This window comes from Hippocampus zosterae, chromosome 17 (genome assembly GCF_025434085.1).
Source record: "Hippocampus zosterae strain Florida chromosome 17, ASM2543408v3, whole genome shotgun sequence".
NCBI lineage: Eukaryota > Metazoa > Chordata > Actinopteri > Syngnathiformes > Syngnathidae > Hippocampus > Hippocampus zosterae.
In genome coordinates this window covers 599,890-732,718 of record NC_067467.1, presented here as the reverse complement: position 1 = coordinate 732,718, position 132,829 = coordinate 599,890, and the positions used below count along the sequence as shown (strand labels likewise).

Below are 132,829 nucleotides of genomic sequence, written 5' to 3'. Positions count from 1 at the left end.
GGGACCAAAGAGGAAAGACTCAAGGTCAGCGTGTGATTTTTTTTCAAATGCAATCAAGAAAGCGGCCTTTCGGGTTGCGGGAAGTGCTTGTGGTCGCTGCCATGCCTCAGAAGCCATTTGGAAGAAAAGACATCAGCGTGGGGAAAAAAAAAATGGCTCCACTCGGCACCAGTCAAGCGCGCTACCGTTGTAGCATTCGGACAGCACGCCGGCGCCACAAGTGTGAGGTCCAAATTTGCCGCTCCGAGTCACCGAGTGTCATTTCTGAGAAATGCTGTGACCCCCCCCCCCCCCCCCCCCCCCCGGCGTTATTTCAGATGACGTGCCGAGAACTTGCCGCTTGCTTCTTCGCGTGAAATTGGTTTACGGCAGAAAATGACGCTTCCAGGAGGCATAACCTTTTCTCGGGCGAAAAGTCCGAAGGCGGAGAGCGTGCCGTGCATTCGACTCGAGCGGGAACGTGCGGGTCGTGAACAAGGAACGACCAAGGAAATCCCTCCTCCAGCCAACACCGCCGCGTGCCGAGTCGGTAGAAATGCTTCATTATTATTTTTTTTTCTTGCTCGCTTGGCTCGGCGACGGCGAATCGCAAAGCCGCCGCCCACTTTGTCACTCGCACTCCACCCCGATGTCCAAGGTGCGAGGCGCGCGCGGCTACAACTTCGCAATCAATTTTATCCATCCATCCATCCATTTTCTGAACCGCTTAATCCTCACTAGGGTCGCGGTGGGGGGGGGGCTGGAGCCTATCCCAGCCGTCTTCGGGCAGTAGGCGGGGGACACCCTGGATCAGTTGCCAGGGACACCTAGGGACAATTTAGAGCGTCCAATCAGCCTACCATGCATGTTTTTGGAATGTGGGAGGAAACCCGAGCACCCGGAGAAAACCCACGCAGGCCCGGGGAGAACATGCAAACTCCACACAGGGAGGCCGGAGCTGGAATCGAACCCGGTACCTCTGCACTGTGAAGCCCACGTGCTAACCACTGGACTACCGGCCCGCAATCAATTTTAGAAAATGCTATTTTGATATTCCGGGTCTCAAAACCCCCGAAAAAAAGCGATTATTTCAATCACAATCTCCTTGGACCCGCTTCTGACCTTTAATGGAGATCTCTTTCCCTTGGAAGTTATTGAGGTAGCGCAGCAGCACCTCCTTCCAGTAACTGCGATAGCTGATGAGGCCCAGGTCGGATAGCGGTCGCTCCGGCGAGCCCACTTTCTCTTCCACCTTTGACAACAAGTAACCTTGAAAGGACAAAGGGAGGAAGAGGGTTTAACGTGCTGCCATGGGAGTGTCGTCGTCACGCACAAACAAAGCTTACTGAAGTCGATGAGCATCTTGCCGTAGCCTTGCCTCATGTACTGTGGCATGGTGAGGATACAGGACACATTGTAATTTAGGAAAGAGTTTTTTTCCTACACAAACACAGACAGACACTTCAATATGGCAACAATACGCAAGAGCATGAGAAATGCGCCGGATTTGGAAAAAAAAAAAAGCCATTCGCGTCTATTGTCAGTGGTACGGTAACGCCGGCTCCGCCCACTTTTGTGGCCGTGGACTCCTCTTGCCTGGGCTTACCGTAGTTCCGGTGTCAAATTTACACAAAGGAGTAAACGACGGGTGACTATAGCGAAGTCCCGGAGCAAAGAAAAGCCAAATGGTCGAAAAGGGAAAAAAAAGGGGCGTGACCTTGGAGAAATAGCCAACCAGATGGCAGCCTGTGTTGTCCAGCTCCGTCATCACGTAGAAGAGGAACGGCTCCACGTCGTAGTACAAAGTCTTGTGGTCCAGAAAGAGTTTGGCCAGCAGGCACAGGTTCTGACAGAAAATCTGCCGGAAAAAAAATTCTGCCCTTATCAAAGATTCCGACTCATTTTTATCATCATTTTTTTGTGTAAGATAAGATAAGATATCCTTTATTCGTCCATAACCATAACGTTTAAAAATTCTTGTTTACGATAGCTGTGTTTTATATTCCAGGCTTATTCAATGACCTTAATAGTCGTTTGTATGTACAAAGTAGTCCCAAAAATAAGAGTAGTGTTCCAGATTTCTTTCCCTGTACGTGTTTTGAGGGGCTGCCGTCGGGCTTCCCTTACCTTGTTCTTCTTGCCATCAACCTCAAAAACTGAAATGTTGCCTTTTCGGTAGATTTCATCCCCCGGAGGATGCTTCCAAACACATTTGGCCTGATGTGAAAAGCAGAGAGACAATCACGGTTCTAGTCTGTCTTCTTTCACCCTTTATAACACATTTATAACCAGATATGTGCGGCTTCTAGGCCAGGGGTGTCCAAACTGTGGTTGGAGGGCTGCAAAGGGCCACTCCTTCAACTTTTTGGAGACACGCTGAAGTCAAGTCAAGAAAGCGAGGAAATTATTTTTGCGGCTAAAATGGAATGATCTTTATTGACGACAGTGCAGTACGACCGGTTGAAGATGCCCCCCCCCCCCCCCCCCCCCCGCTGAGGATCAGCGGATTAGAAAATGGATGCATGGGTGGATGGTTTCTTTGTATCTTTGAATAGAGAGAAAGTTCTATTGCAGTACACCCTCCCGTGCTTTTTAGTATTTTTATTTTGGGGGCGGGGGGGGGGGTGGATGGGTGTATGGAGATAAAAGGAGTCGTTACCATGTGCCTGCGCAAGATGGTCTGGCTCTTCATATACTTGAGGCAGAATTCGCACATGTAGAGCCTCCCGAGGCGAGCGTATTCCTCCGGGTAGGGCGAGTGGTACCACGTGTCCAATTCGTAGCGTCCGAACACAATGATTTTAATCATGTTGCTCCCCTCCGACACCTGGCCGGCCAGACGAAGCTTCTCCTGTAATGACCGGCGTGAGAGGATGATGAGGATGAAGATGGGTGGTGAAAGGAAAATGACAAGAGGAGAGAACGGGGGGGGGGGGGGGGGGGCGGGGGGATAGGTTGCCGTGACAGAAGAGGAAGAAGAAAAGGGGAGAACGCAAAAAGAACTCTCTGTTAGGCAGCGGAGATGAGCGCCCGGCGACACAATGAAGAAGGATGCAGATGAGTACGGCTTCCGAATGGAGGCTTGAAAACGGCGTCCGCCGGAATTGTGTCATGTCGCGAGGAAAGCCGAAAGAATTTGCTAGGAATGCCGTCGCCGTGAAAATCCAAACGCAAGTGTTGCACATTTTATGTGCTCGATTCCATTACGCAACGCGAATGAACCGCTAATTAAGGCTATTACTGTGATGACACGACGCTAGAAGGTGTCCACGGAGGCCCCCCCGATCGACACGGTCATATTTAATGTCCGTTTGCCTTTGGAAATCGGGAGCCATTTAAGGGGTCAAAACAACACGGTGTGACTTCTGAATGCTTCTCAGCGGAATAAGACGGAAGGAGAAAACGACAAGATGCAGAAAAACCAAAACCTCCCGAGGCCGCGTAGAAGAACAAAGTGAGAAGAAGAGGAGGGGAGTCCAAAAGAAAACAAAACAGCCACACACACACACAAAGAGAGGAGGGTGATGATGAGTTCTCTCTCTTACAAGGTCCTCCGAGGCACGTGCCTGCGCTTTCCTGAACAGGTCCAGGTCATAGTCGCTGGTGATGTTCTCCAGCAGGGGCTCCCGACTCATCCCGTGGCTCTGATGGTGATCCTGAGCAGTTGAGGCGAGCCGTTAGGATGCTCCCGACCGAACATCGCGCGCCGGTTTCACATTTCTCATCCACAAACCGTGCACTTGTCCTTCTCGTCCTTATTGAGCCCGGCGTTCCTCTTCTTCCTCAGATCCGTCACCTTCTCCTTGTAGCGCAGCTGACGTTCTGTTGGGGTCTGACACATCACCCACGGTTAGGAGCAGGTCTTGACATGTCTTGGATGCTCAGATCCAAGACCCAAACCGTATTTTTTTTTTAGGCTGATACCGATGCGTTTTTTTGGGGGGGGGGGCAGAAAAAAAATGATTATCGTGTAATTGGTTGCTGAGTTAAAAAAAAAATACAGTATGCATGAGAGAGTTGCAGGCGGCCCGGTAGTCCAGTGGTTAGCACGTCGGCTTCACAGTGCAGAGGTACCGGGTTCGATTCCAGCTCCGGCCTCCCTGTGTGGAGTTTGCATGTTGCCTGCGTGGGTTTTCTCCGGGTGCTCCGGTTTCCTCCCACATTCCAAAAACATGCGTGGCAGGCTGATTGAACACTCCAAATTGTCCCTAGTTGTGAGTGTGAGCGTGAATGGTTGTTCGTCTCTGTGTGCCCTGTGATTGGCTGGCAACCGATTCAGGGTGTCCCCCGCCTATTGCCCGAAGACGGCTGGGATAGGCTCCAGCACCCCCCGCGACCCTAGTGAGGATCAAGCGGTTCGGAAAATGGATGGATGGATGAGAGAGTTGCTATAGCAAGACCATCTCAGATCAGATTCAGACATAGAACGAAGCAGAGAGGAGTTATGCAGCAGTATTATGGAGCAACTGGAGACGCTTCATGGAGGTTACTCCTAAGTAAAGTGCAAAGACGGCAATCCAGCCGGGACGTGACGAAGGTGGGGGTCGTTTATGAGAAGACAACATGAAGGATAAGCCGACATGTTTTTTTTTTTCATTTATTGCACAGAAAGAAAATGTTTACCGCTGTTGATTAGCATAAGTAATCCAATGAGAGTTGACCGCTGAAGGCACCCAAGAGAAACAAAACAATCCTGACGTTCATTCTTCCTTACCGCTGCTCTCAGCGGACAAAGATTCGCTTGTTGTCTCGAACGACGCCGCAAAAACAAAAAAGTCTACCTTCCTAATTATCTGACGAGGCGACGAGCGCAGTTCATTAGTTTATCACCGCTAGGTGCAATGTCCCCGACAGAACAATAAATGGCGTCTGCTCTTGCCTCAGGAAGGGAAAAACGTTCCACTGGTGGAGTGTGGATGATTATTTAATGCTTGCTCATATCGCATCTCATTTGAGCATCCAAAAAAAAAAAAAGGATGTGACCGAAGAATTAGAAGATGACTTTTCAGCCGGCCCCCGTACCTGATTTCTCGCAGAATGTCTATTCTCATCCTGTCGGTGAGACAGCGTCCTTTCGTCGGCTTGTTTCTCGCGAGTTGACACCTTGCCCTGACAAAACATCAACACGGTGCTTTCTCCCCTTATATTTACTTTTTCATATTGCCAGTTGTCAGAAAAATTTCACCGAATTGCCTTTGCGCCGGTGGAGCTTCACTCGCGGCGATAAGACAGTCGCGTGTGTGCAAATACCTTGCATTCATCAGATGACAGGTTGTGATATAGAGGACACCCCGATATGGAGAAATGTCTTTCGTGTCTCCCCGTCAGGTGACCTAGACCAGGTTAGAGAAGCTGCTCTAAAGCCCCTGGTCGCCGCGGACGTGATCACGTTCAAATCATCAATGCGTTACCCAGTGAGTTGCATCCAGGCGTGGGACACTTCATGTTGAAGTTGTAGCTCTCGTGGAAGCGCCGCCGTTTGGGCCGGTGAGAGAGGTCGTGAGCGGCGGCCTCTTTGAGCGACAGCTCCTTGGCCAATCTCTCATCCTCCTCTTGAGAAACGACCACGTCCTCGCCGCCAGAGACCGGGTCATTATTCCCGGGGCTGGGCGTCTCGACGTCCGACTCCGAAGACGGGGCGTTGCCGCTGGGCGTGCGGGGAGGGGTCTCGTCGCGGTCCGCTGCCTGCTTCGCGCCTGCCGAGGCAAATCTAAATGGTTACTGCGGGTCGCCGGGGAGAGGAACCTCGCCCTGCCTTGAATTGCCAAAATCGGTCAATAATTGACGGCCACCGAAAAGGGTTCAGAATTGTCTCATCAAAGCACTCGTTTTGTCTAAATGGAACGACTCAGTTCACCTCAACACAGCTCATGTTTTTTCATTCATTCATTCATTCATTCATTCATTCATTCATCTTCCGAGCCGCTTGATCCTCACTAGGGTCGCGGGGGGTGCTGGAGTCTATCCCAGCTGTCTTCGGGGCAGTAGGCGGGGGACACCCTGAATCGGTTGCCAGCCAATCGTAGGGCACACAGAAACGAACAACCACTCGCACTCACACTCACACCTAGGGACAATTTAGAGCGTCCAATCAGCCTGCCATGCATGTTTTTGGAATGTGGGAGGAGACCGGAGCACCCGGAGAAAAGCCACGCAGGCCCGGGGAGAACATGCAAACTCCACACAGGGAGGCCGGAGCTGGAATCGAACCCGGTACCTCTGCACTGTGAAGCCCACGTGCTAACCACTGGACTACCGGGCCGCCCTGTTCTTTTTTTTAACGATGGGAAATGAGGAATCTGGAGCACCCGGAGAAAAGCCACGCAGGCCCGGGGAGAACATGCAAACTCCACACAGGGAGGCCGGAGCTAGAATCGAACCCGGTACCTCTGCACTGTGAAGCCCACGTGCTAACCACTGGACTACCGGGCCTCATGTTTTTTCCTCAACCTAAATTGTCATTAAAGAAAAAAAAAATCTTTGCATAGATCTTGAAGAGAAGACTGCGATTGGCGGCTGGATTATAATGACGACACCGCGTCCAGTGCGGGAGAGGCGACACGGTAAGCTAAAGTTAGCCTCCCATGTTCTTACAATGGCACACAACTTCAATAAGGCTTTTCCAGGTCTCATTATTTTGTTCTTTCTCTTAATTCCAAGGTCGAGAAGCCCCCGGTCAACAAAGCTAATAATTCACAGGCACCCCGCATAAGGATGCACTTCACACCGCTGAGACCAAGCAGAGGAATCCTACAGTCAAGACTGATGTGAGTGCGCGTATGCTGCCAGAGCTCTGAGACCTTGGCCGGCAAATGAAAGAACACACTGTGGTCCTTGTTCTCGCCGACCTCTCCAAGTCACATTGGATTCACGCATTAAAAAAGTTTTTTTTAGGGGCACTAGAAACCTCCGGTGCTAAAAGATACGGGATAGCAAACTCATTTTACTGAGAAGAAGACAGGGGTGACGCTTTGCATTGCTATCCCTAAAAAGTTGTATATACACATCCAATGGCGCGGTTATATCTTTTATTTTATATTTAATACATTGGAGGCGATTAATGGTGTCGAATCAGACTTGTCTCAAAATCAACACCGTTATTCTATACTCGGTTATTTCCTTTCCAGTGAACAATGAGGAGAAGAACTGCAACTGGCCTGCCAATAGCGATCATCATGCATGTAATCGCATTGAAATGCATGTGGGGATTGGCGAGATTTTTTTTTAAACCCCAAATTTCTTTTAAAAAAAAAAACATTACATTTCCCATGAACGCCCCAACCCCCAAAAAAGTAAAAAATAAAATTTTAATTAAATCCTTTGAATGCGCAACTCGGCACAAAATGTGACCTATTCACTTGATCTACTGCTGCAATTTATGACAGTTGTGAGGTATTGTTCTTAATCATAAGTACCATTTTCTACTGTGCAATTTAAAACGTTGCCCAGGCCGTAAAACACCTATGTCTCAAAATATTTCTACAGTGACAGTTTTGCATGACTACAACAAATGGATTTCAAATTAATTTAAAAAAAATGTATGACTGTGCAGATTTCACAAAAATACGCCATTTCCTCTGGAAGAAGCACAGCAACATGTAGAATGTCAAATTCCGGCGAGCGAAAAGAATTTTGGCTACATTTTTAGTTGAGTCATTCATCACAGGACAAAACAGAAGGAAGGACACAATATGCACTATGACATATTCATCTTTTTTTTTTTTTCTATGTCAGGAACATGCTGTGATCACAGACTGAACTCACAGCATGCTACAATTACCGCATGATACTCGTTCTCGCCATTCAGCCGTGGCTCCTCATTTTCAACTTCTATTACCGGCAGGCCTTCGTCTTTCCTTTAGCATGACGCTCCTTTCTCTTTTTCAAACGGTTTTTGTTGGAAAAATAACGACTCCTTACTATTCCTCATCCCCTTTTCCCTCTCGGTCGATTCGACCATCGTGTTGCCATTAACGCTGTTAACTTTACGAGCGTTTGCCGTGCGTCTCCGACAAGTGGATTATTTCAAAAGCGTCCTGTGAGTGTGTGAGAAATGAACGGCGGACGGTTTTATGTTGACCCTCACCATGATGAACCTCGCTATCCGAGCCGGATAACCTGCCCTGCCGCAGTGGGTATTTTTTTGCCGTGGCGTTTGTCGCCCCCTGTTGGCTGCGCGTGCTCCTGCGTCTGGAGGAACACGCGGAGGCTGCCGTCTCCACTGGCGCAGGAGAGCCGCTTCGTGCGGCGCCCGAGTTTTCTAGAAGAGGGATGAGAACAAAGGTTCATGTAAATCGTCATCACGTTTTAAATACATCAAACCGTCTTTTCAAATATGATCATGATCAGGAAATTATACAATACTACAAAGAAAGTACGATCGCAATAATCGCATATCCCTCCAGTTTATTTATGTAGCTTTGACTTTTGTATGACTGTTCGGACATAACTTGGAAGTTATCCATATTTCATTTCGCCATGACGAAGCAAACACAATATATTATGAATCTACCACTTCCGGAAATGAATTTGAGAAGTAGTGGTTGTTTGGTAGGCGTGGCTTGTGTACAGTACTTTTTATTTATTTATCTTAGCTGTGACGCAAACTTAATTTGTACATCAGCAAGGTCTATCACTAACCGACCCACTAACGCTATGCTAATGTCATAATTACAGTAAATACAGCATTGGTATGAAAACCTTCTAGGCCCTAAATTTAAAAGATCAACTTTATTGTCCAATCTATATTCAACTTCAAATTATTAAAATGCATCGACATTTTATTTGCAATTGAAAGACCTAAATCTTATGACTAGTAAAAAAAAAACTTGCAAACATATTGCACCTCTTGTGCTTCGGCTGAGACGGAGGGACGTGCGAGTCGGGCGCGCGCTGTTACGTCGTTGCGCGCTCCCGACTGCTTCGGTGGGCTCGAGGTCGGCGGAGAAATCCGAATCCTCTGTCCCGTCCGAGCTGCTGCCTGTGGTCCTCTGCGCGAAAAAACACAACTGTAATGAGTGTCCTGGCTGAAAGTGAAAAAGAAGTCCTTCACGACAGACTTCGGCGTGGTTTTTTTAAAAAAATGATACTTCTTATAGATATATCTTTACCATCGGATAATCCAACAAAGATCCCATCCTCGGGGAGGAGCATCATATCCTCCACATCTCCACGCGATAAAGTTGTCAATAAATAATCACATTTACCTAATCACCAAAGACGGATAATGAACAGCTCAAATCAGATGATAGGAGCGATCTTAATAACATGTGCCATTTTTTTTTCAAACAAGCATCATTTATCGAAAATGCAAGCTGCCGAAACTGACAATTCTGGACGACGCACAAGCTGCGGCTTGGGGTAGCGGGACAGATGTGTTGAGATCACGTTCCCTAGATTCCAATTCGCTCTAAAAAAAAAAATAAGCGAAATGTGAATTTTTACGATGCATAATAACGATGTTACATGCGGTACAATAATGCCATTATATTAGTCCATTCCACCATTGGTAACTTCAACTATACGTAGAAGTAAATGAATACCTCTTCGACAGTGTCAATCCAAACTGAGCATTATTACACAATATTACCTCGTATACAACAAGGGTATATAACAGAAGCTCGGTTACGGCTCTTGTTAGATTAAGTGGTAGTACCTAATATTGTAACCGGCTATGTTGTTGAGATTGTTATTGATTCAAAGAATGATTAAAAAAGATTACTAAACAATCATATGTTCTTTGACTAATTACCCAGGAAACGTCACTCAACACGAAAGCGCTTCTGACGCACACTTTTTTGACACTTCATAACAAGGAAGCCCGGCCTTCATTTGCATATGACCAATGAGAAGAGAGAATAGGCGGTGCTCTGTAAAGCCGAACCAATGAGCACAAGGCGATTCGGGATTCTGACCAATCACTGCGTTGTTTTGGTACGGAAGGGTCGCACCATCCTCAACAGAAAAAAAACAGCCTGTTCCTTCCGACCAAACGCGAAGTTGTCGTATGAGCGGCAGCAGAGGTCAGCATCAACGCACTCGCGTAAATAACAGATCGAAAGGCGAACGGCCTTTTTTTGCGAGAAACACAGCAACAAATGTAACCAACCAGGAAATGAATATTTGCTAAGGCGATGAGCACATTAGAGCAGCTCCTATGAATTAACCAATAACCAGATATCAAAAGTGTACTCAAAGCACATTAACAGCTACTAAATGTGCGTTGTTTCATTTCGCCGATCACTGCACACATCTTCAGTTTCCATCCTAAATGGGATAACGTAATCGATGACGTTATGGGAGCCAGCTTGCAGTCTGTTCTAAAGGCTTTGCAGCAAAGAATAGCCATGCCTTACCTTTCTCCGGGGCATTTTCACAGAATGGCACGTCGTTTTTTTATTAATCAGTGCACCGATAGCATTTTATGTCAAATCCCATCAATATTGGAAAGCAACCAACACCCTCGTTTGCAGTACGAGCCAAGTCAGCTGAAAACCGCGTATCATTCACTATTTCTGCTTTTCCTCTCAAGGCGCACGCGCGGTACGTTGACAAAATCTTTCCGTCTGGAAACCATAATAGGGGCTTTTAATCGTCCATTGGGTCTGTAAAATCATACGCGTTCGTTTAATAATAATCAAACCGCTGTTGTACAGCTAAGTACAATAATACACGAGTTTTTAAATATTTTTGAGGAACTGAAAGCAAACGACAGACCAATTATTCCTTAAATTAAGGAATGTATACAGCAAATATACTGTACAAAAATGGTGGTCGAAGCCGGAAGTAATCGGGAGCGACTCCTCTCGCATCAAGTTGTAAGTCGGCCGTTTTGCAAAGTCGTACTTTGGCTATGACGATTGGCCTCCTTTCGAGCCCTACTTGAGGCAGAGTTGGTGCTTTCAAGCAAAGGTTTGGCTCTTTAAAGCCACCCAGAAGCGATTTAACGGGCATTGTGGATATTTTCTACACCATTAAGCAGCGACTATTATGGCCGGCACCACCACAAAGACAGTGCACGACATTTTTCAGAGTATGGAGTACGGACCTGCCGCAACCTCCAGCACCGCCACTGCACGGGTAAAATGGTTATTATCAGTGAAAAGAAACCTAAAGCGAGAGTTTGGCATTTCGCCGCTGGTCTTAAATTCAAGCCATAGATGCATGTGTCATGTGTCTTCTATTAACTTTGACTGTTTTGCAAGCCACTGGTAGACTCTTGGACTCACAAGGCAACCACGTGACTGGCTGGAACTGTGCAAATAACCTTGTAATGAACTGTCACGGGATGCTGACTTTATCGAACTACACTGAAACGTCAACGTAAATACTAAAATCGTTTTGTACTTTGTCCTGAATCTGCATTTCCTGTCTTCCTCCACTAGATACAACAGGCTGGGGTGTTCATTTGAGGGCGGATTAGAGAAGAGTGGAAGGGATGTTCTTTGAGATTCATTTATTCAACACTCTGAAATCAATTGCGCATTTGAAAAGTGGATGGTGGACCACAAATGCCCCCCGGGGCCCCAGTTTGGACACCCTTTGCACCTTCTCGTCAAAACATTGACATGCAAAGATTTCGAGGGGGCGCAAAGTATTTTTTTGTGAGGGAAATCAAAGTTGGTTTTCGGGCTCCCAAATAACTTACCCAACTCAATTTTCATATCCACTCACTGTGCGGTTTACATCTGCTTCCGCCCGCAGGCATGGCTAGAGAGTCATTCCTGCTCTTTGGGTCTGTTTATTGCCGGCAAATTTGTTCGTCCGCTCGACAGGCAGACTCGCTCCATGGTGGACTCAAAAGGTGAGTTCCGGTTTGGAGCCTACAACCGCACACAGTTCACGGTTCTCTTGTGTTAGGTGCTGTCGTGTGCAGCACGGTGTGTGCCTTGCAGGCCGATATTTCGCAATGCGCATCATCTGCTGTCGAGGGCTTTGAGGCTTGGAGTGGCTTGTCCTGCTACCAGAGGTCCAAGGTGTTGCTCAGGTACTCCGAAATACACCGAGGACCCTAAACAGGGTGAAGGAACGGTCTTTCAATGCATCATCGGGTGCGCGTCACCTGTCCTCAGGTTGGCGAGCGCTCTGGGCCAGCACGGCCAGAGTGTGGCCGAGCTGTGTGACCTGTGCGGAGCCTCCTGCTCCTCCTCCAGCCTTGTCCGGTTGTTGCAGTACTACAGCGGATCGGCTCAGCTCAGGGACGCTCTTGTCGCCGACTGGACGCCGCTGGGTACGTGAGCCGGCGCTTTCCGTCGAGGCGTGTCGCAGTCCGGAGAGGTTTCTTGGCTGTCTGACTGTTCCACATCGAAGCAGGGGTCCTGTTTTTAAAGAATATTCATCCTATGCGTGTTTTGGGAATGCGGGAGGAAACATTGTATTTTGAATACATCTGAGGCGGCGGCCATTTTGCCACTTGCTGTCGACTGAAAATGACATCACAGCGCCTCTGGGCTCAGTTCGCTAAGGTCACGTGACCAATCCCCGAAAACAGGTGAGCTGTGATTGGTCGCGATCTAACCTCTGAGGCAACTGCTTAAATTAATATTGCACAAGCGCAACATGAACTGGAATGCCATGTTCAGACTAGCGCAGGGGTGTCCAAAGTTTTTGCCAAGGGGGCCAGATTTTATGTGATAAAATGTCGGGTGGCCGACCTTGGCTGACATTCTTTACATTGAACAACAATATTGTTCAACACATTTTAGTAAGCCAGTCTGTTTCACATTTCCATTTTTATTTGAATTTCAACAATCTTCAGAATTTCTTTTGGTTCATTTGAAACAGGAGTTTGAAATATGACATATCAGTCAATCTAAACACGGAGTGATGTCTTGTTAACTCGTGAGTGATGCCCTCTAGTGTCTAAATGCTATTACTCATTTAGTGAATGCTATTACTCATTTAGCCACTAGAGGGAAGCAGTACTCTATGAAACATCACTCACCAGTCGACGAGACCTCAGTCAATGCAACACGTGTTCCATTGCGCCCAACCTGCGGGCCAGACGGCACTGATTTTATGACGGGGGGCCGAGGGCCGGACTTTGGACATGCCTGGACTAGCGAAACATATCATAAAGGAAAATGTTTATTTCCCCTATCATAGGAGACCGTTATCCCGTTTTTAAAACACTAATTTTTGATTTTCTTCCTGTTTCACAGGTGTGGTTTTAGTCACCGTCTCTGACGACTGCACTTTCCACTCCCTGATGCTCAAAGTCTTACCAGCACTGGCCATGGGTAAAAAAAAAACCCACAAAAACGCACTCCACTTACTCCACAAACCCAAGTTTTGTTTCATATTTGATCAATTCCAATATGTTGTTGAGTTACTCGTATAAATCCGCGTCCTCCCTTAGGCAACTCTGTCACGGTGGTCCCCGGCCAAAGCACCGCCCCTCCGGCACTTTTATTGGCTCAGCTTTTTACGGCCGCCGGCTTGCCTGCTGGAGCCCTCAACGTCTTAACTGGCGGCGACGTGTCGCTGGCCGCCGATGTGGCCCGGAATTCCAGCATCGCCTCCGTCACCTACAGCGGCAACAAGCAGGTGCGCGTATAAGCATTGTGGAATCATCAATGAACCATGTGATTTGTTGTTGTTGTTGTTTTTTTTTAGGATGCTGTCAAGCTGTGTAAAGCTACAGCAGGGATGGGACTTCCTGTCTGTGTATCCCCGAACATTGGCGCTACGTGTCCCATCATCATCTTTGAGTCTGCTGACATCAACAGCGCAGTAGATGACGTCTTAGAGACGGCCTTCAAGAAGGAGAAAGAAGTGAGCCGAGTGGCCGTTTGTCACTTTAGGATGCTTTTTAAATTTTTTTTTATTTTTTTGGTGGTGCTAACAGTCTTGTTCCTTCGTTATTTGCAGGCGCACTGGGTGTTGTGCGTGCAGGAGAGCATACTGGACAGCGTGATGGCCTATCTAAGGTTGCGCATGGCAGCCTTGAAATGCGTGTCGCTTCCAGGAGATGGCGTCAGAGTGCTCGTGGAGACTGCGGTGCAGGACGCTCAAAACAAGGGGGCCACGGTTGGTCCATAACGCATTTGCTCCGCCCCCTTTCGCACATCAGATGTCCCCGTCTGAGGCCGGCGGCGTTTCAAGTGCCATCGGTATACCGTACGGCTGGTTGAATGAAGGTGTCATGTTTTGCTTTTTTTCGCCCCCTCAGTTGGTGCAGTCCTGCGCCGTCCCCTCGAGTACACAATATCCTCCGACGGTGCTGTGTGGAGCCGCCCCCTCCTCGCCGTGTGTGGTCACGCCCTCTCCCGGGCCGCTGCTTCCTCTCGTGACCTTCCGAAGTCACGCAGAGGCAGTGACTCTGGGTAATAAAAATGCTTCTCAACCACGCGTGAAGATGAGAGCCGCCCTCACGCTCTGTGTGTTCTCCGCAGGGAATCACAGTCCACATGGCCAAGTGGCTTGTATCTGGACCGAAGACCTCACTCTGGCTCTGGAGACATCGAAGAGGCACGCGCATTCACACGGCGACGCTTTTTCTCTTTCTTTCGCTTTTTGCCGCCACCAAGGATGGCGTTCTCTTTGCATGGATTTGACCTTTTGCACGTCGACCTCACAGTGCAGAGGTACCGGGTTCGATTCCAGCTCCGGCCTCCCCTGTGTAGCGTCGACGTGGGTTTTCTCGGAAAATGGAGGGATGGATTTTACATCTCATTAAAGCCGCTGTATAATGTTTCTGTCTTTTTTTTTCTCTCTGGCTGTCTTCAGTCTGTCTGTGGGCTCAGTGTGGGTGAATTCGCACCCTCTGTCTGATCCGTGTCTGCCCGTTTCTGGTCACAAAGACAGCGGCACGTGCACCGATGGAGGGCAGGAGGTGCGTTTCAGTAGTTTGTGACACTTGTTGTCGTTGGATTTCTTTCATAAAGATGTTGTCAATCAGACTCCTCCACAAAGTCAACATTTTACCCAAACAAAAGCGGGTGCACGTAGATTGGCGAAACGATCGTCGTCGTCGTTTTTTTCAGGGTCTGTATCAGTTTCTGCGGCCATCCTCGTCCTCGGTTCTCCCTCGTGCTTCCCCTGTCGCCCTGGACTACGCCAAATTTGGAACTGACGCGCCCCCGGTTATCATTCCGGATGAGACTGCCGGGTGTGTGTTTTTTTTCCCCCTCTCTTTTAATTGTTGGCTTAAATGTACATGAGCCATTTACTTGATTCTCTCTCTCGCTCCTCATCAGTACCCTGAAGTCCTACGCGCACTTGGTGGCTGGCAAGGCGTGTAAATTGGAGTCTGGCGCCAGTGTCGTGGTGCGTCCTCAAGGCGGCGGCGATGCGTTGGGCTACTGTCCCGATGGAGGCCAGAAAGATGTCCGCAATGCTGTGGAGGCCGCTGTCAAAGTTCAGCCAGGGTGAGATACCAGCAGAGACTCAAACAAACAAAAGCCGATGATGCCTGTTGGCGGGTATTTCAAGGCCGTAGAATGTTGACGTTTTGGGTGAATATCAACAGAATTTATTTAAGTTCAGTTGATTTTTTTTTTCCTAACCGCTTGATCCTCACTAGGGGGGTGCTGGAGCCTATCCCAGCTGTCTTCGGGCAGTAGGCGGGGGACACCCTGAATCGGTTGCCAGCCAATCGCAGGGCACACAGAAACGAACAACCATTTGCACTCACACTCACACCTAGGGACAATTCAGAGTGTTCAATCAGCCTGCCACGCATGTTTTTGGAACGTGGGAGGAAACCGGAACACCCGGAGAAAACCCACGCAAGCCCGGGGAGAACATGCAAACTCCCATTCGCACTCACACTCATACCTCGGGACAATTTAGAGCGTCCAATCAGCCTGCCACGCATGTTTTTGGAATGTGGGAGGAAACCGGAACACCCGGAGAAAACCCACGCATGCCCGGGGAGAACATGCAAACTCCCATTCGCACTCACACTCATACCTCGGGACAATTTAGAGCGTCCAATCAGCCTGCCACGCATGTTTTTGGAATGTGGGAGGAAACCGGAGCACCCGGAGAAAACCCACGCAGGCCCGGGGAGAACATGCAAACTCCACACAGGGAGGCTGGAGCTGGAATCGAACCCGGTACCTCTGCACTGTGAAGCCCACGTGCTAACCACTGGACTACCGGGCCGCCCAAATGTATATGTGTATTTAAAGTCCTATTGAGAGCTTTCTCTGAAATATTCAAAGTTCAGTAGAGTTGTCTTGTGAAAAAGTTTTCTTTCCTTCTCCCTTTCAAGCCAAAGCCGAGATGAATGAGCCAGTTCTCGATTCGGAAAAAGGTGAACGGGTGAACGTGACCAATTTGTGCTGCCAAATTTGATCTTCTGCTCTCAAAGAGCAAACCTGCACGGGGTGAAGCTAATTGTCGGCATATTGTGTAACCTTTTTTAGCTTTGTTGCTATATTGTGTAACTTTTCTGGCTGTTTGGGTTTATTGCCGGTTAATGTCTAACTTGAGATGATGACTCCGAGGAACTAACTCAAAACAACCGCATTGATAGCTTCTGAGCACCTGAATCTGCTGCCTGACGATAAAAATCACAAACGCGCTGTAGAATAGCCTCTCATCCTGCCCCATTTGCTATCGATACACCGCTTTTGTTGTCGAGCACGCCGTGGTTGTGATCTTCCCGGAGGTTCTATTTCCCCATTGTGACTTTTCTCCTCCAGGTGGATGAAAAAGAGTCCGCCCGCCCGCGCCCAGCACATTCTATCTCTGGCCAAGGGCCTTGAAGGCAAAAGGCAGGAGCTAGCAGCCTCAATCTGTGCCCAAACTGGCCTCCCCATGGAAGAGGCCCTCATGGAGGTGGAGCTCAGTATCGCCCGGCTCGGTGATTGGGCCGCCTACTGTGGCAAAGTTCACGGCGGAACTCTGGTACACAAATTCATCCTTTTTTGCAATTTTAGAAACATGCTGATTTCAATCTTTGCCGTCGTTCAGCCTGTGCCGCAGGCCGGCACCGGTCTCTCCATCCCCGAGGCGATGGGAGTGGTGGGCGCGGTGCTTCCCGACGAGCATCTCCTTCTGTCCACCGTAACGCTTCTCGGAGCAGCCCTCGCCTCTGGCAATGCCATCGTCATGGTACCCAGTCCCGAGTATCCGCTGCCGGCATTGGCGATCATTCAGGTAAGCGAGACAAACCGAAATGAACAATACGACACTATAATTGCTTTTCTCGCCTAACGTTTTTCCCTCAGGTGCTCCTGTCTTCAGATCTGCCAGCGGGCTTGGTGAACATCATTACGGGAAGGAGAGACCCGTTGACAAAGGCCTTGGCCAATCACAGTGTCATCAAGGCCATCTGGTACTGGGGCACCAGCGAGGTGAGCATTACTCGGACACATCCGAGGGCCTGAAAAACACCAACGGCCTCTCCACGTTGCGTGCAGCAACGAACCATCGTCCGTAATGCGCAAGGTAGACGGCTGACGCGCGCCATCGTGTTCTCTTGCCGCAGGGCTGCCAGTACCTCCAGCACACCTGCACCAGTCCGCTAAAAACTTTGCGCCTGTTCTGCCAGACGGACAAGGACGGGAAGCATGGCGGCCGAGATTGGACACGCCCCTCCGTTCTGGAGGAGTTTTGGAGAAATGCCGTCCAGTGGAAGAGTGTATGGATCCCTACGGCATAAAAAAAAAAGAGTTAAGATGATGGAAGATGAGCAAATGACGCTTAGGCGGTCAGGTTGTACTGTACAAGCCAGGTTCAAAATGAAATAAACATTTGAGAGTGAACGAACTACTACATCGTACATCGTATGAGCATTTGGAATCACTGCTCTCTGACTTGCAATGAATGTAAAGTGCAGTGGCCATCAAGTTTCTGTACAGCTTGTGCAATCCTTGTTTTTTTTTTTTTTTTTACTTTTTAACCAGCCTCATGACTGTTGAGGTCATTTCCACCATTTGCGACACGTGGTGCTCATGAGACCCCTCCCGCTCCATGCCAAAGAGGAAGGACCGACTTCTGTTTCAGAATGCCGAGTCATGACAATGACTCAGCAAATTCATGGGTTGAAGACTTGAGACAAGACTTTTCAGAAATGAGTCACCGCTGTTGAACTCTCACGCACGCGCGCACACAGAGGGGGTGGTGGGTACTAGCTTGCTGAGTAACTGTGACTCAGCAATTCTAAGGGTCTGAGTATTCTTGTTCTTTTAGTTATGGTTGATCAAATGAGCAATTGTGAGACGCAGAGTCTTTGGAATGTGCAAGGTCACATTTTCATACTTTCATGATAGCCAACAATGATTCGTGATCAACACAGATCTGGTCAAAATGATTTTCGATAGGAGTGATGCAATTGCAGTGTGACTTGTGGACTGGTGAAAGGGCAGTTGTAGGCCTAGCAAGCCATCAACTATGAAGAAGTTTCTAGAAGCTTCCACAAAAGACATGTCGAAACATTATAAAGCAGATAATTTAACAAGGCACCCAGTGAGTGGTTACATTTCTGGAAATTCGGAACTGCTTCAAACAAAGACTTGATGTTACGAAAACTAAAATATGACTTCTACTCCAATTTAGCTCCAAAGTTATTGTATTAAACCATATAGAACAGTACACCCAACAGATATCATCATCATGAACAGTTTCAAATCCAAGAAATTTATTCATTTATGCTAATAGCATGTTATTGTTAACACCAAGGGCATTTCGGCGATTCAACAAAATAAATAAAATTTAGGAATAAAAAACATCAAAATATACATTTCGGTAACGGGTCTTGGGCTGCGTTTTTTACCCACCAGTCATAGTTGAAATATACAATTTACAGAAATAATATTAAGTTCTGGGTGCACGGAATTTTTGTTTCATTAAAAAAAAAACGGATACGCCTTTAATTTTTTTTTGTTCGCTGGGAAATTGTCACGTGCTCCCGAGAGCTGCTATTGGCGGATGTGAGCTGCAGACGTCATCAAGGAGTATAAATAGGAGGCCTTTCGCCTATTGTCTCACTGCTGAAGAGTCGTCTGGAAGTTCTTGCTTCAACAGTGATTGAACGGAACTTCTTTCGTCCCTTTTTTTGCCTTGGCACCAACTCGCTTTCACTTCGACAACAGAATACCTCCACGCATAGCTCTATTTTTTGTACTTTCTTTTGGTTTTTGTAAGAAAAGACAAAACACGCCAGCTAAGATGGAGTCTCAAGTGCGTCAGAACTACCACCGCGAATGCGAGGCCGCCATTAACCGAATGGTCAACATGGAGCTTTTCGCTTCCTACACCTACACTTCAATGGTAAGTGTGTACGAAACATGGCTTAGAATACCATTTTCGCCATGGTTAGCATTAAAAATAGTACGGAAGTGAATTACGTGCCCCCCGCCCTCCCTCGCTTTTCACCCCGACCAGTTTGACAAACAAATGCTCCTTTGAGTGTCCAAAGAGTACATTTCCGGTCTGCTGTTCGTAGCTACCCAAAAGTGCCGTGTCGCCTCCCCAAAAAACAAGTTGCGCATTTATTCTAAGTCATTGGTTTCCGTGTGCCAGTAAGTATTTGTACTCACTAGCGGGGGGGTCTCCCGACCTGAACGGTCATTAACATTTCTTCGCGTTCGTCGAACACCGACATTTTACTATCGCGGTAAAATTGCAGTTGATATCTTTGCGCTACTTCGTTACAATAGAGTCCATAGTTTCGAAGTTTTCAGTTTTTTTTTAATCAACAGTTGTGGGAAAACGGTACAAGTAAAATAGGCTTCCTACTCGTGCGACCCAGTTCTTCCACTATTGAAAATCGTACTTCCGGTACTTGACGAATGGACTTGCGCGCTTTCTCCTTGGGTACTATTGGGCTGTTTTGAACCACTACTCGTGTAGCGTGACAAAGGCTGATTTTGTTTTAAATCTCCAGGCCTTTTACTTCTCCCGAGATGACATTGCCCTCCCAGGCTTTGCCCATTTCTTCAAGGAGAACAGTGAAGAGGAGAGGGAGCACGCTGACAAGTTGCTGGACTTCCAGAACAAAAGAGGTGGCCGCATCTTCCTCCAGGATGTCAAGGTCTGTGCGCTCACGCCAAGCGTTCAAATCACGATTTGATTTTTTCAAGAATTCACATTTTTGCTTTTCTTCAGAAACCAGAGCGTGATGAGTGGGGGAGTGGACTTGAGGCGATGCAGTCTGCCCTACAGCTGGAGAAAAATGTTAATCAGGCTCTCCTGGACCTGCACAAATTGGCATCTGAACATGTGGATCCCCATGTACGTTTTTCCTGGAACTTGGTGTGTACTCGTTTGCTGTGCTACCATTTTTCAAGACATTTCCCATTTTCTTGTATCCACAGCTGTGCGACTTCTTGGAAAGCCACTACCTGAACGAGCAGGTGGAGGCCATCAAGAAGTTGGGAGACTACATCAGCAATTTGAGCCGCATGGATGCCCAAAACAACAAGATGGCCGAGTACCTGTTTGACAAGCACACTCTGGGGGGCAAGAGCTAAAGTTTTCAAAGTGTGCCGTCAAAATGGGCCTCAACGTTCGCATTCTCTAAGCAATCGGTTTAATTTTGGTTAACATATAGCACGTGTTGTGGGATAATGGTGACGCTGTTGCAAAGAAATGCTGTATTCTGAATAAACAGATTTGAGCTGGAATATGGTGTCTTGTGTATTGTTAGATTTTAAGTGCCTGCCAATCATTGGCTTTCGCAACCACATCGCATATGGTTGAAAACTACCAGAGTGCATGAAAATGTGATGGTGGAAATGAGTAACAAGTTTTGAGAGGTTCCTAAATTAAAGTGGGAGTGAGTCGTTATTTAATTTTTTTTGCCTCCCTCAAAATATCCTCAAAATGAGGGTAGTTCAAGCGTGTTTTTTTTTCTCCCTCTCTCCCTCCCCTATGGTTTCTATCTGACCTTTGGGTTGAGTGAACGCTGGCGCGTATTGGCTACCGCTGCTCAACCTGTATTTTGTTTTATTGTAAAGTGTCCTTGGGTGTCTTGAAAGGCGCTTACAAATGTATTATTAATCTAAAACACCACAGGCATCTAGTTATTGGGCCTTTGGACTTTCCTCAAACGGGTGTCAAACTCCGGATCTGGGGGGTCTCCTTCCTGCATGTTTTCAATCTGTTGCAACACACCTGAAGTCATCTCTCCAGAAGCCAAATGTCGAGCCGTTCCATTAGAATCGGGTGTGTGGCAACAGGGAGAGAAGGAAAACCTGCAGGACGGCGGCCCCCCAGGACCAGAGTTTGCCACCCTTTTGCCTCACAAGGTAGGCAATGTGCTGCAATTGGCCCACTAAACAGGTTTGGGGACCAAAAATGCTCTCGCCACAAAGGGGCGCCATTTCACACCTTTGTCGTCACTTTTTCACATCAACGCATCGTGGGCGACATTTGCCGTATTCTTTGTCGGTGGCCTGAGGCCAGGGTTCGCGTATAAGAGAAAAACTCAACCAGGAAGATGCATTTCCCATATGGTTGCGTGGTATTTGAGCAGTGGCGCACAGTCATGGACATCTTCTGGTTTGAACAGAATCATTAGTGAGCTAAACGTTTGCCACCTAAATTCGATTTGTTTCTTCACGGAAGTCTATTTTCATTTTGGAGCGTAACAAAGACTTGATGTTACGAAAACTAAAATATGACTTCTACTCCAATTTAGCGCCAAAGTTATTGTATTAAACCATACAGAACAGTACACCCAACAGATCATGAACAGTTTCAAATCCAAGAAATGTATTCATTTATGCTAATAGCATGTTATTGTTAACACCAAGGGCATTTCGGCGATTCAACAAAATAAATGTAATTTAGGAATAAAAAACATCAAAATATACATTTCGCTAACGGATCTTGGGATGCATTTTTTACCCACCAGTCATAGTGGAAATATACAATTTACATAAATATTAAGTGGACTTCTGGCCTTTCCATAATCTAGGACCTAGGTTCTAGGTGCACGGAATTTTTGTTTCATTAAAAAAAAACGGATACGCCTTTAATTTTTTTTTTGCACTGGGAAATTGTCACGTGCTCCCGAGAGCTGCTATTGGCGGATGTGAGCTGCAGACGTCACCAAGGAGTATAAATAGGAGGCGTTTCAGCTATTGTCTCACAGCTGAAGAGTCGTCTGGGAGTTCTTGCTTCAACAGTGATTGAACGGAACTTCTTTCGTCCCTTTTTTTGCCTTGGTACCAACTCGCTTTCACTTCGACAACAGAATACCTCCACGCATAGCTCTATTTTTGTAAGAAAAGACAAACACGCCAGCTAAGATGGAGTCTCAAGTGCGCCAGAACTACCACCGCGAATGCGAGGCCGCCATTAACCGAATGGTCAACATGGAGCTTTTCGCTTCCTACACCTACACTTCAATGGTAAGTGTGTACGAAACATGGCTTGGAAGACCATTTTCGCCATGGTTAGCATTAAAAATAGTACGATAGTGAATTACGTGCCCCCCGCCCTACCTCGCTTTTCACCCCGACCAGTTTGACAAACAAATGCTCCTTTGAGTGTCCCAAGAGTACATTTCCGGTCTGCTGTTTCGTAGCTACCCAAGAGTGCCGTCAAACACCGACATTTTACGATCGCGGTAAAATTGCAGTTGATATTTTTGCGGTACTTCATTAACGATTGAGTCCATAGTTGCGAAGTTCAAGTTTTTTTTTAAATCAGCATTTGTAGGAAAACGGTACAAGTAAAATGGGCTTCCTACTTGTGCGACCCAGTCCTTCCAATATTGAGGAAAATCGTACTTCTGGTAATTAACGAATGGCGCTTTCTACTTGGGTACTATTGGGCTGTTTTGAACCACTACTCGTGTAGCGTGACAAAGGCTGATTTTGTTTTAAATCTCCAGGCCTTTTACTTCTCCCGAGATGACATTGCCCTCCCAGGCTTTGCCCATTTCTTCAAGGAGAACAGTGAAGAGGAGAGGGAGCACGCTGACAAGTTGCTGGACTTCCAGAACAAAAGAGGTGGACGCATCTTCCTCCAGGATGTCAAGGTCTGTGCGCTCATGCCAAGCTTTCAAATCAGTTTGATTTTTCAAGAATTCACATTTTTGCTTTTCTTCAGAAACCAGAGCGTGATGAGTGGGGGAGTGGACTTGAGGCCATGCAGTCTGCCCTACAGCTGGAGAAAAATGTTAATCAGGCTCTCCTGGACCTGCACAAATTGGCCTCTGAACATGTGGATCCCCATGTACGTTTTTCCTGGAACTTGGTGTGCACTCGTTTGCCGTGCTACTATTTTTTAAGACATTTTCTTGTATCCACAGCTGTGCGACTTCTTGGAAAGCCACTACCTGAACGAGCAGGTGGAGGCCATCAAGAAGCTGGGAGACTACATCAGCAATTTGAGCCGCATGGATGCCCAAAACAACAAGTTGGCCGAGTACCTGTTTGACAAGCACACTCTGGGGGGCAAGAGCTAAAGTTTTGAAAGTGTGCCGTCAAAATGGGCCTCAACGTTCGCATTCTCCAAGTTTAATTTTGGTTAACGTATAGCACGTGTTGTGGGGTTTGCGTGGGATAATGGTGACGCTGTTGCAAAGAAATGTTGTATTCTGAATAAACAGATTTGAGCTGGAATATGGCGTCTTGTGCATTGTTGGATTTTAAGTAAAGTGCCTGCCAATCATTGGCTTTCGCAACCACATCGCATATGGTTGAAAACTACCAGAGTGCATGAAAATGTGATGGTGGAAATGAGTTTAACAAATATTGACTGTTTTGAGAAATTCCTAAATTAAGAGTGGGAGGTTAATCTAAAACGCCACAGGCATCTAATTATTGGGCCTTCGGACTTTCTCGCTCTCGCCACAGAGTGGCGCCATTTCGCACCTTTGTGGTCACTTTTGCATATCACCGCATCGTGGGCGACATTTGCCTTTTCTGTCGGTGGTTTGAACAGGATCATTAGTGAGCTAACCATTTACCACCTAAACTCGATTTAACCCATAAAATTTGATTTGTTTTTGTCCGACAGGTGCGTCCACCCAATTTGCACAGGCCCTTCCAAATGAGTGCTGGCCTCTGATTTCAAGTTGCCAATGGCGAAAGAGCCAGTCAAAAGGTTGGAACTTCCTTGATTTCATTTTTTTTTTTTTTTTGCTCCGGCATCCGACGTGAAATTAGAGCCTTAAGACCAAACGTGTTGTGCAGTGCGGGCCCGTAAGTGGTTGGCAGTGAGGGATAATGATGAGATTAAAATAAAAGGACGGGGGGAGAGGGGTGAGAGAGAGTTGCGGGCGAGCACTTCTCTTGAGCAAACACTGTTGGATCGGAGCGCCATCATCGTACAAGCAAAGGAGCCGAGGACTGAGACAAAGATTAGGTGAGTCATATTTATATTTGTAGTTATTTGGTGAACTTGACATGACGTTGTCGATACCAATAAACAGCAAATTGCCATTCAAACGCACACCCAAAAAAATCCTTCACATGAAGAAAAGTAAATTGGTGATTGCTACCAGAAAATGCATATGATATTTGTTCCGGTTATTGAGTCCCAATGGAGGGAAATGATTTCAGAACCCACGGCCAGCGGGATTTACTGTCCAGGTGACGCTCTTCGAGCCTGACCTCTGTGACCTTGCCAGTCACAAATACACCCGCTTATTACCTTTGAGCGCGCCATCAATAAATACAATTGAACATTTTTCAGAAGGATTCATGGAACAAAGTGAGCGGGGAAAAGTCCAAATATGGGGAGAGGAGGAGACTGCGAGAGAAAACAAACAAAAAATGGTATTTAATTTGTTTCAGGCCGGGGGATTTTGGGATTACCGAAGCTACTTAATCTCGCTACACTGTGACTCATTATTGAGAGTGACGTTGAATGGCGTGAGGGCTCAACTCGCAGCTTGAAATTCACACCGACTATTTTAGAATGGAATACATTCCCACCTTGTAACACACAGGTGTCAAAGTCGAGGCCCGGGGGCCAGATCTGGCCCGCCACACCAGTTTATATGGCCCGCGAAAGCAAATTCAGCATGTCAAGTTCCATGGTGCTTGCTAAAGTCTCAACCCAAATTTCAAATTGTCATCTGTAATCCGCAATAACGGTCTTTATTATTTACGTCTGCTTGTAGAAATAGTTATTGATCAATTTGTCGTGCGCCGTGTATGTAATATGTGGAAGGGATGAAACGTTTATATTGATTTGGTTCTCCCACAGGACCTCTGCCAGTGTTTTTGTGACTTTTCCCGCCTCCCGTTTTTGTGTCCACTCTCATCCGTGTCAATCGTGTTTCCGTAGAGCCATGTCGCGGTTGCTCGGCGTCGCGGGGGCTCGGTCGCGCAGGGCAGCGGAGGAAGAAAGCAGGGAGCCGCCCCCGCCCCCGCCCCCGCCCCCCTCTCACCATTCCAATCATCAGTTTGCAAGCATGAAGAACAAGTTCTTCAACGAGCTCACGCACTTGCCGAGTAAGCCAACGCACAAACGGACGGCGGCGGCGGCGCCCCCCCAAATGCCTCCACAAGTATTCGAAACGGCTGCCGTATCATCGCCCGGCCATCTTGCATCATCTCACTTTCCATTTGTTGTCTTTTTTTGTCATCTGACCACTATGCTCTCCTCTAGATCATAAACTCAACAGTAAGTACTTTGTTTTTGGGGCTGTTTTTGGTGTGAGCATTAGCATTTTAACGTGACGATATGCTGCTAAAAACAAAACAAAACAAAAAAAAACAGTAGATTTTGCATGACCGTGACCGAAAGAACGAGATCCCGAATACAAGCGGCCGAAATGAGTTTTCTCCGCAGGGTGTCCGTCCGGGCTCTCCCTTAGAGATAAGGTGAGAAGCTCGGTCATCCGGGAGGGGCTCCGAGTCGAGCCGCTTCTCCTCCACATCGAGAGGAGCCAGATGAGGTGGCTTGGGCATCTGATTCGGATGCCTCCTGAGCGCCTCCCTGGTGAGGTGTTCCGGGCATGTCCCACCGGGAGGAGACCCCGAGGAAGACCCAGGACACGCTGGAGAGACTATGTCACCCAGCTGGCCTGGGAACGCCTCGGGATCCCCCGGGGAGAGCTGGACGAAGTAGCTAGGGAGAGGGAAGTCTGGGCTTTGAAGTTGCATTTGTTTCCCACACAAATGCAAATTCATTTTTTCGGTGTCTCATATTCTTAAAAAAAAAAAATTCGTGGTCGCATTTCCATTTGACAACTAAAACAGCGCTTCAGGCATTTTTGTTTTTTCCCACTGACCCCTCCCTCCTTCCTTTTTTTTTTTTTCCAAGTGCCCATGTGGGCAGTGGGGGCCATTGTGGTGGTCGTCCTGACGCTCGTCGCCTGTATGGGATTCTGCATCTACAAGAAATGCTTCAACAAGGCCAAGAAGCCCAAGAAGGTCAGAGAAAGGAAGGCCGGGCGAGGACGCAAGAAGAAGGAAACGGAAGGGGAGGAGGGAGACGAAAAGAAGGTGGGGGGAAAAAGTCGCTCCTTCATTCAAAATGAACGTCAAATACAAGCGACTTGCCTCCCTGTGGTTCTTCTAGGAAGGCGAGGATGGCAAAGAGGAGGAGGAGAAAGAAAACTTTGGCAAACTCGAGTACACTTTGGATTATAACTTCACCGATAACCAGGTGCACTTACCCCCCCCCCCCCCCCCCCCCCCCCCGAGATCTTGCCATCACACTCGGACACGCATCCCAGCCGTAACCTTTTTTTTTTTTCCTTCCCAGCTGATAGTAGGCATCCTGCAGGCTCAGGACCTGGCAGCCATGGACATGGGCGGGACTTCGGACCCCTACGTTAAAGTCTACATGCTGCCGGACAAGAAGAAAAAATTTGAGACCAAAGTCCAGCGCAAGAACCTCTGTCCTGTTTTCAATGAGACTTTCATCTTCAAGGTGCGCCGTTGGCGCTGCGTTCATGTTGTCGAGGTTCCTTTTTTCTGAAAGTCTCTCTTCTTGCCCCCGCCTGTCCAGATACCCTACACAGAGTTGGGCGGTCAGACGCTGGTGCTCCAGGTGTTCGATTTTGACCGCTTTGGCAAACACGACGTCATCGGCGAGATCAAGATTCCCATGAACACCGTGGACCTGGGCCAGCCCATCCACGAATGGAGGGATCTGATTGGAGGAGAGAAAGAGGAGGTGACTTTGGACATTTGGACAGAAATTCTGACCACCTAAAACTGGTGAACGAAAGTAACCAAAAAGGCAGGAAAATTAAAGTCATTTTACCCCCCCCCCCAAAAAAAAATTAGCTCTTTTGTAAACCTGCTCCAAGGTTTGTATACACTGACCATCCAAAGTATGCAAATCATACCCGCAATAAATCAGTGTCTACTTCACGCAGGCGACCAATCATTATTTTTAAAGGGCGGAAACAACCCCCCGCCCAAAGATAAATGTCGTTGAAATGAATGACGGCTTTTTTTGTTGTCGTTCCAAATCAAGCAAGAGAAGCTTGGCGACATCTGCATTTCCCTCCGCTACGTCCCGACTGCAGGCAAGCTAACCGTCAACATCATGGAAGCCAAGAACCTGAAAAAGATGGACGTTGGAGGACTGTCTGGTGAGCGCACCCCCACCTAACCCTAACCTCCTAATCCTGACCCCCCCCCAACCCCAACCCCCAAACCTTGACCTTTAAGTCTCGAACCACTAAACCTAACCCCAACCATCTAACCCTAAACCGAACCCCTCACCCTTAACCTCTAACCTCTAACCCTTAACCTCTGACCCCAAAACCCAAAGCTCCCTTTTCTACGTCACAAAAAAACACAACATCGCTAAAAATGGCACGGTGGACGATTAGTTAGCACGTCGGCTTCCCAGCTTCCTGCGTGGAGTTCGCATTTTCTCCCCCGTGCCTGCGTGGGTTTTCTCCGGGTATTCCGGTTTGCTCCCACATGGACAGGTCTAATGGAACACTCGAAATTGTTCCTGAAGTGCGACTGGTTGTTTGTCCACAGATCCGTTTGTGAAAGTGGTTCTTCAGCACAATGGCAAGCGTCTGAAGAAGAAAAAGACATCGGTGAAACAAAACACCCTGAATCCATACTTCAATGAGAGCTTCAGCTTTGAGATCCCCTTCTCCCAGATCCAGGTGGGTCAGCCAACCCACCAACCATATTATCTGCCAGGTTGACAACTGTGTCAGCGACCAAAACGTTTTCTTTTCTGCCTTCAACCCCCCCCCCCCCCCCCACAGAAAGTGCAGGTGATCATCACGGTGTACGACTACGACAAACTGGGAAGCAACGACCCCATCGGCAAGTGCTGGATCGGCTACGGCGCTTCTGGCGTGGGGCTGCGCCACTGGTCCGACATGTTGGCCAATCCCCGTCGTCCGGTGGCTCAGTGGCACGTCTTGCAGCCCGAGGAGGAGGTCGACGCCGCTCTCAAGGCTCCCATCCGCTAAACAAAAACTGCACACGGACACTCGAGGGCGCTATTTTCGTGTGATTGTGTATGTACGTGTCATGTGGTATGCAAATAAAGGGAATATTTCAGACAATTTGGTGACAGATGGTTCTGCGGAATTAGTCGCGAGCGGTTTGCTGCGGGGAGGGTTGAAAGACGGGATTAGCAGAGGGCACTCTTTAGTCCTTGTCTCACGCGGTCAGCCAAACATGTGAGGTGGGAATTAAACGGGGGTGGCACAGGATGATTAGGGAGGCTACTGACAAGGCCGTTTAAAAGCAACTGATAGGCTTGAGTGTGTGACGATATGTTGAGAAATATACTGTACAATGTTGAGGGGTCGACTTTTAACTTATTTTAATAAGCCGTTTTAAGATGAAAAAAAAAACGACCATGAATAGTAAGGCGTTTTTAATGGAAAAAAAACGACCATGTATAGTAAGGCGTTTTTTTGACGAACAAAAGCGAACATGTATAGTAAGCCGTTTTTTGACGAAAAAAACCGACCATGTATAGTAAGGCGTTTTGAACCGAAAAAAGCGACCATGTATAGTAAGGCGTTTTTTGACGAAAAAACGACCATGTATAGTAAGACGTTTTTAGATGAAAAAAACGACCATGTATAGTAAGCCGTTTTTGGACGAAAAAAAATGACCATGTATGGTAAGGAGTTTTTAGACGAAAAAAAACGACCATGTAGAGTAAGGCGTTTTTAGCCAAAAATACGCCTTACTATAGTAAGGCGTTTTTGGACGAAAAAAACGACCATGATTAGTAAGGCATGTTTGTTTTTTTCGCCTAAAAACGCCTTACTATATTGATTAGTAAGGCATGTTCGTTTTTTCGTCTAAAAACGCCTTACTATACATGGTCGTTTTTTTCGGCGAAAAACGCCTTACAAACATGGCTGGTTTTTTTCAGCTCAAAACGTCTTACTATACATGGTCGTTTTTTTCGTATAAAAATGCCTTACTATACATGGTCGTTTTTTTTCGGCTAAAAACGCCTTACTATACATGGTCGTTTTTTTCCCGCTATAAACGCCTTACTATACATGGTCGTTTTTTTCGGCTAAAAAGGCCTTCCTATACATGGTCGGTTTTTTCGTCTCAAAATGCCTTACTATACATGGTCGGTTTTTTCGTCAAAAAAAAAGCCTTACCATACATGGTCATTTTTTTCGGCTCAAAACGCCTTACTATACATGGTCGTTCTTTTGGGTGAAAAACGCCTTACCATACATGGTCATTTTTTTCGGCCAAAAACACCTTACTATACATGGTCGTTTTTTTCGTCCAAAAACGCCTTACTATACATGGTCGTTTTTTGGGGCTAAAAAGGCCTTACTATACATGGACGTTTTTTTCGTCCAAAAACGCCTTACTATACATGGTCGTTTTTTTCGGCTAAAAAGGCCTTCCTATACATGGTCGGTTTTTTCGTCTCAAAACGCCTTACTATACATGGTCGGTTTTTTCGTCAAAAAAAAAGCCTTACCATACATGGTCATTTTTTTCGGCTCAAAACGCCTTACTATACATGGTCGTTCTTTTGGGTGAAAAACGCCTTACCATACATGGTCATTTTTTTCGGCCAAAAACGCCTTACTATACATGGTCGTTTTTTCGTCCAAAAACGCCTTACTATACATGGTCGTTTTTTGGGGCTAAAAAGGCCTTACTATACATGGACGTTTTTTTCGTCCAAAAACGCCTTACTATACATGGTCGTTTTTTTCGGCTAAAAAGGCCTTCCTATACATGGTCGGTTTTTTCGTCTCAAAACGCCTTACTATACATGGTCGGTTTTTTCGTCAAAAAAAAAAGCCTTACCATACATGGTCATTTTTTTCGGCTCAAAACGCCTTACTATACATGGTCGTTCTTTTGGGTGAAAAACGCCTTACCATACATGGTCATTTTTTTCGGCCAAAAACGCCTTACTATACATGGTCGTTTTTTTCGTCCAAAAACGCCTTACTATACATGGTCGTTTTTTGGGGCTAAAAAGGCCTTACTATACATGGACGTTTTTTTCGTCCAAAAACGCCTTACTATACATGGTTGTTTTTTTCGGCTAAAAAGGCCTTCCTATACATGGTCGGTTTTTTCGTCTCAAAACGCCTTACTATACATGGTCGGTTTTTTCGTCAAAAAAAAAGCCTTACCATACATGGTCATTTTTTTCGGCTCAAAACGCCTTACTATACATGGTCGTTTTTTGGGGCTAAAAAGGCCTTACTATACATGGACGTTTTTTTCGTTCAAAAACGCCTTACTATACATGGTCGTTTTTTTCTGCAAAAACGCCTTACTATACATGGTCGTTTTTTTTCCGTCTAAAAACGCCTTACTATACATGGTCGTTTTTTTCGGGTCAAAAACGCCTTACTAATCATGGTCGTTTTTTTCATCTAAAAACGCCTTAGTATACATGGTCGTTTTTTTCGGCTCAAAACGCCTTACTATACATGGTCGTTTTTTTCATTAGAAAAACGCCTTACTATAAATGGTAGCACTCTGCGCCAAGCCGGGCATACTCATTACCGAATCATGTAAAGTGCTTTTGCTGTTAATTCCTGCTATTTTGATTGACTTCACAACAAAACCCCCTTTGCCGAGGAAATAAATACAAAGACGCCACCTCACAGAGAGCATGTTTTATTACAATAACCTTATGAAAAAAAATCCCCCCCCGCCCCCCAAAAACAATCTGTCTCACGCACAGAGAAGCCACAGCGCTAGTACAGATTGAAGATTCCTGCTCTTGCACTTCTTACCACGATGGGGAAAACTTTGGTTCGGATCGACGGTTCTTTACTCCTACTTCCAGCGGCCACCCACCTTCCCTTTGCCGTGCCCCTTTTTGCTGCAACACACACACAGGAAAGTTTGGGGAAAAATGTGTCAAAACAAACTCCATTGTGTCAAAACAAAGTCAGTGAGCACTCACAATTTCTGAGCGTGTTGGATTCTGTTGAGCAGCACGATAATCTGCACAATCCGGAGCAAATAAAAACAAGGTCAGAATCAGAACTCCTGCAAAGCCATAACATTCTCATACAGAAAGGAAAGAAAACAGGGTTTGATTCCAGCTCCGGAGCTTTGCATGTTCTCCTCGCACCTCTGTGGCTTTTCTTCGGGTACGCCAGTTTCGACAACATCCGCTCACCTCGTATTTCTGGTGCTTTATATGCTCCATGTAGTCGAATTTTTCAGACTCCAGCTGGTAGATCCAGTTCCACAACTCCTGGGCTCGTTGTCTTTTTGGGAACACGGAGAGGAAAACGCGGGTGAGGTTTCAGAGGGAACGTTTTGCGCCACGATAGCTCGCTTGTCTGTTGCGATCGACGAGTGACGGCCGAATGAATGAGAAAGAAAAGTCACCTGAGGGAGTCCTCTCTCATGCTGTCGATGGCGAGCGGCTGACGGCGGTCGGCCAGGGTCTTCTTCTTGACCTCTCGGCCGGTCATACGCTTGCCCTTCCTCAAGTCGGTCTGGGACGGACACAGCACACACAAAAAGCTCAGTCGGCCCGTGTCCCGTCTTCTTATGTCCTTCCCGACGGTGGCGCTATCGAGACCTTGGCCAGGAAGCCTCCAAAGTTGGCCCCCATGCCGGAGAGCACTTTCTTCTTCTTGGCTTCATCGTCGGCCTTTTTCTTGGCTTCCTCCTCCTCTTTGCGCTGACGCTCCTCCTAGTGGATAAAGAGCGACATTGCCGTGAAGGAAACTCAACAAACAAAACTTTTTTTTTTTTCATGATAAGAGTTGTTTTTGTGCATCTCGTTAACGGTCCGTTATTGCAGTCTGGGATCAGACCACACGATGGCGCCTTTTTTTTTATTTGTTGTGTGTGCTTTACCGCGATCTTGTTCTGTCTGTCCTTCTCCCTCTCTGCTCGGACTCTTTGGATTTCTGCACGCTCTGACCGACGACGTTCCTGATGGGTGTGGGGGGGTGCGGGGGGGGGGGGGGGGGGGAAACAATCCGGTTAAATGTTATCGTCCGTCCCCTTCAAATACAGTAAAAAAGTATTGTACGTAAATGGATCATAATGAAGGAATGCGGTTTTAGCGTTGGGGGCAGGTTTTCATTGTTGCCGTTGACTTACAATTCGGTCCTTGAGCCCAATCAGCTCCTCCTCGTCCTTCTTCCTTTGTTCAAAGTGGACATCGATCAGCGTGTGCAGCTCCAGCATGTCTTTTTCCATTCGCTTCCTGTGGATGTCCTGGCGAAGCAAAAAAAAAGGCTTTGGAGTGACGTCAAATTCAAACTGACACCCATTTTGCACTCGATTCGGACTTTTCGATAATGAGGACAACGCGGGTACCAAAAAGAAAAGTTTCATCAAGCTGTCTCACATCAAAGTCAACTCGATCTCCTTCGGGAATCTTTGGCGGGGCGATTTGAGGCACCAGTGGTCTAAAGGAAAGAAGAAAACACCAAAGAGAGGTCAAGGGGAGCGTCCGAAAATATATCACCGTGCGGAATTGAAGCCGAACGCGGTCATCGGAATTCAGGCATCCTTGAATCAATCTCAATTTGATATGTTCAAAAGCGGCAACTTTTGCCAGTTTCCTGCCGTTTCTTTTGGACTTTTTTTTTATTTCTCAACATTAGACCAGAAGCACTCGTTCCAACCACCTTTTGGATTTAGAGAAATGTTTTTTTAAAACCCCCGCAGTGAAGAAAATGACACCGAGAGGCCTTGGACTTCTCTTTCAACACAGAAAAAATTGTCCTGGATTCACTCAAGATCAAAAGCCTTCTGATTCGTTTCTCCCCCCCCCCACCTCGACTTACAAAATGTTCATCCTCTCAGACGATTTATCAGCATGAAAAAAAAAACATGGATTTCACCGGGTTGCGTGTGTCTTGGGCTTGATATTTTGATATCGGTATTTGATATTTTTGATATTTTGATATCGGTATTTGATATATTTGATATTTTGATATCGGTATTTGATATATTTGATATATTTTGATACCCTTTTATCGGCTTGATATAAATATATGATATAAATATCAAGCCGATAAAAGGGCTTGATATTTTTCTGCGGCTCTCATGTGTCAAAGAAAGATCCAAAAGCAGACCTACTTTGGTTTGGGACGTTCCTCCTCTGTTGAAAAGAGAGAGTGAAAAGAAAAATGCGGTGAGCAAGAATAGTCGAGAGAGTACCGACATTGGGACGTTTTTTTTTTACCTGTTTCATCCTCATAGACGTGTTGCTCCTCTTCCTCTTCCTCATGCTGCTGCTCATATTCTTCCTCGTCCTCCTCTTCCACCTCTGGCGGGGAAAGACGCAGATTGATGCTTTTGATCAACTCTTAGGAACAGATCCTGCGCCGTCCTTACCTTCCTCTGCCTGGTCCCTGGACAAAAGAGCAAAGAGAGAGAAAATAAATCAGATGCAATCGTCACTGCTGTTGCTTGAGACCGACCGAGCGAAGGGCTACTCACTCGTACTCCTCCTCGATGTCAGACATGGCTGCAAGAAACACAAGATGGTGAATGAAGCAAGGAGGCGCACGCGTCCCGGGAGAGACGATGTCACGCTCCCTTCGCAAAACGTCTTCGGAGACCATGAGAACCCCCTCGCAAGTAGCGATCGGTCCAGTTGCTAAGCGATCTCTACATTTTGTTTGTAAGTCGGGTCACCAAAAGTCGGGTCAAGGCCGCCAAAATGGAACAAAACCGAATTCCATTTGCGCTTTGTGTGTCACGTGAGATCTTTTGTGGCTATTTTTAGAACGCGAGATTCTTGGTGGGCGGAGCCTCCCTTTTGGTCTCCTGGATGGAAATGCTTATAAATACACAGCCAGATAATACACGCGCCAACATGCTTCTGGCTCTAAATTGTACCCCCCCGAGCTGCCGTGGCAGTGACATAAAACAATGGCGAGACGCAGAGGGGGGGGGGGGGGGGTGCGCTGACACCTTCCTGGCAAAGGATGCTGGAGGACTGATGGGAGGAACAACAGGTGGGAATGTGACAAAGCTTCAACAAAGAGAGGTCCGGTTACGCTTCCCTTCTTTACGACTCGAAATGCCGGCCTCGTTGCGACATGAAAGAAAGCCGCTTCTGAATCGGGGGGGTGGGGGCAGGGGGTCCAAACTGTGTCCCAGAGACCATTTGCATTTTTCATCCCCCCCCCCAAAAAAAGACAACTGAAAATGACATCTGACACAGGCTGGAAGGTGAAGATGAGCAGAGTGAGAGAAGCCCGGGGGGGTCAGGGGGGGGGTCCAAACTGCATCCCAGAGACCATTTGCATTTTTCATCTCCCCCCCCAAAAAAAGACAACTGAAAATGACATCTGACACAGGCTGGAAGGTGAAGATGAGCAGAGTGAGAGGAGCCCGGGGGGTGGGGGGGGGGTGTCCAAACTGCGTCCCGGAGACCATTTGCATTTTTCATCTCCCCCCCCCCAAAAAAAGACAACTGAAAATGACATCTGACACAGGCTGGAAGGTGAAGATGAGCAGAGTGAGAGGAGCCCGGGGGGGGGGGGTCCAAACTGCGTCCCAGAGACCATTTGCATTTTTCATCTCCCCCCCCCCCAAAAGAGACAACTGAAAATGACATCTGACAACATGGCCTGGAAGGTGAAGATGAGCAGAGTGAGAGGAACCCCCGGGGGGGCGGGTGCTCCTTCTTTCAACCCAACAGTCTCCAAACTCGGCTACAAAACTGGACAGCGATTTGAAATTGTTCCTTTCATCTCATTGGAGCATCCTGGCTTCACTGGCTCCCTCGACATTTCTTTTTAAGATCCTCCGATTTTATTTTGAAATCTTGAAATGGGCTCGCCCCACCTTAGCTTGATGGCAAACCTGAACCGGAGAAACCTCGGGCACCTCTCACACTTTCCCACTTCCACATCTGAGCTCACGACATCGGACGCAGATCCGCCGTTTCGTCACACTCATAACAAAGAGAAACATCAACCCGGATAACAAAATCAGAACCCGAGAATAAAATCAAAAATACGGGCCGAGTGTACGTCAGACAGACCTGAATGAAGACGGGCGGCCGGCGGGACGCACACGGTCAGGAGTGTGACGAGCGTGCAAAGAAGGCGAGATTTATAGCAGAGGGTCAATGGCGGGGTGGGGGGGGGGGGACAATGCACGCATTCAACGACCTATGATGGAGTGTTGGAAGTCGGGGGGGTCCAAAATAGCCGCGAGCGAGCCCGCGTTTTTGCGGTCAGGGCCGACGGCCACGGGCGGATTAGGCCACGGCGAGATGAGCGGCCCCCGTTGGGATTAAGGGGGAACAGTGGGGCTGGCTGACCTCACAGGACAAATGCGGGGGGGACAGGTGGAGCGAGAACCGGCGCATCAAAGCGGGGGGGGGGGGGGGGGGGACACAAAGCTGGCAGGGAGAAGGAAGGGCTATTTATACGGAGGGAAAGAGCGGCAAAAAAGCCCCCGAGAATGAAAATGAAAAAAAGTCCGAGAAGAAAACCACTTCCTGTGGTCGATAAGAACAATAATCATTCGAATGACACCATGAATCTCCTCTAATAAATACAAGTGCAACAACAAATGTCAAGGTCTTTTTATTAGAAACCCGTCGGGGCTTTCATCATCATCATCATTTCGGTCAGATCGGAAATTTTGACGCAAAGCGACTTGATGTCCATCTTGTGAAATGAAATACAAAAAGTTGGACTGAAATTTCGCCTTTGCAAAAACCAACGATGCGAGTTTCTTGATCGCTAACGTCGTCGTCGTGGTGTACGTACCGTATATGTTCGGGTGTGACATGTTGGATATCCCGCAAGCGATTCAACAGCTGTGGTATTAACTCGACTTGGAACTTCTGTCTCACATGACATCGGAATGAAGAGTGAATTGACGCTGTTGATTCAAGACGACGCCACGGGCGCGGTGATTGTGAGGATCTAAGAGACACAAGGAGACAAAAGATTGCATCGGTTTTTTTGTTTCTTTGTTTTTAAGAAGAATACGCTCGACGCCGAGACGTCAATCCAAAACAAACCGCCGCCGGCCGTACCCGAGTCCCGCCGTTGAACTGCGCCACGCTCGTCTCCGGATCAACGATGAAGGGATGGAAGATGTCGAGAAAGTAGAGCGAGGGCCGGGCTGTCAGGACCAGGCGGTCCTCGCCGACGTCGAGGACCAACGAGCGGGATGAAGCCTGCGGGAGCAAGTCGACGCTTTAGCATTGGTGCTCTCGTTTGACCTCGTCGGGTCATCGGAGGTCACGAAAGGCAAACAAAGCCGGCGAGAGATAAGACCACAAGCCGCTCGGCATTCCCTGCTGTTGACAATATTCTGGTGGGGGGTGGAACGCTTTTGCGGTTTGTAAATCGCCCAGCAACAAAGAGCCAGACTGGAACGGGGGAAGGCTATTAGCATTTAGCATTAGCACAACCGGGAAAAGTTTTTGTTTGTCATGTTGCCGTGTGAAAGTACCCATTTGGATGGATCATGTGAATTTGTGCTTTTGGATGGATCATTTATTTTAGGTGATGGTGGAGAAGTTGGAACTTCTTCCAACTTACTTACTTTAGCTACTTTTGAGATGGACGGGACATGTTTTGTCTGTATGGGATGTTCTTCATATGTTCTTTTGGTTTTTCGTAGTACGTTTGGAAAAAAAAAATAGTGAACTCAATTAAATGTCAATATTTGATCGAGATTGTGAAAGTCTCTCACCACGCCAGGCAGCTTGATTTCTGCAATGAGGTACTCCGGGTCACCAGAAGGGGGCTCCACAAACAAGGTGAACTCTGGTCTGAGAAGAAAGAGGAGACCAATTGACTCGACTGAATTTCGAGAGCACTTTCAGACAACAAGAACCAAGAATCTTTCATACGACGTCAAACAATCAAACAAAAAAAATCTATATCGACACTTGAGGGCCCCAAATCGAGAGTCTCATGCGGAGTCGAAAGCCAGAGAATGAAAAGGTTTTTGAAGACGGGGGTGTAAAGACCGACAGCGAGGGGACTTTCATTCCAAAGAGAGGGAGCGGCACCGGAAAAGGCTCCCGTCCCCTCTGAGCCTACGCTTAGTTCTCGCTACATCTCCGGGTGTCTGGTCCGCAGACCTGGGGTGTGTCAGACCTTGGGGAGGTCATTTCAAGATTTGAAAAGAAATAGTAGGATCTTCAAAAAAAAATGAGCTAGCGAAGGGACGCCAGGAGAGACGTGCTGCCTCTTACGGGTCAAGAGGCGAGCAGCAGCATTCTGGAGCAACTGGAGAGGCTTGATGGAGGATTGGCTGACTCCAAAGTGCTCTTTATAGTTAGTCGGGGATGTGCAACCTTTTGAACCGGCAAAGACGAAGCAAAAAAAAGTCATCGGATATCGTCATTTCATGAGCATTACCTTTTTGCCCCTGAAGTGGCGTTTTCCCTGGAAAACAAAAAGGAAGAAGAGCATGAACAGAGTCTGTGAAATCGACTAAAAAATTTTGGTCTGTCTACTTTCTGCGGGACTTTGTATGCAAGGACTTACGGAGGTTGCAGCTCCTGAATAACCGGCTTGCTTTTTGTGCGAATGTTCTGCTCGCTGACAGAACCCAAGAACTTTCTGTTCTTCAGCACCTTCCATTCTGGAAAAGACACAACCCCCCCCAAAAAAATAAAAAATAAATAAATCCCAAGCCTGACAACAAGTTAGTCCACCAAAATGAAGAAAAGGTTCTAACCCGTTTACCTCGACTCAGCTCGATGTTGTATTTGTTCTCTAAACCTTCGAAAGACACCATGACAACAAACTGCTGGAACAAGGCTTCCTTCTACAAGACGCATACGAGCAAAAGAATAACGGGCGCGTCAAAGAAACCGTTACGAGACATTTCGTGAGACGCAAAAGTACAAGTACAAGTAAAAACAGTCAGAGATCTGAAATGGAGAGAAGTGAGTACCTGACACTTCTGGAAAAACTCCTGATTGATGACCACGTCATACGCAGTGCAACCCTGAGAGTCTAGGACAGAAACTTTCACTTAGGCCTTAGATGGAAAATATGTATATATTATATATCATATATAATATTTATGATATATTATAATATATAATATATCAAATAAAAACCCCAATGTGTGTTCATAAATTTCAAATGACTGACTGTTGTCCACTTCAGTGTGTGGCTCGCCGAGGCTCATGGGAACTTTGTAGCCACTGGGATCTTCTAACTGGAGCAGGTCCAAAAGTTCCTCTTTGGAGATCTCCGGTGGTGGTGGGACCAAGTTTGACTGACAGATGTTGACAAAGACCTTTTGCTTGCCGGGCTCCGACGTCGTCTTTACACATATTCCTGAATCCAAAGACAAATTAAGGGTCGGCCTTTTTGATTGTATTCGATATTGTCGATATTGGTGTGGTGAAACTACACACCGGGTTGAGGCCGAATCACTTTGGAATCGGGATTTGCCGTCGGTACATTTTCTAGTGTCTGAATTGGAAGAAAAAAAAATTGCAGGTCCACCGGGTTATCTGATATCGTGAACAAATATCAAAAGAGTCACAGTGAAACTACCTGTGCTAACAGGTGTCGATACAGGTCTTCTTGCTCCTGTAACTCCATCTCGGAGTTGAGGAGTGTCGAGTCAGTTGCCATGGCTTTAGGCTTTCAAATGAACCAAACGCTCCTGCGGTTACACGAACACACACAAATATTCAGTGCAAAGAAGTCCGTTGCTACAACTCCGTTGCTACAGCCGGCGAATAGACTTTAGCTTAGCATCACCGGCAGGCAGTACAACGGAGCCACGCATTTTATCCCTCAGTGGTTACAACCACAGAGTTCACTTCTTCCGTTGCGGTTACGGTTTAAATATGATTATAATAGAATACAGTCCAGTACAATCTGTACTTGCCTCTCTTTCCCCCCCACCCGAGTTGTCTTGTTTATTTACGTCACGTTGCACACCGGAAGCTGCTTCAAAGCTTGCGCATTCAAAGCCATCTCGCTTCCGAGCCGCAGCCTTCAGAATAAAAGCGTGGAGCTTCGGAGGAGATGCAACAGGTCGTTCAAAACCAACACTCATGGTGTGGTGGTACAATCGCTTTACTTGTGGGAGTGGAGGTGAAAAAAGGTTAAAAAAATCTTTAAAAAAAGAATAAAAACAATTCACCGACTATCATTATTTTCAAAGCCATCTCGCTTCCGAGCCGCAGCCTTCAGAATAAAAGCGTGGAGCTTCGGAGGAGAGTGGAACAGGTCGTTCAAAACCAACACTCATGGTGTGGTGGTACAATCGCCTTACTTGTGGGGGTGGAGGTGAAATAAAAACAATTCACCGACTATCATTATATATTTTTTCATGAATGCAACAAGTAATACAAGACTTGACAATGCAAATGCTAATACAAACAGGAAAAAAAATACATCTAACAGGCAATTTGTGCTCCGCAGGCCATGCTTTGTGCACAGATTAGGTCGTTGGAAACTGGATAATATGTTGTTAATCTTTTCTGAATATTGAACAACACATTCATTCATTCATCAAAGTTAATGAAAACACAGTGAAATGAGGAGCTTCGGTATGTCATGCCAGATTTCCTCATTGCATACCTTCAATTCAATTCAAATGTATTAATGGAGCACTTTTGAATAGCCGTCGCTGCATACAAAGTGCTGTAACAAAGACGGTAGAAAGCACCAAACAGTAAAACCAAGAACAAATCTAACTCATGCCGAGTCGAATGCCAAAGAATACAAGAATTCAACTCACTTTATGCTATGTGCCTCGCTAGCTGAACGGAGGCATTTAAAAGAAATAAAAATCAACACTGTCGACATGATTGGACATAACACCGTCCATGACATAAAGCACACACCCCAATGGGATGCGATTCAATACAAGATCTGTTAAAAACAAATGTTATGCAATACGGAAGGCGTGTCTAAAAAATGACAGCGCTGGTGTTAAAAGAGTTAGTTCCAATCCAAAGAGCAAGTTTCCCTCTTTCAAAGCGACCCCCCCTGGAGTCTGGCACACTTTTTCCCAGCCGTCTCTTCTGACACCTTCATTCAGTCCTTGAAAAAAAAAATCCAGGAACCTTTCCAGCTTTTTTGGTTCAGCCACCTTGATATCGTCCACATCTTCAGAATGAATCCATTGATAGCCCCCTTGAAGTTGTGAAAGGGAAAAAAATCTGTAGAGCCAAGTGATTGGTCATAATATGTATGATCAATCATTACAACATTCCCCAAACCATACCGTTTGATTACCTTTTGTCACTGATTCTCCATGAAGAATTGGTCCGTTGGTTGAGTGGTTAGCGCGCCAACCTCACAGTGCAGAGGTGCAGGGTTTGATACCGGCTCCGACCTTCCTGTGTGGAGTTTGCATGCTCTCCCCGCGCCGGCGTGGCTTTTCTCCGGGTACTCTGGTTTCCTCCCACATTCCAAAAACATGCATGAAAGGTCAAAGGCAGTACAATGAGCTAGCGGTCACCACGTCTGCCAAAAATGCGAGAAAGCCGCGTTCCGAATTTTTTTGTCTTTTGTTTTTTTTTAATCACCGCACTTATCAAAAGATCCCATCAATGAATATTTTTTTTTGGTGGCCTGAAAAACATCCTCCACTTGTCACCATGGTGGACTCACCTGGCCCTCTCTCGTCTTGCTTCATCTGGTGACGCATGTAAAAGTAAACGGCTAACGGCATCACAACGGCAAGCATTGAAGAAATCACTAACGGCACCGTCAGGCTTAAATTGTCTGGGGAAAGAAAAACAAGGAATTGATTATTTTTATAATCTGCTATATATATCTATATAGAAAACCCAAAGGAAACTTAGCATTGCCTTGACAGGCGGCTGTATTGTCAGCATGGTGTCGGTTTTCTGCCACAGGCGTAGAATTTGGTAATAATGCACGTGATGTTGGCAGCGGTTCAGCCCGAGATGACACAACTTGTGATGTCATCTTTGGGTCTGTCGACGGCAGTGCAGTTGCTGATGACAGAAAAAAAAAATGGACGCCAACTACACTGACAGTTGGTGAACACGACGGAGTAAATTCGAGGCCCTTACCGTCTTGCCAACTCTCCCCAAATAACGGGCAAACGCTTGCTGAAAAAAGACATCAGACGAGAGTTTGCTTATTATGCACGCAGTGAGAACATTCACGATTCGTTTGATATCAAAAAAATTAATTTCAACATTTACTCACACTCACCATATTCACAGCCTGCAGTGCAAAAGCAAAAACATATTCAGCGTTAAAATTTGCAATCTCAATCACATGCTCAACGGGTTCGATTCTTAATAGCCTTCCCGAGATTAGTACGTTTGCATTACGATAAATTGCCAAATTCTGTTTGCGATTGGTGTCCAAAATACGGCCCGGGGGCCATTTGTTGACCGTGATCCATTTGTCAGTGGCCCGTGACCTGACAAAAAAAAATGTGTGTGTGTGTGTATATATATTTTTTTATATATGATTTAATATTTCAGTGAACATTAACGCAAAAAAAATTGAGATGCAAGATTAGAATTAAGAAAGGTCTAAGACTAAGAAAGGTCTGAACACGTGACTGATAGATGACGTTAATCTAGTTTTTTGTTTTCTTTAACGTGTTCAGAAAAAAACGATAAAAACATAGAAAGTATCTGAACATGTCAGTCTTTACGTGAGACAAGATGGAGTGGAAATGAAAGCGAGTTAAATTCCATTTGAGAGAAAGGATCATTGTTATACGAACCATGTATAGTTTTTTGGGAATCCACGACTCTGGCTAACAGGCACATTAAGTGATGAGTGTGAACGGGAACAATCTGCACAGGTTTACACTTTTCACTTGGTGACGTGGCCTGAAGTCAGAAAAGAAACACGTTCAGATGTCGCTGTCTTGCGGAAAACACATCATTGTCATTTTTTATTTTTTTACATGATAAATGACATGAATGGGATGTCCACATTTTGGACATCCCCTGAACATAAAAGTCTTTGAAAAATGACTAAAAATGGACATTGGTGTTTTTTGCAGGACAGCGACAGAGTGCAAACTCATTCTGATAATGAACACGGGGTCAACGGGGCCAAATGACCCTTTCCGATTTACTCACAGGTCTGTCAAAGCAGTCGTGGAATACAGGACACATCTCGTTTTTCAAACAGTGGCTTTCTAAAGTACACTCCGCCACATCCTTCAAAGAGAAACAGACACGTGTGTGAGTCAACTGAATCAATAAATTGACCAGTTTTGGCGACGGACTTACTGTTTTGTTCTCTGTGATCACAAGGGAGACCGTTTTAATCGTGTTATCTTCCTGTAGGACAAAGGAAAGACATTAAAATACTCCTCATGACCTCTTGGCAGATTTCATTTCAGTCTTGAGATTACTGCTCTGAAATCCATCTGGTCTGCGTTTTCAAGAAAAACATGTACAGTGGAAGAAAAATGTACCCATTCCTTCTGTGTAAAATAGTCTTTGCAGTTCTCTTCTGAAGGTTTAGTCACACTCAGGAATACCTAGAACAGAAAAACGTGTCATCGGCATTGCGTGGGAAGTTGCATTTTTCAGTGACCTTATTCTGGAAAGCCGCCAAAAGCAAAGCAGAGAGGCCCAGAGAGACATAAGTCGAGTTCAGCTAACATTGCTCCCGCCAATGCCTCGTAATGGTCGCCGCAGTTCCACTCAAACCACAGTTCAATTTCATCTCCGAGCAGAAAGCCGAAAGTGAAAGCTTGCCCACTTCGGCTCCACTCCAAATACATGACAAAGCCAATACTTTCCATGAGCCAAACGATTCAACACCTTTCACCGTGAACCATGGAATCCATTCACATTGTTGCGTCATAATGTCAGCCATGCCAACACTCGACATTCCACACTAACGGTAGTACAAAGTTAGACTTTGGTCAGATTTTCTCTGCTGCTCTTCAAACGTTGCCGGATGCTGTAAATCAGGGGTGTCAAACTCTTTTCACGTTGTGGGGCCACGTACCGTAGATGTCAAGTGGGCCGGATCATTAAAATGATACCATACTGTGCTGTAAATAACCAAAATAATATGTCTTTCCTTTTTAACTGATCTCATCCATACCTACACCTTACAAACTAAGGAGAGTGCTGTTAAATGTGTAAAGAATAAAGTATTCACGTCCGTGATCGCGTCTGCTGTGTTGGGTCTGTCTCAGTTGTCTTCTTCTCTGATCAACACGATGTTGTCTTCTTTGAAAACAGTGTGTCCTCTAGCGGATACTCCATGAATTGCACCTTATTAAACTATTCATTCCGTGTCTTTAATTTAATGCGGTTTCCCCCCCGCTGTTAAATGATCCCGCGGGCCTGATCGAACCTCCGGTAACTTACCATGAGACACAGGCAGGGGGCGGCGCTCCATGTCATTCTGCTCCTGTACACATCCAGGTTCACACTATGACCGAAGAGCAAGTGTCAAGGGAGAAAATGGACATTTCTTTCATTTGTTGTGCAAATACACGCAGAAATGATGAGTGGGTGACCATGGGCAAGGAAATTGAGTTTATCACCAGCGATGCTCAATAAAGATGATTGATTGTGACGAATCAATGTGGATTTCTCCGGTTTTTTTTTAATTTGGTCACGTTGTGCGAGTGTGTTATCTGTGATATGAATGTTTAAAGTTCACAATGTCATTTTCAACTCGAGCTTCTTCGACTCCTCGTTAACTTCTCGTATATGTTTAGAATTGAGAGGGTCAGACGGCATTCTTTTCCTTTTTTGCATACAGTGTCAACCGCCCCAAGTAACATGAACAACGTTACGTTTCAGAAACCACCCGCGTAAGAAGTTAATTAAATTGTAATTAAAACCGGAAATAAATGACACATTAAGTGACGAGGGAGCAATGTCCGGTGTTGACAAACTGGCCCGAATACGCCCCCCGAAACCTCACCTAGTCGTCCTGACTATAAGAAATGAACAATAAATCAAAGTTCTTTGTGAACTCACCGCGTTGCAGCGTCGATGAAGTTCGTCGGCTTTCATCCCAGGCGGCGCACATTTTTTTTTTCTTCCTAGCGGACGGTTTACTTTCACTTTCTATCCTGGGCGAGTCCCGCCTCGGCGATACTCTGATCACAGCCAAATGATGACGACATGATGCGGGAGCTTTCGGGGCATCATCGTTTTAAGTTCGAAAAAGCGCTCGAGGGATTTTCGGGTTCGGTCCAAAGATCAGTCCAGCTCACTCGCCACCCTATATGCAACCTAAATCCGAACCGACGATGGCGCTATACCGGACCGGGACCCTTGTGAGGGTAAACGGATTAGAAAATGGATGGATCGAATTTATATAGCCCCGCTATGTACAGTATCGGTCAAGCCTCTCTCTTTAGCGCCGGGAGGGGGGGGGGGGGGGGGGGCGAATGTCCTGGAGCGCCCACCCCCGCCCCCTGAGGCCAACCCGGTTGCGTAATTCACCCCAAAATAAACGTATTCCACAAGCGAAGGCCATATTTTGTGGATGTTTCCTCAAATGGGATCAGGCAAATTGTCCATTGGCCTGTCAATAGAATTCACTTCAAAGTTTTCTTTAGATATCTAGCTATCGATCTCTAGCTAACTCTCTCTCTCGCTCTCCGGTTAGCGTGTCGGCCTCCCAGTGCAAAGGTGCAGGGTTCAATGGCAGCCTGTGTGGTTTTTGCGACGGTAAATCGGCGGCGACGGCGGCTTTTGTCAGAAGAAGATAAACCTGCAAATGCCTTTCCAACTCAACAGTCGCGTTATCCACGCAGTTATTAACTCAGAGTTACAGAGCACTTCTGCACGTTAACTTTGATCTTTTCAAATGTTTTGATGCGATTTCAAGAGCTCTGCGTGGTTTGCTTGAATAAAATGGTTCATGGAGATTTTCCGTTGCCATAATAGGGTTTGCTCCGTGATTGGAACATTGGCCTGCCAGCAGTCCAGACCTGTCTAACCCACTGACAATGATGAATGTGGGTTATGAAGTGATGATGACGCATGATGAAGTGAAAAAGACGACCACCACGGAGACCACACACTTGAGTAAATATACATCAGCATGTATTGTATTGTGTTGTAAATGACAGAAAATCACAATCCGGAACTAAACAATTTTTAGCCCAAATGGTAAATTGTTAAACTTGTCGTTAACATGTAAGCGTTCAATGCACATCATTCCAGGAAGGCTCTGCTGTCAAGTGAAAATCAATGATCAATCATTCAGGTGGGCGGTGAAATAACTTGACCCAGATTTTGACCACTTTGAAGGAATTTGCCAGAATTGGGGAAAAAAACATTTTTGAAGGCAAATGTGACTTACTGTGCAAAAGGGAGATGTTATCGCGTCCCTAAACATCAAGCGGATTATTTTCCAAAGTCGAACAACGTTGGAGGAAATATCATATAGCAGGGGTATCAAACTAAATTTTTGTCGTGGGCCACATTTTAGTTACCATTTCCCTTGGAGGACCGTTATGACCGAAACCAAACAAAAAAACTCAATAATAACGCTTTATTATTTGTTACAGTAATGAGTGGTTTGGTGACAACAAAGTGCTTAAACCAGGCATGTCCAAAGTCCGGCCCGGGGGCCAAATCCGGCCCGTGGTCGAATTTCATCCGGCCCTTGGCCCCCTGTCATAAAATCAGTGCCGTCTGGCCCGCAGGTTGGGCGCAATGGAACACGTGTTGCATTGACTGAGGTCTCGTCGACTGGTGAGTGATGTTTCATAGAGTACTGCTTCCCTCTAGTGGCTAAATGAGTAATAGCATTCACTAAATGAGTAATAGCATTTAGACACTAGAGGGCATCACTCCGTGTTTATATTGACTGATATGTCATACTAGATGGCCCATTGCCGGCCCATAACTCGGCCCATGGGTTATTGTTGTTCAATGTAAAGAATGTCAGCCAAGGACGGCCCCCCCGACATTTTACCACATAAAATCTGGCCCCCTTGGCAAAAAGTTTGGACACCCTTGGCTTAAACTATGCGTCTTATTTATTACATATGAGAATTTTGGTCGAGATTTTAGCAAGCATCATGCAAGTTGACATGCTTGATTTGCTTCCGCGGGCCACAAAAAAAGCACATGGAGGGCCAGATCTGGCCCCCGGGGCCTCGAGTTTGACACCATAGCCGCACAAAGACTTTGAAATAAGAAACACGTAAACACAGGCTCCATTTCATCGACCGTCAACCAAACCTATGCAATCAAAGAAAACCCGTACTTCATTCCCTCATCCATTAAAACGCTCGGATCGGATCGGTCCTCGAACTCAAAACGTTTGTCGTCTGATAAGATGGAATGACGGTTTGCGTGGCACTTGAAAAGCATCCAACAAAGCTGCAGTTTGATATCTGGATTGATGTCATTTCATGCCATGGGGGGGGGGGAATCCTCCAACCGGCGCAAGCTAAATGTCAGCACACAGTACTTGCGCTATCGAGTCACTGCAGTCCCGGGATGGGTACACAGTATTCATTTTAGAAAATGAAAAGATCCAGTGTTGTGCAGCAAAAAGGCCACAGTTGTGAAGATCGACTGTGCTGTGGAAAAAAAAACGTATCCGTCCCTTTCCTGACTTCTGCGTTCTTTGCACATTGATGGCACACAAAGCTTTCAGTTCATCCAACCAGTGAAGCACGGGGCGCTTTGCTTCTTCAGGACCAGGACTGCTTGCTGTAATCTCATACGGCGGAAGAAGGGTGGGCGGGCCAAAATTCTCATCATCAATTTATGCAAAATACTTTTTAATACGGTTTGGATTTGTATTTATTATTTTTTTTGGGGGGGGGGGTCAAAATCAATTCAAATGGCCATTTAGAAACGGCATTTTGTATTTCCGGGGGTTGTCCGTGCGCGATATTAAAATTGCTTTGATGAACTGGAAACGGTGTGTCAGAACACAGAAATCAGAAAGGGGGGGGGGGGCAAATACTTTTTTTTTCCCACGACGACGTGTAAAATTCAAGTACGGTTAAGCACCATTTGGAATTTGGTTTGAGCTCCGTTTTGATTTTTCGTATTCAGCCACTCATTGCATTTTTTTTTGGGGGGGGGGTCACTTACTGCACACCATCGGGATCTTCAGCATGTGTTCACGGGGCCATATTCATACACGTCGGACTGCATTGAGAGGTTCTTCTTGTGCTAAGGCCGGGCTGCGGCTTTGGAACACCTTTTGGTGTCGGCGGTGAGCACGCTCATGATGTCCCGCAGCGCTTTGTCTATCTGGCCTCCAAACTTGTGCGAGCTCTGAAATGTAAACAGGAAATCAGTTGTCAGCCAGTCCAAAATAATTCTCGCCATTTCGCCGCGCGCGACAGGTGCAGACAACAAAACAGGCGGCTCGGTAAAAACTCAAATCCAATGTGGATTCAAACTAAACCTCTGGGGAACCTTGAATGCGGCGGATGGCCAAAGGTCAAAAGGTCAAAAGGTTCTAAAAGAAGAGGAGGGAAATGAGAAAAGACATTTGACTTACCGTTTCCTTGCAGGAATGTTTGCACGACACATGGAAGTTGATCATATCTTCACCCACGATGATATAAGAAACGCCGTAACCGTCGTCGGCGACCTGACGTGACCACAGAGAAATGTGAGAATATGCGCGCTTCGGCGGTGTGCGCCGCGGGGGGAGCGTTTGCATTTCCGCTACAGCTGTGCCTCTGACTGAAGACTCGAATTAAAAACGACATGTGGCGCTCACGGGTCCAAATCCTCCGCCTAGCGATACAAATTCCGGGTGGTTCTTCAAGTCGAAAAGCTCCATCTGCTGCACGGGTGTCTGGCTCGTGGAGAGGCGCCAAGGCTCGGACAAAACCTGAAACGTCCAATTAAAAAAAAAAAAGAGGAACTGAGAACTTGCGCAAATGGTAAATTGTCACGGATTTATTTATTTTCCAAAGGAAAGTGTCGGTGTCCACGCTGAGCCTCTTGGCCAAGCACGACTTGCCTCTTTGAGGAACGGCGACTCCACTCCCAAATACTTGGAGACGACGTACAGGCAGAAGAGGTGTCTGTCGATTCCGGCTCCAGTCATAGCCAATCGATAAAGATTCTGGTGTCTTTCCGAAGCCAGTTTGAAGAGGCGCTGACACTGTTCGGCCGTCTAGCCACACAAACAAAGGCGTCATCCATCCGTTTTCCCGCTTTGCATGCCGCAGCCTATCACGGCCATCTTGGGGCAGTAGGCCAGCCAATGGCGGGGGCACACATAAAGCCAAAACCATCCGCGCCCACACACACACTCACACCTCGGGACAATTTCAAGTGTTCCATTAGCATGTCGTGCATGCTTTGGGAAAGAGGGGAGGAACAGGCGCACCCGGAGAAAAGCCACGCTAACCCCTAACCCCTAACCCTACCCCTAACCCTAACCCCTAACCCCAACCCCTAACCCCAACCCCTACCCCCAACCCTAACCCCTAACCCCAACCCTAACCCCAACCCCTACCCCTACTCCTAACCCTACCCCTACCCCAACCCCAAACCCCAAACCCTAACCCCTAACCCTACCCCTACCCCTAACCCTAACCCTAACCCCTACCCCTACCCCTACCCCTAACCCCAACCCCAACCCCAACCCCTAACCCTACCCCCTAAACCCTAACCCCTAACCCTAACCCCTACCCACTAACCCCTACCCACTAACCCTACCCCTAACCCTACCCCTAAACCCTAACCCAAACCCAAACCCAAACCCAAACCCAAACCCAAACCCCTACCCCTACCCCTACCCCTACTCCTAACCCTACCCCTAACCCCAACCCTAACCCCTAACCCCTAACCCTAACCCTAACCTGCCTAACATGCAAGCTCCACACAGGGGGGGAGGCCGCAGCCGCAATAGGAATGACGGCACCCCTGACTCATTCTTGTCCCGTTTCACTTTCGAGTGAGAAGAAAGCGACATTCAAGAGCTACCTCTCCACTCTCCAAAGCTTTGACAAAGGCACTGCTTTCATTGGAGCAGGATCGCACCGTCTCCGTCCGCCCTTCCCTGAAGAGACGGGTCATGGACGCCTCATAAGTCAGACAGAATCCGCCGCGATCCTGAGGAATGCAATCAAATGGAACAATGACTTAGTATATCCAGCTGCAGAAACAAAAGAACAAGCTTCAGGCCGGAGAAATGCGCCTTACCCGGTAGTAGGCCAACTGCAATGCAATTTGAATGAACGCGTCGGGGCTGACCCGAAGCTTCTTAATTTGGCCTTTTCCAAAGTCTCTGAAGGGGAAGACGTGGCAGTCCACGTCGTCGGCCAAAGCCTGGGCGACGGCGAGAGAGCGGCACACTTGAGCTTGAACCTGCCAGGACGACAAAGAGAAAGAGACGCTTGAACTAAGCCGGTCATTTTTTTTTTGGGAGGGGGGCCTTTTATCGGCACAAATCAAGTTTGCGATGGCGGTACGTTGGCTCTGAGATTTTGGAGGATGGGCTGACTCCAAAATTGCAGTAATACTAAATAATACTTCATACTCAAGCGGCACAAGCCTGTCCCGACGCATCGGCAAATGGAATGAAAACATTCAGGTATGTATGATCGGATCACTAGTGGTGGGGTCTGTCGAGACACGAGTGGTGAGTGGGTGGGGGAGGGTCAAGGCATTGGAAGCTTGTGAGTCGGGGTAGGATGCTACACGATACGGAGCAATCTCACAGGAATTAAAGTCGTACCTCTGGCGGGATGTCCCAGATCAGCCTCTGGGGGGGAGGCAACGAGCGCTCCACTTCACCCTTGCAGTGTCCGTCCTCGGTGTATCCCAAATGGAAAGCGTCGGTGGCCAGCGTGTACTGAAAAGAAGCAAACGCGAGTGTTTAGGGCAATGGTGTCAAACTCGAGGCCCCGGGGGCCGGATCCGGCCCGGCACCTCATTGTATGCGGCCCGCCGGGAAGCATTTAATGGTGCATGTCAACTGGAATGCACACACCTCCCAGAGGTGAGCCACAGTTGGCGCATCAGCCCAGGAGTGCTCAGCGTTCAGTCCGTTCTTCCCATTCTTGTAGATCACAACCGAAAAGGACTTGTCGTACCACCTGGAGGAAAAAATCGAACCCAGATGTCAAAAGATAAACGTGTTGTTGAGGGTAACTCCGTTTCATCCTCACCTGTCGTAACATTTGCCATGAAGCAGCGACTTGGCATAGCGATCCAAATTGCCCGCCGGGTCGTTTCCCCTCATGCCTTGCTCTTCATCATCCAAGGTCACGAAGAAGGTCGCCTTCTCGATGGCGTCCAAAGATCGCTTGTTGACGCCGGAGCTGAAGTACAGCTTCCTCATCTGAGACCAAGGAATCCTGCCAATAGATTGGAGCACATGAGCGGAGAGAAATTTCGATGACCCACGACTGAGAATGGGTGGGAGAAGCAAATGCACGTGCATGTGCATGTGCGGGTGTTTAAGATTGATTGGGAAAACTCTCATAGTGTGAATCTGTAAACGGTCAACGGCAAACGTGGCCGATTGTTTCTACCTGTCTCCGGCGGTAAGTGCTCCTAGTTTGTCTTCTCCAGGTTGCGGAGGTGAAGGGTCATCCAGGATCTTCTGAATCTGGGACTCAATCTCCCGGGGAGAGAGCAGACGGCCGGCCCGGTACACCCACAAGCGGAAATAGCGCCCCTTGTGGTACACAGCAACAAACTCGCTATCCAGCCAGTGTTGAAGAACGTCTGTGAAGACGATTGTTCAAGTTAAAACTCATTCTTGGGTTGGTGACTTTATTGTTCATTCTGTACGTTCAAAAAAATAAAATAAAATAAAATAAAATAAAATAAAATTAAATTAAATAAACAAATAAAATAAAAATAAAATAAAATAAAATAAAAGCAGACCAGTAAAAAGACCCGCGTCAGACAGTTACTGCGCACAACACGCCCGCAAATAGAGTGCGCTCGCGCTCGTCCGTGCATTTGGATACGTGTGTACACGCGTTACCAGTCTCAACTCCCGGAGTACGCGTTGTGTTGAACATCCTCTCAGTCTGGGCGGCACACAAAGGGATGACGGTACCCGGAACACGGCTCTAATTCACAGAGACAATAAGGAAGCGTTTACGGACTCATTTATGAAACTGTCGGGATGTGTTTTCCAACATAAACATGTTGTGTATTCTGCTTCTCGACATCATTTTTCTTTCTATCAGCGAAGAAAACTCCATACCGGTTTGAGTTCCTCCCGGTTGACCTTGCGGCGGTAAAGGAGCATCGCAGTAATTGTGTTGCCTGCCCTTGCAGCTTGTATACAAGTCGGGGTCACGTACAGGAAGTCCTATCAAGTACAAGCACAAAGCGGAAACTTGGAGATCACAAGCGCCAATAATTTCTCGTATTTCTCTGTCCATAAAACGACTTAAAAAAAGACCATTTCCTCTTTTCGGAAAAATGAAACTTTGGACATAAGAAAGCGGCAAAATTGCCTGACAAATTTCGGATGCGTCTCACGGGGGCAAATCTCAGTATTTTGATGTCCCGTTCCTGATGATGGTACAGACTTTTATGTTATTGTGTGTTTGTTTTGTTTCAACAGTACGCAGCTGATTCAAGAAAGAAACACAGTGTTAAGGTGGAACTGATTGCCTCAAGATGTGGCTTGATATTCCATTCCCAAAAAAAAAATAAAAATGACCCAAGCACCAATATTGCACATTTGCAAAGAATTGGCTCCCCCTGGTGTTCCAGCAAAAAAACTGCAGGCGGTTACCATGCCATAGTAGTTACTGTTGACCATGATCGGGCCTCGGCTTCGAAGGTAAATGTATTCCTCCCACCAGTCACTCACCTGGAAGGAAAACAGAAACCGGATTTTTTTTCCAGGGTCAATAAGGCTTTGCTTTTTTTTCTGAGCTGGCAACAGTATGTGAAAAGGGGGCGTGTCAGCTGTCAAATGGAGTAAGTGCGAAAGCATTTTGGTGAGTGATCGGCTCGTTACCTACATAGTTCGTTGCCCATAGAGCTTTAAGCTTCAAGTAACGTTGGAGTCGATTTCCAAGGTTGTATTCAAAGTCGGAGGCCAGTCGTGTCATCCGCTTGAATTCAGAATCTGCCAACAGAGGGCGCGCTGACTCCAAGTACTGAGGACGGGAGCAATCGATGCTGTGGCGTCACACAAATCGATACGAGCACTGCCAATGAAGACGTGTACACACACACACCCTGCTCAGTGTGTCCTTGATGGCAGGAACGGGCAGATGAGGTAGCGACGTTTGGTAGCTGTAGAGTAGCGGCTTCCTGCTAGACAACAGCCTCAATAGAGTCTAAAAAATAAAAGAAAGTGACAGACAGATTGGGGAAGGAAAACGCATTGTATTGCAACGTATTGCCGAGTAGGAGCGAGGAGGGCCTTACCACCCAGATTTTGGTGGTGTTGGAAACTCGACCGTGCTGCTCAAACATCCAGCGGTGGTAAGAGAGAAGCAGCTTGAGGCAGAACCTGAGAGCCAAGATGAGGGACAGCCACAGCAGCGTGCTGAAAACCAGCGCCGAAAGCATCGTCTGGCCCTGAGCGCTCAGAGACACGTGGAGGCTGCGCGCAAGGGGTGGGAAATCAGACAAAATACTTCAACGCTTTCATTTCTTTTTCCTAACTGCAGGGAAACAAAAGGTGAAAATGTGTCCAAAATATGAGGGTGTCCACGTGCGTCTTATTAATATTTTCGTGTTAGGAGTGCAGTGTGCCGGATGCGATTAGGATGTTGGCCATATTTGGGAGAAACGGTTGACGTGCTCAAGTCATTTCCTAATGGAGGCCGTCAAAATGGAATGGGGCAATAATAATAATAAGTGTGTGTGTGTGTGTGTGTGTGTGTGTGTGTGTGTGTCGAACGATCGACCTCACAAATACAGTCATACAGGAATGTGTGTGTGTGTGTATGAACGATCGACCTCACAAATACAGTCATACAGGAATACGTGTGTGTGTGTGTGTGTGTGTGTGTGTGTGTGTGTGTGTGTCAACCTGAGCGGAAGGTGTTGCTGTATCTTGGCAATGAGCCCCATGCTGGGATCAGAGCGCGTGTACATGGTAGCCAAGATGGCGATGACGACAAAGAGCCAGGAGGAAGGGCTTGCTGGATACATTCCTTTGATGACTCGGTTCTGCAATTCAAACATTTTCAAGAAGACAGTCAGGGAAATAAGAATTGGAGAACCGCCTCGCAAAATGGACACACATCTCACATTTGCCGCCGTTAGCACCACCGCAACATTGACGGACAAGCTTTGCGTTACTCACTCTGATGCGGCTGACGCGCTTTTTCCACGATCGCACTCCCGCCAGGTAGATTTGGTTGAGCGCCTGGTACGAGAGCTGCAGATCGATGCCCTCCGGCGTGATGGTGAACTGGAATGCCACGGCCTGGTGAGCCTCTGCCATGCCTGTGGACGCACACCGCAAAACACGCATTGGTTCGACGTGCTTTTGCATTTTGGGATACGGCGACAAAAACGGTTCTTACATTCAAAATTAACCTCGCAGTTATGTCATTAGACATGAAACAAACGGCAAGCGTTCCTAATTCAGCTCTTTTAATACACAGTATGTCTCATAGCGCCGTGTATGGGCTCAAATGTTATGATGCATCATCCATCAGTGTTTTTCTGTGGTCGTGAATTATATATTGCATTACTTGGGTGCAATCAGCCCGGGTATGTATGCACAGCGAAGGAGGGAAAAGGCGAAACAAATATTTTCAAGAATGTCAAGCATGTGGTGAAAACTCCGCCAATCTGCTCTGAGAACAGATTGTCTCCATTCTTATTTATTTAAAGACCGAAATGCGCGGACGGCAAAAAAAACGACACGGTGACGTCATAGCAACGACCAGGGAACAGTCCGTCTCGCCCTGCGCGCGCCACATCTTTACGAATCATAATTACAGTTAACGCTCACGCCTTCGTTGTGGTGTTGTGAAATGACGCAAGCACGACAACCCTCGGCGAAACTTGTTTTTTCATGTGGCTCTTCTCTCGAAAACCGGTTTGATTGCACCACAGGGCATCCTCATTCCCCTCTCCATCCCTACATCACCCGCGTCCGGCGGCGGTGGTGAACAGAAATAAGAAACAAACGCCACATCGAGCAGGAGCCTTTACACCCGCCGACGTGTGGAGTTCCCTTCCAAGCTCATTTTGGAGAAATTGTGGAGCAAGGCAGTACACAACAACAAGAGCCCCATTCACGTCCGGCACCATCTCCACCCGCGCGAAGCACAGCGCGTAATAATGGGCGCACGAATGATCGAAGTCAAGCTCAACTACACAAGTCCCACGAGGAAATCGAGTACAAAGCCAGTTGAAATGTACCTGGAACTTGTTCGAAGGGGCTTGCTCGGCAGTGTGAGTGTCAGAGAAGCTTCCGTCTGTGCTCACTTCTCTTCTCTTCGCGACGCGACACCGGCAGTGAAAGTGAGCGCTCTTGCTATCTCGGCGAGAATGAGCCTAGCTTGCTAGCTAGCTTTGTGCCTTTCGCCGCCGGGCGTCAAAGATCGTCAGTGTTAAACAAGACCACTTCCTCTTCGCTGTTGACCACATTGTTTCCGGTGAGCGTCGGCACTGAATGGCTATGGATAGTGCATTCACTACAATATTTAGGACGAATTGCGAAAAAATTGTGCTTTGATGTAAATTAAAAAAAAGACACATTATGGGAAAAGAAGAGGAGATAAAATACGGTATGTCAAATAACTAGATACTCTTCATCCGGCGCAATCCTGCATGTTTTTAATTGGTTCTCAGAAAAGCATCAATTAGCTGTGGTGTAATTGTGTACGGCATGACGATAGAGTCGCGGGGCGACTACGTCATGAGTGTGCGCCGAGAGCGGGAGACGAGAGAGTGATTAGAGAGAGGATACACGTTTCGGAAAAGCTCAATAAAGTTACCCACGTTAACACGACAGCTGGACTCACGTGTGCCTGACTTGATAACACGACATTAGCCACTCATAATTCCATTTCTGTTTATTGTTGAACGTTTCTCACAGGCATGTTTCCCCTCGTTACAATCATTTTGAATTTGTTTTCGCTTGAGTAGTTTGAGTGGAATGTGAGAGGTGGAGTTCCGTTCGGTGCGCTTGATTGATTGACTGATTGGAGTGGTACAGATGCAGGTGAAAGTGGAAAAATGACAAACCAGGAAAATGAGGGAGAATGTTTTATGGCGACTACAGTGTCGATAAAAGACAACGAACGCTTACATGGGAACAGATGGCATACAATGGAGACAGACAAAAGGCATATAGGGTGCATGTGCGTTGAAGTAATGAGTGTCGAATGTATACAAAGACATGGGGGGGGGTGATTAAATGACAGGGATATACATGTAAAGACAGGTGAGGATGGATTGTTGTTTTCAATAGTAGCAGTGCATTCCAAGTTTGTTCGAGGCAGCTCTTAAGCTCTTTGTGGCTTTTCTGGTTTCATTGCTCTATCCAACTCTTGACGTTTGAACAAGGGTGGGCCGCACTTTTCAAGGCCTACTTCTCTGTTTAGGAGGATGAAAATAAAGGAGAACCTCAGATGAGAAAAAGTGGTTGAATGTTGACGTAAACCTCAACACTGTCTCTTTTTTATATCACGGTAACGTTTTGGGTTTGGGGAAAAAACCCAAAAAGTAAATCTGACCTACCAAAACCGCAGAGAGAGTAGACAACCGCTGCCACACTTTGCTACTGGAGCCACAAATTGTGTTTCATTTTTTGAAATGGGAGTGCCTGTGATTTGAACATCATGCATGGCGCTCATTTTCTTCCATTCCAGAAACGTACACGAGCTCGTGTTCCCCTTTTTAACAAGCGTGTCCAAGACAGTGACACACACAAAAACAAACGACAAGTCTGAACTTCTCTTTTGCTGTGTTGGAATGGGAATTTTATCTTTGGAGGTGTAAGTTCGTTTGGAGGAACGACACCAGAAGAAATGTGGCAGAATGTGGCACGTCATGATAACGACCCAGGAGTTTTTTTTTTTTTTTGCAGCATTAATTTCACAAGATTAAAAGCTTTTGTGGTGAGTAAATGATAAATACATTGTTGAAAAATGATAAACATTCATATCGACAGTGCCTATTTTGCTGGTGGCATGAATACACGGGGGAAAAAAAAAAACAAAAACAAAGTCAACATCCAAAAAAAGAAAACAATCATTACGCGGCTTGAATTTTCGATTGCCTTTCCCCCCCTCCGGGCAATTTCTGTGAGAGGTCAGAGGTCACAATCAATGTGTTTCACATTTGCACATTCTGACTTTTGCCCTTTGCGAGCATATACATTGTTTGATTTAAAAAAAAAAAAAAGAAAAAAAAAGGTGTTTTTGGATGATTTTTTTTCATTATTCTGCAGTTCTGCAGATGAATGTTGGATGATAAAGGTGAAGGTTTCTTTTTTTTTCTCTTTATAACAAGTACTTCTAGTCTGCTAATACTTTTCAATCGTGAGTTGTAAACAATAATTGCCCAAATTCATCTGAAGTCTAATTCTCCTCATTTATTTTATTTTTTTGGGGGGTGGGGGGCAATATTGCACTAAATAATGTAACCACAAGCAACATAAATAAATATCGTAACATGCCATCAGGTGAGCGTCCTAAAATAAAATGTGGAGGAGTCAAAATAATGCTGCAGCCCACTGTTGGGAGCACGATAGAATCCAAAACCCCTCGGGCTCCATTTTTGAAGACGGTGCATGCGGAAATGCTGGTCTAACCTGATTTGGGTGCGGGCGAAAGGTTCGCTTGTGCCCGTTTGCTAATTCCTGCTGGGCTTTTATTGCAAGGGCGTGTCCTTGAACATGTATGTTCCACATACAGCAAGAAAGTTGGACTTGAATTTGGTCGCAGAAAGTTGCTGGAAAAGGACTGTGGGGATTTATTAGCCCACTGCCGAAATGACAAAATAAGTGAAATGATGTCACCGAAAACTATCTTGTATTTGATGAACAAAGAATAAAACGAAATCGAGCGACTTTTGGTCATCTATTGTCAAGTTGGTTGGAGACGCCTTCTGCTCGTCTCGGCCAATCGTGAGCCAATATGTGTTTTGTCTAACATCTAACAGTTTTTTGGGGGAGTTTTTTTTCTTGACACATGCGGGTGTGCATCATGAGTGGAAAATGGGGTGGGGGGTGGGTAATCTAAATGGTGATCCACTATTTCTCCTCCTTTAAAGGCATTACGGTATCATAGCGTTTAGCATTTGAATTCAGAAATAACTAATGACTCGTATACATTGGAGGACAAAATGCATCAGTGGGCCCGATTTTTAGACGTATCTGGACGGTGACATTACGCCCGACCCCCGTCACAATCTTCTTTTGTGATGTGTGTGAGTGTATAAGTGTTATTTGACTTTGCTTTTGCTAAAACACAGCATCCCTTTTGCCGATCCATAAACCTCATTGAACTCGCTTCCACTTCTGCCTCATTTCTCAAGAAGACGTCGATCGGAGGAGCTTTGCGGCAAAAGTGTGAACGATGCGAAGCATCCGATATATTTGTGAGCGGGTCATGTGCTTTCTTCATTAGCGAGTGACGGTGAGATTTTCTGCTAAAATGGGAGGGGGGTTGGGATGCGGGCAGGGGTGGGAATCTTCCTTCCGACCTCTCCTCGCGGCTCTCCCGCAGAGGATGGAGCAAAATCCGGTCCCTGCTCGGGCGGAAAGAAGAAAAAGTGGATTGATTGAAAGGATGCGGGTGGAATCGAGGACAGAGGAGACATCCGTCCGTCCCTCTTGGGGGGGGGTAGCGTTCTTCTTCTCAGGGGTGTGACTGTGTCCCATTGGTTGCGGAGAGAAGTCTGGTCTTTTCTTTGGCCGAGCTTTGCCTTTGGAGGACGCCGCCGCCGCCGCTCGCGCCGCCGCCGCCGGCCGCATCCGGCGCGCGCTCCTTCTCCGGTCCGCTTTCGCAACGCTTGGAATTCTGACGCGAAAGCGCGCCGGGCTGCCGGGAGGGTTTGCCGTTCTTCTCATCTGATGGGGGCGGCAAGGTCAGATTTCAAAGAAAAAAAAAAAAAAAGATGGGAGAGCGAGAAAAATCGCCGGCCGCCGAGTTTTGGGGACGCTACACACCGGCCAGCGCCTGCACGGAAGGCTGATCGTGAGTACTCAGGAGCTGAGCTTGAATGGTCTCCACCACCCTCTTGAACCTGCGACTCGGACCTGAAAAGGGGAAAATGGCTTCAGCGGGAGACACACACACACACACACATTTGGACTCCCCCCCCCCCCCCCCTTGACCCCCCTTTTTATAACGCTAACCTGTTATGAGGGTGAAGGTGACGCTGTATAGGCCCAGAGCTCTCCTGCCTTCCCTCTCCGCTCTCTCCCTTTCCAGCTCCTTGTCTCCCTCAGAGAAACCAATGTCGACCTGAAGGGGGGGGGGGGGGGGGGAGACCCAGCACACCATTTACAGCACGCTCGGATCCAAAAGACGTCAAATCAAAACACATTATTGAGACACGCGTTTGTTTTCATTTTCTACTTTGTAGCACTTGATTTTTTTTTTTTTTTTTTTTAGGACTGGGGAATTGATGGGGGGGGGGAATATTATACTTGGAACTTGACAGGCTTCTGGAAGACGGAAGGGCCACCAGAGGACTTGTACTCTGCTCGGAAACTGTTCTGAGACACGACGCTGTGACCGAGGGAAGGGATCTGGAGATTGGGGGAGCGGGGGGAGACAAACAAAAACAAATGTTTTCAACGCCACAATCGACGGCAATCGTTTTGAACAACCCGAGGCTGGTCTTCAGCGCGATTGTACTTACCGAAAGAAATGCATGAACAATGTCGGCCTTGATGGAGCTGAGGGGTTTGTCTCGAATTAAGACAAAGATCTGCTCTTCTTTCTCCAGGCTGATGAAATTGCCAAACCACGACCTCTTTGCCAGTCTGTCAACAATCGGTGCACGCGCACATTTTAGTACCAACAGCAAAACGGGGATCCGATCCAAAAAGTGAGAAGAAGATGTTCTTACTCTGGACTGGACTCTGGAGTTAAACTGGACATGTCCTCCGATGTTGGGACTACACGGAATGAACAGACGGACACAAAAGAGGTCAGGGGGCGGTGCCAGGCGGCGGATGAGCGGCCCCCCCGCCGCCAAGTTAAAAGCATGTTCTCCCACCTTGGAGTTTGCGGCGATGGAAGCGCGGCGAGCCCAGCAGGTTGTTTTTGAAGGAGTTGAGCCTGGTTCGCCAGTGGGCGGAGCTTGAGGAGGCCAAGCCGCCGCTGCTACCCGGACTGGAGGGCGGCGTCAGGGACAGAGAAGCGCCCCCGGAGCCATCCCCTCTGGGAGAAGAGGACGAGGAGGAAGAGGAGGGAGGGGTGGTGGAGCAAGGGTGTTGGATTTGGTGCACAGGCGTGCCCGAAGGGGTGGGGAGAGGCGAGCCTTGCGGCGTGACCTGCGACACAGGAGAGGAGTTAGACGACGACGAGTGGGCCTTCTTGGACTTGAAGACGGACGGAGTGGGGAAGTTGAAAAAACGAGGGGTGGGAGAGAGCAGCGGAGAGGGGGATGGCGATGGAGTGCCGGGGGGCTGCAGCGGGAGGGACTTCATGGAGTTGAGATGAGGACGCTCGGCGGGGCCTTTTGACGGCAGCGTCTGAGTTTTGGGGTCGGGCGCCGCCGGGCGGATAGGCCGAGGCGCGCCTGCGCTCGCTGCTTTAGAGGAGGAAGCCGAAGGGACTTCCGAGCGGCTGAAAGTGAAGACGGGGCTCTGACCAGGGTGGGGGGGGGACACATGAGAGAGAAAGCAATGAGCATGAAATGACCAGCAAGATGGAAGATGAATGAACGTGAACTTTATGTCTCACTCACACACAGATTTACATCTTCACATTGAGCAAGGAAACGCAGATTGGGGGGGGGGGGGGGGGGGGGACACGACTGGCATATGGCCGAGAATGGGAAGAGTGAAAAGCCGAGCTTTGGGAACGCCGACTGCCGACCTCATGAAGAATGATCAGGAAAGGACCCGCCTTTTCCGATCTTCTCATCCATCCATCGCTGCAATCGATGGATGAGAAGACAATCGGGGGGGGGGGCGAAATACCAAGGCCGACCCCCACATCCGACCGGTCCACTTTTGCCTTTCTTACATTCTTCCGATTATTATTCAGAAGGTCGGCCGTTGCCGCTCACCCGCCAATCCGCGTGATCAAAGGTCAAAGGTCACACCAACAACAAAAAGTGGGCTCACCCTGGGACTGCTGAGAGGACTGGACGACAAACCCGTGGAGGCTCCGCTCACTGAACGAGACCTTTCGGAAAAGGAGCGCAGCGTCAGAAAGGAGGCGGGGCTCAAAGAAACTCCGCCCATTTACCTTTGGCTGTGCGCATTGGTGTCCAGATTCCTGCGGGGCGGCGTGGGAGAGCCTTGCTCGGTGACGCTGAGAACCTCCAGACTCTTCCTCTCTGGTCTGCAACGGCCGTGGCGGGTCAACATGGGCGAGTCCACGCGTTTCCTAGGTGGGTCTTTGACAAGATATTTGGAAACGGCTGCAGCGCCGTGCGCAATTACAACAACAGCAAAAATTATTTGCGGAAGCCGTCTTTACCGGCGTCATTTCTCGGTGGCAAATCTTCATCTTCATAGCTGGGGTAGCGCTCCTTTCTGTCCAACAGGAGGTAGTAAATCATCTTTTCCTGGTTCTCTCTGCAGACGAGACAAATAGATCCGGCATCCGCTCGTGCGCTTAGACCAGTCATGTCCAAAGTCCGGCCCGCGGGCCAGATTCAGCCCGCGGTCGAATTTCATCCGGCCCTCGGCCCCCTGTCATAAAATCAGTGCCGTCTGGCCCGCAGGTTGGGCGCAATGGAACACGTGTTGCTTTGACTGAGGTCTCGTCGACTGGTGAGTGATGTTTCATAGAGTACTGCTTCCCTCTAGTGGCTAAATGAGTAATAGCATTCACTAAATGAGTCATAGCATTTAGACACTAGAGGGCATCACTCACGAGTTAACAAGACATCACTCCGTGTTTATATTGACTGATATGTCATATTTCAAATTCCTCTTTCAAATGAACCAAAAGAAATTCTTAAGATTGTTGAAATTCAAATAAAAATGGAAATGTGAAACAGACTGGCTTACTAAAATTTCTTGAACAATATTGTTGTTCAATGTAAAGAATGTCAGCCAAGGTCGGCCCCCCCCCGACATTTTACCACATAAAATCTGGCCCCCTTGGCAAAAGGTTTGGACACCCCCGGCTTAGACCATCGCGTTCTTTTGGGCGGCAAAAATCAAGTGTCATTTTCAAAACGAAACACGTCTCTGGATTTCCAGTCTACTGCTGAAGTTTCATTGCGTGAAGTGTCAATCGAAAAAAGAAAAATTACGTCTGCCGGCGACTGATCAGCTGACCCGAACAACCAAGATGTTGGCTGGGTAGCATTTACTCACTCCTCACTTGTAAGGTCCCGTGTGAGTTTGACCCGATCCCGGAAGCAGCCTAAAGAGTACATGCTTTCCAAGACGTCGGGGTCCAGGTCGGTCAGCGATAGCACTCTTGTCACACACACGCGTCGGGGAGGGGGCTGCTCGGGGCACGGCTCATTGCGACCGCTCCTAATGGAGCAAGGGAAACGCGTTGAGAAAAATGATTTTCGAGCAATGGGAGCTGTCATTCGGGACAAATTAAGGGGCACATAAAAAAACTGATGAAATGATATCATGTTTCTTCCAAAAAAAATAGATGTTTATATATTTACTTACTGGTACCAGGCGTGGCTCTGTATTGCTTCTAGCTGTAACGTGAAAATACAACATCAAATAAGCGCTTTGTCCAGTGTGCGGTTAATACATCACAGCCTGTCATGGCGATCTCCTGATAGGTAGCAAGCAAATACTCAAGACCACCTGGAGGCTCAATTCCTTCAATGCGCGGTTCCTTGCCCACCAGGGAGCAGCCTGGCGACTGTTACGACTGCTCCAGCAAGCTCCAAGAATTCGGTGATTTTCACGTACGATAAAAGAAGCTTGTGAGTCTTTTGTCTGTCAACGTGTGCTGCTGCACCGTCGCTCAAATTGCTTGACGCGGCAACACCGACACATATGGTAAGTACACGAGACTAAGTCCTTTTCACAGTCTGTTAATCGAGGTTTTATGATCATTTGACATGGCCGCCAGTCTTCAGTGAGGAGACGCGCCTCGCTGAGGAGACGCTTTGACCTTTGGTAAAGGTCAGAGCTAGGCACAGGGCCGTTTCTGTTGTTGTCGAGTGCCTTCTGAGAAAGGGAAAATGACACCGTCGAGTTGCGCGTGTGTGTGTGTGTTGTGGCTGCTTTCCATGAAGAGAAGCGTCTGTCCAACAAAAGTGAAAGAATCTGTGCCCTCCTTTCGGGCTCCATTAATCAGAATTTCATCAGGCGATTTGATTGAATCTGTAATCCGCGGTAAGTGAATGACCGACCGACCGACCGATGAGACGTTCGCTTCTATTCCGCAACAGTTCCTTCTCATTCTTCCTCCCTAGCATGAATTGACAACTCGAAGGTGCTGCGCGCTAGCGACTGTTTGTGTTATTAATGACACAAGTCATTATGGCATTTAACTGATGCTTTAATATCATGAAAACGCAACTGACGGTAACGATGGCAAGCCGCACCTAGCCACTTGGGTTATACCATTTTAACTAGCCCGGGGGGAGGGTAGTCCCCAAACAGCGACCGCGATGTCGGATGGAGCTCATGAAATCGATTTTGGGGCTCACCGTGAGTCTCTTGTCAGGGTTGACTTCGATCATCCCTTTGAGCAACGCTTGACAGTCGGGTGGTATAAAGTGCGGCATGTGGAACACTCCACTTTTCACCTTTTCAAGAAGCTGCCGTAGGTTGTCGTGGTCGAACGGCAAAGCGCCCTGTGAAGAGATGAGGACATTTGACCGAATGGGAGGCGACTACTTTCCGTTCCGACGCGACGACGACGGTTTTCGAGAATATCAAATCAAGCGTCGATGTGGAAAAGATAACTTGACTGAGCGTTTGCGTTTCCTTCCACCTGAAATTGATGTCGATGTTTGAATCTGACAATTTCACTTCCGGGTTGAGTTGAACGCTGGCGCCTTTTGGCTGCCGCTTTTCAATCCGTATTGTTTGGTGTTTTTGTGTTCTTGGAAAGTGTCCTTGGGTGTCTTGAAAGGCGCTTATATTTTAAGAATAATAATAAAATGGATTCTTATTATTATGAAATATGACAAAATGAATCTGAAAAAAAACAGTCCGACGAGACAGGAACACTGCGATTGGCTGGCAACCGATTCAGGGTGGACCCCGCCTACTGCCCGGAGACAGCTGGGATAGGCTCCAGCACCCCACGTGACCCTAGTGAGGATCAAGCGGCTCGGAAGATGGATGAATGAATGAATGAATGAATGAATGAAACAGGAACAGAAAATAGGAAAACACGAACAAATACGAACCACAAGTAGTGCAAAAAGGATGACTCCACAACTCCAGACGTCTGCCCTGCGGCCGTCATACTTCTCCCCCTGGAACGAAACCAAATCATGACACGCGCGGGAAACAAACACTTCAACGCGTCGTGTACACACGCACTCGCTTACCTTAATTACTTCAGGGCAAGCATAATGCGGGGATCTGTCGTGAAAAAGAGACGACGACTTTCACTATAGAGCTCAGCAAATCGCGAACACGCAAATGCATTTTCATAGTAGTAAAAAAGTATTTAAATTTTTTTTTTTAAAAAGGTTCGACTTACCCACAGCTGGTTTCGAGCAGACTGTCCCCGACCTGTAACGAGGCCATGCCAAAATCTGCTATCCTGATGTTGTTCTTCTCATCCAGGAGAAGATTTTCCGGCTTCAAGTCTCTGTGACTGGAGACGCACAAAATGACAAGCTCAAATGGCTAAACTCCCAAATTGGATGCGCCTTTGTGAAACTCACTGAGCTTCAATATCGGGAAAAAAAAAGGCTTTTTGTTTTTTTTTTAACGGCGGCGCGCTGACCATATGGAGTAACTGTGGCAGAAATCCAAAGCGGAGATGATCTGTCTGAAGAACTTCCTGGCCTCTTTGGGGGTCAGCCTGCCCTTTTTCACCAGGTAGTCAAAGAGCTCTCCGCCAGACACGTGCTCCAACACCAGGTATCTGGCAGGGGGGTCGGGGGGGGGGGAATGAATAAAAAGGCTCCGCCGAAACGGAAACGAGCCATTCGAACGGCGCCGTCGATGCGAACTCGCACGCCGCTTCGCTGACGGGGGACGGAGAGATACTCACAGATACTTGTTATTCTCATAGACATCGTGCAGCTTGAGAACGTGAGGGTGCTCAATTAGTTTCAGAATTGCGATTTCTCGCTCCACCTGCAGTGACAGATGGAGGGCGATAGAGAGAGCGGGATAGGGGGCGCCGTTTTAGAGAAGAGATGGCTGCGGGGAGAGGTTAAAATCCAGGAAAATGAAGAGTAAGTGGGCACAGGCATATCAAGATGAGGGAAGGCGGGGGGAGGCGGTTAACCCCCCCCCCCACCCCGTTCAAGGTTTTGCATTTCAAGCTCGTCACCAAGGAGGAGGCAGAGTAAGTGTGCGCTCAGATCGTTAGGATGCAAGCGCATTAGGGACGACGGAAAAAAATCATGACTGTGCGTCTATTGACACGTCTACGGGATAGAAGCCGGCGATTTAGAAACTCGATCCGTCCGGAGCAAACACTTCAATGAAGTCATTGCAAAACGGAAGCCATCCCACACACACGCATTTCTGACGACGACGTTGCTCTCGTGAGATCACGTCAAAGGTACCGACCTTCATGAGGACCGATTCAGACAACTTTTCTCTGTTGACGATCTTGATGGCAACTTTCTGGCCGGTGATGCAGTGGACGCCCAACTTCACCAGTCCTGAAACACCAAGACAAGTACACGATGACCTACGCTGAAAACAACAACAACAACAACAAAAAAATGGGCCGTTGATCGACTTTTGACCTTTATGTCAGGCGCTGAAGTTACCGCGCTTGTGTTTTAAGGTCGTAAGAAGCCAGAGTACCCGACCTGCTCATCCGTATACCTCATTGTTGAATTAACAAGGCGAATACGGGCCAAGAGTCTTGGATTTTGGACTATCACATGTCATGGTAATTCGATTGTAAAATCAGAACCAACAAAGTAACAACAATGCCAAAAAACAAAAACAAACGACCACAGCCAAGATAATATCGCCGCTGGCTTTCGAGTGACACTCGCAAATTCATTTGACATGTTCATTGCGGTGTATAAATTGCATTGCTCCGTACAGGAAAGAAGCCCTCCAGAAGCGGGTTCTTTTCTAAACTCCAAATCAAACCATTTTTTTGGACGAACCGAGCCATTTCCAAAGCAAATACGGAACAAAACTGTTTTCTTGCCGTTCGGCAGCGTTGATATTTGGGGTTCATCAATTCCAATGATTCGGTTACTTTAGTCAACCACATTGAGGAGGTCCAAAAAAACCCCAAGACAAAGGAGTCTTTTGCTTCAGTGACCTTAAGAATCATGCCAAGAGCACCGGGAGAGCATGCAAAGCCCAAAGCGACGGGGCTGACATTTGAACCCAGAAGCTCTCGTCCGCCGCGAACGTAAATGTGCCACCGGAGCGTCTGCAGGCGACGGAGCGAAGCCGCGCCGGTGACAAAAAACGTTGCAGGCTGATTTCAATTGGGTGACGGTATGTGAGTGAACCTAATGAAGTTCTAAACAAGGAAGCATGGTCACATTGAAAAGCGGAGTGAGGAGATTCCTACCAGTCTGTCCCTTCCCGAGGGTCTTCTCCAGCCGGTAAGGCCCCACGTACTGGTTGGACTGGCCCGGTTCCTTGCTGCTCATTTTGGCCGACATTGCCAAAAAAAAAAAAAAACGTTTTCAAAGCAGAAGAATCAAGAGAGCCTCGGGCCCGTTTCGACTCGCAATGCAGCAGAGGCTCATCCCAGGAGACTTTGGCGTCGGAGGTGCTCGGTCGTGATCTAACGCCGGGGCCCTGCAGGCTACTCCCATTCACTTGTTTGTCGTCTAGCCTCCGAGCCCGCCCTCACCTGAAAAGAATCCCCCCACCCCGCCTCCAAAAAAAAAAAAGCGACGGGCTCCGTCCGAAAGCAATGTGGTCTTTGACCGGGGTGAGCGGTTTCTACGTGGAGAAACGTGGAGATCAGAGGACGATGACGTGACGGCGGAGGCGCTGCCAAATCGGGACTAGCCACCCCACTCCCCCCGTTTGCAATGGAGCCGGCCGACTGCTCCTTCTTTGAGTGGTCTTACTCGGACGCGAACAGGAAGACCAACTGATTGATTTTTGCAAGTGCACAGTCTCAAATATCCCAAGTCAGAACGCCTCAATCCAGGGAACCCCCCCCCCCCCTCCACCCTTCCTCGATGCAAACGTCAAAAAGACATGTTCCAAATCCGTCCGGCTCGTTGATCCTTCCTTCTCGAAATCCACGACGGGGTTCCGGCCGTCTTCGTGCGCTCGGTCCGGATAATCGTCTATTATCAGAGCAGCATCAGCATCCAGAATGGCTTTTCCAATATCCGGTCCACACTTTGGCTCACCCCCCCTCCTCGGCCCTGCATCAGGAAATAAGAGGAAAGAAAGGGGGAAGGGCGGGGGCGAGCGGCGTCAAAGAGGCGCCGACGGACCGGGACCAGTCAAGGCGAAGCCGCCCCGGTTCCGAATCGGGAGAACCGGAAGAAGTGAAGCCGACGGTGACGCTCGTTCCTGGACGCCCTCAGCGGCATCCTGGGCTCAGCTGGCCCGGTGGACTGCACGGCTCCCCTCCCGCGTGTCTCCCCGGCCGGCCGCGCTCATCCTATATTGCGCCTCCTATTTACAAAGGAAAAAGAAATAAAAGAGCCCAAAAAGCAGGCGCCGAGCGGAGAAAGGACATGGCGCGGACGGGGGTGGTCTTCATCCAGCACTCTGCAGTCCGGAACGGTGCCCTTCTCGTTCGTCCTCCTCCCCTCCTGCATCCCTTCTATTCAGCCAATACGGGCAGCATCAGCATCCGGGTTCCGCTTGCCCCTCCCCTCTTCGCCTCTCGCCTCCACCCTTTCTCTTCTGAATGTGACCATTTTATTTTACTCCAACAATTCATTTCCATCGCGTGTGATGCTGAACAGAGTCATGTGGAGTACTCGAGAGCCTGTTCCAGCTGACCTGGGGGGGGGAAGTCAGTGGAACACTCGAAATTGTCCTTAGGTGTGAGCCTGAGCGCAAATGGTTTTTCGCTTATGTGATTGGCTGGCGACCAGTTCGGGGTATATCCCCCACCTACTGCCCCAAGACAGCTGCGACATTGTAGCTCTAAAAATAGCGACAAAGTAACACAATTCAATCATGTATGCAAAAGGGGGGGGGCATATCGTGCTATGTGAAACGTTCCACAGTTAACATATGATTAGATATTACTTTCGAGGAGTTATTTTGGTGGCCATTTTTCTAACCCAGAAGTTAAAAGGCCTGGTTCCCTCAAACCCCGCCTCTGCCCCCGTGTGGCTACCGCGCACCACTTTCTTGTCGGAAGTGTTTCCTGTTTCATACTCCGTATCAGTCGGGGGCAGCATACAAATAGGACGTGCGTGTGAAGGGGGGGGGGCATTATGCGTGTGTGACACGAATGACTGACAACATTAAAGATGAGGCTCCTTATTGGGTGAATTAAACCTCACTGCCACAGGGTGGCACTGTTGCGGCTATGTTTCTTTTAAACGACAGAACCTGCGGGCTTATTTGTACTGGACTGTATTTTGCTCCATACACTCATTTACCGCGACATTTACCGATAGCGGTTGATTTTCATCAAAACTGTGCTTTTACAAAGTTGATAATGCAGTTTTGATTGACACGCTCACAGATGTGTTTATTAGTATGGTTCTCCATTATTGCGATGTCAAACACTTAGAGCGGTTTCAATTATTTTGTAACAATAACAATCACTCCTTAGTGTGCTCTTCTCCTAGTTTGAAGGTTGCAGGTTCAGTTCCTTTCAAAAAAAAATTCTGATTTGTATTGGTCATATCATACATAAAATGTTAAAGTTGAATCATGCAGGCACGTGGGGAATTACAAAACAACAAGTCACCCATAAGTGATGCAATGCAGATTAAAAAAAGAAAAACCCAAAACAAAAAAAACCCGACAAGATTAGCAATTATTCACCGTGTCAGTCTGGGAGGGGGGTCACGTCAGCCATTGAAAGGGGATTTAGAGGCTTTACTTACTGCTGGAAATGTGCAAAGTCTACACTCTTCTCAGCACCAGTGGATTTGTCAACTAAACCACCGAGTCCACAATGGAGGTGACAAGCTCAGAGAGAACTTTTTTTCAGAATGGAGCTGCTGGAGATGGATGCCGTTACCCGATATTGGCCGAGCAGTCATTTCAAAGTCATCTAAATCGATACGTTTGAATGCTGCCAATGAGTTGATCATCTGAATCAGGTGTGTTGCAGCCGGGAGAGATGGGAAAAGAGGCGGGGCCAGAGCTGGACACACCCAGCGTGCAGTAGACTGAACACATCTTTACCAGAGTCCAAGTCATTTCACCCATCCCCCCACTTCAAATTGCAAAATAACAATGTTGCTTTTGTACACCAATCATTTTGTACTTTTATTTCCATTGATAGTCTTCTTTTTCAAGTTTAGAATTGACATGACTAGCCACTAGTTCTCTGGAAGTATCGACAAGTCAATGCACCGAAGAGGAAGAGAGGGATTGGCGGAAGACTGAAAGACGTCAGGAAACGGAGGGGGTAGGGGTGGGGGGGGGGGGGGCTATGGTTACTGCTGCCAGGTCCCAAACTCAGCCCGAATCATCACAACGCTAGTTACACCGGGATCATGGTCGTCGTCGTTGCCATTCAGTCCTGTGCTGATGTGCGGGAGGGAACGCCGGGAACTCGGAGGACTTAGTGCAGTGCAACCTGCCGGAAAGGAGGAAGAGGTGACATGAAATCAAATGTGGATTGTCTTTTAAAAGACGCCACTCCGGCCGCGCAAGGCCTGCAAGCCAAATGACGTCGGGTGCTAACATTGAGGTTAGGATGGCAAAACTCCCAGCTCATGAGGTCCCCTCCGTCGCCCTCTTCACACAAGCATCGAAGGCCTCCAGGAGGTCTTTGCATGCCTCCACTCCCTTCTCTGCCACACTGAAAGACACAATCACAAACATGGACACGTTAGTCCAGGACAGATTATCCAATCGATACACGTTGCATGTACTGCTTCGAGGCATACGTATCCAAAGAGAGCGAGAAAGCCAGAAATTGAGATGATTTCAGGATGCTACGCAGCGACAAACTCTGCGTCCGCCATTGCCAAAGTGCATTAGGGTGATGGAGCGAACGAAAGGGGGGAGGCCAGTGGGAGGAGTTCTGAATACAAAAGAAAGAGTGTGTGTGTGTAGACCCATCTGTTGGGCAGAATACCCCGGAGGAGGGGCTGAGCTGAGGGAGGGAGGCTGCGTGATGATGGCGTGATGACAAGGCACGCAGGTAGAAGGCTGAGAATCGACGGGGAGGGAGGGGCTGACATGTAGTCTAGCGCAAGTCTTGCTGAGCTCGTGGGCCGCCGCATCCGACTGGTTGGAGATGGGAAGGTTATTGATCGTCTTACATGACATAGTGACAGATTTGATGGACGTAGATTATGATTAGCATTTGAAATGATTTTCTAATGCTAACCGGTTGCCCACTATGTTGCCATAAAATAAGCTACAAATAAATTCAAAATTGTCAATATTTAAATAATTTACGCTGCACGTATTATTATTATTATTATTATTCTTTTGAAATCGAACTCTTGTATCGGATGTTCAGGGGTGGGGGGTGGTTGGTCCATTTTAGCCATACACATTCAAATGAAGTCAAACGTAATCCATGGGACTGTTTCTGCTGATGTGTTGTGTGGCCGAGTGCCTGCGCGTGACGCAACATGCAGCTGCTAGCTGCAGCTTAATCACTCAGCACTTGAACGTGCCGGCAGCCTGCCGAAAGCGGCGGAAGTGCCGTGTGCCCCGAAGGAAGTGCAGAGTCCTGAGATTACACCATAGGAGGGTTTCTGTGTGTGTGTGTGTACAAGGATGAGGTTGACGACGTGTCCCCGTGAAGAGCACTTTGTTACTAGGATTACAATAAGGGAGGAGGAGACGATGACATCACCCACCGCAGCCGTCACACAACGTTCGGGAAGGTCCTATGACAAGGGGCGTAATCGTACATAATCGCTTTGCTGCCTTCAACCCCCGCGCGAACGCCCGTCGTGGTTTGAATGAGCAAAATGCATTCCCCGCATCCCGTCGTCACCGGAAGAGCGCCACGGCGTCCTCCTGTCCGTCACAAAAGAAGGCCTGAATTATTTAGAACAATCCCGTTATCCTCTGGGGACCGACCGACACGCATCGGAGATCACTCGGCGGGTGTGCCGGCCCAAAAATAATGCGGAACATGAATGTGTGTATAATGATCTACCTAGCGATCTATCTATGGAGGCGTAAAAGTGCACGACATGATACTGAGAGGTGTGCCTTATAAGATACGCTAATGTCAGAGGAGCACTTGTTGGAGCGCAAGTTTGGAGAACGCAAAGGACAACGTTTTCCGTGCGGCTTTTGTACTGGGTCAAATTCAACCCGTGCGCGCTTGGAGAGCAAAAAATAGACCAAATGAAAGTGGATTTGAATCAGTTCCATGGGGTTTGCCTTCTAATGAAGTTCCGCTGTGGGCTGGGGCTCCAGAAAACGAACATTCGCTGAGTCGCAGCAGTATAAGGCCTCTCCTGACCGACTCAACATGCAACTGCAGTCAATCAGTAACGTGTGGCGGGTCAAGGGTAAAATGTGGGTGTGGGGGGGGGGGCACTGAAAGCCGATGCAATGAACGACACAATAGCGACCGCGACACGAGGGCTCTCTCGACCGACTTTTCAGCGCATTCCGAAAAGTTGACAAATTTTCAAGTGGGCCCTCTCATCCTTCCGCCTTTCTGTCCGCGAAATGGTTTGAATCAAAACAAGCGATTCAGAGAAAACGGAGTCCCCTCTTTTCCTCGGATCCGCCTTTGAAGGTCATTTGGGGGAGGGTTCTACTTCCGAACTCATGTCGATGAGAGCTCCGATGCCACACGATCATGTCGTCGTCAACTTTTTGCTGTCTTTGGCGTTCCCGAGAAAAAGCCGGTGTGGGCCAGAGCGGCAAGTTGAGATGCACGCACGGAGCCACTGACCCGTGACCCGTGACCTTTGAAAACTTTTTTGGCAATGGCCTTGGAAGGACTTCCCGATGGTTCTGCTTGCGGGGCCAACAACGGGCCGCCGCCAAGACCTTTGACAGGAGACGACGTTGAGAGAATGAGTTGGAAAGGCAGCCCCCCAACGCGTCCGACTTGGGTCTTATCTGACAGATCGCAAGAGAAGACAGGCGGGCGGACGCGAGCGGCTCACCGCGAGGCACTCTGGGAAGGGGAGGCCGGTGACGTAAGCAGATTCCCGGCTTTCATCCATGCGTAGCGACGGGCACGAAAGCCCCCCCCCCCGCTGTCGCATAGCATGCGTGTCCGACTCATCGCCTCCAACGTCGGGTGCCCCCCCCGCACCCGGCTTTTCATGACCTTGACCCCGAGACTCCGCTCACGCGTCACAGTGGCTTCAAGGAGCGCTCGCTTTGGCGGTGACTTTCAACGCGACTGCCATCGCCCTCTACCGAGACTCCATTTTAGCAGGCCCGAGTCGAGCGCTGACGGAACCAAGCCCCCCCCGACTGCTAAATCCGCTTGGAATTTCGGCGGGGTTTATCCAATTAGAAATCATTGTGGATCAGGCCATCGCTCGGTCGCGACATTTTGTGGCATTCGGTGCATTTTGTGGCATTCGGTGCGATGAGGCCTCAGCCGTTCACCGAATGTTGCGCAAAAAGTGTTGACACGCGAGCGCGTCGCTTACCATTTGTCCAGGTCAGCCTTGATACCGGCGCACGGAGCAGGAAGCGGGGCCTCGGCGGGGGCGGCGGCGGCGGCGCTCTCAGAGTCCGACATGTCTGCGGTGCGGATGGCAAGGTAGATGCTGCGGGGGTCCTGCTCCTGTCGTCCGAACGTCAGCGCGGGCGATCCGAGCGCCACCAATGGAGACACAGAGAGAGACGGCGGTCATGCGAGGGAGTAAGTGAAAGGGGGAGGGCGCGCGGGGATGTGGGAGGGGTCAAAACACGTGAGACCGTAGTGTGTGTCGGAGGAGCGGAGGAGGGGGGGGGTCAGTGACGCAACCTGACTTTGTGCGTTGTTGATCGGTAAACACTTCTGGGACGTAACAGGTTGCAAGAGACAAGAAGGGGCATTCGTTGACCTTTTTTTCCCCTTTTTAAAAAAAGAAAATCATGTCAGGGTCACCAGAGACTTTGATGCCAAGTGGAACTAATTATTGTCCCCCCCCAACACTTGGTTGAATGCTTCTAGATGAGACCGCACACGGTGCAAAAGTGACAATATGCCGGTGCGCCGCCAAGTGGCGAGCGGATGCATCGCAGCGTTTGCATCGAGCATGCGGTGAAAGGAAAGGAAACGTCTCATGTTCACGTCAAGGACAGAATTGGAGCGTGGACAAACCTGAGTTGGGATCGCATCGTTCGAACGTCATGGATGTTAAGAGAAGGAAGAGCCGCTTTCTTTTTTTTTTTTTGGTTTGTTTGCTTGAACTCACCATAGCGATGACTGCCGGTCTCCCGCTTCATTTTTGACACAGCAAACGGTGCTTTTCGTCTCAACCGGACATGACGTAGCGGCAAGCTTTTGCTAAAAAAATAAAATCAAATCAAAAAGTCAGCACACATTTCCACACTCGTGAAGCAACTTCCGGTCCAAACCTCCATTCATCTTTCTCAACGGCTCGAGCGGCACTTGTTGTCTGCCATTATGGCCGTCAGGCTCCGGCGGCGTCAAGCAAAAGCTCATTCATACGCCATTAGAAAAAGGCCGCGCGGTGTCCGGATGACATTAGCATCAAATGACATCCAATTAACCTTTCGAGCGGATGCGACGTTCGCCAATGAATGCGCTCCCGACTTTAGTCATGATTTCACTTTGTTAGTGTCAACCATTTTGTGTATTCGTCGCATTCTCTATGACACATTCAAAGCACGGTTTGGGGATATTCTGGTGGCAAAAAAAATAAAATCAAATAAGGGCTAACTCATAATTAATTAATTTTAATTATTTTTATATTTATTTTATTTAATTTTGATTTAATTAAATTAAATAATAACTTTTTTTTTCTTAACTTAACTCATTCACTCCCAAAGACGTTTTTAAACGTTTTTTTTTCGGGTGGCTGCGCCGGTCAATTATCTGGGCCACCACAAAAACTCCAAAATATATGTCACACGGCGACAGCAGGATATATCGTTCGAAGGCACGCTCGACTTGATAGCTTTCGAAATGAGATTGAAATTTAGCAGATGTCCTTTTTAAAACAAAAAAAAATGGGTGCCATGGTGTTTAAAATGGGGCCGATCACAGCAGATCGCAAAGGTCACTTTTATTGGTTTTAATTCAAGCGTCTCCGAAGGACGAATGAGAGAAATTGACGTCACAAGGTCATTGAGAAACATTGCAAGAACACGCGTGTTTTTATTCATCCGCGTCATTGTGATCAAGAAGCATTTTTTCCACTTTGGCGCCGCACCGAAGCGCCTCCGAGCCAACGTCCACCCGCAGCCGTTGCATTCATTCACGTCTCCCGGCACGAGGCCGGCGAAATCAAGCGGAGCAAAACAAGCGGCAAACAATTAGCGCCTCGTCTCGTCCCCTGCTGCATAAGCAAACGCTCGGAGCACGAGAAGTATAAAATGGAAGGAAATGGGAGTCCGGCCAAAGAGGCGACAGGCAAAAAGAGAGAGAAAAAAAAATAAAAGCAAACAAACAAACAAGCGCACAGAAAGGTCCGGCGCGAAGAAAGAAAAATGACTCACGGAACACGCAATGGGAGGAAACCCTTCATCACTGGTAAGAGAATCACACTTTTGGGGATTTGTCAAATCGTTATATGAAGTATGATTTATTTTTTTCCCCAAACATTTCAGGACCTGAAAATTATGTGTGTGTGTGTGTGTGGAATAAGTTTGAGGCCATTTGCAGCAGTTAATCTGCGTGAAATGACGGCGAGCGGTTGACTATTCTTCCACAAGCGAGACACATTTGCTCCTTGACAAATATGAAAAAAAAACCCATATTTCTTGATCTTTTACTTTCAAAGGTCCTTCAGTAAAACGAAGGTAAAAGATTCAAAGTTGAACTGACGAGGGTTGCGATGTGAGGGGCAGTTGCAAACTTTTGAACTCAAAGTGATTCGAGTGACCCGAAAACGCAACATTTTGTTATTTTTTTGTCTTTTTTTTTTAAACCAACTCGGGCGACGATGTGACGACCTTTGACCCCTGTCCCGGTTTTCTTTTCCAAGTGATGTATATGGTGGCGGTGTGCAGCGGCGTCCCCATCGGCGACCTGCTGGAGCGAGCCGCTCAGCACTCTGACAAACTCTACTCCCTCAGCACAACGCTCACCCACGACCTGGTGAGTCGGCGGCTTTGAAGCCGGACTCGCGCGAATCCAAACAACCTTCTCGCGAATTAGCAATGAAACGCTCGATCGGTCGCCGCCGGGAACTGACCGTATGCGTTCTCACCAGGACTCTCATTTCCCTCCGATGGGGCGGATGATGATGCCGCGGCCGTCGCCGTGCCACACGTCCTCCTTGCAGACGCCCGGTGACAAAGAGCAAGCGCTCCAGGTGTCCGTAAGCGACTTTTTCCAAATCTGCTCCGGGCGGGACCTGCTGTCGGCTTACTTGGGGTCTTTGGAAACGTGGACTGAGATCAATGTTGTGCGCCATTGCGATCATGACATCGGAGGAACTGAGGATGAGGTTGACAAGAGCAATCAATACAACACAAATACAAAGTGCATGAAAAATACGACTCACCTTCAGCGCATATGACGCAGAGCAGACTCGGTGCGTTGAGAAAAGTCCGTATTTGAAGTCGGACTTTCCCGATGCTTCTTTTTCTTGAAAGTCTTGGGCTCCTCTTCTCGTCCTTTCCAAAGACGTTTGTTTTACTCATTTCGCTAGGTCCCGGGTTTCATTTTAGCGCTAACCTATCACGTGACTGATGAGGATAATCTTTGGTAGCCTTCAGAGGCAGCAAACGAGGCCCGAAATCATTTCCATTCATTCTCATGATAGACTGGTCTCAAAACATCAGCGATATTTGGCTTTGTTCACTTTTTTTTTTTGTACTTCTTGACTCTGCGTCAAGAGTGACATACTGTAGACGAATGTAACAGAATCCGGTAGGTTTTCAAAATAAAACGGAAGTCATGTGAGTTACAGTAATCGCTCGATATATTTTGTATAATATAATGTATATTAAAAAAAAAGAAAATCCTCAAAGCACCGAAGCCGCGATAAACGAAGCGCAAAGTAGCGAGGGATCACTGTATTGATTGACACGGCTTGATTGTTTCGAATTTTCAGGGTCTCGGCGCCTCCACTTGATGTTTTCTTCTCCTTGCCTAACGATCCATCCCAAGCGTCCCTCAGCCGAGCGCGCTGCGTTTGTCTTTTGCAGGAGTCGGAGCTGCTGTCGCTGGCTCGTTCCTTGCTCCAAGCCTGGGCTGACCCCCTGGTGGTGCTGTCCTCTTCTGCCAACACCCTGCCCCACCCGGCCCAAAGCAAAATTATCAACAAGATCCACGAGCTGCAGGAGCATTCCAAGAACCTGGGAGACGGCCTGAACGTCATCTCCGGCAAGGTCGGCGCTTTCAAATGAAGATTCGAATGCCTTTTTTTTTGTTTTTGTGACCTCGCTTCATAAAACATCAAATACGTCTCGCTCCCGTAGATGGACCCGACGGCTCGGACCATTTCCTCGCTGCCCTACAGAGGGGGCAATGACGTCGGTCAGGACAAGCTATCCAAACTGATCAAAGTCCAGTCCCTCCTGTCCTGCTTTCGCCGAGATTCGCACAAGATCGACAGCTTTTTGAAAGTCCTCCGTTGCCGGGCGGCCAAAATGCAACCTCACTTGTGCTGAAGGGCAAAGCCCGCCCAACGGAAGGCCCGCGGGCTCTTCTTTTGGCAACGCTCGGATTGTACAGCGACGCTTCCGAGTGCGACGCCGCACCATTTGGATGTCTTGATGTCAATTCATCGGGATGATGATGACGTTGTCACTTTTCACGTCATTCTTCGACAGTCAAATAAGCCGGCGTTGATGGAAAAAGCTAGTAAAAATGTTTTTTGACTGGGCGTGACAATTGGGATGAAATAAAAGAAACGCCTTCCTATTCCCGTGCGATATCTTCCTTACTTTCATGAAGGCTTGAGAAGTTTTTCCACTTTCCACCTGTCGTGTTAACGTGGATAACTTTTATTTTTATACTTTCCCGAAGCGTGTATTCTCTCTCAAGTCACTCTCTCGTCTCCCGCTCTCTCTCGGCGCACACTCATGACGTAATCGCCCCGCGACTCTATCGTCATGCTGTACAGTGTACACAATTACACCACACCACCGTTGACAGCGTTCGAGGCCAACAGAGGGAAAGATGATCACGAACGGCCCAACTACCCAAAACAGAACTAGAACGGATAACAAAACGCAATGAATCAATACAGCCAAGGTAAAACAGCTTGAAAACAAAGTCTGGTACTCGTGATGAATTGCGATGACGTGCGCGTCGAGCCTTAACACGCCTGACTTTGCGCTGTACATTGCGTTCCTTTTCTTACTGATGTCAACAGATTCAACACTTATTTGTGGTTTGGCTGATAGCAGCTTTTGCATTCCGCTACCCGAAGCGTCGGCAAAACTGTTTTGATCCGACGAGAACGAGTCAAGACCACGAATACATCTATTCCCAAAGCGCAATGGAAATAAAAAAGTGACGCTTCAGGGCTCAAACTAGCCAGGAAATGAGCATCAACGGCTCAAGTTGACAGCGCAAATGCTATTTTGATTGCCCGCACCTCCAAAAACAGGAGAGGTCAAGCGGCGCAGACAGACGAGGGCACCAAACTGTCGGGAATGTGTTTTTGTTTGGATGCTGTTCCGTTTGTGACCAACAGGTGGCACTGGAGGGCTTCTCGGTCATCACGTCACAAACTCTGCTTCTGTCATGGCTTTGGGTTTTTTCGTTCTGAAACTGAATTTGGAGCCCACTCCATGACGGAAACACACACAGAAGTGCTGATCCCCCACCCCAGAAGTACAACAAACACAAAAAAGCAAGGAATGCGCATCGGCGGCCATTTTTTATGGGTTTGTTTTTTAATAATGCTGAAAATAGAGATCACAGAGCCACAAACACAAATAGCTTTTCCGAAGCCATTCTTTGATTGTGCCACACTGATTTGTCACTGAAAAGGAAAAAAAGAGACCAAAAACAAAAACAAAGGTGCCCATGAAAAACGCACAAGCAGCACTTGTGTATCAAATACACCATGGATGGAGTTCGGAGGGGGGGGGGGGGGCGCCCATGGGCTCTCTCTCAGCTTTTACATTCAACTTTGCACCCGGGCCAAAAAAAGTGGCGAGTGCCTCGCGCGCCGTCAACAGTGACATTGAGCAAAAAAGAAGCAAGAGAGGACATCTCCATCGCGGCAAGAGCGGTCGCGCAGGCGGGACTTTGCCGTCCTCAATCTCTTATTCAAGGCACAAGGGATTGGCCTCGGATCGGGAAGGAACCCAAGGTCACCCGCTTTCTCTTTTTCACCCTTCCCGACGCAACTTTTTCCATCGTTTGGCTATCTGGCCGAGTTATTGGAGTTTGCGCTCCCGCTCGGGGCGATGGCGCCGTCCTCTCTTGGATGACTCGAGGCGGAGAAGGAAAGTAGTCAAAGAATGGCTTCACGCGTCACGCTTACGCTTCGAGACACAACGGAGGAAGAGCCGTGCGTTCTTTTGTTGTTGTTGTTTTTTTTTTCAAGAGTCACAAACATTGGCACAGTCGCGTTATCTTCTAGAGATGAAACATGTTTTCCGATGACATCCCGGGCGGGCGTCGGCGAGAAAGCGCGATGATGATTCGGGATGAATCGTGACGAAAGACGAGCGAGGACGGACAAATGTGGGGGGGGGGGGGGGGCGTTGACCAACAGATTATTTTCCCCGGAGAAGTCAAAGACGTTTTTTTGAAGCCCGGCAAGAAGTTCACAGTTTGATTTATCGTCGACGTGAGGTCAAACGTAACGAGGATGCAAAGTGATGATGCGGAGGAGGGGGGGGGGGGTTCGGCGGTCGGCAAAACCCTTTCGCCATAGAAAGACGCAAACAAGGATCTGGCCGCCAGGCGACGGCTGACAAGAAGGAGCTCGAGGCTCCCTGCGCACTACGAAAGCCATGCTCAAAACACAGCGCTACGTCGGCGGAGGCTCGCGACTATTTTGACCTCAAATCGCGGGGCTAACATTTGGACAAGAAAAGATCGGCTGCGAGCGAGACCACGCCGCAAACGAGTTACGTCACACTTCTCGGTCTGGATATACTGTACAGCCAAGCGAGCGTGATCTCATGTCGCTGAAAGTGACGACTAGCGGTTAGCATGCTAAGTCGTAGCGTCCGTACGCGGGGGCCACATTGCGGCCTTGCTACCAAATTAGCTTGCGTCAAGGGATTCGGATCTCGTCTACCCTGAAAGGAGCGTCGCCGCTTGCAGTCCCGCCGGCAAAAAATCTCCCCACAGCAACGGGGAATCTGAAAAGGGCGCTTTTGAACTCGTTTGCTTCTTTCCGAGCGCCGACGACGGTTCTGCGCGCTAAACGCCGCCACGCCGACTCTGCGGCGAGCCCCGGTTTGAACGTGGCCTCGCGCCAGTCGCCTAAGGTAGCTGTCGGGAACAAAGACGAGCGCCGACCGTCGGGGGTGCGTCTGTCTCTGCTATGCTGGTGCACGTGATCATGGCTGAAGGCAGTGCGTTCTGCGGTGCTGGTGATCGGTTATCGGTGGAGGCGGCCATTTCTTGGAGAAAGAATGGCCGCCGATGACCTCATTATTCGTCGTCCTTAAACCGGAACACGCGATTGCTCACTACGCTCACGGACGTGGATCCTGAGTTGGAAAAAAAAAAGGGGGGGGGGGCGGCGGGGGAGTATCTGAAGCCGACTTTGTTGTCAGCGCGACATCGCTAATGGCGGTAGAGGTGGCTAGCCGCGGATAGCTTCACAACACATGGAGCGACAAAGCGTGGTGGCAGTCCAAAGGCCACGCCTCCGTGAGGCGGGGCCTCTTTCAAAATGTGCTCGGGTGTGATAAAAGAGCAAATGATCGTCACGAAGGCTTCGCAGATGCCGGCGCCCGTTACCACGGAAACCGGACTAGCTCCCGATGGAAGATTTGCCTTTGCGAAAAGGGCCTCGCGTTGGCCCGACGCGAGATTTCACCAGAGGCCGCGTGAAAGAAATGGCCTCCCGCTGTAGCGCCGGCACGCTTTCCAGAAACTCTACAGGGCTCATTTTTGCAAATTATCCGGATGCTTCTCTCATATTATTGACGGTCGCATCACCTCCAAAGAACGATTGTTTGGACCCGATCCATCTTCAATGGATTTATTGCAATGGATTCCGACGTTTAGTCGTCATCGCCTCTTGTTTCATTCATTCGTATTCTGTCAATTCGCACATGGCCCTGTTTGGAAGTTTCGTTGTCCCCCCCCCCCCCCCCCCCCCCCAAAGATTGCTCAAGGCAAACAGGAGTTGGAAAGAGGTTATTTGAAGGTTGCTCTGACTTATTACATCCATCGTAGCTTTCGTGCCACAGGGAGAAAAAATAATAATCCAAAGTCGACATTTCAGGCAAAGGAGAGAAAGCTCAGGCAGGCTTTTCTTTTCTTTCTTTTTCTTTTTTTTTTTTTTTTTTTTGGAACCGCAAATGGCCAGCAACCTCTTCTGTAGCCACGAGCAGAAGAAAACAGTTTGCGTATGGGCTTGGCCAAAGTCTCGCCCCCCCCCCCCCCAAGTGCTCTTCCCTTGGGTACAAACACGCCTGCCACAACCGAGCCAAAATGGCTCCCGCCGGAGTCCCGTTGCTTGCCGTCGTTAACCCCGCCCCACGCGCAAAGGCGTGCCGCCCCAAAAAAAGGTCTTCTGGTCCGCTTTGCTCTCGATGTCCGCGCTTGATTGCAAAAGAGGATGAGGGGGGTGGGGGGGCGCTCGGGAAGAACCTGGAGGTCCTTGAGCTGTTTGGAATTGCCGCAAGGAAGGGGGGGCAAGGGAGCATCACGCACGTTGAGATCACATCGCAACGGGGGGGGGGTCTCACGCTTCATCAGGGCTTCCTGTTGCTCCCACAACTTGACTCGGGGGGGGGGGGGGCACTCTGGCTGCTGACGGTTGATCCCGGGGGCCAGATTGACTTTCCAGTTGAGGTCTCGGCCCTGAGGCTGTCCGTTGCCACATATGGGGGGGAGGGAGGGGGGGGGGTATTTCAGAGGGCTGTTCAATTTGGGTTCCGTTTGACCTGGCGACAACATTCACTCTCCTTTGGTTCTGGTTTGCAACTCCTGAGAAAAATATAAGTGGCTCTTCAACCTGAAAAATACTTTCAAACTGTCACTTTGTAGTTTGGACGGGCATGACCCGAGGCCCCGCGGGGTCGCTTCGGGGACGTGGATGCCGTTCGTTCCGCATCGCGACCTCCCGTTCAATATAATCAACGACGGCTGGCTTGGAGCCACCAGCAAGTGACGTGAAAATGAGGGAAGGACTCCAGAAATGAGAAATTAGCTTAGAAATGCCATTGCTGCGAGCCTAGCTGATAAGCTAATCAAGAGAAGCAGATCAATCAGCAGCTCTCTCAATCTGATCGGATTGATTTGTTTTTAATTTCAAAGGCACCGAGCGCAATTTGAAGCTACTTTCAATCGACTCCCATGCTTCCCTCCAGCCGACACCGAATGCCGTGACCAAAGGGTCTTAAAGCGGAATGCACTTAACAACCATCCTCCACGCAGCGTCTCCAGTTGCTCCAAAATGCCGCTCGCCTCTTAACTCGGCATTGAATTCTTGTGGTTTATTGAGTATTTTAAAAAAAAATAATTATTGTGGCTCCGTGTACAGCATTTTGTATCCAGCGGTGGTTGTTTGAAAGTGCTCCGGAGTTGAGGGGGGGGGGGACAGTCAACATTCAAAGTATCCCACCAGCCGCCGCTGATTATACCGAAAGGCTTTGCTTCGAGGCCCATCATAATGTCAAAGGGAAAGCTTCGAGCAGGGGGGGGGTGGATGAGGGGGGGGGTTAAATCTGCATCTCATGTCAGGCATGAAATGTAACTCATACATTGTACTGCACTGTAGCGGGATACTGAAGACCCATTACAAAAAGGACAAGCAGAGACCGAAGACTACACGGTTGTGTTCTCTCGGTCAACCGCCAATAAATAAGACACTACATTTTACAAGCTATGAGGTAAAATTGTAGGCGTTTATGTTGTATTTTGGACAGTGTGTGTGTGTGTGTGCGTATATATACATCTCGAGAGAGCTCACTATGTGAGGGAGGTAGGTTGGCGAACACTGTTATAGCAGCGGCTCAATGGGGGGGGGGGGGTCGAGCTGAAGTGTGGCGGCCACCGCTGCTGATGAGGAAGGTGCAAAGAGGCAGGTGGGGGTGGGATTGTCCGATAAAAAAAAAAAAAATCAAATAAATAGCACACCGTATGAAGTGAAAGGTGTCCGCGTGGGGGGGTTGGGGGGGGGGCTTTAGGCTTGTTGGAATTTGTTTGCATATAGATCGACTTTTGAGTGTGGAGTTTGAAGAACCGTACCTTTTTAAAGTCGCACGACAAAGAAGCTTCCTTGTGATGTTGAGTGCTGGTGGTAAGTGGTGGTGGTGGTGGTGGTGGTGGGGGGGGGGGGGTCCAAAACCCAAATGTTCCCATCAAAGAAGAAAAAAAAAAAAAAAAAAAAAAAAATCATGACTCCGAGTTATTTTAGGTGTTCCTGTAAGGGTGGTGGTGGGGGGGCGGGGCGGGGTGGGGGTTGCCACATTTTATCGTCACACATCCTGGTCCTCAAAGACCTCCAGGAAGAGCGGCGGAAAGAGTTCGTTGGGACACTCCACCTTCATGTGGAGGAAGCGGCTGGCGTGGCACGCCCCGATCATGCGCAGGTCCGTGACCTTCATCAGCAGCTTGGGCCAGAAGTGAGGAATGTTGTGCTTGCGGTAGTTGATGTAGTGCTCAAACGCCAGCAGGTACGCCTCTTGGCACTGCTCGATCTTCTCCACGCTCGTCAGCCCCGAGCGATCTTAGGAGGAGGGGGGGGGGCACGTCAAAGAGTCAAACATCGTGGAATCGAACCTCTTTTCCAAGCCCCCTTTTCTCCTCACCTGAGCTCATGAGAAGGACGGCCTGCATCAGCGCCACCTCCGAGTCGTCCAAGTTAAACTGGGCCAGGCTCTTGCCCAAATCAAAGATGGCGTCCGACACCACGCCCAAGCCGCCGTTCTTCAGCTGCTCCCGTTTGACGGCCATCTCGCCGTTCAGCGTCAGGGTCTCGCTGTCCGGGTCGTAGCGCACGGCGGCGCGCAGCGACATGATCTCCATGCAGCAGCCTTTCAACAAGATGATCTGGTCTTCGCACGGAAGCTGCGAACGCAAAAAACAACCAAAAAAATTGTATCTTTGTTTCTTTCCAGAGGCTTCAAACACGGTTGCAGTCCGTTGTTTATTTTTCTGGACTCATTTTGAGTTTGGGTGCGGTCCTCGCGCGTTTCGGGCTTTCGGTGTTGATGGCCACGCCCGTTACTTCCTGGTCACCTCTACTTCCTGGCGGGGTCTTAAACGTGAATGGAAATGAAAAGCGGCTACCTCCGAGAACATGGGCAGTTTCTTGGCAAAGTCCACCACCCGCGTGATGGCAGGCGTCATGATCTTGGTGAATTCGCTGAAGGCTTCCAGGTCCACCTTGTCTCCTTCTGACGCGGGCACCAAGCCCTGGCCGATATCATCCGGCTGCGGGCGCGAAAACCTCATTCGGTTAAGGGATACGAATCGATAGCGTATGAAAACAAAGGGCTCGTCAGTTACCAGGAACTTGCGCTTCTGTTTCCAGCTGGCTCCCTGGGCGTTGGTGTGACGGTGGGCCTCGGTCACCATCCTGATCAGTTCCCACTCCGAGGCGTCGGGTTCCGGCCTCACCTGCATGGTCCGCACCAGCTCCTCCCTTTTTCGTTTCTCCCGATTCTCCTCGATGAGACGGCGTTTGGCAACGCGCTTCGAATCGTCCAAGACCACTGGCGGGTGGAGACGGTTCCGGGCGGGCGGGGGGGGGGACGGGGGGGGGGACAGTTTTTTGTCGTGATGCCGGCGGAGTTGACCGGATCAATTTCACTTTTGGAGCGCCGCCGTTTCGGTGACTATTTGGTAAGCGGTGAGGTCGCAATTGTGCTAGCAACAACAGCTAACAGCTAGCTAGCAACTAACCGCTATGAAAACCTTTCATAGGAGAACTCGAAGCAGCTCAGCACCGTGGAAGAGCTGCGTTGTTGACGCAGTCATGAACTATTTTCCTCGCTGACATGCAAAGGAGAACTTTTTTGTTTTTATTTTGATGTGGCTTTAGCGTACTCACAGTCCATGGCCATGCCAACGGCGATGCACTTCTTAAAACGGCAAAGCTGGCACTGGTTGCGGGTGATCTTGTCGATGATGCAGCAGCTTTCGTATTTACACGAGTACGCCGGGTGGAGGTTCTTTTGGATGGTTCGACGGAAGAAACCCTGCAAGGGGTCAAAAACAAAAACAAAAAATAAAAAATAAAAAAAATAAAAGAAACAAAGAGGCATCAAGACAAGATGAGAAAAATAGGAAAGAGGACGGAGGAGAATGAATAACATGATGTCACGGTTTTATCGTAATAGCGAGAGGAGAAAGAAAAGAAAAAAAAGAGATTTTTCCCTCTGCGATAACATCTAACAGTGTATCATACATGAGTCAGAATGCACGGCTCAAATCAAGAAACATTTCCTCTCCGGTTATTTTGTCTCACTGTCACACAGATAAAGCAAGCAAGAGCTGCAGGGCAAAAACAGCTTCCTTCCTGGAAAAGAGCAAAAAAAAAAAAACTTGCAGGGGCCATTTGGACCAAAATAAGTTTCACGGATTATAACGATACAATAGCAAAAAAATAAATAAAAATAACAAACAAAAAAGGCTTGTGAGTCAGCCCCGCCACCCCAACCAGGCGCAGTTACAACACCATCGAACCTCCCGACAACGTACGCCGTTTCATGCAATTGCTTCAAGCGCGGGATTAGCTTAGCGAGGCTAACGGATCCAACCGGCGGACTTTGGCTTCCCGCGGGAGACTCAAAGAAAGAAACTCTGGGCGCACCTTGCAGCCCTCGCATGTGATGCAGCGGTAGTGGTAACCGGTGGCCTTGTCGCCGCACACCACGCACGGCTCATCCTTCTCCAGGTAGCTGGGGATGTACCCTGGAACAGAGATGCTAAGAGCTATAGGAAAGGAGGAGGAGGTTAAGGGAGAAAGATGGGATGGAATTCAGAAAGGTGAATAACCAATGCCGAGTCAAGGCGGGATGAGAAATGCTTGCGAATTTGGGCGACAGCATCGCGTTTGCTTTGCTTTCGCGGGCCGCATCAAATGACGCGGCGGGCCAGATCTGGCCCCCGGGCCTCGACTTTGACACCGGTGATATCTATTTATTTATGGATGATGCCATTTTTGAGCTACGATCACACTGCCCAATTCAGATGCAGAACGTGCGGCCAAATAAACGCATCGATCAATCAGAAGTAAAGATCGACGGAGGAGCCGTGAGGGAGGAGGTGGAGATATTTTGCGTCCATTTGAATTTGGACTCGACTGTCGCGACAGAGACTGATTAACGGGTCTGCAGGGGACTCTTGGACCTCAGCTAAACTTTGCCGGCTTATTCATCGCCGACAAAGGAAACGGCGAGGAGTCTTGGTCCAATCGCGAGGACAAAGCTGGGATGGCATTCAGCGTCGGCGGGGGGAATCAGCTGGAGCGTAATGAGGTGCGCCGAAGCTCATTTGCCAAACAGACTCCTCGAACGCGTCACAAAAGGCCGAGCATCCGAGGTGACGCCTTGCGTAGGTGAGGGGCGGGGCGACTTGGAGGTGAATCATCCTTACCTGACATGCTCTTCACCGAAGACTGGCTGTTCTTCCTTTTTCTCTTTGGCACATCGAGCCACCTTACGTGGGGAGAAGGGGGGGGGGGGCAAGGCAAGGAGGTTAAAACCGGTCGCTCACCAGGTTCCATGATTTATATATAACAATGACATCACAGACAATTCCCTCCCCGCCTGGTCAAGCGTCACATCCAAGATCACCCCCCCCCACCCCCCGCCCGAACACAAGAATCTTTCTCCTGTGCAGGTTCCTGTTTTCTAAGCACTTTATATTTCCTTCCGTTTTGCCAAAGCGGTTTTCCCCTTTCTCTTAATTTTAACACCCCCACGAAACTGCAGAAACAGCAGCCCCCCACCCCAAAAAACAAAACAAAACAAAATGAGTCATAACACGTTGTGCTCAGCTGACGTTGCACTTCACGCTTGAGCAATGATATTCCTTATATTGCTGCGAATCTGCCCCCCCCCCGCAAACACAAACGGTCGGCACTTCAAAATTAAATTAATTTTTAAAAAAAACAACTCACAATGATTTCACAATCATGGAAGTTTCATTGGGTACCATGTGACAGGAAGTTGATTCCCCCCCCCCCCCCCAAAAAAAAGACCCTCCGCTCTGAAAGTCTCATAAAGTTACTTTCTTGTGGCCGTGCCATATTTCAATGAAAACATTTTGGCTCGAGCTCAAAGAGCGACACGAGATGAGCAATGTGAGCGCAAAGTTGCTGACGACTGACATTTCTTTCGTTTTTTCCGCAGCAACTTCCCTGCGGGACGCCTCCAATCTCAGCGTCGCATTTGCCATTTCTCGTCTCATCTCAAATTGCCGGCTCACGTTATGAAACGTCATCGCCCGCGCCTCTAGGTGGCGTACCGAATAGGATGACAAAGAAAACAACGTGCTGCCTTGAGCTTTTAAAAATGGCCGACATCCTCCGCCGCCGCAACAACAGAAAAAAAAAACATAAAAAATAAAAATAGCCGCTGCCAAGTTGGCTTCAAACCTCACCAGATGCCGAATGCGTGACTTGAGAAGCCCGTTTCACTGGTTTCGTTCAAAAAAATTTGGGAGCCCGCCATCAAAAAGACTTCACCGACATTTCTCGTAAACAAGATTTATGTCTACAACTGACAAAACGGGCGACCGCCCACGCCCCCCACACGCAAAGTTGTAAAACACCAACCTGTTGATGCAATAACGGCTGGAGAATATGCATGTTGTTCCCGCTGTTATTAGAAGAAGAAATTCTTGTTATTAAGATTTTTTTTTTTTTTGGGCGCTTTCAGCCTCGGGCAAATCGAATTCTTCGAGTTCTCGGCAGCGAGCGTTTGCAGTCAAGTCGTCAGGGCAGGAAGTCGAGATCCTCAAAGCGCCTTTTAAACAGCAATTGATCCACCTCAACATGGAGGTCGTAACGCCAATAAGCTCCCTGCGACCGACCCCCCCCTACACCCCCACACTGAAGTTGACCTCGCCAAGGTTCAACAGACTAAGTCAAGCTCGGATGAGGAGTTTTGAGAGCCCGAGCGCTCGTCTGCTGCAAGCGAGAAGGACTACGACGTTTATTTCCCTCCGCCCCCTCCCTCCCTTTTTCTCTTTTCCTCCTTTCAGGCTGCTCTGGTCCACTCCCCCTCTCCCGTGTGTGTGTGTGCGTGTCAGCATGTGACATCTCGACCATCAAAATATAATTCATTTCATCCCGATCTCTTTCAAAAGAATTCCCCCACTTCCTGTCTGCCGGTCTTTATTAAACTTACTGGGTCCCCCCCCCCGCCTCCTCCCAAATGCCCTCTTTGTGCTTCTCTATTGCTAATCTGCGTCGGCATCTTATGATACTATTGGATTGAACTTCAGTGTGGGACAGATAAAGGATATCTTATCTTATCTTAACTCGTTTCATCATTGAGCTTGTGACCTCCATGACCTCATGACCTCCATGTATCGAGTTTCAAAGGGCTTAACGGAAGCAACTCACTTTAGCTTCCACTGTAAGCCACGCGATCTGCGATTGACCCCGGGCCGACGGGGTCAATCTAAATGCCGATCCAAAAGGTCCTGGGGACTGTTCATGTGATTTTTTTCCACCTCAGTTCAGTCACACTCTGGCATTTATTTGAATCCATGAGGAACGGTGCCTCCAAGCGCCAAGCGAGTGTTGTATAATGTTGTTTTGTCACATGTGCGTTTCTTACACTAAAGAAAAGGGGGGTCGTGGGGGGGGGGGGGGTCATGCGGTTCCGTGTTCAAAGAGGCCTCGTCAAAGGTCAAGCCGGTGAACTCCAAACCCAACGAAGATTCACGAAGCAAGAATCACAAATCATGCCTTTTGGAGCATCCGGAAGGCGCAAAAGAAGGAGCGCTCGCCGAGGGGAGGGGCCTCTCGGGAACACGTGCGTTCTCAACGGACACCGTGAGCAGCAATCCCCCTGCCGATGTCGCATATCGAGGCATCCTGAGCTGCCCTCGCCGCTTTTTAATCTCTCTAATCCCCCTCGCGCCCACATGATACTCGCGGATGTATGCGCAAATGCCCCCCGCCACCCCCACTTTTTTTTTTTAATCATCAGTGCAGGCAAAGTGACACAACCACTCCCCATCCCGTTATTGGCAAGACGGTGAAATTCTTTGTTGTGCTGAAAAAGTTGGCATTTGGCGGCCATTTTTTTTTTTCAGGTAAGCAACAACGGCAACGAATTACGACACGAGCCAATCATTCTTCCTCTCTAATATGCAAGATACCGAAGAGGAGTTCTATTGGTTCCGTTTGACATTCTGATCTCAAGTCGGTGAATTTGTTCTATGAGGCATCGAGGGGGGCGAACACGTGCGGGGGGGAGGGACAGCAAGAGGCACAGATGGTCGCGAGACGGCGTTTAGCAGCCCTTCAGTTTGCCTCTGCCGTTCTCAAAAAACATAGCGACTCTCATTTAACCCGCCATCGGAATTATCAAGGCCATATTCCGCGACAGGTTCTGCAATTTTGTGCCATTTTGTTTGAGTGAGAAAGAGAAACATTTCGATCAATTGAAAATGGCACCCATCCATTTTGCTCTGTTGCGGCAGATAAACGTTAATTGTTGCTCTGCGGAGATGTTTACATGCCCCCCCCCCACACACACACACACACACAGACTGGCAGAATGAGTCTCCTCACCCTTTCTCATCTTTCACCGGTGATTTATTCTGCTTCTTGGACTTTGTCTCCATTCAGCCTGGGTCCCGTCCGGCAGCCAACGACAGGACAAGGAGGTTGACGGCCAGACCTTGCCAGCCTGCTTCAGGACTTGCCGGCAGACCCTTCAAAAGGCAGCCACGTGGGAATGCTTGCAGCCATTGGCCGGGAGAAGCGTGCTTGGCACAACGGCAGCTGAGGCAAATCAAAGCTGCAAATGCAGAGACGGGGGGCAGGGGGGGGGGATGATTATCAGGAACATGACATGACTTATGATCACAATATAACAATGTTGTTGATCGCTATTTGGAAGGAGCCTTGACGGACATGAACAGGGCGTGAAGCGGAAGCGTGTGCTGCCATCTAGTGGCTCTGCTTTGCATTAGCCACAACTGCCCAATTTGGATTTTTTTTTTTCCTGAATAACTTTTTGGGTTGTTTTTTGCTTTAACAGTTGTATATCGACGTAGAGAAATGAAGCATATACGACACACCGAAGCGGCCATATTTGAGAAAAATCCCTCCGCCATCCATCCATTATTGTCATTTGGGGTCGCCAGGCAACCGGAAGCCTTCCCAGCTGGCGCAAGACGCCCTCAACCGGTTGCCAGCCAATGGCACGGGCACTTGGACACAAATGACAATTCGCAGCCACCCGATGGAGAATGGAGAGTCTTGAATTGACCCGCTGTGCGTGTTTTGCCAAAGCGGGTGGGAAATCCAAAGGACCCGGAGAAAACCACACAAGCGGTGAAGAAGATGCAAAGGGTGCACGGGAAAGCCGCGCCGAGATTCCTGAACCCCAAAACTCAGAACTGGAAGGCGCGTCATTGTGACCACCCTGGATTCCCCCCCCCCCCACTTTCTTTTGAAACACACACACAGTAGTTGCATAAGAATCGAAGGCATACGATGTACATCGCCAAGTGGCCTGATGGGGGCACTAGCGCAACCATAACATGTACACTATACAATACAATACATGCTGATTTATATAGCGCTTTCACAACAGCGGCAGCTGTAACAAAGCGCTTTACAAAACAGTTAACATAAAGTAAAATAATAAACACAACACATAACATAAAACACGGACAGTCGTGCAGTCCTAACCACTTTTCCGTCACACGCTTTGTTGTTTGAAGCGGTTTGAGATGAAAGAGGAGAGAATCAAAGTGTCCTTTAACCAGTGGATCAGAGACGTCATGCTCAAAATGTGCACACGTCGGCTACAAGCTAAGTTTCAAAGTCAACAAGAAGCTGTAGCATCCATTGACGAAAAAAGAGATTGGTTCACTTCTGTCGTTGCTATCAACGGTGACCTGAGCTTGACCCCGTTCGATGGCGCGTCTGCGTAAACGCCAACAATTATCTGGTCCGTGTTATCTGATCTCAACTTTTATAATGTCAACTTTTTTTTTTCTTTGTTTTAACATGTCCCGTTTGGCGGCTGGACCGAGTACCTTTTCTCACCACTAGAGGCGGTAAAACTTGGCGGGAAGAGCGCCATCTTGGCACCGCACTTTGATTCACACGGCTTCTCATTTGACAGTTCTCTGATGCTTTACCCCCCCACATCCCCCCCCCACAATCAGTGCAAACAAGTCGATGAAGCCGGCCTCCATCTTAGCGTGAACAAACGCGGGTCAAAGAGTACACAGAAGATTTGCGCTAACCTACTTAGGCACAGCGCAAGAGCAGGCGGCGTGTTGCTTAACATCTCGTCTCGGATTGTTTTCTTCATTATTGTCGCGTTGCCACTCGCCCGTAAGCGTTACGACTGAAAATGTTGATCGGCAGCAAACTGTGGAGGGAGGGGGGTCTTATTTTCAGGATGGCCGTGGGATGAAATCTCCCTTTTCGCAGCACTGAGCGCCAACGGCTTTTGGTCACGTGACGAGCGGCGCTCCGACAGACGGCGCGCTCCGAATGAGCTCATTTCCATCTCGCTTCTGTACTTGAAACCGTTTGGCCACAGAAAGGGAGAGCCAAAAGAGTTTCACATCAAAACTAAGTCGACCCCCCCCACGCTCGAGAAAGTCAGCACGCGATAACGTCCGAAGGGAAACGCCCGCCATTTCGCCATCAAAGACGCCCTTCGCGGACGCCGCTCTGCGTCGATAAGCAACGGCGCGCGTCGTCTATTTGCAGTCGCCGCGGCGATATCCTTCGTTTTCATGGGGGGGGGGGGGGGGGGCGACATAAAAGCCGCGCGAGGCTCATCTTGGGTTTTCGATTCTCAATGGCCCAACGTTCTCACTTGGATGAAGGGCAAAGTGAAAAACGGACGGGTGGCCCCTCGTTGGACACCTTTTCAGGTCTCGGGGGGGGGGGGGGGGGGTTCGTCCTCCAGAGAGAGAGCCCCCCCCCTCCATCCTAACAGCCCACCCCATGCCACGAATCTCATTGGTGGACACCGTCTCCTATACATCACAGGAGAGCCAAGCCACAGGTGGCGGCGGCGGCGGCGGGTGGGTAGCTAAGCGTGTTGCCATGGCAACTGGAAGCAGAGGATAGAAAGAAGTTATGGCGCAAGCGTGTGACATGACTATCAATCACGGCGTAGATTTGATGCGAATGACAAGACGGCGATAAAAGGTATATCTGAGGTGAGGATTGGACCCCCCAAAAAAATAAAGCTGTAGTTGGAGGGGGGTGTGGGGGAGGGGGGCGGTCAATTCTAGACCAAGTGTGAAAAGACGTTTAAAATCGTCTTTGGGAGTGAATGAGTTAACAATCTTTCATATACGAGTCGATAGAGTTCCCAGGGTTGAAAACCCAGCCCCCCCCCCACCCCCCCAACCACCCTTCCTCCCATTGTGCTTACATAACTCAATACCATCACAGACGCATTCTGCGAATCCAATCGTCCGCATTTCATTTCAGGATGATTTGGGTTGGAAGATGACGGCCATGTTTGATTTGGGCGCGACCTTCCTCCCGATCCTTCAATGAAGAAGGCGCCCGCCGCCGCTTCGTTTCCGTTGCTAAAGAGCGAGACAATTCCATCGCGTGGAACCTCAGCACTCCGGCACGATCTGTTCGAGGACGCCTGCTCGCACGCTGGTGGGGGGGGGGGAGGTGGGGGGGGGGCTTTTCTTTCTTTTTCTAGCCATGATGTTACTTTACATTTTGGGGCTGGTTTGCATATTCATTGCGATGAATGAAACGCGTGGTTCTCGACGGGTTCACAAAGTAGCAGGCGCCGCCAAAATTAGCCGCCCGTTTGCCAGAAGATTTGGGGAAAGCCGGGCAAGAATTTCGTCTCGGCGGGAGCAAACCGATTACCTTTTCAATTCTAAAAACAATGTTTGCTTGAGATGAAGACTTGATCTTTGCGGAACGGGTGTCGACGTGAATAAATAGATTGGCCCAACTATTGGAATATATAACCCCCCCACCCCCACCCCGACGTATCAGTAGGTAGTTTCTGGACTCCTAAGCAGATTTTCTTCTCTGCATGAGTGAAATGAGAAATCCTGACGATGTTCAAAACCGCTCATAAAATTCAACATAATTATCCACATAAATTATTAATGGCGTCTGCGCAGCACGTTAAACAAGGAGGAAAAAAAAAAGAAAAGAACCCGAAATGGAGAAAGGAGAGGGCAAATAAAGAACTCACCGGCGCATTCCTTTCCCGACTCTTAAGGCATCTTCTCTGGAGCTGGTTTGCGCCACGGCAGGAAGAACGGCCCTCGAGTCTCCACTTTGCGATTTAGCCGGCGCTTTGAGTTGCCTCTTCCTGGAAGTCCGCATTCATTTCCTCCGGAAGCTTCGGCGGATGAGAGGAAGCGCGCCTTGGAATGAAAGCCGGCCTTCTGGTCGCTAAAAACATTGAGGCTTCTCGTTCGGAAGCCGGCGGGAGCGAGGCCTTGGGTGGCCTTGGGTGGCCTTGGACTTCTTGGCTATGCTTGCTACGATCTCCAAAAGGCAAATCAAAGATGCTGAAATGGCCGCTCGATTGTAGCTTCTTCCCTTCTTCTGGTTTCTTGACTTTGAGTGTGTAAACGATTCGTCAAATGAGGTATATTGGCGGACGGGTGAGAGTACGGCTGGTGTACGGTGGCTTTTTGCGGCAAAGTCTTCCGTTTCGTCTTTTTTTTTTTAAGGTCAGTAACCTGGGCCGCAAGCCTGTCCAATTTTTTAGAAACCGCGACAATCCAGGCCAGGAGGTGGCACCGTGTCCAGAGCTGGTGCTACGCTGGAACAATTGCAGCAAGAAGAAGAGTTTGAGAGGCAATCCAGGTTGTCACGGTAACAGCGGGATGAGGTCACGGCTTGCTGTGTTGCGCTCACTGATTTGGCGGTTTTGATGGATGAGGTAGATAACTGCAAACTATCCCAGAGGTATTCATAAATTTTTTTTTTAGCACAAATTAAAACAACCCCCCACCCCCCCAAAAAATGGTTTCGATCCTTTTTGTATTCCTACAGGAGGTAAAACGCAGATGTTGTTTCTTCCGACTGGATGGAGGAGAGAGGATTGGAGATAAAATCTGTCAAAATCTTCTTCAATCTTGGAAGGTGAAAAAAAAAAAAATTTAAAAACGGGATGCTGGTGGTTTGAAGTGTCGCGACGAGAAGAGCGCAATCAAAGGAGGGCTTCTTTCGGGCCGCTTGTTGTCTTGACTCGGACGGGGGAGGTCTCATCTCACCTACAAAAACAAAAACACAAACGTCATGAAAGATGAGCACAAGCAAAAAAAAAAAACAAGCACCCAAAAACAACTTTAGGCCTCTCTCTCAAGATTGTCAGCAATGGGCTCATTCATGATATACTTTTGCGTTGTTGTGGTGAACGCTTACAGGACTGCAGGTCAAAATATCGAAGACATTTTCACCCGTAGCCGATAAATCAACTCCCGATCGACGATTGATTTGCTTTTCTCTTCATATCCTGTCGCGATGACGTTTGTTGTAATAAAGATGTAATAAAGATGTAATAAAGATGTAATAAAGATTCACTTGCACGGCTTCTTTGTTGAAAAACACGCTGGAAAATCACCTCGAGAAAAACAGCAACCACCACATTGCAAGATTGGTTCGAACCTCATGTAAATTTCTGCTGAAACGGGAAAAACCGGCGCTGCTCATCGGCATGCGATTTAACGACGGTTACGAAAAGGGATGGCGGCCGGCACGCATCCGCCATGGGTGCCACTTTGCATTTGGCTTGCGTCGGTGGCGCAGAAACAAAACACAAACCCAAATTAGAACCAGAATGTGCGCGCGTCTTTGTTTGTAGGAACACAACCGTGGATTTGAGGCAGTCTCGGGGGTTTGGCAGCCGTTCCGATGAGGTCACAGGGTTCTGCTTTTCATTGGACTGCGGTTTGAACCCCAAAGGGAGCCAAGAAAAGATCCTACCGGCATATCAACATGGAGCTTTTTGCTCATTTAATTCCGCATGTGTACAACGGTAATTTATAACATTGTTCGTTCCAAGATGAATCTGTGACGGTCCGACCCGATCCTCCATCAAGCGTCTCCAGTTGGTCCCGAATGCCGCTGCTCGTCTCTTGACTGAAACCCGTAAGAGAAAAATGGCCCTGCCCCACCTGACCTCTCCGAGCTCCCCGCCCGGGACGAAACGGAGCCTTTTCCATCGGCGCTCCCTCTCTTTGGAATAACGTTGAGCAAGCCCCCCCCCCCCCCCCCCCCCCTTGCTGCAGGTCTGTCAACACCGCGTGCCTCCACTGCGCTCCGCCTCACACCGCCATTACGGAACATGGCACACTGAATTCTCTGAAAGCGGCTCTAATTTGATTGGACTCCACCACTGCAAGCACTTGCACAACACCTGCGTTCCCCCCCATGATTCAGTTAGCTGGGTGTGGCGTTCCCATATCGGGCGTGTCATGAATACTTCACCGACACCCGTCAGAAGAGAGCATGAGCAGCCACATACATAACCCTGCCCCAAATCTTGGCTGACATATAACGTCATCATAGGCTAGAACGACAGCTTGTAAAAAAAAACAACAAAATGGGCCCAAATTAACCAATCGAGCATTTGTTTAACACCCCCCCCAAAAAAAAAAACACGTTGGCTTGCCGGCGACTTCACATCGAAGAACTCCCGACGTGAATGGCCCCAGAGTTGTCAACCTCTGCCATCAACGTAGCAATACGTGACCGATTGTGTGTACATTTTCAAGGTCAAAGGTGAACGGTATCAATGCCGTCCTCACAGTCAGCGCCAACGCCGTCATATTATCACGCTAGGAGGTTAATTCCGTTTTTTGAAAAACTGATGGTTGTCGTCATACATAAAACTCGTATGTAATGATTGGACTGGATGGAAAAAATGATTTTGAAAGCAAACAAGGTGGATATTTCTCACCAATGTAGATGTTAATTCTTCATTAAATGTGCCGCTGCTCTTTATCGTAATGTGAGGGCCAGTGTGGTTCTGCGTATGCGTAAGAAAGCTGTGCTTGAGCTTGATCTTCATCGTTCCGTCACAGATTAGACAGGATATTTGCTTTTGAGCAGCGTTACGGGGAGCGAACAACAGCTGGAAGTTGTTGCTAATAGCTGCGAGCATGTCAATGGGATTTCACATTCACTTTAGCATTAGCGCTGGCAATGCTTTTCAAAACAAAGAACGTCTTGGATTGACATAGTCAACGCGTGGAATTTTCATTTTCTTACGCGTTTACGGTCAGTACCCGGTCACTTGTCGGCTGGAGTCTGGCGCTTCGACTCATTCATGCGGTACAAACCCATGGCGAGACGCGGTGGATGACGGAATGAAAACAATGAGTGTGCTAGGTGGTTTTGGGATGGAAACAAAGCTTCGCTTGTCTGGCAAGATCATCCAGGCCCCATTTCCAGATTGGCCAAGCCTGCCCGCTGGTTCATCAATGTTTTCCCTAAATGAGGCCTGAGGCAGACCAAACCTATTTTGAATGCGCTTTGAGTAAGCCGGCCCGAGACACTCGCACCCCGGACTCAAAGAGGAGGACAATATAGTGGACCGGAAACGATGAGGATAAACGACAGTATCGCTACCGTAACTGTTGTGTATCGAAAATAATTGATGGTATGCGAGATAAAAATTTCATCGCACTCTGCATTTGGAAATGTCAACGTAGCAATGACTGAAAATGTTTTGTTTGGTTCTTGTTTTTGACTCATTAGCTCATGCGCTAGATGCTACTTTCGCCGCTTACAATGCACTCGATGACCTTTGACTGCTTCGACTTCCTCAATACAAAATTTTCTCATGCCTGTATGCCATGCCCCCCCCCCCCCCCCCCGGGAAACGTCACCCGTATACCGTCAAGTCGTTCCTTATTTTCCTCGATGAAATTACAGGACAAAATAGCGGAACAATCGCAATGCTCAGAGTCCAGGTCGATAAAAAAAAATCACACAGCTCACATTTCCTGGACCTTTTGACCTTTGACCTTGTAAGCTTAGCAAATCCTTTGGAGGAACTAAAAAACCAAAAAAAAACCCCAACTACATTACTAAGCAAACATCTGGTTTAGCCACAGCTGACTTTCAACTCTCAGGCTGGAGAGTATCGTTTGCCTTTCCAACACGGTGGCGGGCCGGGCACGATCCGCCTCTAAACACCGCAACTATTCCGTGGCCGTTACATAAACGGTATTGAATACCGTTCAAAAGCGCACGATGGCAACATGCGGCTGTGGCTCTGCCCCCCCCCACCCCCTCCCTGCCGCCGCCTCCCACATAGCATCTGCTCAGAATCAAAAGAACAAAACCCCATTTGACGTGAGATGCGCTCTGTCCCTGCGAAGATTCATTTGAAATCTGATTGGTTCATGAAGCACCGCTATGGCTAAGAACCGCGCGGAGATGACGTTACGCGATCGATTCTGAGGGCCCTGGGGCAAAGTAGACTAAGACCAATTACATTCCCGCTTCGATGGTTTGGCATGGCCAGATTACGTCGTCCAACGAACGCCTTCCTCAACGGTACACGTCGGCTTTCACGCGGGTGAGAGGGCTCGAAAGGGCGACAGGACAGATAAGTCCGGTCTGTGAAGTTGTTTTTAGTAACAGTTTAGTAACAGGCTCTGCAGTGTGAACGGAGCGCTATTTATATAGTGGGGTTTTTGCACTTTTTTTATGGGGGGGGGGGGGGGTGATGGTGTTACTAAGAGGTGGATTAGGTGACTAAATACCCACTGAAGGCCCGGGTCCAAAACTCAACGGCTGCCAATGCAGAGCACAAAAAAATAAACCTAGTCAATTGGAATGGGAGCCCGAGTTCCCGAACGGGGGGGGCACACCCAATCTAAAATTGAACCGGCTGGCGTCTCTTTGTGATTCTGCAACTTTTACGACATCGCATTTCCCCTCTACAATTTCCTGCGGCACTCCGGAGTGGAGTCACCCATAAAAAAAACCACGTCGCCTGTTGTGCATAATGCTGTTGGAAATTGACATTTGGAATCATCTAGCGCACATTTTCTTTGGGGGGGGGGGGCGGGGGGGTTGGGTGTCTTCCAAATTGTCCAACCTCAGCGGTGTGTGACTTGAAATTCAATTGTAAAAAAGGTACAAAAAGGGTGTTGGTGTTGTTGTCACCCGCCTATGGATGATGGCTGAAAAGTCCAGAGGCCTTGATGTAACCTTTGCGGAATCCCCGTTAATTAAACATCATCCACGGCCGGAGTCTAAGCTCCAAAAAACGCTTTCGATGGCGGGTACGCCCTAAGAACGGCTTCGTGGATGACAGAAAGCGCGTTTTGCCAACTCGGCAAACTGGATCGAGCCACGCGGGCCCCCCCCCCTGCAGCGTCTCCACCTTTGTGACGTGAGCAGGATCCTCGCGGGACTCTTATGTAAGTCACTCTCACAGGCAGGCGGGGTGGAGGAGACTGCTTTTTGTCTTTCCCGTCTCCTCCCCCTTCCTCCATAAACACGCTCTCGCTTTATACATTACGAATTAACCTCAGAAAACCAGAACGCAGCCTCGCCGCAGTAAGCTGTATGGGAACATGGCGAAAGGGGGGGATGTGGGGGGGTGAGCAACGGACGTCAAAGGAGGTCATGTCTGGCTACTGGCATGCAAAGCGGAGATTATAGCTTTAGATGTAAACATACAACCGTACTTGGGATCTTTTCAAACAGCTTTGGCATGTTTTCATTAATTCGACCGTTGTTCGGTCTTCCAGTGGACGACCAATAAATTTTTTTTAAAAAAGGCCAAAATAATCAGGATGAAATCCTGTTGGGCGGATATTTGCGTTTTGTAATCGTGTCATTGCATGCGCGGCTGCCATTCTGAGCAAATCCTGCTCAATTATGTCACACGGACGACAACATAAAACGACAACGAGCTTTTCGTTGGCGTTCGGCGAAAAGCGGGATTTCCTCGGATTTCCTTTTTCAGACTTGAACATCAAAGTTTTCCGTTCTTTGATGAGATGACGGGCCCCGAATTTTTATTCTCTTCAGTCTACATACAACCGTATATGTGATGATGTGCTGATAGATCGCCGGTGCCCAAACTACGGCTCCCGGGCCATTTGTGGCCCATCATCCATTTCTCAGCGGCCAGCGTTATTTATTAAAAATAATAATGTATAATGTATAATAATGTATTTAATAATATTTATTATTATTATTATTATTATTAAAAATGGCACTCGACACGGAACCATCTGGCTCGTTAAAAGCGGAGGTATTCAGCGGGAGAAAGTAAGGCGTCGAAACAAAATGGGTGCCACGACTACCGTATTTTCACGACCATTCGGCGCACAGTCTCATTAATGGCTGCCATTTCCGTATTTTACACATAGACAAACCGCACTGCATTATTGGCCGCAGTTTTAAAGTGTCAAAACATACGCCAGTTTAAACATACGGCATGCATGCGCGCACGCTAAAAACACGTTAGCTTGAAGCATACGCCAGCATGCCAAGACATACAGATACAAGCTAAAAAACACGTTTTTAAAAAGGCAACGGATGCAAAACCGAGTTCGGGTGTATTTTATTTAGCCATCGTACAATGTTTGTTGTAATAAAGATGTAATAAAGATGTAATAAAGATTCCACATTTTTCGATCAATCGTCACCCAGAAATCCATCAAAGTCCTCATCTTCTGTATCAGAATTGAACAATTGCGCAAGTACACAAGTCGAGCTGCCGTAAACGCATGCCATTGCACGACCGTAAATCTTGCAACTTGTCCAAGCATTTTGAACGCAAAAACGCATCATCGCGTCCTTTGAATCCAAGTTGAAAGCCCCCCCCCCCAAAAAAGAGGTAAACCAATTATTAATAACTACTCTCGGTATTTATCAGAGTGGTGCAAGGGCCAAGTCGCGTCGAGTACAGCGTGTACTGCCCCCGCTGGTTTGGCATGACCAAGCGGACGGCATGAAATGATCAAGTGCCGGTCCCATCCAACACATGCGTCGGACTATCCCGTGAGAGGAAGACTCGAAATGCATTCGATGCAACCACGCTGACACCCAAACGGCAAAATACCTCTGAGGTTGCCCAACGCGAGAAAAAAAAAGAAACAACAACAACACGAGCTCGTTTTCTGACACTGACAACAAATCCGCCAGCGATAAACGCAGACTTGTCGTCGTTGTTGCTGTGACATCGCGACGATCTACTCGTGAGATCTTCCAAAAAGAGCAACGCGTTCAGTTCAGCCATTTTTTTCAGGCAAAACACGACTTGCCATCGCTCTTGCGAAGAGCCTCGCGTTTCTTAGGAAGCGCGCCGGTCTTGGGGCGTTTCCGCAAAAAAACGAGGAAGCTCGAAGTATTTCCTTACATTCGCGTTTAGGTCACGTTACCGGGCAGGGGACGGGCAGGCCGAACGGGTTGACGCGAGGACAGCGCTCACCTTGCACCGTGGCTCCATGTACACACCGTAGCCGTCACTGAACCCCCCCCCCCTCACACACTCCAACCTCCGCAACGTAAGGCCAACACTCACCAAGCCGCGTAACCGCTTCAAGAGCCGTCAACAATTCAGCGACGCCAACGGGGTAAAGCCGGCGGAAAACACGGGGAGGCGGGGCGCGGAGGGCGGGGGGAAGAGCATGGTCGTTGGTGAAAGCGAGCGGAGGTGCATTTATTTACCTTCCCGAAAAGGCGCCGAGTCTCTCCCGGTTGGCCCTCCGCTGACTGGCGCGTGTGTGGCCGCAACTGTCAAAGTCACGGCCACGATCCGCGTGTGCGCGCCGCGTCCTCCCCCCCGGAGCTCGTGCGGTCGCCGCGGCCGAATGCGGGTCAGGAAGGGGAGCACGGTTGTGCTTCGGCTGTGGAGGAGTCGTCGTCACGGGGTTCAGTGCTGCCCTCTAGCGGTCGGAGCGAGGAGCTGGCGCGCGGCCCAGACTCGCTTACAGAAACTGCCAAGCGAGATGACGTTTCCATTTTTTCGATGTCAAAGCTTCTTTTTTTTTTACGAAGAGATGAGTCGAATTTCAACAAAATCAACAAAGGATACTGTATTTAGTAAATAGTTGTTCAGTTAATTCCGTTTTTTCACGGCCCTCGTCGGCCAGCATGGAAGGATCACTCTTTCACCAACAAACAATAAACAGCAGGATGATTTTTTTTTCTCTGCATCTGTGCTTTTTATTGCAATAATACATCTCACACACATACACACTCGCACGCATACACAACAATGTTGTCAATGCTTAGAAGAAAATAAGACTTTGGACATGAAGCAGTAAACACCATTCATGAGGTGGAAAAGACAGGAAAAGTAAGCACGACCTGATTTAAGGAGTCGATTCTTCATCACACATCAAACAATGGTCATCGCAGTAACTGACAAAAGGAATACTCGATCAAAATGTCGTGAGTAATAACAAATGATATTCACCCAGTGGAATTATCCAAGTAAATAAACAAGCGAATAAAATTAGCCTGGAACAAAAATGAGGGGGCGTGGTTAATATTGTGATTGGCAACCGTGTGAGGCAATCACCAGAGGGCAACTTTTGTAAGCAGCTCAGCAGCACATTCAGTTCCAGGATGCATTGCTAGTTTGGAGATTCCTTGGTAGCCTGCCCAAATTCAAGGCGTGTTTTGATGGGACGTAGTAGTGGAGCAGCCCAGGAAAAAAAAAAAAACAACCCCGCCCCCTTTTTTTTTTTCAAAGTAAGTGCAAAGGATTGTTTCTGTTTGCTTGTTTGTTTGTATATAGCGGGTGGTTGTTTGAAAGTGCCCGAGAAATACAGTTGAGTTGAGGAAAAATGGTGATACTGAAACTGTGATTGCCTCAACAGTTTGGACAACAAAATATTGAGAGCATAGTCAGTTTTGTTCCAGGGTAAACTTAAGCCAGCGTGTATGCACTTTCATATGCATACACACGCGGCGTTTCGCTTCTAACACATGCAGGCAAGGAGACGCATGCTTCCATGAGGAACCATTTGAATATTTTGCTTTTGTTGTTATTATTTTTTTATTCATGTCCACCTTAAAAGCTGCGTTTTTCTTTTGCATTGAACACTGACGATGCCAAAGCTACACTATTTTTTTTACTAAACTGTACTGAACTGAACTGCACACAACAGACACGCCACGATCCAACATTCACTTCCACTATAACTAAGCCCGATGATGATGTCACGATATCCGGAACACCAAAGGGTTCACAAATCGCACGATTATATAGTCTGTCTCTCGATGTAATTTGGAAAGAACTTGGATCATTTCAACGCTTCTCAATATACTGCCTGTGTTTATATATATACACTATGTACTTTGGGCTTAAGTTGGCCTTGGACACGTTACGGAGAATTAAAGGCTTAACATTTACACAGGGAACAAAGTACGTTTTGCTTTAGCCACGACATGGTCACTGCAATCCTCTGACAGTCCACAAAGCAAAACTATTGGGCGCGGTATTTCTGTCCGTTTTAGTTGCGTTCTCTTTGTCTTGCCTTCTTACTTTGTATGTACAGTATCATACTGACTCGAACAGGGGAATCAAAAGGTTTGAACACCCCCGGACTATAACTTAGCAAGACGATAACAAATACAACGCCTACTACACAAGAAGCTAAAAATACACGTTTGCTTTTTTCTTTAGCACGATGCACAAAACCACTTTTTTTTTTTTTACAATCATCTCTTGCAGTATCTTTCCAGATAACAATTCAACGACAGTACGACTTCCTGTAGACTGCAGTAATGACGACAAATATACGGGGCAGTGATCAAGATATTGCCTATGGGATCATGCGGGGATAACGGGGGGGCGGGGGGGGGTTGTGTCTTTTACCAGATTGTGTATTTAGAAAGATGGACGCAGGAATGACTTGGTGGACAAACACGATGACCTCTTTTCCTCATCCTGTTTGCGGCTCGTCGATGATGAAATAGTCGTTGCATTTCCGAAGCCACTCTTACTCATAAAAGCTGCGATCGCTGTAAAACACACAAAGTAGACATGGATGGAGATAACGATGCCGTTTACAAAACGGTTTCTTTCTTGGCAAGGACACGCAACAAGGCCAAAACTGCATTGAAGTGAATTACATTGTTACATTACATTCACCTCAAAGGCCTCCCCAGTCACCACAGGTGTACCACAGGGATCTGTCCTAGGTCCACTTCTCTTCATCATCTACCTCCTGCCTCTTGGCCATATCCTCCGCAAATTTCACATCCACTTTCACTGCTTTGCTGATGACACCCAGCTCTACCTCTCCTGCAAGCCAAACTACATACTCCCACCCCCCTCCCTCACCTCTTGCCTCTCCGAACTCAAAACATGGTTCACAACAAACTTTCTTAAATTAAATGCTAATAAAACTGAAGTCCTCCTTTTTGGCACCAAATCCACTTTATCCAAAGTAAACAGTTTTTCCTTCAACATTGACAGTTCCCTCGTGTCCCCCTCCCCCCAGGTTAAGAGTCTGGGTGTCATCCTGGATAGTATGCTCACCTTCCATTCACATATCAACACCATCACCCGCACTGCTTATTTCCACCTCCGCAATATTACCAGAATTTGCCTCAGCGTGTATGGAAATTGGAAATGGATGGAGGCCCCCCCCCCGGCCCATAGTTTGGACGGCCCTGCATTTGGGCTACAGTGGTGGTTTAATTACATGAAGAAGGTGCGACGTTAAAGGACATACGCGAGCAATCTCAAGACTGCAATCAACAGCGGAGAAGACGGCGCGCTGCCTGTCGTCTGGCTACGATTCGAAAAGGGCTGAATTGCGTTTTTCCATTTCGAAGGATTTTTGTTGTTGAGCTTACCAGCGCGCAGTGGGAACCACTGAGTGGCGGCTTAAATGCGGATTTGATTGCCTTCATTCAACCTGATGCAAAAATAAAATGATTGGTGAGGAAAGGCACTGCAGTTGGAGTCACTCACACACACACACACAAACACACACACACACACACACACAGGCTCGCACAAGATGGAGACAGCAATGGCAAAAAGTGAAGCAGATGTTCCCAAAACAAACAAGGTTTGACTTGAGGGATGTGGCTGATTTTTTTTATTTTTTTTCGTAAGCATACTCACGCCCCCTCATCACGCAGCAGCGTCAGGAACTTTGTCACTCGGTAATCTTGGTCCATCTAGAGACAACAAAGTCAGATGTGAGGGACGTACAGTCCAAAGTTTCAAAAAAAAAAAAAAAAAAAGATTAGTGTTTGGTTGCTTTGGCTTGAGTGTTGACATGAAATTGTCTTGATTTGGCGGTTTTTCTTTTTTTTTTTAAATACTATTTATAATACTGTAGATATATATATATATATAATTTTTTTATTTTATATATATTTTTTATTTTGTTTTATATTTTTATATTTTTTAATTTTATTTTATATATATATATATATATATAATTTTTTTTATTTTATATATATTTTTTATTTTATATTTATATATATATATATATATATATATATATATATATATATATATATATATATATATATATATATATATATATATTTTTTTTTCCAGGTGCGCATGTACCTGCAGCGACATCTCGATCAGCACGAGGAGCTTCTTAATGCCGATCCAAACTCGCTTTCCTTTCAGCTGCTGTGCGATGCTGGCCCTCTCTTTGTCTGTGAAGCTGCCCAGCAGCTGCAGAAAAAAGGAAGCGCGGAATGTGAGCGCCGCCGCCGCCGAGAATCTTCAAAAGGGGGAATGCTTTGAATGTGACCGCACAGGAAACAAAGTGTGGCATTTCGATCGTCGGCTCAGCGGGGAACCAAGGTTATTTTATTTGTGGATTCTTCGATGGCACGCGCGACGGCGTAGCTCTCGTGCAGCATTCACTCAAGTGTCCGTGTGACTTTGTACCTCTAAAGCGTCAACGAGCTGCTCGCCGGTCGAGATGTTAGGGATGTGGATGGTGGTGCTGAAGGCATCCAACATCTCCATCTCCTGGAGGACGTCCTTCCTGCTGGTGGTGCCAATTATCAGCAGTTTCCGACCCTGAAGGAGAAATCGGTTACAATCACGCTTTTGACATGCTAGTTTGTTTCTTTTAAGTTGAGTCATCATTTATTGATGTCAAATCGGTTTTTCACGTACTCGATTCTTTTTCCACAGTCGGCAGAGCAGTAGAGTGATGTGTCATCGGCAAATAAATAGTTTTGAAACACAGCAGGCCTCGTTTATACAAAATATGAATAGTTTTGGGCCTAGCACGGACCCTTGAGGAACCCCATGAGTGATCTTCAATCGATTCGCTTTTACGTTGCTGAAATGCTGAATATCAGAATAACTTTTTAGCCATTTATACGCCACACCTCTAGTGCCAAAGCTCTCTAATTTATTCCACAACATAGGATCTGTGGTATCAAATGTTTGTTTTGGTTTTTTTTTAATCTAGAGAAATCCCAACGGTAAATTCTTGATCGTCTATTCTAGTGGCAATAGCTTCCAAAAGCTCCATCGCTGCCTTCGAGGTGGTCCGTTTTTCTCTGAAGCCATCTTGATTTTCACTTAAATGAAGAACGTTAACAAGTCGGCATGCAAATAGTTTTTCTAAAAATGTCGACAACAGTCGTGATCGCGGCCTACAATTAGTGAACTCTGACCTTGGGCGGTGCCTTCTTCAGGAGCACCAACAAGGCTTGAAGAACCAGATTGGAGAAACGCGGTCCGATTGGGACGTAGTCCAGCAGACGTTCGATGTCATCAACCACCACGCAGCTGAGCTGGGATTTGTAAGCATCGTCAAAGACCTAAAATCCAGCGAAAACAGGACGGGAAATATCAGCGGAATTCGCATTCCTGATTTTCTGACCCGAAGCGGTTTGTTAGCTTTAGGGGCTAGCAAACTAGTTTCCATCTTTGCCTATCATCAGCGGCAAGCAAGATAAGTATGTGGACGACTGAACTGTTGAATTATTGAAGCCGCTCGGATAATGGATGGATTTGATTTTTTTTTTTTTACCCATACGTAGCAGTCACAATATGGTGGAAAAAAAAATCCACACCCTGCGCACTAAATATTCCGCCAGGCCCGTGACTGTCCGTCATGTAATAAAGCGATCCGCTATCTTCATGATCGTATGCCTAACAAATGAACAAAGATTTGCTGATGTAAAAAAAAAAAATGGCCTCGCACTTTCCAAACAAAAACAAGCCAAATGACGAGAAATGGGAGCATATAGAGAAAAACGAATGAGGAGTTTGGATTCTACATCCGAAAGTGCCCTAGAAAATTCTGCTGGCTACTTGACGCAATTTTTTGGGGGAGGGGAGCACTCCAGGGTTATGAACTGGGCCCGTGAAGGTTTTTGTTTACGACTCTTTTGTGTTTGGGCTCCTTTCTCCCAAGCTCCAAAACAGCGGACGTGTTTTCTCACAAAAGCTTAAACGGTGCGTCGCTAACCTTTTTGATGGCCTGGCACTTGGAAATCTCCGAGTGTCCAATCATCTTGTCTGGAGAACAAATCTTGATGAAGGGGAACTGTGAGTCCTCCGCAATCTTGGCTGCCAGAGCTGTTTTCCCACTGTGGGGCGGACCTGGGGGGGGGGACGTTTGACGAGTGAGACATTGGACAGGTGAAATGCTGTTTGTTGTCGCCAGCGAGAACCATCTTAGATGCTTCTTTTACGTAATACGGTACCAACTGGGCAAATGTTTGGGCCAACGTCGGCATCATAGAATATGTGTGAGAGTGAGAAATTCGTTTTTTTTGTATTTTTGCAAATGCTGACCCTCCACCAGCACGGCGACCAGCGGCGTGCGATCGCTGTTCTTGGTCTGCTGTACGAGCAGCTCTCCGTCATCCAGGACATGGGTCACCGGGTCGCCCCATTTGATGATGCCATTCATGATGTAGCTGGAGTAATCCTCCTGGTTTGTACCAAATGCCTGAGGTGGAAAAAAAAAATGGAGAGGAATCAAATTGTAATCCGCATCCGCCCTAGGTCATCAATTAAAAAGCAGATGAGACTCACTGGTTTAATGTCATTGTTGAGGGATCCCATAAAGTCATCTCTGGTGACCTTCAGCTTCTCTGCCCTCTCCATGTCAACCTCGACGGTAGATGTAGCCTGGAAAAAAAAAAAAAAAAAACAATCCAAATGACGTATGGTGCTCGAATAACAGCATCGGAGGAGATCATTTGTCATTTTATTGACCAACCCAACTTCAATGAAACGAGGTCACGCGTCAACGAGCGCCGTTAAATAGACGTGATGAAAATCAACGCGCCCGTACTTCTTCCAAGCGTCGCGATTGCCAAACTGACCTTGATGTGTCGGTTCATGGCGGTGGACTGGGCGGCCCTGACCAGCCCCTCCAGCTCAGCCCCGCTGTAATTTTTGGTCTCAGCCGCCAGCTCTGGTATGTTGACGTCTTGCGCCAGCAGGTTGAAGCTATGCATCTTGTTGGTGTGGATGGTGAGAATCTGAACGCGACCTTTCTCGTCGGGAAGACCTGGTCGGATATGACGGCAACGAGGTGAACGCTAAGTTCAAGGAGGTTTCGTAGTTATAAATAACAACAAAACACACACATCATATATAAGACGTGAACCATTAGCAATGCGTGTGACGTGTTAAGTCAGGGGTGTCCAAACTTTTTGCCAAGGGGGCCAGATTTTATGTGGTAAAATGTCGGGGGGGGGGGCCGACCTTGGCTGACATTCTTTACATTGAACAACAATATTGTTCAACAAATTTTAGTAAGCCAGTCTGTTTCACATTTCCGTTATTTTAATTTCAACAATCTTCAGAATTTCTTTTGGTTCATTTGAAATATGACATATCAGTCAATATAAACACGGAGTGATGTTTCGTTAACTCGTGAGTGATGCCCTCTAGTGTCTAAATGCTATTACTCATTTAGCCACTAGAGGGAAGCAGTACTCTATGAAACATCACTCCCCAGTCGACGAGACCTCAGTCAATGCAACACGTGTTCCATTGCGCCCAACCTGCGGGCCAGACGGCACTGATTTTATGACGGGGGGCCGAGGGCCGGATGAAATTCGACCGCGGGCCGGATTTGGCCCCCGGGCCGGACTTTGGACATGCCTGTGTTAAGTGGTACGTTCTCTACGCCACCAAAGAAGAAGGAGAAGATCTGACGGCCTTAAAATAAAGCAAAACATGGGTCGGACAAGCCCGGTAGTCCAGTGGTTAGCACGTGGGCTTCACAGTGCAGAGGTACCGGGTTCGATTCCAGCTCCGGCCTCCCTGTGTGGAGTTTGCATGTTCTCCCCGGGCCTGCGTGGGTTTTCTCCGGGTGCTCCGGTTTCCTCCCACATTCCAAAAACATGCAAGGCAGGCTGATTGGACACTCTAAATTGTCCCTAGGTGTGAATGTGAGCGTGGTTGGTTGTTTGTCTCTGTGTGCCCTGCGATTGGCTGGCAACCGATTCAGGGTGTCCCCCGCCTACTGCCCAAAGACAGCTGGGATAGGCTCCAGCACCCCCGCGACCCTAGTGAGGATCAAGCGGCTCGGAAGATGAATGAATGAATGAATGAATGAATGAATGAATGAATGAATGAATGAATGGGTCGGACACTTACCAATTTCCATCTTCACCTCAAACCTGCCGGGCCTCATGAGGGCGTCGTCGATCAGGTCGGGCCTGTTGGTCATCCCTGGTTGTAAAAACAAAAATAGCGATGACGGAGAGGAGGAAAGGACGCCTCCGCGGAAAAATCATCAAAACCGAAACGAGACGAGTGTTATTTACCGATGACCAGGATGTTGTTGAGTTGCTCCACGCCGTCAATCTTGGAGAGGAGCTGGTTGACCACGGTGTCGTGCACGCCCGTGCTGCTGGCGCCCGTGCCTCTCTGCTTGCAGATGGCATCCAGCTCATCAAAAATGATGATGTGAAGCCCGCTGTTGGCTCCCAGCTAGTCACGGCGCCGACGAAAAAAGACCCGACACGTTAAAGCGCAACTTTGCGTTTCCGAAAACGGGAAAGGAGAACAACCGGCGGGCCGGCCCGGCCGCTCACCCGCTTTTGCTCGTCCTCGGCGTCGGCGAACAACTTGCGGATGTTGGCCTCGGACTCGCCCACGTATTTGTTGAGGATTTCCGGGCCGTTGACGATCTTTGGCTCGCGGGCGTTCAGCATTTTGCCAATCTGCCTGGCCATGAGGGTTTTTCCGCAGCCCGGCGGTCCAAACAGCAAGATGCCCTTCACGTGCTTACAGCCTGGATGCAGAACACCAAAGGAATCGTCATGAGAAACATCCGGAAGGCAAAGTCTGCCTCATGAAGGATGTTACCACACCGGGACAAAGGCCATTCCTTACCCATCTGCTCAACAATATCTGGAGGGAAGACTCGAGAAGCGAAAGCTCTCCGGAAAATGTCCGAGAATTCCTTATCCAGACCCCCGATGCCCATTTTCTCAAAGTTCCAGTCCGGGTTGATGATTGTCTGACGTGCCTCCTTGGTCTTTGCCTTACCTACAAAAATAAAAAAGGACTCGTGTAAGAAAATAAATAAATAGAATCACATTTAAACTTCAAACCGATGTCACTCAGATTGTCAGTCAAAGGATTATTATGGAGGACAAATGTCTTTAGCTCAATGCAGTTCGACACGTTGAGGCGCCGCGCATTGCTGCCATCTTGTGGACACAAAAGGTACCTCGCGAATGACGGCTCTATATTGTTCCGACCGTTTTGGGTTTTTTTTTTTCAAATACGAAACCTACCGACAAGTGTCAAGGATGAGCTCTCCGCCTTCTCAAAAATCACCTGACTGTTTCCCACCAGTAGCCCGACATCAATCTGTCAAAGGAAACGGGAGGAAAACGCAAGATTTCAAACAAGGGGACCTTCAACAATCCAGATGGATTTCACGTCGTTTCTTTTGTTGTTGTCATTTCAAACCTCTATGGAAATTGATCCATGAAATTCAAATGCACGCCGTGCAGGTGGGCCCGTACCTTCTGCGGTTTCTTTCCGGAGGCCGCTTCGCCTTTGAGGATGCTGGAATCCATTGCCTCGATGTCTTTGACGACCAGTCCAAAGAGTTTGTCGCAGAAACTGAAGACCAGCTGAAACGAAAGCGCGCCGCGTGTCAGAATCAAAGCGACACATTGCGCCCAAATACGACGGACAACAAATAAACCTGCTGCGTGACAGAAAAGCCCTGGTTGTTGAACTTCTGGATGAACTCGGCGGCCATGTTATCCGAGTCGTACGGTGAGGAGTCGGTGCTCTTCTTCTGCAGGAAGTCAATCTCGATGGTCATGGCACCGATGCACTGCTTGGACTTGTCGAAGTTGTAGTTGGACACTGAGGACAGACATTTTAATACCAATACCGGAACATTCCATCGCAAACGTGGCTTGTTTTTTTTTTAATATCCATTTCCGATGTAATCAATCTTACATTGTCAGGAGTCCAGATCGAATATTGAATCCTTATTAAATAAATATAAATATATAAAATATATTTTATATATTTATTTTTTAATATATAATATAAAAATATTAAAATATATATTATTATATTATTATATAATCATTATATTATTATATAATAATAATATAATAAATATTATTGTTATTATTATTATTATTATTAATAAATATATATGTATAATATAAATATATTAAAAGCCTTATTCAATTATTCAACTGTGGCAAGACAGTGCCATGAAAAAGTCTTCTCAAAATATTTTTTTTCCCCCCTACCGCCCCAATTTAAATTTTTTTTAACCTTGGTTAGCTTACTAGGGATAGAAAAACCTCCTTTAAGTTTGCAGCAACTCTCAACAACAACGTGACAGTTTCGCTCAAGTCCAGTCAGCAATCGTTACGCAGCTTTTGCGGCAACCGATTGGACGTTCCGAGTGCAATACCTTCCACTTCCTGGCCAATGGAGAGACCGGCCCATTTTCGCTGAAAAACAGACCGAGGAAAAAGCAAAGCAAGACAGTTAGTGTTGTTCATTTTCCACCGAGAAACGCGTCCCTTGCAGCAAATTTGCAGCTCACATTTCTCAAGAGTAATCAAAATGCATTTCATGCCCAAAAAAAAAAATGGCCGATTGACATTTGTAACTCGCCCTGCTCTCTTGAGACTCGTATAGGTACAAGAACAAGGCCAGCTACAAATTTGTAGCGTCACATTTTCTGCGGATGTTTGCGCGAGTACCTGTGGCAGGCTGAAGGCAATGGAACCTGGCGCCACCGTGTGGTGGGTCTTGACGGTGAACACAAATTTGTGGTTGGGGGTGGTCTTCACGGTCACGTGTCTGGAGAAAGACGGTGAGCGTTTTCAACTTCAAGACAAATACATCTGGGAGCAACATGATAATCCTCCACGAAGCGTTTCCAGTTGCTCCAGAATGCTGCTGCTGCTCGCTTCCTGACTGTTACACGAAAAGTGATGACGACTCACTGGCCGGACTGCAGATCCTTCTCGCTGACCACGGCGCAGTTTGTCAGCGACAACTCGTCTGTTGGGCATCGTGCCGCTTGCATGGTCTGCAAAAGGGAGAGGCGAAGGGGGGGGGGGCAGAAGAAGACAATTTAGACTGATTGTGGTGATTTGAATCCAATCGCTTTCCATCCATTTTCATCTTGTTGAATCAAATGGAAATATTTTGACTCGGTCGGTCGTAAGCGCCGGCCGACGGAGAAATTCCAACGCAGCGCACCGCGGTCACCGCGGCAACCGCATGAAGCAATCCGACAGCAACTCGGGTTTGCTGCCGGCTGATCTTTATTTCAAGCGTCAGCCATTTTCCGTGCCGCTTCTCCTCACTCGGGTCAGGGGTCCGTACCACCAGCTGACTTTGGGCGAGAGGTGGGGCACACCCCCGGGGGTGGTCGGCAGTCCATCGCAGGGCACACGTCAAGACCAACAACCCCTCGAGATATTTGTGACGATGTGAGCTTGACCTGCTTTTTGCTCAAATGCTACGAGAAGCAACTAGGCGGTTTGTCCACAAAACAACGACAACCACCACGACGGTGCCCTTCTGACGACGCCGAGCCACCCCCCTCGAACGCCTTTTCCTGTGCTCATAAAAACCGCTGCGGAACGAAGGCGCTCGTCCACACAATTATGTCAGCATCAGCACCACAGAGGCCGCACACGTCCCTGTCGAGGTGCGCCCTCAAATGCGCCGCCAGCGGAAGGCGAGCTTCTTATCAGTGAGCGCTTTTTACGCAGCAGCCTCGGTTCAAGGGCAAGAAGCTCCCGGGATTAAGCAGCCGCGCTGCTGCTTTTTTTTTTTTCACTGACTCGAAACGCCTGACGAATCGCGTTTCGCATGTTGCAAGCGCGCGCGTGAGGCTGCGGCATCGAGTCCATTTCAACAAATAAAGACGAACACCGCTCGCGATGACATTAGCTTGGCCGCATCCCAAATAATCGGAGCGAGCAGTCAGTCAGTCCGACATTTTGCGACCCGGTTTATCTGGAAACCAGGAAGGAAGCGCGTGTTCGTCAAAAAATAAAAAATAAAACGCCATAGAGAACACGATAACGCGGGCTTTTCTTACCCGGGCCGCCATCTTCACGGTTTGTGGTGGAGCAGTGATGCAGTCGTAGCGGTCCCAGAATGTTCATAGGACGGTGGGGGGGGGGGGGCAGTGGGCGGTTGGGGGGGGGCATGAAGCAGACTTGACAGCAGATGGCGTTGTTAAGCGTAGCGCACTCTTCTTCGATTGGCCGAATCAAGCGGAAGCTCGCACACCGGGATTACACCCCCCCATTAGCTCGCGTGCTCTGGTCCGGCCTCCCTGAGCGGCTTTGGATGACGTGTCGGCAGGCTCACGTGTGCACGTCAAACGCATCTTTTGAAGTTCAATATGGAAAGAAAGAAAGACATCCGAATCCAAGATGTTGTCCAAAGCAGACTATATTGAGAAATATATATAGGACGTCAAAATATGAACTCACGCTAGCAATTTTCGACGTTCATTTTCACTTGCTTTGAACGTGTCTCTGAAGGTTGTCGCATGTTAATGACGTCGGTCGCGGTGCTAGCGTCAGCACCGCGGACAGCAACGCCCGTCCACAGGTCTCTCACGGGAAGGGAGCCAAGATGGCGTCGTAAGCGGTTGTGCTTTTGGGAGCTGCTTACCTGACTCGAAGTTAATGGAACACTGATAACTTCTCCTTTTTCCATGTCAGAAAATTTATATATTTTTTTCCTCTTGACTTTGCTGCACTCACGGTAACCTATCCTTAGCGCAATTCTAGTTCTCTTTCTTAAAAGTTGCCTCGACACGTATTAAGCTAGCAGCATTATCGGCCGCATTGACTAAATGGAGCTGAAGTCCGCACCTGAGAAGGAAAGGTCTCTCACGGTTTTGTTTCGAGATAAATTCGGTGGAAAAGTACAGACATCGACATTAGCATTACATTTTGGCTTATTAAAAAAAAAAAGTCGTCAAATGTATGGTACAATACTGGCAGCAATGGGGCTACCAGGGAGCTCAAAAGCGAGGAAGACGAAGGCAGAAAGCGAGGAAGACATAAAAATTGCTTGTAAATGTTTTTATACAAAGTACCTGTAACAGCTGATCCATTTGTTCGTTCTTGCATACATATTCATACAGCCACGATAGTAACAGACTGCAGCATCCGTATTCTAGTAGCACTAGTAGCATTAAACTTGAACAAAGATTCTTGTTACACAATATTGTTCACAAATGGAAGGAGAGAGAAACCAAAAAAAAACAAAAAACAAACATTGTATGTCTATCATCATCATCATCACACAATAGTATTTGTCTTGTAAGTGTTCCAAGAGAAAATATGGCACATATTTGATGAAAGATGATTGAGAGGAGTGGGAAGGGTGTCAACCCGAGTCTTCGGTCCCGAGGGGCCGGTCCTCTCAGTGGCCTTTTTGTTGACCCTTAACGGATTCAAGACGAATATTTGGCGGCCTTATCTTGTTGTGAGAGTCATTGGCGTGTGTGTGTGGGGGGGTGGGGGTGAATCCATCATTGGATGAGAACAACCAGCCTTTTTACACCTGCTATTTCCCCGTTTCATTCATTCGTGTGATTCCCGTTGCATGCGCTTGGACATAATTCAACACTTGATTTGTTTTTTTTTTTTCCAGCCAGGCAGCCCCCACAGCCAAGATATCAAGCGTCAAGCGAAATTAGGTCATTTCAAGTTGAGGTGTGAAGAAAATGCTAACAGGGTGGAGCTCTGAACATTTCAAATAGCTGCATAATATTTTTTTTGTTTAAAAACTCATTTTCTGTCATTGTATCGTACAGACTCTCCTGTACTTTGTATCATGAAGCATAATGTCACCTCAACTGCCGGCACGTCGAGAAATGCTACTTTTTTTTTTTTTTTTTCCATTCAAGCGATGAGAAACAGGAGGTCACGTCAGCAAGTGTGATCATCGTTCTTCATGATATGCATAATATGTTACATGAGGTTCGATTGTGGCTCCGGGCTACATTGTCTTGACACGGCGGTCAATCAGAAAAACAACAAAAGTAGAGCCAAAACGTCATCATCGCTTACAATAATGGAGAAAGCCGATGGGATGAATCTCGAAGGCGATGGTTTGTTTCTTTCTGGACAAATATTGATTTTTTTAGAGATGGGTCTAATCCGATGAAGATATGGTTAGCAAGTCTGAGGATGGCTACCGAGCCTTTTGACTTAGCCCAAAGCTTAATTGTCGGTGCACAAAACAAGGACCGCCGGAGTGAAATCTTCATCTCTTCCATTTTTTGTTCATACACCCTTTTCCACCGCGCTTGTGCTCGTGTTGGTTCCAGGCCAGTGCCCGGGTTAGCAGCAGTTCTTTCTTTTTTCACACACACACACACACAAAACCATCTCTTCGAAAATGTTTGAATTGAATCTACATCCACATCCACTCTTTTATGCTCCCTACGTGGGTTCGAAATGATACACGCCAGGTAGGAAGTCGCCACCATTCAAGTGGTGGCGGCATTTAGGAAAAATAGATCACCTTTTTACACTTAAAAAAAAAAAAAGTGTTAGCTGACGCACAAACAGGCCTGCGGTTTGCAATGCTTTGAACTTTCACACTTTTCTATAAAAATGTCAACCCCTTTCTATCCTCTTGTCATTCTAGACAGCACCGATATGGACCTAAAGGGAGAAAGTGCATGTGGATGGGGGAGTTATCAAATAAAACCCCATTCTGGAGATGCACCGGAGGCTTCTATTGCATTCTGTCATGTTTTTTTTTTTGTTTGTTTTTTTTTTTGGTAAACATTTCGGGCCATTTTTCTGAACGATGTGTGCTCTTGCTGTATAGATTCCAAGCAGCATTGCCTAATACCAAATCTGTACCTTATCAGTGACGCCACAACTATTTTATTTAATGTGGGTATGTTGCGTGGTGTTTTTTATTTATTTATTTTTTATTGTATGCTATTAAAGTTTCAACAGCAGGCCCCCCAGCCAGCGTTGATGAGTGCATTCATCTTACGCATGAGAATAAGGAATAAGGTTAAATGGAGTTGGCAGTAAGCGGGTGGTCAATGTGCAATGGCGTACTGTATGATGTGAGCTCATGCAACGTAATATCAATATTCCTGTAACGGCATGTTTACATTATTCATCCCTACTGATATAAATAAACGTTGTCTGGCGTTTCTAACCTTTCAAGAGAAAAACACTCTTCAACTCCTCGGGATAACCGGTTTGGCCATTTTTCTCCTTCAAACATAGGACGGGAAACAGCTTATCGTATTTATATATATATATATATATATATATATATATAAATTTAAAATTTATATAAATATAAATGTATATAAATTTAGAAATCATATAAATATATATAAATATTTATTTATATTTATATATTTCTATAAAAATATATATATTTTTTAATATTATATAATATATCATATATATATATTATTATTTTTTATATATATACATACACATATATATATATATATATTATAGAAATATATAAATATAAATTTTAAAAATCATATAAATATATATTTATATATTTCTATAAAAATATATATATATTTTAAATATTATATAATATATATAATATATATATTATTATTTTATATATATATATATATATATATATATATATATATATATATATATATAATTGTGTATTTTGGGCTAAAATGATGTCGAAATTGGATATGAACAAAGATGTCAGGTCATGCATCACCGGTTTGGCCCACAAGGAAAGATTTTTGTTTTGTTTTTGGTGCCTCCTTGTTCTCAACTCATTCGCTCCCAAAGACGTGTTTAGACGTCTTTTCCAGACTTGGTCCAGAATTGGCTGGTAGCGAATGAGTTAATAACCGAGCGGTGCACCGTGCCATAAAAACATTAGAGACGCCAGACAACGCCGTTGTTTCAAAGTAGCTTCAGGCAGCATTCCGCCTGTCCTCATCATACCAAGGCCCGCAGTTCCCACCTCCATCTTTTATCGGTCGAGACCTATAAAGAGTTTGGTCTTCTCCTCTTCTTTCTTGCTCTCATTCTTCAGGTCGGCAAACACCTGGGTGAAGAAGTGGGGGTCGGTGTTGATCTGGAGCATCTTGCCGCTCATGCGGTCGATGATCTCCAGGCAGCGGTCCCAGAAGGCCTCCTTCTCGGCCTCGACCAGGAAGGGCTTCAACGGGTAGGAGATCTCGTTGCCCATGTAGGAGTAGGACAGGTAGAGGCACGTGAGCAGCGAGGCCTGCAGCTCGCGCTCGGACGCCACCTCGGCCGAGACCACGTCGCGGCACAGCATGTAGAGGAAGACCACGTTGGCCGGAGTGATGAAGCCCTGATCCTGCCAACCCTGAAGGAGGAGGGAGCGATCCACGCTGCGCAGCCACAGCACGGGATCGGTCGGCGACAGACGCTTTAAACGGTAACAGCGCCGGCACAGGAATTCTCCCAGGCTGCGCATCAGCTCGCTGGTGGAGGCCTGAGGGCAGGCGGAAAGGGAATACAATTGGCTCATCGGTTGTCTATGTCTATCGGTTTTTGCCTCCAGGATTTTGGGAAATAAGACCTTCTAAGACCGTTCAAAGTCTCAGCTCAGCCCCCGAGAAATAAGCCGTCAAGAAAATGCCTTACCTGAACGATGACGCGCTTCGGCGTACCGACTGCGGTCGAGGGCTGGATCCCGGAGCCGGTCAGGGAATTCTTTTTGGCGGCGACCGTGGCTACGTTAATGAGGGTCTTGGAGGCCGGGAGGTGGGAGGAGGTAGTCAAGGCGGCGGCTGAGGGATCCCGGCCGGAAGAGTACGAGGACAGATTTGCACAGGACTGAGACTTCTTCAGCTTCAAGCTGTGGGAAGCCGAATTAGAGGCGACGACATCATCGGCGTCCGGCGAGCATCCTTTCCCGCCGTCGCCGCCGCCGTCCGACTGCAGCTTCTTGGAACCCTTCCTCTTGGCCGAGACGGCCACGATTCGTTTCCATGGCAGCACGCTGATGATGGAGGGGCGTTTGAGGGATTTGGCGGCGGCCGCCGCGGCGTCCTTGGCGTTCTTGCTGTTCTGGACCGCCGTGTAGTGACCCACGGCGGCCGGGCCGTCCTCGAACAGGGCCGCCTTGCGGTAGCTGGGGGAGAGCGAGAGCACGGTGCCCATGGCGCCTGGCGAGGGGCGGCGGCGGTGCGGAGCGCTGAGGAGAAACCCCTTTGTTTGGAAAAGGGCCAAAGTGTCTCACCTTGGCCGATCTGTGAGCAGAAAGCGGTCCCGTCAGGCATTCGCCGAAACACGCGCAAAAGAGCCATCCGCCATGTCCCCCCCCCCCCCCCCCCAAAATCCCAATATTGAGCTCAGATCGGCTCCCCGACGGAATATGGCCGTTTCACCGGGATTCGCCGTCTCATCGTTACCATGACAACCGGGCAGCCTCCAGATCTTGTTCATGTCACTCCCCCGGGGGGGGGGGGTGTCCTCCTGAACATCCCATTCGCCTTCACGTCGCAATTTAACTGCACACTTGCACTCGCTATTAAACACACACTTTTCCCCAAGCGTATTTTGACCCACGGGATGGGGGGGGGGGGGGGGGAAGCTGGACAACACTCACAATCTTTCCCGTGTCAAATTCTTGACCAAATCGGGCCAAGGCGCAGTTCACTGCATCGAGCGGTTTTACTCACTTCCACACAAGATACACAATAAAAGCGCATTTTATTTTTCACTGAAGTCAAACGGTTACATTGCAGTGGAGGCCCTGATGAGGCTAACGTAGCCATCTTGGATGTGAACGTAGCCATCTTGGATGTGAACGTGCAACGTGCAATTCGCCAAAATGAAACCAATCGTGGCAATTTTTATTTTCTTTTGCAAGAATTGTTATTTACTTGGATGGCATTCCTTCGCAGGGAGTGTGTGCGGGGGGTGGGGGGCGGCACTGGACAGTTGGAGTGAACCAACCGCTGGATTCATTAAAAAAAAATCACAGAGGAATTACGTTTCCGTTCCAGTCAATGTCATGCAAACGTGAAAGTAAAATGCAGGTGGCTGGTGACCAGTCCAGGGTGGATGCCGTCTGTCTTTTGCCCGCAATTCACGTTTGATGCGGTCAGCTACGCTCTATTGTGGCTCAATTCGCCAGAGCGCAAACCTGCAGAGCTCGGCGGCGTTATATAAGAATCAAGCTGGGCCGCGGACGCGCGAGGAAGAAAATGTACGCAAGCATCCATCTTAGCTTCAAAATGAAAGCCTTGAAAGCGAGACACCCCCCCCCCCGCCTCCACTTTGAGCACAATATATGCACAAGCGTCACGTCGTGTCACACACATCATGTTAGAAGAAGAGCTCCGCACTCGTCCAATTCGAATTGGCCATGTTTGCGATAAGAAATGAATACCCGCGCCGTGTTATGTTTCCCCGAAGCGGTGCGCATTTTGCATTTTGCATCGCCGATGATCGCTTATGTTATTGCGCTGAAAAAGAAATCGCACCGCTTTCCTACCTGATGCTTAATGGACTCCTCTCGCGGCGTCCATGGAGCCTCGTGACCGCCGTGCCGAAATCCCAGACCTCCTCCTCGGTTTTCACGCAAGTCGCCGTGATCCGGTCCGTGAAAACCCCCCCAGCTCAAACAGGACCGATTTTTATTCCCCGCGGGCTACTGGTTCCCCTTCATTTCATCTCTCCTAGAAAAAAAATTCGCGTTGTGCTCAAGGGAATACAAATGCTCGAAACAGAAAGAACGAGGTGTGCTGGGATGCCAGTTGGAAAATGTCCTCCATTGAGACCCGAAAATCTACACGGGCTCGCTTATTTCGTTTTGTGGGTTCTTTTTTCTCTCTCTCTCTCCCCCCAGATACTCACATTGGAGTGCAAAAACCAAAACGAAAATTCGGAATGGAAAAAAAACGCGTAAAACACAAAGAAACAGCAGAAAATGGCCTCTACAAATTCCCCAAATAGACATCAGCGTCTGCCCTTGCAATCCTGAGAGAGAGCGAGAGAGAGCGAGAGAGAGAGAGAGTCAGCGCTTGGATGCGGGAGTCGGCGCTGATCGGGGTTGGATGGAGGAAGCAAATGCCGTCTTCCGATTGGCTGCAGAGAGGATGCTGCCAACGCCGCTGCAGTTTCCGCCGACGACGACTCGCCGTCGGTGTCGCAACCTGGCCGATGAAGTCATTGGCAGTCCGTTGGTTCCGGCCTCTCGCAACCCATTCGCTGTCCGAGGTGCTGAGGTCGTGAGTTCCATCCCGGATCCGGCCTCCCTGTGTGGAGTTCGCATGTTCTCCCCGTGCCTGCGTGGGTTTTCCCCGGGTACTCCGGTTTCCTCCCACATTCCAAAAACATGCATGGCAGGCTTATTGAACACTCCAAATTGCCCCGAATTGTGAGTGTGAACGCGGATGGTTGTTCGTCTCTGTGTGCCCTGCAATTGGCTGTAACCGGTTCAGGGTGTTCCCGACCCACTGCCCGAAGACGCCCCGCGGACCGTGTGAGGATCAAGGAGATCAGGAAATGACTCAAAGAGTAACTGAATGAAAGTTCATGTTGCAATTGTGGTCATTGTGGTTTTATTTGATGACTTAGGTTACGTTGTTTTAAGATTATTTGATTTTTAAAAATGTATTTATGTAAAAATATCACCGAAATGTGCTTAACATAACATAACATAACATAACATAACATAACATAACATAACATAACATAACATAACATAACATAACATAACATAACATAACATGACGTCTTCCGCTCGTCATAACTTGAAAAGATCCTGTTCGTGACACTCCCCGTCACAGGCATACGTTCATTTTCGTAATTATCTTGAAATTTGCTGTGACGTTACGAATTTCATCGCCAAAATAACGCTCACTTGTCCGACGTCTGCTAATCAACTACATGTCCCACAATGCAATCCTTCGCGGCAAACATTCACTTCCGGGTTACGTCACGGTCTTTTTAAAACCGCTTCTGGTTTGTTTGTGCGCGAAATGTTGTTGTCCTGACAAGCTACTTACGGTCAAGCCGCTTGGCGTTTGGCGCCGATCAACATGGAGTCTCTGCAAAGACATCGCTCGCTTTATAAAGGAACGACTCCACCGTGGAAAGAAACATATCGCAAGGTGGAGTGGATTCAACCGGTCACTCGGCAGGCCAAGCAACCGCCTTCTTCTATGCTCATCCTCTATTTTTTGACAGCGCTGTGTGGAGAGGCTAAAGAGCCGCCGCTCGAGGTTGCTTGACCGATATCGCAACTTGGGGGAGGGCCTCAAGTGCGGCGGCCCGGCGACCTCCCTCATCGTCCAGGAGGTCATGGCGGAGGAATGGACGGCTCTGCGGTCCGAGGATGGCAGATTGCCGTCCCTGTGGGGCCCGGGCGGCATTGCGGAGGTACGCGGCCCCCCCCCCCCCCAAACAAATCGCCAAATTGCACGACGGTGTTGAACCGTGACGTCTTTCTCAACAGATGCACGACGTTGTGAAGGATCATGACGAACTGGCGGTTTTGGCGGAAATCCAGCAGGAGCTCCTGTCTCGTGGTAATGCATTGCGCACTTGCAGCCATCGTCACGTGATTGTTATAATAATAATAATAATACATTTTATTTATAAGCGCCTTTCAAGACACCCGAGGACACTTTACAATAACAAAAAACACAAAACAATACGGGTTGAGCAGCGGCAGCCAAAACGCGCCAGCGTTCACTCAACCCGGAAGTCAGAAAGAAACCACCAATTATTATTGGCTTATAAACGGCAAAAAAAAACACTTTAGCTCTGCTTACATTTTCTAAGCATTTTACATACTTTGCTGTATCCGTTAACTTGGAATACCCTTTTGTGGTGTTGCCATTTCAAATTCGTGTTTTATATTTTCCCCTCACGCTGCAGAAATGTCTATTATCGAAGAGTACGAGAGAAACCAAGAATTTGAGCAGCAGTATATCTCGTCCGTTGTGGATGGCTTGGAAGAGGCTCTCGTTATTTGCCCCACGTGCCGCACGTAAGTCCAACAGGTTTGGGATTTGTGGGACACTGAGGACTTTGTGACTTGTCGAGGGCTGATGCTCATCTTGTGTTTGCTAGGAGCTACTTGAACATCAGCAGCCATTTCATCTCTTGTCCATGTGGACTGTACATAAATACGAAGGTTTGTAGACTTAAAACAACAAAGTCCTTCCTGTTACTTTTGCGTTCTCGCACAAAAAATCTTTGATCGTAATGAGTGCATTGACTTGTTTACTGCTGCCAACCAAGATGGCGTTTAGCATTAGCCAAAGTATTTGCACACTCACCGGTCACCAGATTGACAACAATCTACTTTTTCTGAAATTGCGTTGTCTTGTTCCCCGGATTTAGATGAAGAACATCACCGCAGATGTCCTGCGGAATCTTTTGGAATCCAGAGTGACGGAGCACATGGAAGACTGCCCCTACAACGCCGTCTTTTCATTAGCATCCGATGCAACCTCCTCTCGCAACCTCTTGATAAGTTGCAAGGTACGTTACTCTGTTCCAAACTTCCTAGGTACTGATGGTTAGAAGTATTAAAGTATTACTGATGGTTAAGTATTAAAATGCATCAGTAAGTTGGGCAAGCGGGACAAAATGATTCCTTAGCTTTTTTTCTCCCATGGTCGACAACATGGGACGCCGAAAGGACCGCAAACTAGTTTGCGGCGTGTCCTTTGTCGCCAAGTAACGTCGTAGTTTGGGAACGTCGTAAACCGAGGAGCCGCCTGTACAGGTTTCTTGTTTTTAACACCTCGTCACAGTTTCTGTTTACTCTGCTTTCAGGCTTGTGACTACCTCGCCATCGTCCTATGACTTGGAACACACTCAATGAAAGATTGGATTTAATGCTCATGTAAATCTGTTTAAATAAAGGTTATTTTTCTAATACTTAATTCAGAACTATTTCGTATTAAAAGTGGGTTCACAAAATGCCTTGAACCACTTGATGTGAAGTTTAAATTGGGTTAGAAGTGTATTTGTTATGTTTTTTTTTTAATCTAATAAACGCAGTACAATTATGTAATAGTTTGAAGTACCGGTATATTGTATTGATTATAAAAATGTGTAACTTTTTTTTTAATTCACTCAATATCATTGCACAACAAAACAATGTCCAATAAACGTTGTGTCATTGTTGAATTTTGTCTGTTGGTGTTTTTTTGTTTTTTCAACTCAAATGCCATCGATCAAATATTCTGACCCAACTGCTCCAACACTAAACTGGCTGTACAGTGGATATAATAAGTTTACACACCCCTTTTTAAATGCCAGGTTTTGTGATACAAGAATGAGATCAAAATGTTTTTCACCCTCAATGTGAGGGGAAAAGGGGGGGGGGTACAAAAATCAACTGATAAAATGCGGTTGCATAAATGTGTACATCCGCCACGAAAAAAAATCCCAAACGATAATAAATTCATAACCCTTCTCCAAATTCCCAAAATTGGAGCGGGGTTCGACGAGGGCTAAATGAAGAACCAGGCGTGACCTGTAGGGGGCAGCATTGTTCCGGCATGCGCGTGAAGAACCCGAGCGGAAAAAAAGCAGCAGCCGCGAACTGAACCGAGCGCAGCTGTGTGGCCGGCAGGAGCGGGAAAGGAACGATGGCAGCCGCGGCAGTGGCCGAGTTTCAGAGAGCGCAGTCTCTTCTCGGAACGGATCGCAGCGCCTCCATCGATATCTTACATTCAATAGGTAAACGTAACCGAAATGCGTGCCGCCGGAAACCAAAGTCTCATTTGTCTTCGGAGCTTCGCTAGCGCAACCCAATGCGCGAGCGATTCAATTAGAAATCTTCGTTGTTAGCTTGTTAGCAGTGAATGTGGAGCTACGTTCGCTGACGACGTCGTCTCTCGCCGTGCTTTTACCGGGAGTGAGTCAGCAGCGGCGCGCTAGCCGCCTAGCACCGCGCCGGCAAGAGCAGGACTCGCGCTAACGTTGGCCTCAACCGGCCGGCTTGCGTTCTTGGTTGACAGTCGGTGTGGTCGCCCGGGCAGGGAAATCTCCGGCTTCCGTAATTCTGCCAAACATCAAGTGAAACGCGAAAGCGGCGTTCAACTCGCTTCCACGGCGCTCCGCTTTGTTCCACTCAATTTGCTGCTCGTTTTCAGGCTTCATCGAGCACGTAAGAGCTTTTTTTGGGGGGGGGTTGTATGTTTTCATTGTTGTCTTGCTTGCCATCCCACACAGCTTGTAATAAGTAGAGAATACGTGAATCAAATCCAAAGTATTCATAGCCCTTCTCCTGACGTTATTCTTGGGTGTGCGCGTGTGTTTGGCAGTCAAGAGAGACATTCAGGACAGTGATGAGGAGGCTGTGCGGGTTAAAGAGCAGAGCATCATGGAGCTGGGCGGACTGCTGGCCAAGACGGGACAGGCTGAAGGTAAACGCAAGAACTCTTGGTGGATCCCCGCCATTGTCACATTATATCCGTCATACTCTAATCGTCAATTTTTGAGGCACACTTATAAGAATGATCACTTTTCCATCTGCCCTCAGAGCTCGGCGGTCTGTTGACCTACGTGCGGCCGTTCCTCAACTCCATCTCGAAGGCCAAAGCAGCCCGACTGGTGCGCTCCCTGCTGGACCTCTTTCTGGATATGGAGGCCGCCACTGGTCAGGAAGTCCAGCTCTGCCTGGAGTGCATCCAATGGGCCAAAACCGAGAAGAGGACCTTCCTCAGACAGGCCCTAGAGGTAAGAAATAGAAAAATAACCTGGATGTATCAGCTGTGAGAATTTTCTTTCCCGCTTTGTCCCAAAGGCTCGTCTCATCTCGTTATATTTCGACACAAAGTGTTACCCGGAGGCCCTACAACTTGGTGAGTGCTTGTTCCGTAGCGATTTGTCCGCATGTGTCACATTGGAACGAGCGCGTGTTTGGTTTCCGCCTCCAGGATCGCAGCTACTGCAGGAGCTGAAGAAGATGGATGACAAAGCCCTGCTGGTGGAGGTGCAGCTGCTGGAGAGTAAAAGCTATCACGCCCTCAGTAACCTGCCCAAAGCTCACGCCGCCCTCACGTCGGCCAGGACGACGGCCAACGCCATCTACTGCCCGCCCAAATTACAGGCGGCTTTGGACATGCAGTCGGGTAAGACGCGAGAAGAAACAAAACGAGACGAAGTGGGAGGAAAAATGCAAAAGAAAGGTTGAAAATGTCCCATTCGGTGTTCAGGAATTATTCACGCAGCAGAGGAGAAAGACTGGAAGACGGCTTACTCGTACTTCTACGAAGCCTTTGAGGGCTACGACGCCATCGACAGTCCTCGAGCCGTCACGGGACTCAAATATATGCTGCTCTGCAAAATCATGCTCAACGCGTAAGTGTTATGCTACTCGCTCGCTCACATTGGTCAGCAAAGACAGATGATGTACATTTGGTATTTTTTTTGTTTTTACATCCGGCAATCTATTGTAACCTTGACCGGTGTGGTCGGCTCTATTGGCTTTCAAAAGGGCTGAAATGGTTTTTTTCGACTAAAAGCATAAAAGCCCCTTTTTGCAAGCCCTCACCACCACCACGAGGATCCCAAATTTGAACAAGGACCGTTTTCTCCACAAATGTGCTTTTTTGTTTCAGACCGGAAATCTATTGTAACCTTGACGGGTGTGGTCGGTGGCTTTCAAAAGGGCTTAAATCAGGGGTGTCCAAACTTTTTGCCAAGGGGGCCAGATTTTATGTGGTAAAATGTCGGGGGGCCGACCTTGGCTGACATTCTTTACATTGAACAACAATATTGTTCAACACATTTTAGTAAGCCAGTCTGTCTCACATTTCCATTTTTATTTGAATTTCAACAATCTTCAGAATTTCTTTTGGTTCATTTGAAACAGGAATTTGAAATATGACATATCACTCGATATAAACACGGAGTGATGTCTTGTTAACTCGTGAGTGATGCCCTCTAGTGTCTAAATGCTATTACTCATTTAGTGAATGCTATTACTCATTTAGCCACTAGAGGGAAGCAGTACTCTATGAAACATCACTCACCAGTCTACGAGACCTCGGTCAATGCAACATGTGTTCCATTGCGCCCAACCTGCGGGCCAGACGGCACTGATTTTATGACGGTGGGGCCGAGGGCCGGATGAAATTCGACCGCGGGCCGGATTTGGCCCGCGGGCCGGACTTTGGACATGCCTGGCTTAAATGGTTTCTTTCGACTAAAAGCAAAAAAGCCCCTTTTTGCAACTTTGAACAAGGGCCGTTTTTTTCTCCACAAATGTGCTTTTTTTTGTTTCAGACCGGAAGACGTCCAGGCCCTCATAAGTGGCAAGCTGGTTGTGCGCTACGCCGGAAGACAGGTGTGCTCTCTCCCGCTCTTTCTTTATCCCTGAGAAAGGACTGTCAACGTTTTGATTTGGAACGAAAAGTTTTAAACTTTGAGCTAAATTATAGCGTAAGCGTGTCATTTTCCACGAGATTTGATTTGAAAGCAGCTCCGCGGCCCGTATTCTTCTTCCCTTCTCCTCTAGACGGATTCCCTGAAATGTGTAGCGCAGGCCAGCAAGAATCGCTCGCTAGCCGACTTTGAAAAGGTTCGTGCGGCAGCCTGACCAGAAGGGGAGCCGGCGCGGCGGCGCGGGCCAGGGCGTTTTGTCGACGATCCGCCGGCGAGAGAATCAAAATGTGCGTAAGCTGCGCTTCTGCTTCCTTCCAAAAGGCCCTGAGCGAGTATCAAGCGGAATTGCGGGAGGATCCCATCATCCGAACGCATCTTGGCAAACTCTACGACAACCTGCTTGAGCAGAACCTCATCAGGGTCATTGAGCCTTTCTCCAGGGTCCAAGTAAATGCTACGCTAACTTACGCTATCACTTTGTTTCCACTTTTACCTTCACAAGATGTTTTTTTTTGTTTTTCTTGAAATTGTAGACTTCATGTAGAATGTCAGCAGAAATTAAAATCGGTCTTTTCTCTACCAGATGGCACACATCTCCTCCATCATCAAACTGTCGAAGGTATGCGCTCGCTCTCCATTTCTTTGTTGGTTCCTTTCGTTTTATGTAGCTAGCTCGTTTCTTATTCGGTGCGTGCGCAGAATCCCACCGTGTCTTTCTTCCAGGTTGATGTCGAGAGGAAATTATCGCAGATGATTCTGGACCAAAAGTTTCACGGTACGTTAGCGCGGTTCTTCCGAGTCCACAATATCGGGCGGGGGCGGGGGTGTTTGAGTCATCACTTGAGCAGTAAAACCGCCATTTTGACTCCGGCTAATGTTGATGCCCAATGTAGCAGACGCGCAGCTTGATTCAACTCCCGCTCTCCTCGCTTCTGTTTATTTTTTTTATTTTTTGGGGGGTCCGGCAGGGATTTTAGACCAAGGTGACGGCGTGCTCATCGTCTTTGATGAGCCCGCGGTGGACAAGACTTACGAGGCGGCCCTGGAGACCATTCAAAACATGAGCAAGGTGGTGGACTCGCTTTACAACAAAGCCAAGAAGCTCACCTAAGGTCAGGTCGGATGGGACGGAGGTGCCGCTCCTTATTTTCCTCCCGCGGGCAATCTGCTCGGCCTTCTTCCCACTTCTGTCGCTCGGTCCCGATCTTGGGGGGGGAGGGGGGGGGGGCGACGCCAAGAGCTCCTCCCGCCGGCAAAATCTGAGCACTGCAGCCCTCGCCTGCCGCCGATGGCTCCTAGTGCCGAGAAAATCAAATGGCTTGGACCCCCCCCCCCCCCCCCCCCCCGTTTCTTTTCTGCGCTGGCCATCGTTCAATCTTGTCAAATAGAAAACATCCTCAGAAAGAGGTTCAATCGCATTGTGCTCTACCTGTTTTTTTTTTTCCCTTCTCTGAGACTTGCTATTTTTGGGGGGGGGGGGCTGAAGACTACGTACTTGTACAGGCAAGAGTTTCAGGTCTGCCTCTTTGAGGCAAAGTCACCCAAGGCTTTCCGGCATTTGATCCTGCGACGCTGTTCCTTTAAGACCACGCCGCAAAGAAGCCGACCATCATGTTAGCGTTGCGCCGCTCACCCGCATCCAACCCCCCCCCCCCTTTGGATCCCGTTGCCAAGTTCATCCGCTTCCCCGTGTAATTATAAGCTCTCCCTTTTGTACGATACAAGCAACATGTAAATCTCACCGGGGGAGAGCGTGGCCGACGCTTTCGGCATTCCGCCGTCTGAGCAAAGGAGGGACGTTGATTTCGGAGATCTTTAGAGAAATTGTACATTTCTGAAAATGTCATTTTGCAGGGACGGGGGTTTGACCTGCGTCAAACAACTTGTAAATAAATCAACATAAGCCTGTAGATGGAGTTCTTTTTCATTTGGGGGATCTTTGGGGGGTTTGGACCTTCACCGTGCGGTCGGAGTGCGTATGTCATTTAATAACGAGATGAAAACGCTGCAGGGAGAAGCCTCCGGAGGGGTGGGGCTCCTCTTTGGACCCGGCCCAGTTAGTCCATGAAGAACTCTTCATAGCGGCGCCTCCCAGTGGTCTAGGGACCGGGACCTTTTGTGGACCTATATGCTTTTTAAGGTCATTGTCGCTCCACTGCGTTAAAGGTTGACACAACCTCCCCCCCCCCTCAGGGCATGACGGAGGCCCGGGGCTCAAGTCAACACACGTTAAAAAGGCAGATAGCTCGATTGTAAAGAAACCTTGACTGAGTGTAAATGTCTCTCTCCATGTGAGTCTGGGGCCAGCATCTCCATTTGAATGGGAGCTGAGCTAATGCGTCAACATGCCTTATCACAACACCCTCATGCCAGTTGGTTTGCTAATGCCCGCCGTCAGTGGTGGGGGGGGGGGGGTAACAATGTGAAAATATGCGTCACCCTGCTTGCTTGAGTGAATTTGTCAGATGTCAGTACTTGGGAGTATTTATGTTTTGTTGTTACCTTTCTGTCCTACAGGTATGTTTACTTTTTGCTGCTTACTTGGGGGGCGGGGGGGGGCATGTTACGTTTTTCAACCTTCACAGACGACAAGATGATGTTAAAAAGTCTTAACAAGGGAGATGGCACGTGTTTTTTTTGGGGGGGGGGTCTGGACTTCTGTTTGGATGTCGTGCGGGTGCTTTTGCCAGCCCCGCCCACTTCACGCGATGCGCGTGGAATTTAGTCGCGTGAACCAGGTGAGTTGGAAAAAGTTCTTTTGTTTGTTTGAGGGGCGGTCGGTTGCTAGTGCGCCTCGGCGTCTTTAAGGTTTTAGGGAGAGGTTCGCTGGAGGTTTCTGCGGGGAGAAGAAGGGGAGTCAGACAGGCGACGAGCAGTGCCGTCTTGGCCCCCGGGGGCAGAGGCTGGGAGTGCGAAGGAGAGCCAATGAGAGGGGGAGCCTTGCGCTCCTCGTCTCCTTGCCCCGGCTCGGCGCGCCCTGTAATTAGGAGCTCCACTTGTGGGCTGGGCGCCGCCACCGTGGACGGCTCGGGAACGCCAGCTCCGCACTCTGGTCTCTTTTTTGTCCCGGAGTGTTTACGGAACGCTCGCCCTCCGCGATGAACGGGCTGCCGTCACCCGCGTTCGAGGAGAAGAAAGCCAACGTCCGCGGCTCGCCGAGCCTGGCGGCGGCGGAAACGCCACCCGCGGACGCGGGTTTCTACGGCGCCGCTCTCCACGGTTCGCAGGACTTTTACGCGGCGCAGCAGTCCTACTCCACTCCACACGCGAGCCCTTACGCGTACGCTCACTACAACCTGAACGGGATGGTCCCCGGTGGCGCCTTTCCGTGTGGAAAACCCGAGTACGCCTACCCGCACTCGGCGTACAGAGAGCCCGGCGGGGGCTTCGGCAGGGAGACGCAGGCGACGCTACCAGACGCCGGTGAGTGAGCTCAACTCTCAATCCGCTCAAGTTGATTTTGTCATCGGGAAGAAACGCGGAAAAAAAACGCTCAAGATTACGTTCAAATAAGGGCGAACGAAACGTCGCGTGAAGCCAAATTAAACGGAGTCACGTTCTCTGAATACGCCCGGCGAGTGAGTTCGGTGCTTTTTTTGTGGGAAATCGTGCACACGACGTGCGCGCTTGAAATGGAAAGACGCTGAGGTCCGAAGTTCCGTGACGACCGTGAACGCCTCATCGTTGCTGGATATTGAATGTACCCAAGAAACTGAGTGCTACGGTAACTCGTTTTCAAATCAGAAGAAAGAATCCACCGGGCACATATTTCCTTCCTTTTCGCTTCCACTTGGAAAGTCTTCTTTCTTTTTATATAAACCTCCTAAATTCTTAAAAGGAAACCCATTAATAAACCCCGATATCAATTTACCACGGAAACGAGCAAATAAGTTCATTGTCAGCGGACCAGCTAGCGTAATCATCGGAGTGATGTCACGGGGCTGGAGAGGAAGCTTGGAAACATTGAAGCAGGATCACGTCTTCCACATCAGAGTCTCACTGAAGATTCATTCTGCAACCGAAACGTGGAGGAAAGTGGCTCAGGATGTAGTCTGTGGGCACCAAAAGAAAATAATTTGTGGTGAAGGAAAAGCTCAAGCGAGGACAGCAGTTTCCTGAGCGCTTCTCAAATGGTTCCGTGCGGTTTGAACATCCGTGAATTGAAGCGCTTCTTTCGGATCCGTCGTCCATTTTCGAGATCGAAACATGAACAAGCCTCTCCAGAACCTGCTGAGAAGCTTTGAAACGGTCCTTCGTGCCTTCGTCGTCACATCTCGACGCGATTACGTTGCAGTCGGCCAGTCCTCCATGAAGCCTCTCCAGTTGGTCCACAATACCGCCGCTCGCCTCTTGACAGCTACTCGTATGAAAAGGGCGCGCCTCATTCCTACTCTGGCATCCCTTCACCGGGTCCTTTTTTAGAGTTCTTTTGAAGATTCCGTTATTTGATATTTAACTCTTGAAATGGAAAGATCTCCAAACCCTGTTGTGGGTAGCACAACACACAGGGTGGCGCCATCTTGATTTGACCAGGGACGGCATCACCGTGTGAACAAACTCAACAGACTGCTGCACTTTTTTTTTTCCTTCTTTTTTTCGACATTCCAGTCGGGAGTTAGCTGGAAATCGCTCCGGGACACTTTGGCACGGAGCCACGCAGCACATCAGGCCTCACCAGAGTTCAATTGTATTGTTTTTCTTTTGATGTTTTTGCCATTCGCTAACAGATAAACGGCCGGTGTTATTGATCGGGGCTAACTTCGAGAAGTTGTAAAAGGGCGAGAGAGTGATGCGAGAGCAATCGTATGTATGTATAGAAACAGTTTTTCAGACGACATGAAACGCGGCAATAAATCTCCACCACCCGCCCCGGCTGGAGGGGACACTCAGACCAAAATTATAAGTTTGGAGCGCTGGTGGAATTTCTTTGAAACGGAGGGACCGGAGCGGCTATTTCTGTGCTCCATCTTGGCTTCGTGGGGACCCGTTTTTCATTGTGTGACGCGTGTGAGAGAAGACGGCGGTTTCTCATCGGCAAAACGTGGAGATGAACGCCAGACGAGCGAAGCTAACCTCCTTGACGTCCTCCTCTAGTGAAAGAAGAGCCCGAGATGGAGATTCGGATGGTCAACGGGAAGCCCAAGAAGGTTCGCAAGCCGCGGACAATTTACTCCAGTTACCAGCTGGCGGTCCTCCAGAGGAGATTCCAGTCGGCCCAGTACTTGGCCCTGCCGGAGAGGGCCGAGCTGGCCGCGCAGTTGGGCCTGACGCAGACGCAGGTGAGCCGTTCGCCACGAGAAAACAAAGAGAACTCTCGGCTTTGATCGCCATTGTCAAAAAAGAGGCAAAGAGCCCCTTTCGGTCCAGGCCAGACGACCAACCGGCGTATCTTTGACGAGATCCTGGGGGCTTTGCTTCCTTCAGTGTGTGATTTTTTTCCTCACGCTCGATCGGGCCCGTTTTGATGACGTCAAGAAGTGTATGAGCCGATTGGCAAAGTACATTCGACTCCAGGTGGAGTACGAATAGTTTGGATTCAAACAAACAAACAAAACAAAACAAAAGCGTGAGACCAGCCCTGAAACTTTTCTGACACGACTCGTGTGGCGAGAGGAATGAAATGACTGAAAATAAATGGTAGTTGGATGTCACCTAGTGGTGAAATGATGAACGACACCTACGCGTCGATTGGAGCTCCTCCAAACTTTTTCCTCCGATGGTCGCGTAGCGAAAAAAAAGGAAATGTACACCGGGCTTCGCCTAATTTATTATATACGTGTGTATATACATATATAATATAATATATATATTATAATATATAATAATGTCTTTTGGCTTTGACGTCATTTTTCCTGTTCCCGCGCTTTCAAAGGGGCGCGTCTCATTTCGGTCGAGGATGGCGGCGCACCGATTGCCGTCAAGTGGTGCTCACGGCAGGGCCTTCTTCACACGATACCTTTGATTGCAGGTGAAGATATGGTTCCAAAACCGGCGCTCTAAATTCAAGAAACTGTACAAGAACGGAGAGTTTCCACTGGGGGAAATGGCGCTGGAGCACAGCCCGGAGGCAAGCGATTCAATGGCTTGCAACTCTCCCCCATCGCCGGCCGCTTGGGAAAACAACAACAACAACAACAATGGCGTCCCCGATGCCGCCAGCAGCACGGCCGGCAGCGACACCAACCTGAGCGCCGGGCTCCAGAATGGTACAATGCTGGACCCTACCAGCAGGGGGCAGCAACCTTATCAGCCCTCAGCCGATTCCTCCTCCTCCGTCTACATGGACGAGTACGCGCACCCGAATTGGTACCAGCAGCAGCAGCAGGACGCACATTTGGCCTTGCAGGCAACCAACAGCGCCCGCCACCCATCGTCAGCGGCGCCGCCGGCTCCCGTCGGAGCCGTTTACTGAATCCCAAACGTGCCGGCGTAGACATTGAACGCACCCGCTCAACTTCAACAGAAGGGGCCGTTTTTGGATCATCCCGAAAGAACTGAAGGTGTGCCTCCAAAGCAGGATGAAAATGTACTCGGCATATTTTTCAACGTGACCAAAGTGCCCAAATGTATTGGTTTGCTTCATGCCGATCGGAGCCAAAGACCAACTACTACTGATACTATTCAAGATCCTTTTTTTTTAAATTTTAAAAGATGTGTGGGATGGTGAACCTCCCGTTTTCTCCATCGCTCTACTCAAATAATCACATTCCAGCACGGTTTTAACATTCATTGCCCGCCCCGTGTTTGTGACGGTGGACCACCTCGGCTTTTCTGTTTTTTCCCTAAATTGACACCTTGCGCGAAAACTTGTCTGGGTTTGAAGATAATACGCGACGGCATTGAGAGACTGTGGGAAAAATAAGTCCCTCTGAGGCAGATTTAATCAAAAGAGTGAAATCAAACAAATTAGAGGGCGTCGCCATGCTCGCCGCTTCTTAACTGTTGCTCGTGGATGAAGGCTGAGTCATTCCAAAGTACGGCGTGTGGCCAGAAAGCTCATGACGCTCTTTCAGGTGAGGACTCATTTGTTGACGAAGGTCTGAGCGGGGCGGGCGGAGCTTACGCCGTTTGACAGGCATGTCATCTCTCAACCTCTTGTCGCTCGATTTGTTGGCTCTTTGAACTTTTGGGGAGGCGTGGGGGGGGGGATACGTTGGAAGCAGAATGCCGGGCGTGGCCTTTTGTCACGGTCGTTACGTAAAAACAAGGCTGTGACATTTACCAAACCCTCAGAAAGTATTTGGGCCCTCGGTCTGACAATTAAGGCTTGTGTCGATGGTGTCATTCACCGTTGCAATTATTTTGTCATTGAGGTATGAGGATGCAACAGGGTGGTAATTAACTTCCTAATAGGGGAACCGTGTGCAGACAACATCTCCGTGCTACTTTATCGCTTTCTCTTCAGGACTCCTATGACTCATAGGTCAGGCGTTAAAGACCAAAGGCGCCTCGACGAGTTTCTCCGGCCGTGCCCCTTGACCATGAGCCTTCTTATTGACACAAACATTTGCATCATCCTCATCAAACTTATACAGTACTTGCGTTGTTTGTCATTTTCAAATTCGAGTTTTTGGCATCGATTTGCAAAAGTGGGCGTGGCTTCGAGTCAACGCGGTCACACGGTGTGCTTTCTTTGTTCTTAATGAGAGCTTCCGGATTGCTATGCACCTTAGTAAGCATGTTCAAGACGACTATTCAAATGTCACATTCGAGTCAAGTCACATTTGTTTCCATGGCCCTTCATCACAAACGGTCTCAAATTTTCACGACATCCCTTAACCTTTGCTCCCAAGGAGGCCAAGGCAAAACTCCAAAATCCCCATTTGGGGAAAAATGAGAATGAGAAGCCCCCCCTCCCAAAAAAAAAAAAAGAGAAACCTTGAGAAGGGGCCGCAAATGGGCGTCTCCCCCTTCCAGGATGACCAGGCCGCAATGTATATGTGTATGTATAATGCGTCAGGCAAAATGTGCTTTATTGATATTTGTTATGCGATTTTATTTATATTTTGGGATCATATTTGGTATAACAATCTGAATATTTGAAATAAAACATTTGACTCGTTGA

The 132,829-nt window shown here is 48.1% G+C and overlaps 16 protein-coding genes and 1 long non-coding RNA gene across 40 annotated transcripts in view; 7 read left to right on the top strand and 10 right to left on the bottom strand.

The window, feature by feature from the left end:
• LOC127589414 (histone acetyltransferase KAT7-like) overlaps nt 1-10,512 on the bottom strand; it is a 12,899-nt gene extending 2,387 nt beyond the window's left edge. Inside the window, exons 1-13 of one of the 4 annotated variants that reach the window (XM_052048549.1) lie at nt 10,335-10,512; nt 8,825-8,969; nt 8,066-8,239; nt 5,391-5,675; nt 5,230-5,312; nt 5,002-5,088; nt 3,713-3,811; nt 3,525-3,635; nt 2,639-2,830; nt 2,107-2,196; nt 1,697-1,837; nt 1,326-1,419; nt 1,102-1,248 (exon numbers count right to left, since the gene is read on the bottom strand). In XM_052048549.1, coding sequence (XP_051904509.1) covers nt 1,102-1,248; nt 1,326-1,419; nt 1,697-1,837; nt 2,107-2,196; nt 2,639-2,830; nt 3,525-3,635; nt 3,713-3,811; nt 5,002-5,088; nt 5,230-5,312; nt 5,391-5,675; nt 8,066-8,239; nt 8,825-8,969; nt 10,335-10,349 — 1,663 coding nt within the window. In that variant the 5' untranslated portion in view covers nt 10,350-10,512. Of the gene's footprint in view, nt 1-1,101; nt 1,249-1,325; nt 1,420-1,696; nt 1,838-2,106; nt 2,197-2,638; nt 2,831-3,524; nt 3,636-3,712; nt 3,812-5,001; nt 5,089-5,229; nt 5,313-5,390; nt 5,676-8,065; nt 8,240-8,824; nt 8,970-9,089; nt 9,586-10,334 lie in introns of those variants that run through there. The other 3 variants (XM_052048551.1, XM_052048550.1, XM_052048548.1) reach the window with 3 other exon arrangements.
• Nucleotides 10,513-10,759: 247 nt separating this feature from the next.
• On the top strand, nt 10,760-18,133 carry aldh16a1 (aldehyde dehydrogenase 16 family, member A1). 2 transcript variants are annotated; one of them, XM_052048543.1, is made up of 17 exons: nt 10,760-11,058; nt 11,683-11,782; nt 11,839-11,965; nt 12,051-12,208; nt 13,140-13,217; nt 13,337-13,524; nt 13,594-13,752; nt 13,849-14,007; nt 14,150-14,303; nt 14,373-14,448; nt 14,707-14,812; nt 14,964-15,088; nt 15,177-15,347; nt 16,629-16,833; nt 16,900-17,085; nt 17,157-17,282; nt 17,417-18,133. In XM_052048543.1, the coding sequence occupies exons 1-17, from the start codon at nt 10,969-10,971 to the stop codon at nt 17,588-17,590; spliced, it is 2,382 nt and encodes a 793-aa protein (XP_051904503.1). In that variant the 5' UTR covers nt 10,760-10,968; the 3' UTR covers nt 17,591-18,133. The 2 variants fall into 2 exon arrangements, with proteins under 2 accessions (XP_051904503.1, XP_051904504.1); XM_052048544.1 differs by lacking the exon at nt 10,760-11,058 and adding an exon at nt 11,279-11,301.
• A 764-nt stretch (nt 18,134-18,897) lies between these two features.
• LOC127589434 (ferritin, middle subunit) lies at nt 18,898-23,504 on the top strand. 3 transcript variants are annotated; one of them, XR_007959395.1, is made up of 5 exons: nt 18,898-19,200; nt 19,817-19,963; nt 20,038-20,163; nt 20,247-20,458; nt 23,397-23,504. XR_007959395.1 is itself a non-coding variant. In XM_052048582.1 (5 exons), the coding sequence occupies exons 1-5, from the start codon at nt 19,099-19,101 to the stop codon at nt 23,345-23,347; spliced, it is 531 nt and encodes a 176-aa protein (XP_051904542.1). In that variant the 5' UTR covers nt 18,898-19,098; the 3' UTR covers nt 23,348-23,504. The 3 variants fall into 3 exon arrangements, 2 of the variants coding, with proteins under 2 accessions (XP_051904542.1, XP_051904541.1); XM_052048582.1 differs by having other exon boundaries at nt 20,247-20,366; nt 23,312-23,504; XM_052048581.1 differs by lacking the exons at nt 18,898-19,200; nt 19,817-19,963; nt 20,038-20,163; nt 20,247-20,458 and adding exons at nt 22,030-22,286; nt 22,772-22,918; nt 22,990-23,115 and having other exon boundaries at nt 23,192-23,504.
• LOC127589438 (uncharacterized) lies at nt 20,055-23,212 on the bottom strand. The gene is made up of 2 exons (XR_007959396.1): nt 23,080-23,212; nt 20,055-20,127 (listed from the first exon to the last, which is right to left on the bottom strand). It is a non-coding gene; the product is annotated as an uncharacterized LOC127589438 (long non-coding RNA).
• Nucleotides 23,505-24,124: 620 nt separating the features above from the next.
• On the top strand, nt 24,125-28,384 carry syt5a (synaptotagmin Va). The gene is made up of 10 exons (XM_052048563.1): nt 24,125-24,249; nt 25,177-25,343; nt 25,501-25,515; nt 26,158-26,339; nt 26,416-26,502; nt 26,602-26,769; nt 26,848-27,015; nt 27,322-27,439; nt 27,840-27,973; nt 28,079-28,384. Exons 2-10 carry the CDS (start codon nt 25,181-25,183, stop codon nt 28,286-28,288), a joined length of 1,245 nt encoding a protein of 414 aa, XP_051904523.1. The 5' UTR covers nt 24,125-24,249; nt 25,177-25,180; the 3' UTR covers nt 28,289-28,384.
• Nucleotides 28,385-30,934: 2,550 nt separating this feature from the next.
• tnnt1 (troponin T type 1 (skeletal, slow)) lies at nt 30,935-33,780 on the bottom strand. The gene is made up of 12 exons (XM_052048570.1): nt 33,753-33,780; nt 33,648-33,664; nt 33,496-33,579; nt 33,390-33,411; nt 32,653-32,713; nt 32,403-32,519; nt 32,154-32,231; nt 31,873-31,986; nt 31,677-31,786; nt 31,462-31,552; nt 31,243-31,283; nt 30,935-31,158 (listed from the first exon to the last, which is right to left on the bottom strand). The coding sequence occupies exons 1-12, from the start codon at nt 33,776-33,778 to the stop codon at nt 31,113-31,115; spliced, it is 807 nt and encodes a 268-aa protein (XP_051904530.1). The 5' UTR covers nt 33,779-33,780; the 3' UTR covers nt 30,935-31,112.
• A 2,074-nt stretch (nt 33,781-35,854) lies between these two features.
• pih1d1 (PIH1 domain containing 1) lies at nt 35,855-39,336 on the bottom strand. The gene is made up of 10 exons (XM_052048569.1): nt 38,810-39,336; nt 38,668-38,725; nt 38,399-38,587; nt 38,196-38,257; nt 37,985-38,066; nt 37,784-37,880; nt 37,655-37,681; nt 36,981-37,059; nt 36,316-36,459; nt 35,855-36,202 (listed from the first exon to the last, which is right to left on the bottom strand). The coding sequence occupies exons 1-10, from the start codon at nt 38,888-38,890 to the stop codon at nt 36,167-36,169; spliced, it is 855 nt and encodes a 284-aa protein (XP_051904529.1). The 5' UTR covers nt 38,891-39,336; the 3' UTR covers nt 35,855-36,166.
• Nucleotides 39,337-39,577: 241 nt separating this feature from the next.
• Nucleotides 39,578-44,630, bottom strand: LOC127589430 (uncharacterized). 4 transcript variants are annotated; one of them, XR_007959392.1, is made up of 11 exons: nt 44,221-44,630; nt 43,600-43,663; nt 42,690-42,755; nt 42,502-42,552; nt 42,349-42,429; nt 41,985-42,093; nt 41,459-41,470; nt 41,314-41,352; nt 40,886-41,235; nt 40,497-40,673; nt 39,578-40,405 (listed from the first exon to the last, which is right to left on the bottom strand). XR_007959392.1 is itself a non-coding variant. In XM_052048576.1 (11 exons), the coding sequence occupies exons 2-9, from the start codon at nt 43,633-43,635 to the stop codon at nt 41,042-41,044; spliced, it is 594 nt and encodes a 197-aa protein (XP_051904536.1). In that variant the 5' UTR covers nt 43,636-43,663; nt 44,221-44,629; the 3' UTR covers nt 39,578-40,405; nt 40,497-40,673; nt 40,886-41,041. The 4 variants fall into 4 exon arrangements, 2 of the variants coding, with proteins under 2 accessions (XP_051904536.1, XP_051904535.1); XR_007959393.1 differs by having other exon boundaries at nt 40,497-40,665; XM_052048576.1 differs by having other exon boundaries at nt 41,453-41,470; nt 44,221-44,629.
• A 2,402-nt stretch (nt 44,631-47,032) lies between these two features.
• On the bottom strand, nt 47,033-54,752 carry cpt1a2b (carnitine palmitoyltransferase 1A2b). Its single transcript, XM_052048545.1, has 19 exons — nt 54,547-54,752; nt 53,477-53,619; nt 53,201-53,340; nt 52,591-52,768; nt 52,398-52,499; nt 52,179-52,316; nt 51,947-52,024; nt 51,407-51,514; nt 51,182-51,269; nt 50,721-50,916; nt 50,355-50,543; nt 50,177-50,282; nt 49,922-50,038; nt 49,387-49,551; nt 49,168-49,296; nt 48,197-48,352; nt 47,951-48,064; nt 47,726-47,818; nt 47,033-47,496 (listed from the first exon to the last, which is right to left on the bottom strand). The coding sequence occupies exons 2-19, from the start codon at nt 53,615-53,617 to the stop codon at nt 47,392-47,394; spliced, it is 2,343 nt and encodes a 780-aa protein (XP_051904505.1). The 5' UTR covers nt 53,618-53,619; nt 54,547-54,752; the 3' UTR covers nt 47,033-47,391.
• A 3,050-nt stretch (nt 54,753-57,802) lies between these two features.
• On the bottom strand, nt 57,803-67,225 carry brsk1b (BR serine/threonine kinase 1b). Of its 3 annotated transcripts, none has more exons than XM_052048540.1 (20): nt 65,982-67,225; nt 65,006-65,100; nt 64,479-64,564; nt 64,209-64,349; nt 63,960-64,076; nt 63,805-63,838; nt 63,661-63,729; nt 62,953-63,099; nt 61,955-61,986; nt 61,643-61,807; nt 60,795-60,892; nt 60,561-60,711; nt 60,437-60,497; nt 59,362-59,953; nt 59,212-59,260; nt 59,002-59,125; nt 58,787-58,888; nt 58,493-58,601; nt 58,304-58,393; nt 57,803-58,204 (listed from the first exon to the last, which is right to left on the bottom strand). In XM_052048540.1, the coding sequence occupies exons 1-20, from the start codon at nt 66,073-66,075 to the stop codon at nt 57,993-57,995; spliced, it is 2,568 nt and encodes an 855-aa protein (XP_051904500.1). In that variant the 5' UTR covers nt 66,076-67,225; the 3' UTR covers nt 57,803-57,992. The 3 variants fall into 3 exon arrangements, with proteins under 3 accessions (XP_051904500.1, XP_051904501.1, XP_051904502.1); XM_052048541.1 differs by having other exon boundaries at nt 59,362-59,638; nt 65,982-67,221; XM_052048542.1 differs by lacking the exon at nt 64,479-64,564 and having other exon boundaries at nt 65,982-66,019.
• LOC127589416 (thyroid hormone receptor alpha) lies at nt 61,767-99,802 on the bottom strand. 9 transcript variants are annotated; one of them, XM_052048558.1, is made up of 10 exons: nt 99,640-99,798; nt 92,180-93,212; nt 88,540-88,768; nt 85,386-85,447; nt 84,601-84,701; nt 83,839-83,986; nt 83,295-83,500; nt 83,076-83,219; nt 82,595-82,853; nt 79,932-82,512 (listed from the first exon to the last, which is right to left on the bottom strand). In XM_052048558.1, exons 3-10 carry the CDS (start codon nt 88,590-88,592, stop codon nt 82,262-82,264), a joined length of 1,224 nt encoding a protein of 407 aa, XP_051904518.1. In that variant the 5' UTR covers nt 88,593-88,768; nt 92,180-93,212; nt 99,640-99,798; the 3' UTR covers nt 79,932-82,261. The 9 variants fall into 9 exon arrangements, with proteins under 9 accessions (XP_051904513.1, XP_051904518.1, XP_051904515.1 ...); XM_052048555.1 differs by having other exon boundaries at nt 83,076-83,500; nt 99,640-99,802; XM_052048553.1 differs by lacking the exons at nt 88,540-88,768; nt 92,180-93,212; nt 99,640-99,798 and adding exons at nt 61,767-61,779; nt 86,394-86,479 and having other exon boundaries at nt 82,253-82,512; nt 83,076-83,500; nt 84,601-84,722.
• prl (prolactin) lies at nt 72,166-76,559 on the top strand. Of its 3 annotated transcripts, none has more exons than XM_052048578.1 (5): nt 72,166-72,380; nt 74,674-74,786; nt 74,902-75,009; nt 75,842-76,024; nt 76,115-76,559. In XM_052048578.1, the coding sequence occupies exons 1-5, from the start codon at nt 72,344-72,346 to the stop codon at nt 76,304-76,306; spliced, it is 633 nt and encodes a 210-aa protein (XP_051904538.1). In that variant the 5' UTR covers nt 72,166-72,343; the 3' UTR covers nt 76,307-76,559. The 3 variants fall into 3 exon arrangements, with proteins under 3 accessions (XP_051904538.1, XP_051904537.1, XP_051904540.1); XM_052048577.1 differs by lacking the exon at nt 72,166-72,380 and adding an exon at nt 74,110-74,219; XM_052048580.1 differs by lacking the exon at nt 72,166-72,380 and adding an exon at nt 74,118-74,219 and having other exon boundaries at nt 74,902-75,003.
• A 309-nt stretch (nt 99,803-100,111) lies between the features above and the next one.
• Nucleotides 100,112-111,807, bottom strand: LOC127589413 (vesicle-fusing ATPase). Of its 2 annotated transcripts, XM_052048546.1 has the most exons (21): nt 111,492-111,807; nt 110,383-110,468; nt 110,137-110,236; nt 109,842-109,881; nt 109,107-109,273; nt 108,922-109,032; nt 108,688-108,763; nt 108,281-108,436; nt 107,980-108,179; nt 107,710-107,875; nt 107,540-107,614; nt 106,255-106,442; nt 105,962-106,057; nt 105,719-105,875; nt 105,390-105,523; nt 104,590-104,736; nt 103,847-103,981; nt 103,514-103,627; nt 103,058-103,113; nt 102,784-102,845; nt 100,112-101,943 (listed from the first exon to the last, which is right to left on the bottom strand). In XM_052048546.1, the coding sequence occupies exons 1-20, from the start codon at nt 111,501-111,503 to the stop codon at nt 102,815-102,817; spliced, it is 2,247 nt and encodes a 748-aa protein (XP_051904506.1). In that variant the 5' UTR covers nt 111,504-111,807; the 3' UTR covers nt 100,112-101,943; nt 102,784-102,814. The 2 variants fall into 2 exon arrangements, with proteins under 2 accessions (XP_051904506.1, XP_051904507.1); XM_052048547.1 differs by lacking the exon at nt 102,784-102,845 and having other exon boundaries at nt 111,492-111,803.
• Nucleotides 111,808-115,065: 3,258 nt separating this feature from the next.
• On the bottom strand, nt 115,066-118,794 carry LOC127589422 (cyclin-dependent kinase 5 activator 1-like). Its single transcript, XM_052048567.1, has 3 exons — nt 117,905-118,794; nt 116,047-116,654; nt 115,066-115,894 (listed from the first exon to the last, which is right to left on the bottom strand). The coding sequence occupies exons 2-3, from the start codon at nt 116,563-116,565 to the stop codon at nt 115,403-115,405; spliced, it is 1,011 nt and encodes a 336-aa protein (XP_051904527.1). The 5' UTR covers nt 116,566-116,654; nt 117,905-118,794; the 3' UTR covers nt 115,066-115,402.
• A 544-nt stretch (nt 118,795-119,338) lies between these two features.
• rpain (RPA interacting protein) lies at nt 119,339-121,557 on the top strand. Its single transcript, XM_052048574.1, has 7 exons — nt 119,339-119,525; nt 119,602-119,793; nt 119,870-119,942; nt 120,295-120,406; nt 120,490-120,553; nt 120,763-120,903; nt 121,201-121,557. The coding sequence occupies exons 1-7, from the start codon at nt 119,454-119,456 to the stop codon at nt 121,228-121,230; spliced, it is 684 nt and encodes a 227-aa protein (XP_051904534.1). The 5' UTR covers nt 119,339-119,453; the 3' UTR covers nt 121,231-121,557.
• Nucleotides 121,558-121,935: 378 nt separating this feature from the next.
• On the top strand, nt 121,936-126,674 carry LOC127589418 (26S proteasome non-ATPase regulatory subunit 11-like). Of its 2 annotated transcripts, none has more exons than XM_052048562.1 (12): nt 121,936-122,112; nt 122,700-122,801; nt 122,918-123,114; nt 123,182-123,239; nt 123,315-123,509; nt 123,594-123,738; nt 124,666-124,726; nt 124,898-124,960; nt 125,086-125,211; nt 125,298-125,383; nt 125,488-125,539; nt 125,733-125,875. In XM_052048562.1, the coding sequence occupies exons 1-11, from the start codon at nt 122,022-122,024 to the stop codon at nt 125,516-125,518; spliced, it is 1,155 nt and encodes a 384-aa protein (XP_051904522.1). In that variant the 5' UTR covers nt 121,936-122,021; the 3' UTR covers nt 125,519-125,539; nt 125,733-125,875. The 2 variants fall into 2 exon arrangements, with proteins under 2 accessions (XP_051904522.1, XP_051904521.1); XM_052048561.1 differs by having other exon boundaries at nt 121,938-122,112; nt 125,348-125,383; nt 125,733-126,674.
• Nucleotides 126,675-127,450: 776 nt separating this feature from the next.
• Nucleotides 127,451-131,613, top strand: LOC127589423 (homeobox protein Dlx3b-like). The gene is made up of 3 exons (XM_052048568.1): nt 127,451-128,187; nt 129,859-130,043; nt 130,733-131,613. Exons 1-3 carry the CDS (start codon nt 127,863-127,865, stop codon nt 131,174-131,176), a joined length of 954 nt encoding a protein of 317 aa, XP_051904528.1. The 5' UTR covers nt 127,451-127,862; the 3' UTR covers nt 131,177-131,613.
• Nucleotides 131,614-132,829: the final 1,216 nt, after the last annotated feature.

Coding starts and splice junctions, on each gene's coding strand:
- aldh16a1 (XM_052048543.1), top strand. CDS start 10,969: ATGGCCGGCACCACCACAAAGACAGTGCACGACATTTTTCAGAGTATG. Junction 14,304..14,372: donor CGCAGAGGCAGTGACTCTGG/GTAATAAAAATG, acceptor TGTTCTCCGCAG/GGAATCACAGTCCACATGGC. Junction 16,834..16,899: donor AAGTTCACGGCGGAACTCTG/GTACACAAATTC, acceptor GCCGTCGTTCAG/CCTGTGCCGCAGGCCGGCAC.
- LOC127589434 (XM_052048582.1), top strand. CDS start 19,099: ATGGAGTCTCAAGTGCGTCAGAACTACCACCGCGAATGCGAGGCCGCC. Junction 19,964..20,037: donor TCTTCCTCCAGGATGTCAAG/GTCTGTGCGCTC, acceptor GCTTTTCTTCAG/AAACCAGAGCGTGATGAGTG. Junction 20,367..23,311: donor ACAACAAGATGGCCGAGTAC/CTGTTTGACAAG, acceptor TTGGCCGAGTAC/CTGTTTGACAAGCACACTCT.
- syt5a (XM_052048563.1), top strand. CDS start 25,181: ATGTCGCGGTTGCTCGGCGTCGCGGGGGCTCGGTCGCGCAGGGCAGCG. Junction 26,503..26,601: donor ATAACTTCACCGATAACCAG/GTGCACTTACCC, acceptor TTTCCTTCCCAG/CTGATAGTAGGCATCCTGCA. Junction 27,440..27,839: donor GGACGTTGGAGGACTGTCTG/GTGAGCGCACCC, acceptor GTTTGTCCACAG/ATCCGTTTGTGAAAGTGGTT.
- tnnt1 (XM_052048570.1), bottom strand. CDS start 33,778: ATGTCTGACATCGAGGAGGAGTACGA. Junction 33,412..33,495: donor CGTCTATGAGGATGAAACAG/GTAAAAAAAAAA, acceptor TCTTTTCAACAG/AGGAGGAACGTCCCAAACCA. Junction 31,553..31,676: donor ATGAGAGAGGACTCCCTCAG/GTGACTTTTCTT, acceptor GTTCCCAAAAAG/ACAACGAGCCCAGGAGTTGT.
- pih1d1 (XM_052048569.1), bottom strand. CDS start 38,890: ATGGCAACTGACTCGACACTCCTCAACTCCGAGATGGAGTTACAGGAG. Junction 37,881..37,984: donor CAACATCGAGCTGAGTCGAG/GTAAACGGGTTA, acceptor TGTCTTTTCCAG/AATGGAAGGTGCTGAAGAAC. Junction 36,460..36,980: donor AAATCAAGCTGCCTGGCGTG/GTGAGAGACTTT, acceptor TTGCTCCCGCAG/GCTTCATCCCGCTCGTTGGT.
- LOC127589430 (XM_052048575.1), bottom strand. CDS start 43,635: ATGACATGGAGCGCCGCCCCCTGCCTGTGTCTCATG. Junction 42,756..43,599: donor CCCCCTGCCTGTGTCTCATG/GTAAGTTACCGG, acceptor TTTCTGTTCTAG/GTATTCCTGAGTGTGACTAA. Junction 42,553..42,689: donor ATTTTACACAGAAGGAATGG/GTACATTTTTCT, acceptor TTTGTCCTACAG/GAAGATAACACGATTAAAAC.
- cpt1a2b (XM_052048545.1), bottom strand. CDS start 53,617: ATGGCAGAGGCTCACCAGGCCGTGGCATTCCAGTTCACCATCACGCCG. Junction 53,341..53,476: donor AGCGCGTCAGCCGCATCAGA/GTGAGTAACGCA, acceptor TTTGAATTGCAG/AACCGAGTCATCAAAGGAAT. Junction 49,297..49,386: donor TGCAGTTGGCCTACTACCGG/GTAAGGCGCATT, acceptor TGCATTCCTCAG/GATCGCGGCGGATTCTGTCT.
- brsk1b (XM_052048540.1), bottom strand. CDS start 66,075: ATGTCGGCCAAAATGAGCAGCAAGGAACCGGGCCAGTCCAACCAGTAC. Junction 61,987..62,952: donor ACCCTGACAAGAGACTCACG/GTGAGCCCCAAA, acceptor TTCACGTTACAG/CTAGAAGCAATACAGAGCCA. Junction 59,261..59,361: donor CCATCGCCGCAAACTCCAAG/GTGGGAGAACAT, acceptor CATTCCGTGTAG/TCCCAACATCGGAGGACATG.
- prl (XM_052048577.1), top strand. CDS start 74,177: ATGACTCACGGAACACGCAATGGGAGGAAACCCTTCATCACTG. Junction 74,787..74,901: donor CAACGCTCACCCACGACCTG/GTGAGTCGGCGG, acceptor CGTTCTCACCAG/GACTCTCATTTCCCTCCGAT. Junction 75,010..75,841: donor AGCAAGCGCTCCAGGTGTCC/GTAAGCGACTTT, acceptor TGTCTTTTGCAG/GAGTCGGAGCTGCTGTCGCT.
- LOC127589416 (XM_052048553.1), bottom strand. CDS start 86,464: ATGGCGGGCTCCCAAATTTTTTTGAACGAAACCAGTGAAACGGGCTTC. Junction 85,448..86,393: donor AGTCACGCATTCGGCATCTG/GTGAGGTTTGAA, acceptor TCCCCACGTAAG/GTGGCTCGATGTGCCAAAGA. Junction 84,723..85,385: donor TTCGGTGAAGAGCATGTCAG/GTAAGGATGATT, acceptor CCTTTCCTATAG/CTCTTAGCATCTCTGTTCCA.
- LOC127589413 (XM_052048546.1), bottom strand. Junction 110,237..110,382: donor AAGGATCTGCAGTCCGGCCA/GTGAGTCGTCAT, acceptor GTCTTTCTCCAG/ACACGTGACCGTGAAGACCA. Junction 109,882..110,136: donor TTGCCTTCAGCCTGCCACAG/GTACTCGCGCAA, acceptor TCTGTTTTTCAG/CGAAAATGGGCCGGTCTCTC.
- LOC127589422 (XM_052048567.1), bottom strand. CDS start 116,565: ATGGGCACCGTGCTCTCGCTCTCCCCCAGCTACCGCAAGGCGGCCCTG. Junction 115,895..116,046: donor CGAAGCGCGTCATCGTTCAG/GTAAGGCATTTT, acceptor GCCTGCCCTCAG/GCCTCCACCAGCGAGCTGAT.
- rpain (XM_052048574.1), top strand. CDS start 119,454: ATGGAGTCTCTGCAAAGACATCGCTCGCTTTATAAAGGAACGACTCCA. Junction 119,943..120,294: donor GCAGGAGCTCCTGTCTCGTG/GTAATGCATTGC, acceptor CTCACGCTGCAG/AAATGTCTATTATCGAAGAG. Junction 120,904..121,200: donor ACCTCTTGATAAGTTGCAAG/GTACGTTACTCT, acceptor CTCTGCTTTCAG/GCTTGTGACTACCTCGCCAT.
- LOC127589418 (XM_052048561.1), top strand. CDS start 122,022: ATGGCAGCCGCGGCAGTGGCCGAGTTTCAGAGAGCGCAGTCTCTTCTC. Junction 124,961..125,085: donor CGCTAGCCGACTTTGAAAAG/GTTCGTGCGGCA, acceptor TCCTTCCAAAAG/GCCCTGAGCGAGTATCAAGC. Junction 125,212..125,347: donor AGCCTTTCTCCAGGGTCCAA/GTAAATGCTACG, acceptor TTTCTCTACCAG/ATGGCACACATCTCCTCCAT.
- LOC127589423 (XM_052048568.1), top strand. CDS start 127,863: ATGAACGGGCTGCCGTCACCCGCGTTCGAGGAGAAGAAAGCCAACGTC. Junction 128,188..129,858: donor GGCGACGCTACCAGACGCCG/GTGAGTGAGCTC, acceptor GTCCTCCTCTAG/TGAAAGAAGAGCCCGAGATG. Junction 130,044..130,732: donor TGGGCCTGACGCAGACGCAG/GTGAGCCGTTCG, acceptor CTTTGATTGCAG/GTGAAGATATGGTTCCAAAA.